The sequence below is a fragment of the Bufo gargarizans genome, chromosome 4 (assembly GCF_014858855.1).
Source record: "Bufo gargarizans isolate SCDJY-AF-19 chromosome 4, ASM1485885v1, whole genome shotgun sequence".
NCBI classification, from domain to species: Eukaryota; Metazoa; Chordata; class Amphibia; order Anura; family Bufonidae; genus Bufo; species Bufo gargarizans.
The window spans coordinates 37,922,005-38,046,831 of NC_058083.1; the positions used below are offsets into that span (position 1 = coordinate 37,922,005).

The window sequence follows — 124,827 nt, forward strand, 5'->3', positions numbered from 1 at the left end:
TAGGTCTGGTGGGAGTCCATTCTTGGGAACACCTTACTGCTGCAAACATAACCTGCTGCTGCTTTCAGAGGTGTCTAAGTTTATCTTTGTTCTTGCCCAGGTCTGGTGGGGGCCCATTCCTGGGAACACATTCCTGCTGCAAACAAAGAACCTGCTGCTGCTTTCAGAGGTGCCTAAGTGTATTTTTGTTGTTGCCTAGGTCTGGTGGGAGTCCATTCTTGGGAACACATTACTGCTGCAAACAAAACCTGCTGCTGCTTTCAGAGGTGTCTAAGTTTATTTTTGCTGTTGCTTAGGTCTGGTGGGGGCCCATTCCTGGGAACACATTCCTGCTGCAAACAAAGAACCTGCTGCTGTCTGTCCTGATCTTGTTGAGTTATGTGTTGGCCTTGTCCTATAGCATTACCATTTTCCCACTGCTGTCTGTTCCTGCTACAAACAAAGAACCTGCTGCTGTCTGTTCCTGCTGAGTTAGGCCAAGCTATGTGTAGGCTTTACACCATGTACCTGCTGCTGGCTGTCCTCATCAAGTTGAGTTATGTGTTGGCTCTATACTCCACCGTTAACGTTATCTGCTGCTGCTCTGTCTTGATGAGTTATGTGTCAGCCTTGTCCTACAGCATTACCATTTCCCTGATGCTGTCTGTTCTGTTCCTGCTAAGTTAGGGCCAGCTATGTGTATGCCTTAGACTACAGCGTTAACATTTCCCTGCTGCTGTCTGTTCTGTTTCTGCAAAGTTAGGCCCAGCTATTTGTACTCCTGTCTCTACAGCATTAGCATTTTCCAGCTGCTGCTAACTTTCTTGATATTACAGAGTTAGGCCCAGCTATGTGTATGCCGTATAATACAGCGTTACCATTTAACAGCTGCTGCTGTCTGTCCTGATATTGCTCAGTTAGCCCCAGCTATGTGTATGCCCTATACTACAGTGTTACCATTTCCCTTCTGTTCTGTTCCTGCTGAGTTAGGCAAAGCTCTGTGTTTGCTTTACACTACAGCGTTAACATTGACCTGCTGCAGTCTGACCTGCTCCTGCTGAGTTTGGTCTAGTTAGGTGTAGGCCTTATACTATACCCTTAACAATTATCTGCTGCTGCTGTTTGCCCAGATCCTGCTGAGGACTACCAGTAGTGTTGATCGAGCACCATAGTGCTCGGGTGCTCGGGCCGAACACATCATGATATTCGGGTGCTCGACCGAGTACCCGAGTATAATCGAAGTCAATGGGAGAACCAGAGCATTAAACCAGCTACCCCCTGCTCTGAAGAGCGGAGGGTGCCTGGTTTATAAGAAAATGTCAGAAGTTGTTGGCAGCACCACCAAAATGGTTCTGTTAGAGCATGGGGAGGATGTATGGATGCATCTTGGACTCACTGGTCGCTGCTGGGAACTATGTTGTCCAAATAGTATGCCACTTTTACATAATGACAATAATACACACAAAACCAAAGAAAAGAAATTGATTTTAGAGGAAAAATTTCTAGAAAACATTTTTTCCTGAATATTTACTTGTATATAAAGTGCAAGTGCTGCCAAAAATTACAAGGAAGAGGCACTCCGATACACCCTTAGTATAAAGGAGGGTATCATACACACCCTTAAAAAAATTATGATTGATGGCCTGCTGGTGACCCTCAAAAACATTAGGAGCAAGGGCCTGCTGAGCTGACTATCTAAAGCATTGTGGGTGGTGGCCTGCTGCCACTTTGGTGACTCTAGTTAACCTGGGGCCGATGGCACGTCCCCGTGATGGCGACGATCCATTCGGATGTCTGGCCTATCAACTTTCGATGTAATTGTCAGCTCAAAACCATTGTAAACTACGGGTAACGGGGAATCAGTGTTTGATTACGGAGAGAAAGCCTGAGAAACGGCTACCACATCCAAGGAAGGAAAGCGGGTGGCGTGCACACTCCTGGCTCGTGGACGTAGTGACGATAAATAACAATACAGGACTCTTAAGATGCCCTGTTATTGGAATGAGTAATAAAAAAATACAGGGAATGTCACTGCTGTATTTTGGATGAGGAAACGGCTACTACTTCAAAGAAAGGCAGCATGAGTTGCGGGACTGCATATGAGCTTACCCTGTAAAAGATTTGAGTTGCGGGCCCGCGTGTGAGCTGACCCAGTAAAAAATTTGAGTTACGGGCTTGCAGCTGAGCTGACCCTGTAAAAGATTTGAGTTGCAGGCCTGCAGGTGAGCTGACCCAGTAAAATATTTTTAGGTGCGGGCCTGCTGGTAAGCTGAGATGGAACCGACAAACCCAACTTGATTTTGATGGCTGCATTAATCTGCAGGTGACCGTCGTACAGCTCTACAGATTTCTTTCCATCTGCATCTTTCTAAACAATCCGTGGCCTTAGTCTTTTATCCAGACTCAGTCATTGTGCCACTATGTGGCCTCCTCATGCTGCCATCTCCACACTATGTCACCTTGCCACTCATTTTTAATGCGTCCGGGAGGTGGTTGATTTATTCCTCCTTGACGCATCGGCGTGTCATCTCGCGAGACGCGAGATTACGTCACAGCCGGCCCGCGCATGCGCATCGCGGGCCGGCATTTCGCAGCAGAGTATTTCATCAGCAGCCTGCCGGCCACGATCATTGGCTGGCAGGTTGCTGATTTTTAAAAAATCCAATCAGCAGCCATTTAACCCCACATATTAGTAAATATGATGGGGTTATATGGCTGCTGTGCTCCTCTGCTCCTTCTTTTGGTCGGTTGGTTCCAGCAGAGGAGCACACATCACTGTGAGTACCCACTACACCACACTTAGCCCCCAGATCACCCCAATTAACCCTTTGATCACCCCTTTGATCGCCCCTGTCAATCACTAGTGAAAGGAAAAAAGTGATCAGTGCAAACTGTCACTTTTTTTTCCCACTGGTATTGACCGTTAGGTTTCAGTATAGTTTAGGCCCCTTGGTTAGGTAGTTTAGGGATCGGTTAGCGCCCAGCCCACCGCACCGCAGTCAGTTATTCGCTGATTAGCGTATCGCTAATCAGCATTTGTACTTTTATAGTATCTGGAAGTGATCAAAACTGATCACGGTCAGATCTATAATAGTACTAGTGTCACTTTAGTTCTCCCTCCACCCAAAACGCAGTGTTTGCCCGATCAGGCCTGATCGGTCGCCCACACGTGCGTTCGCCCACGCCCGCCCCACCGCAGTGACAAAAAAAAAATTTTTTTTGATCGCTGCACATTCACTTTACACGCACTGCGGCGATAAAAAAATCAGTTTTGATATTTTTTATCAACCGCAGCGGCCTCCGGTACTTTGCTAGCCTCCCATTTGTAAGACAGGCTTGCTTTTTTTTTCTTGGGTAGTCTCAGGGAATACCCCTAAATTTAGTTGCCCACATGTCAAACAGGGGGTATTCCTCTGAAGAGGCCTACAGGCTTCTGACCCAGTCGGATGAGGAGTGGGAACCCTCATCTGATGAATCCAGCGGGTCAGAATACGAACCTGTAGAAAGCAGTGGCTCTCTGACCCAAAGTTCGGACGAGGAGGCTGAGGTCCCTGATAGCAGCAGGCGTACCCGGCCCCGTGTCGCTAGACCGCAGGTTGCGCAGGATCCGCTTCAAGAGCAGCAGAGTGGGGCTGGCGCTGTCGGATTACGTGGTGAGGCATACACCAGCAGCCCAGCCCTCCCTGGACCTAGTACCAGCACTGCCGTAGAACATGGTGAAGTAGCGAGCACCAGAAGGGCAGTTGAAGCTGGTACGGTGGCACGTGCAGTAGTGACCCCGTCGCAGCCACCGCAAAGACGTGCCCGTAGAGCCCCTAGAATCCCAGAGGTGCTGGCAAACCCTGATTGGCAGTCCCCAACTTCAGCCGCACCTGTAGTTCCCCCTTTCACCGCCCAGTCTGGAGTTCGGGTTGAGACAGCTCAGATCGGTTCGGCCCTGGGATTTTTTGAGCTGTTCTTGACTGCGGAGCTCTTAGACTTAGTTGTGGCAGAGACAAACCGGTATGCCACACAATTTATCACCGCTAACCCGGGAAGCTTTTATGCCCAGCCTTTCCGGTGGAAACCAGTCCAAGTTTCCGAACTTAAAACTTTTCTGGGCCTCCTCCTCAACATGGGCCTGACAAAAAAGCATGAATTGCGGTCATATTGGTCCACGAACCCGATTCATCACATGCCCATGTTCTCTGCTGCTACTGTATGTCCAGGACACGATTTGAGACCATCCTGCGTTTCCTGCACTTTAGTGATAACAGCACCTCCCGTCCCAGAGGCCACCCTGCTTTTGACCGGCTCCACAAAATTCGGCCCCTCATAGACCATTTCAACCTGAAATTTGCAGATATGTATACCCCAGAGCAAAACATCTACGTAGACGAGTCCCTTATACATTTTACCGGGCGCCTTGGCTTCAAACAATACATCCCAAGCAAGCGCGCCCGGTATGGGGTCAAATTGTATAAGCTCTGTGAAAGGGCCACAGGCTATACACACAAATTTCGTGTCTATGAGGGAAAAGATCAGACCCTGGAGCCGGTCGGTTGCCCTGACTACCTGGGGAGCAGTGGGAAGACAGTCTGGGACTTGGTGTCACCCTTATTCGGCAAGGGGTACCATCTTTATGTGGACAATTTCTACACAAGTGTGGCCCTCTTTAGGCATTTGTTTCTAGAACAGATTGGCGACTATGGTACCGCGCGAACTAGTCGCGCGGGCTTCCCCCAACGGCTCGTTAGCACCCGTCTTGCAAGGGGGCAGAGGGCCGCACTGTGTAACGAAGAAATGCTCGCGGTGAAATGGAGAGACAAGCGTGACGTTTACATGCTCTCCTCCATTCACGCAGACACGACAATACTAATTGAGCGAGCAACCCGTGTCATTGAAAAGCCCCTCTCAGTCCACGACTATAACCTTCACATGGGAGGGGTGGACTTCAATGACCAGATGTTTAATTCAATTGGCTCTGTACAATAGTTTTGTTCTCTACAGTAAGGCTGGGAGAACTGGATCCTTCCTCAAATTTCAGGAAGAGATCATCGAGAACCTCCTGTATCCAGGAGGTTCCGTGGCCCCATCCACCAGTGTAGTTAGCCGTCTACACGAGCGACATTTCCCCAATGTCGTTGCTGGTTCCTCAACCCACCCGTCACCCCGAAAAAGATGTCGTGTCTGTAGCAGGAGTGGAATAAGGCGTGACACCTGCTATTTCTGTCCTGACTGTCCTGACCCCCCTGCCCTATGCTTAGGGGAGTGTTTCCGAAAGTACCACACACAGGTACACCTAGCATAGGGATCATCTCACCAGGATAGGCACACAGGGCTATTAGGGCCCATTCACTCACAGCTGCTGCAAACGTCTCCTTTCACATGGGACAAAGTGCATAACGCACTTCGCCACATCTTTGGGCGATTTGCGCTTTGCACATTGACCTATGGGGAAGGAGAGGTTTGTTCTATAAAGGTAATAAAAAAAAAAAAAAAAAAAGTAAGCAAACACGTTAATGTTTAGTTCAAAAAGTTTAAGTTTACATGTTGTGTTCCAAAGTTAATAAAATTATTGCGTTGTGGCCTGGTTTTTTCATTTATTTATTTTTTATTTTTTTACCTTCCAGGTGGACCAACCGATCTACTAGCTGCAGCACCGATGTGCATTCTGACAGAAGCATTGCGCTGCTGTCAGATTACACGCAAGTCAGTGTATGCGGCGCTGCAAGACGGGATTTTCTCCTCTGCAGTGACAGATACGTTTGCCAAGGCATACGAGCTGAGGAGGAGGCGGCGTTCCTATGCTTTGGCAAACACTTTGTATATATATATATATAAAAAAAAAAAAATCCCGGCAATGATTTATTCATCCACATCGATTGATGCGAATGGAGAAATCTGGTTTGCCAGGGCATACGAGCTAAGTGGGTATGGATGTAGGGCGGAGCTCCTATGTCCTGGCAGACGCCTTTCCCCTCCATTTTTTTTTTTGGCAGAGATTTTTTCATTCACATTGATCGATGCGAATGAAGAAATCTGTGCCGTTCATTTTTTTCTTTCAGCCCAGAGGCTGAACGGAAAAAAAAATCTCATTACCTGTATGCTCAATATAAGGAGAATAGCAGAAACTCCTAATGCTGGCCATACATGTAATGATTGCGGAGACCCTCAAATGCCAGGGCAGTACAAACACCCCACAACTGACCCCATTTTGGAAAGAAGACACCCCAAGGTATTTGCTGAGGGGCATATTGAGTCCATGAAAGATTTAAATTTTTGTCCTAAGTTAGCGGAAAGTGAGACTTTGTGAGAAAAAACAAAAAAATCAATTTCCGCTAACTTATGCGAAAAAAAAAAATATTCTATGAACTTGCCAGGCCCCTCATTGGATACCTTGGGGTGTCTTCTTTCCAAAGTGGGGTCACATGTGGGGTATTTATACTGCCCTGGCTTTTTAGGGGCCCTAAAGCGTGAGAAGAAGTCTGGGATCCAAATGTCTAAAAATGCCCTCCTAAAAGGAATTTGGGCACCTTTGCGCATCTAGGCTGCAAAAAAGTGCGACACATCTGGTATCGCCGTACTCAGAAGAAGTTGGGGAATGTGTTTTGGGGTGTCATTTTACATATACCCATGCTGGGTGAGAGAAATATCTTGGTCAAATGCCAACTTTGTATAAAAAAATGGGAAAAGTTGTCTTTTGCCAAGATATTTCTCTCACCCAGCATAGGTATATGTAAAATGGCACCCTAAAACACATTCCCCAACTTCTCCTGAGTACGGCGATACCAGATGTGTGACACTTTTTTGCTGCCAAGGTGGGCAAAGGGGCACATATTCCAAAGTGCACCTTTCGGATTTCACCGGTCATTTTTTACACATTTTGATTGCAAAGTTCTTCTCACACATTAGGGCCCCTAAATTGCCAGGGCAGTATAACTACCCCACAAGTGACCCCATTTTGGAAAGAAGACACCCCAAGGTATTCTGTGAGGGGCATGGTGAGTTCCTAGAATTTTTTTTTTTTTGTCGCAAGTTAGTGGAATATGAGACTTCGTAAGAAAAAATAAAAATAAAAAATCATCATCATTTTCCGCTAACTTGTGACAAAAAATAAAAAGTTCTATGAACTCACTATGCCCATCAGCGAATACCTTAGGGTGTCTACTTTCCGAAATGGGGTCATTTGTGGGGTTTTTCTACTGTCTGGGCATTGTAGAACCTCAGGAAACATGACAGGTGCTCAGAAAATCAGAGCTGTTTCAAAAAGCGGAAATTCACATTTTTGTACCATAGTTTGTAAACGCTATAACTTTTACCCAAACCATTTTTTTTTTTGCCCAAACATTTTTTTTTTTATCAAAGACATGTAGAACAATAAATTTGGCAAAAAATTTATATATGGATGTCGTTTTTTTGGCAAAATTTTACAGCTGAAAGTGAAAAATGTCATTTTTTTGCAAAAAAAATCGTTCACTGTAGACACCAGTTTATAGGGAAAGTGTGGAAAAATGATGGAAAAAATATAATTGTTGTCACTTGTCAGTAAATTTTTTCACAATATCTGGCCCTGACACATAGAAGGTTTTGCAGCACAGATGTCACAAGTCACTGCAGACACCCTCTATCCGAAAAGTATTGCAAAGTTTGGGAAAAAGATTTGCTGGCTATATTATATTGCTGCCAGCCTGCCACCACACACAATAGTCCTTAAAAGGACTTTTAGTCTTTGAAACGTTTTTTGATCTAATATATTGCGATCACACTTTCTACACTATCTGTCCTTTCCTAAGCGCAGCTCTCCCTGACTCAAAATGAGCCATACCCCTGTTATTGGGTGCTGTATAGCACCCGATGACGTGTTCCGGCCAGCTAAAAACTGTAATGCCAGTAGCCATGGCTACTGGCATTACAGTGATGGTAGTACTTGAAAAGAAGGTATAGGACGGCTCACCCTTGTGATGGTGATGAATAGGTGCTCCAATCTAGTGTGACACCCTACTCACCAAGTTAATTAGATATATAGAGAGTGAATGGGCACTTTGATAGATGGAGTCATATATGGAATAAAATCAATATCAAGTTTATTTATATCACACAATAGGTCACTATGATGTATTAATATTAACTGTTAAAACGTCCGAACATAGGTAAAAAAAATAATATATAAAATATATATATATATATATATATATATATCAATAAAATATACAAACAATGTAAAATATGAGTAATTGGTTTCCTCCTATCAGGGCCAGATGGGAAGGAACCAGTTAACAGCACATAGGAAGCTGTATACTATTTTAGAGACTGGACAGGCACAGATATTGTATATATCCTGGTAGGTATCTATTAGGAAGGCCTCTGGTATATTGCACTAATGCAATGTATTTATTGCAAAATGAAATATAGGAATTCCACTATAGAAGCCATAGACCCGGTGGACCAAAAAACGCAGGAGTGCATATACAAACGCACACATACCGCAAGACAACCGCATAGGTCTCATTAAAATCTGTCCTCTAATTGGCATTAAGAAGCCCTAGAGACACATCCATAATAAATAGTACCGTCAACACAATTCAATATCTCCTTGAGATCTCTATACTGATAACAATTGCCTATATGACACTTATGCAATACATGCAGTGTAAAATAAGATAAAATAGAGTAATTCCAATATAGGAATCAGAGAGACTTTAGATCATAAAAAACAGAAGCCAATATATCCAAAAACGCATATATACCGCAAGATATTTGTAAGCACACTCTCCCCTATAGAAATATTGCTATACCAACAGAAGTAAAATAAAAGAATGTGCAGACAACAAAAAGAATGGCATGCTCTGTGCAGGTAGAACGATCTGTCTACAATTTCCGTAATTTATAATCTTTTTACTGCTAACATAAGATAAAACTAAAACGCCTTATCACTATATAGTGAGTATAAACCAATATATAAATTATTTTGGAAATAAAGAAACACCTCTTTTGTCCTATTTAAGATTGAGGGATATTTATTTTATGTATCACATTGGTTATATTTTATAATGTTTGAATAACAGTTTCTTTGATGCTACATTCTATATGAATAATTTAGAAATATGCAGCCACTTCTCAATGTAAAATATTGACTGGAAAATTACTTATAGAAACCGTAAAACAGGAGATGGAGACCCTTTGGCTCCCAAAAAAAAAACGCATGAGGCCATGAAAAGATACAGTTATACCGCACCTATATGGTGAGATAACTACAAAGAGAAACTCTTTTTGACCTATCATGGATTCCAGTCCACTTTTTCCAGACAACCTGGAGAAGTCACGTATAAAACCCGGCTGCATACAGAGACCGAGTAAAGCCACTGAGGAAGGAGACAAGCATAGTCCCCGAAACGCGTCTGGCGATAACACTCGGTCATCGGACTCATACAGCCGGTCATATGTCGGATAATACCGATCGGATGGCCCACAAGTGAAGCGCTTCACCAAAGGTACCCACTAGCGGAATCCCGAGTTTGCCACTCTGCAAACAACCTGCACATAGCCCTCAAACACTGAGTCTCCACAGACCTGGAGACACGTGGGACGCTAAAGGAATCCCGCCGACCATACAACCAGTGGAAATATCGGGACCGCGTGGGTAATAGCTTGACACAGCTATAATCCAGCAGAATACTGAAGATCCGATATACAACCATAAGAAAGACGGTCAGCAGGAGGTAAGCTGATCATATAAGCACAACACATGGGACGCCACGATCTGAGGCTGCTAAACGTGAGTACCATCTGCTCACATTGAGAGCTTACCTCTGTAACAATCACCGTCTGCTGTGTCATCTAGAACAACGGTCCATTTTGATAGTGCCATTGTTTGTATGACATTACCGATATACACACACAACTGTGGAACAAGAAAGAACTATTATTCCCTGACAAGCAAATTCGAGCTTGTACAACAATTGTAGGATTACCATTTATCCATTTTGAGGAACTTTAGACTCTTGACCTCGATTCCACAAATACCAACTACAAACCGTTTCAATATACCAGAGGCCTTCCTAATGGTAGTACTTACCTGCACGTTTATTGGCTGCTTAGCAGCCGCAAAACGTGCGGGGAGGAGACTCGAGCATGGCGCTTTGTGCCGAGCATAGCGATGCTCAAGCCGAACAAGCATGCTCGCTTAACACTAGCTGTGACAAATGAAGGGTGGTATTTGATTGGTTGATATGGGCAACTAAGACAGTTTTACTTTACACCAGTTAGATAAATCTCCCACAATATTTTTTATAGCACTGATATTGGAATATTGCAATAACACTTGTAGGTGTAGGTCAGTTATCAATGTAATATACAATTGGTAATTAGTTTTTTCACCTGGATGCCCCTGTTTTTCTTCTAAATAGCAAATGGAAACATCAGGCACGTGTTAGGATACAGGCGGCAGAATTACCTGTATTTGTTCATTTGCTGGACTCATCTGTATGCCGTTCAGCTCCTGCACAGAATAGAAGGTAGCAAGGAGCAGCCAGAGGAAGTGGTTGCTGCCACCTGGCAGCCCATGGACTCAGATGATGACAGGTGAGTTTACTCACACTGGGGCAGTAGAGGGCCCTTCATTAGGGCAGCTGGCAGACAGTACAGAGTCATGTATGCTTGTGTGGAGCATGCATGACTGTGCACAGCATTTGACAAATAACATTGGAAATTGAGCAACCCTTTTAATTTAAATTGTGCTATTCATTGCATAGTAATACTTTTGTGGGATAATAGTGTAACACACAAGAGTTGTGTTACAAAACTCTTCTACCCCACTAATCTGCTAAGAGCTTCCACTTTGTCATCTGATGTAATTTTGCATTATATCCTCACAAATGTGCATAAAACTTTGTTAAATCTAATTATTGCTGTAATTTCCAAATTCTCCAGCAGGTGGTAGCAATGCGTTAGCAAGGAGTTAGGTTATGGATCTCAATTTCTGCTGCAAATTCCTCTATTACTCCTACTAGCACTACACTCAATTTATTGCAAGTGAGCCAGGATCCAGGAGTCCAGCTGTACCCAGGTAGGAGACACAGTTGACACAATTACTACTACCATACAGAGACATTACACCACTCTGGCATTCCTAACCTGAGACGTGACAGTACCCTGCGCATGATGCAATTGGCGTCATGAACAAAACTATAGACTATTATACCCATATCCTGAGCCACTACATAATTTGGCGTCCGTGTAACTGAACCGCAGTCCTGCGCATTGCATTTTTGGCATCACAAACAGGATCGGATCGAATTGTGTGCCTATCTCTGCTGCAAGGCCTGCAAATTGTGCCAAATCCTAAAAAAATTGACTTTATTGACTTAATTGCTGTGCCAGAAAGCACTACTGAATGCGCTCCAGCACTTCAAGGGTTAATTCACCATATTCGTGTAAGGGCGCCGCTTCTTCATGCCCTTCAGAAGCGGGAAAACTCAAGAATGCCCTCTCAAGGGCGCGAAAATGCTGAATATTCCCCCCTGGAAGTGGGAACCCTCAAGTCTGCCCACCAAGAACTTTGAAATGTGAGCCAAGGGAGTGAAGACTCCTCCCTCTGGACTCCACCCTTATTCCCCACACTGAGTAAGCGAGCAGCAGCAGAGAAGATGGTGCTCCCACAACCTAAGTGGGGAGAGATGCTTGTCAACGGGGAGCCAGTGTACGAACAGTACCCACCGGAGATCCGCGTATCCCAGATGGTCCAGAAGAATGGCCCCTCGATGCTGGCGATGATCCCGGAGGCAGTGGATCCCTCCGCGACGGCTGACTCTGCATAAAAAATGGCAAAGTTTGGGACTTCCAGCCCAATCCTGAAAGGCAGCTATCAAGGCACCAGAGGAGATGACCACCTCTACACTCTTACTGACTGCACAAACCGCATCACCGCCAGCACCGACGACCGACGCCCCGGTCCAAGAGCCAGTCGCACCATCAGAGGAGATGACCGCCTCCCAGAAGCAAGCCGCGATCATCCCAGATGACCACCAGGAGGCACCAGAACTGTCCGCCCGGCCACGACATCAGGTAGGAGCAGTTGCGCTCCCTGAGGCCCCGGCCCAGTCCGAAGCTGCCCCTGCATCATGCCCGGTGGACTCTGACACTCCTCACAGGCCCAAGCATGCTCCGCTACACATAACTGCTGGTGCGGCGGAGGCAGCCAGAGCTCCCACTCCGCCGCCCAGAATAAACACCCCCGGGGCACGACGCCTTAATCCTGAGGTCCCAGTCGAGATCACCGCTCACGCCCAGACCGCATGGGAGTATAAATTGGCCATTGAAGAGTGGGTCAAGAAAGTGTTAGATGACCCCCGGCCAGGTGACCCAAAATTAATCCGGCACACTGGGACCATACTATGGTTTGCTGTAGAGAGAGGAGTGGGCTTCCTCCAAGACAGTGATTCAGGGGCCGAGATATTTGTGGGCCGCCGTTCTGTCAAGCGCCCCTACTTGCCCCAGGCCCGTCACAACCTGTATGTGGGGGATCAGGTGGAATACACCCCCATTCGCTCCATCCAAGGCCCTTTTGCCGCCGGTGTGACTCTGCTGGCCAAGCCATTGTACCCTGCCTTGACCCCAGAGACCTTGCAGGAATATCCAGGCTCTGCAGGGAGAGTACGCTGCCTTCAGGAGACCCCAGATGGAAGGATGCACTTCAAAGAACAGGGCTGACATTCAACCCCAGGGTGCAGCCATACGTACTGCCCTGGAAGCTACCCCAGGCACCTCCAGTTTGCCTGCCAGAGCCTGTTCAGCCGGAGGTATTAACCATCTCTGTATCGGCTAGGGAACCGGGTCTGCAGCAGGTCACTTCAGCCTTTGCCAGGCTGACTGCACAGCCAATATCTAAGGACACCACCAGAGGGCAGTGGTGCACCACTACTGCTGCAACCCTGAGCTACCAGAAGCAGGAGCGCCCCCTAATGCGTTTCAGTAGCTCCAGCAGCGAGGAGGACCTGGACGTCTTTCTCTAAAATGTTCCTTTCTAAAAAATAAAGAACTAATGGGAGCCACAGCATAGACTGGTCCTGAAAGCTGAGGGACTGTTGGCCAGTTCTGTTTTATCTCATTGCCTCAAGTTGCAGCCTAAACCAGATGGCCACCTTTGTTAGGACTCCCCCACATCATCATTTAACCCCTTATGTCCAAGTTTACATTGTTTTATCCCCTTTCTCAAGTTACTTGACTTTCCAGAGGATTCTACATCAAGTACTTCAAGTAAAAGGACTCAAGTCATATTTGAGCATATTATTGCACTAATAAATGCATAACGTACAGATGTAAGAAAAAGTATGTGAACCTATTGGAATGATATGGATTTCTGCATTAATTAGTCATAAAATGTGATTTGATCTTCATCTAAGTCACAACAAAAGACAATCACAGTCTGCTTAAACTAATAACACACAAATAATTAAATGTTACCATGTTTTTATTGAACACACCATGTAAACATTTGCAGTGCAGGTGGAAAAAGTATGTGAACCCCTAGACTAATGACATCTCCAAGAGCTAATTGGAGTGAGGTGTCAGCCAACTGGAGTCCAATCAATGAGATGAGATTGGAGGTGTTGGTTACAGCTGCTCTGCCCTATAAAAAAACACACACCAGTTCTGGGTTTGCTTTTCACAAGAAGCATTGCCTGATGTGAATGATGCCTTGCACAAAAGAGTTCTCAGAAAACCTTTGATTAAGAATTGTTGACTTGCATAAAGCTGGAAAGGGTTATTAAAGTATCTCCAAAAGCCTTGCTGTTCATCAGTCCACGGTAAGACAAATTGTCTATAAATTTAGAAAGTTCAGCACTGCTGCTACTCTCCCTAGGAGTGTCTGTCCTGTAAAGATGACTGCAAGAGCACAGCGCAGACTGCTCAGTGAGGTGAAGAAGAATCCTAGAGTGTCAGCTAAAGACTTACAAAAGTCTCTGGCATATGATAACATCCCTGTTAGTGAATCTTCAATACGTAAAACACTAAACAAGAATGGATTTCATGGGAGGATACCACAGAGGAAGCCACTGCTGTCCAAAAAAAAAACATTGCTGCATGTTTACAGTTTGCACAAGAGCACCTGGATGTTCCACAGCAGTACTGGCAAAATATTCTGTGGACAGATGAGACCAAAGTTGAGTTGTTTGGAAGAAACACACAACACTATGTGTGGAGAAAAGGAGGCACAGTACAACAACATCAAAACCTCATCCCAACTGTGAAGTATGGTGGTCGGGGCATCATGGTTTGGGGCTGCTTTGCTGCGTCAGGGCCTGGATGGATTGCTATCATCAAAGGAAAAATGAATTCCTAAGTTTATAAAGACCTTTTGCAGTAGAACTTAGGGCCATCTGTCCACCAGCTGAAGCTTAACAAAAGATGGATGTTGCAACAGGACAACGAACCAAAGCATAGAAGTAAATCAACAACAGAATGGCTTAAACAGAAGAAGTGTGGCCCAGTCAGAGTCCTGACCTCAACCCGATTGAGATGCTGTGGCATGACCTCAAGAAAGCGTTTCACACTAGACATCCCAAGAATATTGCTGAACTGAAACAGTTCTGTAAAGAGGAATGGTCAAGAATTACTCCTGACCATTGTGCACATCTAATCTGCAACTACAGGAAACGGTTGAAGTTATTGCTGCCAAAGGAGGTTCAACCAGTTATTAAATCCAAGAGTTCACATACTTTTTCCACCTGCACTGTGAGTGTTTACATGGCGTGTTCAATAAAAACATGGTAACATTTAATTATTTGTGTGTTATTAGTTTAAGCAGACTGATTGTCTATTGTTGTGACTTAGATGAAGATCAGATCACATTTTATGACCAATTTGTGCAGAAATCCATATCATTCCAAAGGGTTCACATAATTTCTCTTCAAAAGACTCAAACGTATACCTGAGCTCCAGATTTCCATTGTGATATTATTGCACTAATTTTGCCTAAGGTTTACATGTTATGCAACGTTCAAGTATCATATGCTCATTGTGTGTATTCTCTTCTAGGTGCCGAATGTGAATTCATGCACTTATTGTGAAATTGCACTAACCTTTGCACTTAGCCAGATATGTAGTAACTTACTCTTGTGTGCCTTGCTTTACAGATCTTGTTCTCTTAGTAGTCAGTAGTGATTGCTTAGTGCAGACCTTTGGTTTACTGGTTATACCGAGAGGGAAACTGTTACTTAGGACACCCTACTCATGCGGGCAGGAACCTCGGGGTAGCCGTTATATGTTTGTCTTTGTTTGTTCTTATATGTAATACATGCAGCACTTTGTTTTTTATTGGGTACTCCAGAGCTGGTTCCTCTCCCTCCTAAGCATAAGCCGAGGTCGGCTTAACTCAAAATAAGGGGGAATGTAACACCCCAGAGTTGTGTTACAAAACTCTTCTACCCCGCTATAATCTGTTAAGAGCTTTCACTTTGTCATCTGATGTAATTTTGCATTATATCCTCACAAATGTGCATAAAACCTTGATAAATCTAATTATTGCTGTCATTTCTATATTCACCAGCAGGTGGCAGAAATGTGTTAGCAAGGAGTTAGGTTCAGTTTAGTACATCTAAGCTGGAATAGTATGTTCCAGCTTAGCTCCCCCTCTGTGAGCAGAGTGGGCTGTGCCCATCTCGTTGGGACCTGACTTTCTGAGTTTGTATCTCTTTACATTTCTGTGCCCATATCCTGCAGCATGGGGAAAGAAGGAAGTTAGAAAAAAATGTAGCCCACCCCCTGCTAGGGGTAGGGTGTGCGTGTAGGAGCTACCTGAGATAGAGAAGAAAACCAAGATCTTGTCTCGGCTGAGACATTGATCAAATCCCCAGCCTGAACCCTGCAGCCTAGGCTGGATGAAGCAAGCAGACAAGCTCCAGTTCCAGGAAGAAAGCATACCCTGAGAAGATAACTGTGAGTAAAGTACAGAGATCCAGGAGAAGCCATATTCCTGCTCAGCTAGTCAGTCCCCATACAGCAGACAGTACAGTTCAGAGCAGAAGCCAAATTCCTACCACAGTATAAAGTTAGAAAGCAGACGTCCTTTCCTGCAAGCTCCAGGTTGATAGAGCAGAAGATAAATTCCTGCCAACCATTGCCAATACCTGCTGGGACCAAAGACTAAAGCTGTATCTTGTTTGGATGAAAGTTGCCTTCAGTAAACACAAGTTTGAACTTTACCAAAGGTCTGGATCTCAATTTCTGCTACAAATTCCTCTATTACTCCTACTAGCACTATACTAAATTTATTGCATGTGAGCCAGGATCCAGGAGTCCAACCGTACCCAGGTAGGAGACACCGTTGACACAATTACTACTACCATACAAAGACATTACACTACTCTGGCATTCCTAACCTGAGACGTGCGTTATAACACCTTTAAAGGGCCCTGTGACAGTACCCTGCGCACGCTGCAATTGGTGTCACAAACAAAACTATAGACTAATGTACCCATATCCTGACCCACTGCATCATTTAGCGTCAGTGTAACTGTACCGCAGTCCTGCTCATTGCAATGGCTTTTAATTATATCTGATGCTACCTACAGTCACCATTAGAGGGAGCTTATTGCATACTGACATTTCCTTGAGTTCAATAAATTAGCCAGTAGGCTCCTTAGCTCCCTCTAGTGGTCGCTGCAGGACTTATCTATGTTAAGATAAGCACATAAAAAAAATATACACCAAAAAAAATAATGAAAAACTTAACAGCAATGGTAGCTAATAGTGCCCTGCACCATGACCTCTTGGATTGGTCCTGTGTGTCTCCACACCATGCATTATGGCAGTACATGTTTTCCAGCCCCTTTGCAAACTTTGATAAACTTAGCTATTATTAGTACCAAACCAGAACCAGCTTTCATCACTGAACACTACTGTCATTTATGACTCCAATGGGCTCTCTCACAACACTAATGCAGGTGCTCTTGGTGATGATGAGAGGTCAGTGGCAAACAAGCTGGTGGAGTGAATGAGTGCAGTCCTGCTTCAAGTACATGGCTTTTTATGGTGCAGGCAGTCACTGCAGGGGCTACTGCAGAACCAATATTCATGCCGTAACGGATCCAGCAGCTATTATTGCACAGTGATCTTTATGTGCAACTGCCTGCCTGTACCATCCAGGTTGGTCTCCACGTGTGACCAATGTGGACACCACCATTGCACAACATAAACTTCTTGGCCAACATTTTTCAAGATTTGTTGGATGAACCATCCAGCTTTTTATAGTCCCATTATTCAGATCTTCAAAGTCCAATGGTTTTGCAATTGGAGCACACTTTCAGCAGGCACAGAGACTAAAGTCCTGTAAGAGAGAAGACAAAAAACAGTGATGCCAGACAAACAAAAAACAGTGATGCCAGAAAAAAAGAATCTACTGTATATGTAATGAAGTAGAAAAAAAAGAATCTATATGTAAAGAAGTGGTCTTGGAACTTTGATGTAACACCTTCCAGCTTCGCAATATTGTAAAATAAGCTTCTACATGTTCATTTTTCTTTTATTCTCCAGTACTGTATGTCATTTGTCAAATAATCTCTTGTCTTTGTATACCTTGTCTTTGTATGTCTTTGAAATTTCTGTTTACAGAATAGATAGTGACAGCTCAGCAGTAATATGCTAGTGCCGGTAGAAGGTTGGAGGCCCGTGTGACGAGGCTGGTTGGTGCAGAGCAGATAAGGAAATACAAATAGATAAGTAAGAGGTTATCCAGGTTGACTTTCTAGAGGAAGGATGATATGAGCTATCATTAGAGGAAAGGTGCAGCACACATGCTTTATCTACATTGAAAGTAAATAGTGGTTTCCACTTGTCATAGTAATGACCACAAATCATAACGACCTATATTAACTATTGTGACTGCACCTGAATTCTTTAATATTTTCTATCAAAATCTAGCACATCTTTAATACAAAATGCTGTATATTTTTGAGGCTCAGAAGCCAAAAGGATGATTCACTGCGCTGCAGGGGAAACATCAGGCGACTAACTTCTTGGCAGCTGCAGGACTTATCTTTGTTAAGATAAATACTCCATAACAATATAGACAAATTTTTTTTGACAGCAATGGTAGCTAGTAGTGCCCCACACAATGACACCTGGGGTGGTCCACATCATGAATTATGGCCGAAGGTGCTTTCCAGCCCTCTTGCAAACTTTGATATATCCAATATTAGTACCAAGTCAGAACCTGCTTTTATCACTGAACTCTACTGCTTGCCATTAATACCGCCAATGGGCTCTCTCACGACACCAGTGCAGGCTCTCTTGGAGATGATGAGATGTCAGTGGTAAACAAGCTGGTGGAGTGCGTGAGTGCAGTACTGCTTCAAGTAGATGGCTTCTTAAGGTCCGGGTGGTCACTGCAGGGACTACTACATAACCAATATTCTGACTGTCCTTTGAGATCCAGCAGCTGTTATTGTACAGGGATCTTCCTGTGCCTGTACCATCCTGTCCCTGCCTGTACCATCCTGTCCCTGCCTGTACCATCCAGGACCCTCTCAAAGTGGGTCTTGGAACTTTGATCACTACGGGTAACACTTTGCAGTAGTCTTGAGTGATTCGGCCTTCAGATCATAGATCCGAAGTCGATTCGCTCAAATACTTTGATAATAATGCTGTTTCCATACAGCATTAAAATGTTTTGGCTCCGTGGAGCAAAAGTATTTTTTTTGTCCAAGTTGCACGAGACTTTGGTGAATTCCTATTGTATTCATCAATCCCAAGGATAGGTCATCAATATCAGATCAGCGGGGGTCTGACTCCTGGCACCTCCGCAATAAGCTGTTTGAAGAGAAGGCAGAGTTCATACGAGCACTGCTTTCTCTGCTCTGTTTACCTGCTCGACACATTATGTGCAGTGGTGAACAGTGTATTTGCCAATATGGAGCTCCCATTCACTTCTATGAGACAGCTCTTTCTGTTCAAGTGAATACTACAGAGCTGTCCCATAGAAGTGAATGGGGAGGACATAATTGTAATTACACCTGCCTCCACTGTAATTACTATGACAAGCCGGCAAAGAGAGTAGAGAAGGCAGTGCTCATATTAGCGCTGCATTCTCTTCAAACAGCTGATAGGCGGGGGTGCTGGAAGTTGGACTCCCACTGATCTGCTATTGATGACCTATCCTGAGGATAGGTCATCAATAGTAAAAAGCGGACAAGCCCTTAAACGTACAGCCTTATGGATGAGCAGAGACCAATCTGTGCCTACAGCCAATCCAGTACTGGGAGCAGCTATAGGCACTATACCTGCGCTATAAGGGAGCACTTTTAACCCCTAATAACTATGTTGCCAAATGTATTCCTATACCGTAAGTCAATGTTTTCTCTCCAGTTGTTGTGAAACCGCCACTCCCAGCATGCCCTGACAGCGCTCAGTCAGAGCTACAGGCTGGAAACCACTACTATAGGTAAAAAGTATAAAAGACAAAAATATATTCCAAAATGGTCTAATATAAAAAAGGTAATAAATTACAAGAAAAGTGCTGTGTCTTTTGCAAAATTTACTAGTGATGCCAGGAGATGCAACAACTCAAAGGGTGGCCTGGGTGCCAAGGCAAGCGCATGATGAATAAAGCCATTCCTGTCTGTGGCACAGTGCAGCTGTGATATAGTAGTGCCTGCAGCACAAAGAGGCGGAGGTCCGTGGGGTGAGTCTGGTAGATGTAGAGCAGAGCGACTAATACAAATTATTACAGGTAAAAGGTGAGCTGTGAATGTCTTCTAGAGAAAAGGTGACATGAGATAGCGATCAGTAGAGGAGAGGTGAAGCATGCATGCTTTATTTACATGGAAAGTATATAGCTGTTTCCACTGGTCATAATACTGATGACAATGCTTAACAGTCTTATATTTAAAGGAACACTCCACTGATAGACTGTATTGCCTAGTGCAGGGGGAGTAGGTGCCATGTCCGTGAAAAAATCTGTACGCATTTCTTCCGTGAAGATATCCGTGAAGGATCCGTGGTTGGTCCGTGTATCCGTTTTAACCATCTGTGTGTCATCTGTAATTCACTGAAGTTGCTCAGCTAAAAATTTATTTCCAAAGAATTTCCTATCAGTCGTCAGTAAAAAATAAACGCACCACGGATGTCATCTGTTGTGTGTCCGTGATGTCATCTGTTGTGTGGGCGTGCTGGGTCCACATCATGGTTCAAAGTAGTGCATGCCTCCGTGATGTGTTTTTACTGACCCACGGTCAGTAAAAAACTGAAGTGTGAACAGACACACTTAAATCAATGGGTATGTGTGCTGTCCGTGGAAAATGGAAATGTGGACGAGGCCTGACTACATATCTTTAACCTTTTGTGAATACCTGTGCCATGCTACGTGCCCTAAAGTTTTGCACTAAACATAAAGGCTACTTCATGCAACCATTTTTTTCTTTCAAGTAGTGTCAACTTTAAAACAGAAAGGACATGAACCCATACAACTCAATAGGGCTAGTCATAAAAAATATTTTAAAAAATTGACACATCCATGTGTCTGATCTGAGAAACTCAGTGCCTATGCTATTCTTGTTTTTGCGGCTCACACAAGCCAATTCAAGTCTGTGGGAGTGAGAAACAAATGGATGGAATCTAGCGATGAGCGCAGTGAGCGTTGGATGCTGCATCCGAAGTTGCTTTGCTCAAAACTTTAGATTAATGTTGTACGGAGATCCGTCTCCGTACAGCAATAAAATGTTCATGCTGCGATGAGCTAAAGTCAGTTATTCACAAAGTCGTGTAAGACTTCGGTGAATGACTTCAGTAGTTGATTTTTAAAGTGGAAAACGGTTCCAAGTTTTAAAGTGGTTTTCCACAGAGACAGATCTCCATCAAGCATTAATCCAAAGTTTTGAGCGAATCGATTTCAGATGCACCATAGCATCCGAAGCTCGCTTCACTCATCACTAATGGAAACTTTCCATGTTCTATCCCTGTTTCATGGATCCATTGTTAAGAGATGCTGAAAAAAATAAAATAAAATATCCTTCATCAATCATATATCCCAATCCATGGCCTCAACAAAGTTCACTCTAATGAGACTATTTTTCAAAATAACGAATGAGAATGGAGGCCAGCAATATCAATTCAATTTTAGGGTTTATTAAAGCATACCTAAGTTAAAAAAAAAAAAAAAAAAGTTTGCATGATGTCTGTGCATCTTTGTACAATTATAACAGTGAAAGAATGTGTCTTTTTTCGGCTTCCCTATAGTCTCTTTCAGCCATAGTATTCCCTGTTTCAGCTGTACTGCTAGATGCATGTCTCTCACAAGCAGAGGGTGTCTCCCTTCTGTTAAATCTGCCAGTACTGTATGCAGTGACCCCACTTCCCTTACTTCCCTTTATGTTTGTTTTATTCTAAGGAACTCATAAAACTGATAAGGAGGGAGAATTCAGACTCACAGACATGAGGCTACTGTGATGTTTAAAAGAAGTGGTTTCATCAGGCTCAGAAGCTCCACTATCTCTTACATACCCCCATTACCTGTGAGTCTTCTTATGTGTCTCTGTTACCAGGGATGGATCTCTCTTGACAACAGGCTGCACAATGCAAATTAAGTTGCCGTGGGCCCCCGAGTGGCTATGACTTTACAGCTTTTTTAGGGTAGATGCAGGCAGATTTTTTAGATGAAGTGATTTAGATATTTGCTAGTTACAGCATTCTCTATTAAATAAAATTGTGTGGAAGCACAGTTACTCATTAATGTGTTTAATCAAGATTTAAACTTCAAATTTGTCATTGCTTGGTTATTTAAAATTAATCCCTTAGCAGAGTCGAAAAAGCCTTAAAACATATAAACAGGAGCATGGCTTGGCCGGCACCTAAGATGGCCGCTTAGTATGTGAGCTCCAGGACCCACGGCTCCTTTCTCTCACCAAGCGACTTCACAAGCAACTTACAGCACGTTTACCTGTTCGGATATGGCAGCGAAACAGATGGGGAAGAAAAAGGCACCAAAAACTAAACGCTTAATGCCTCTGGAGCACTTTTCAACAGAGAGGAGCTGAGCAAAGATGGCGCCACTGAGAGACTGCCCCAGCAGAACCTCCGCGGCAACCAGTAAACCCTGATGCGGCCGCAGCCCCAATCTCCTCCGCTGCCCAACAATTCTACCTCAATAACGATTGGGACTCGCCTGCCTCATCTGGGACCGAGGGAGATGATAATATGGGTCGCAGACATGCATCCTTACACAGGGCTTGACACCCCTCTGCGCCTGGAGGGAAGGGCGGCCATACCTCTTCTCATATAGGGGATCATAACTCAGCATTAGCTAGCCCGCAGAAGCAGCGACAGCGTATGAACGCTGCAGACCATCATCACTCCCTATTATCTCTACAGAGGATACTGATATTTTCTCTAAGTTCCAAGCCTCAGATAAAGCGGCCTCTTGTCAATTATCTTTTTATTGAGAAAGGTCAAAATTAAAAATACAGTGTTGACAATCCATACACGGTAGATTAGTGATAGGCGTCTAATAACAACATATCCGAGGATAGGCACATCCTTTCACGTTTCAGTAGCCTGTGTTACAGGTGTTTACATAACATAAAGCTGCTTTTCGCATATAGATATAGCATAATCAAGGCACTTGGTAGATACACAGGCAATACACATATTACAGTGTTGTATTTCAACCCTTGGATAAGATACCATAGAGTGCAAGTACTACTTGTGTAGGGTCAGTAAGGACCTATGACATTATGAGGCAACTGGCCTCATGAACACAAAACATGAAACCATAGTAACGACAAACAATAAATCTCTAGTTATTCATGGAGAGAAAGCGTTCTGCGATAGTTAGTCAGATGTGCAATGCGGTAAGGTAAGACCGAGATACTAGACCTCTATGAGGTTGTTAACAGTGTTGACTCCCTAAATTCCAACCATGGCCTCCACATCTTAGTGTGCTTCTCATGAGTCCTTGACTCCCAGCTGGCCAACTCTTCCAGGCGATGGATGAGGTCAACCTTGTGCAACCAATGAGAAATGTTAGGGGGTTCGGTACTGAGCCATCTCTGGGGAATTAGCAGTCTTGCTGCTTGAATTAGCTGGGTGGCAAGGCAGCCCTTAGAAGGGGTAAGCGCCTTTGTAGGCAGCCACAAAAGGACTAACTCAGGTGGTAATGTGATATCTGTATGAAGAATCGATTTCAGAGCAGTAGAGACACCCTCCCAAAATGGTCTTATCCCTGAGCAATACCATAAAATGTGTGAGAGGGTACCTTCCTCCAAGTTGCACCTCCAACATCGATCCGTAGGGCACAGCCCTCTGGAGAACATCTGCTTGGGTGTCATGTACCACTAGGTTAATACCTTATAGGAGTGCTCTTGCACCTTAACGCACCTAGAGAAGCCATGTGAATGCGCGTATAGCCGTAGGATATCAGTTTCAGAGAAGGTTCTGTTCAACTCCGTTTCCCATGTGTTCAGGAACTGTGGGCGAGCATTGGGTCCTGGCGTGTTCAGTGCTAGGTATAACAAGGAGATTAATCTCTTGTGTGGAGATCTAGAGGATACAATTTTCTCGAACCAAGTTTGGTCCAAATCGTGAGCCTTTTTTCCTACTAGGGCCTTTCCCACGGACCCAAAGTCTGCTAAATCTATGAAGTTGCAAGATTTCAAGGCGCTTTTGAGAGCGTGTTCATCTGGCAGTTTGCCTAAGGCATTCTCCAGAAAATCCTTAGTTGAGAAATCTTTCAGTGAACCCCACCCTGGTGGGATGTGTGTTGCTGTCGGCCTAACTGAAAAAGGGATCAGGTCTGCTGGCATGACTGAAGAAGGATTGCGTAGTAATTCATGATCTCTATTAAGCTGCTTAACTACCCTACCCGTGCCTCTGAGTAGTATATGTGTATGTAGTGAAGCTGAGCTCAGACCCCACAGTGCTGCCCTCTGCGACTGAGATAGCTGGAACAATTCCAACTCATTACCGACTGTTGAGCAACTAGGTACATGGAGTTGATTCCATCTTCTGAGGTGGATAGCCTTGTAGTAGAGCTGAACGTCCGGTAATGCGAAACCCCCTTGATTCTTCCGTAAAATCAGTCTGCCATGTGCGATCCTAGCGCCTTCCCCCCCCCCCCCACAGATATATAGAAAATAGTCTGCGTATCTGTGTGAAAAATGGGGAAGGGAGGAGAACAGGCAACATCTGCATAACATATAATATTTTAGGAAGTACAAAGGCTTTTATCAAGTTTTTCCTCCCCATCCAGGAAGTAAATGGGACACGGAGAGAACCAAGTTGACTCTGTATCTCTGATAACAGGGGTTTATAATTCAGCTGAAAAACATTCCCCAAGTCCGATGGAATTTTTATCCCTAGGTAGGTAATATGAGAGGATTGCCAGATGAAAGGTGTCGTGGTTTTAAGGGAGAGAACGCTTCTCGAGGGAGCTGATATGTTCAGAACTTCCGATTTAGAGTAATTTACCTTATAGTTAAAAATCTTACCATAAAAGTCAAACAGAGAGAGGAGATGCGGGAAGGCCTCAACCGGGTTGGAAATTAGCACCAAAAGGTCGTCAGCATAGGCGACATTAGTGTATTCAATCGTGTCATTTTTGGCTCTAACCCCTCTGATATTAGGGTGGATCCTAATGGCCTGGAGAAGAGTCTCCATTACCAAAATGTAGAGAGCTGGTGATAAGGGGCAGCCCTGACGGGTGCCATTATGAATGGGGAACGAAGGCGACAGAGTACCATTGACTCTAATTTTAGCGCTCGGGTTAGTATACAGGGTCATAATCGCTCTCTGAAATTGTATTGGGATGCCAAAACTATGTAGCGCCTCTTTCATAAAGTTCCAATTTACCCGGTCAAAGGCCTTCTCCGCATCCACGCTCAAGCAGACTAGGGGGAGACCCTGCCTTTTTGCCCACTGAATGGCCGTAACTACCCTGCAGGAGTTATGGTTCCCCTCCCTTCCTGGCACGAACCCAGCTTGGTCAGGATGTATTAGCTTAGGGAGGAACGAGCTGAGGCGAGAGGCCAAGAGCTTCGCCCAAACCTTAATATCAACGTTTAAGAGAGAAATGGGCCTATAACTCCCGCAGAGTGTAGGGTCCTTCCCAGGCTTAGGTAGAATGGTTACTGTGGCTTCTAGGGATTGACTATGCAACTGTAAGAAGAGCGTTGCACCAGTTTGTGAGATGTGGACATAAAATGTCTGCAAATTTTCTGTAATAACCCACTGGAAAACTATCTGGGCCAGGGCACTTTCCTAGGGGCATGGATTTCAGGGTCCTCATTACTTCCGAATCAGTGACAGGCACCGTCAGTGAGTTCCCCTCCTCACTACTAAGTTGGGGTAATTTTAAGCGGTGAAGAAAATCAGTTATCACCGAGTCTGCGGTCGGCTCTGGATGGGAGGTGCGGTTATCCAATCCATATAGTTCCTGGTAAAATTTCTGAAATTCTTTGGCAGATAAAGCGGCCTCTAAACATACACTGAAGGACATGCTGCTGGCCCTGAGTTCTTCCATACATAAGGACTTTTCCAAACTTTTGCTGCCACTGGACTCGGTATTTAATGATCTAGGGAACAGAGTCTCCCATGCAGAATCCAAAATGGCGTCTTTTGCTGGGGCGCACAATGAGCTGGCGGACTCCCACAACGCACTGGATGACAGAGTGGATATACTGCAGGCAAAATTGGTGGAGTACGAGGACCGTAACTGCAGAAACAACATAAAATTCTGCAACATCCCAGGGACAATTCTGGGCTCGTAACTTCGGGTATACCTACAACAGTTTACTAAGGTACTACTTCCTACTTGTGCCGACAATGAACTCAGCATAGATCGAGGGCACGGGGTCCCTAAACCACCCAATCTCCTGGACTCAGTGCCTAGGGATGTCTTGGCCAGATACTTGGTCCATTATGTTAAGGATAAGCTTATGGAAATTGCACTTAAACAACATCCGCTAACTGACCCCTATGTCTCCTTGAAGCTGTTTACAGATTTATCAGCTGCTACCTTTCAGGCCCGCAGACGCCTAGCTCCACTAACAACTATACTGAAGCAACATGCTAAACCTTACCACACCTCTGGGACCTACAACGAGGACGTAACAGGGAGAGCTGTGGCTGGAGGACCCTGGATTTTCCTATTATTCCTATTGATGGGACTTTTGGAAACACTATTACTGTGGAGGCACCCTGGCACAGTCTCAGCTCACCACAATTATTTTTGGGCGACGTTATGTTTACGCTATAAGTGTCAGGGGCACTATTTGCTGGGCACAGTTATTTTAGGGCACTGTGTGCCAATAATTATTGAAGGGCACTATCTGCATGGAACTACTATTATCAAGGGGTTTATCTGTTTCTGCAGGATAATATCAGGGAGCACAGCAGCACAGTATTGGGGATGGTAGGATGATTTGCCCAGAAGATAGGAGGAGGATGGAAAAGTAGTAAACTAATAATTTTTTTGTCAAACTGCAGAGACAAGAAATGGCTGAAAAATGGTGGTCTGGTCTGAAGGTCCGAAAGGATAAGATGAGGAAAGAGGGAAGGAACATCCACATCAAAGAGACGTCACTGGATGTAAGAGGTATGTGACGCTGTATTACCCTGTATGTTCTGCAGTGATAGGAGGGTGGGTATAGAATTTTGCCCACCCTGTAGCAGCCTGGCCCCAGACTTCAGGTCACACTGTTCATGTTCTGAATTCTGGGGCCTCACACCCATCTACTACATTATCTGTACACAGAGAGTTATCATCATGTTATCTGTGGTGTTACATAGCACTGCAAGTGATATCCACTGCATTATCTGTAAAAAGGGGTGTGGCCACAGGTTGGGGGGGGGGGCGCAATAGTTGGCTTGCCCCGGTTGCTGGCAACCCACGCTATGCCACTGACTGCAGGGACTACTGCAGGACCAATATTCTAACTGTCCCATTCTAACTGTACCATTCAGGACCCTCTCAAAGTGGGTCTTGGAACTTTGATCACTACGGGTAACACTTTGCAGTAGTCTTGAGTGAATCGACCTTCAGATCATAGATCCGAAGTCGATTTGTTCAAATACTTTGATAATAATGCTGTTTCCATACAGCATTAAAATATTTATGCTCCGTGGAGCAAACGTTTTTTTCGTCCAAGTTGCACGAGACTTTGGTGATTTCCTATGGCATTCATCTATTCTAAACAGAAATATAGAAGCGAGCACTCAATTCTATGGCACACACTCAGATTTTATTGTTAAAAAATCACTAATTAAAATGACATAAAATAAATAAAACAAATAAAACAGTTCAAATGTGAAACAATTTGGTCGACCTTATGTACACTGATAAAGGTAATACAGCATAAAATGGGGATTCCAATAGTGTGTGATGACACAAAGTGATAAATAAATAAATAGATTACAATAGGTTAGTTGTTGAAATAAAATACATAAACTTGATTGTAATGATTAATAAATTGATGATGAAATAGGTGAAGAAATATGGTGAAAAAATAGTGACTACAGTGAACACTAATTGAAGTCCGGCGCGTAATAGCGCAGTATGCTGAATTGATTCCTATAAGGAAAAAGTAAAAGTCCGAGTCTATGGTGTTATACACCACAACACAAGGCTTGGCTGTTAATTAATGCAGTCCCATAGCACGGTGGTTAACTCGGCTATAGTCTTACCTCTGCCTTAAGAGGAGCCGACCGGGGTCTGGTCTCCTATAGTAAGGCGAAGTTTCTTAACGACGCTGAACAAACTGCCGTACACGCCGCTCTGTCTCTGCGGCTCCCAAGCTGTGACGGTATCGCTCAAATCTCGTGATAGTTCGAGCGGGACTTTCGTCTCCTGACAGCGCTTGCTCGAATATCCGGGACAGTGAAATCGGCACAAAGAAGCAGTTGTTTGTTAATCTTTAAAGCATGGCCATGCTGAAAGTCCTTATTGCGGAGGTAGTTGCGGAGTGTCTGTTACCCAGACGCGTTTCGGGATGTTCCAATCCCTTCTTCAGTGGTACCTCCTGCAACTATGACCTCCTCTTTTATAGGCGTCCATCGGGTCCTGCATAAACTCCGGTTATCATAATCCAGAATAGGAGTATCCAGAGCCAATCTCCGCCATGATGCGGTTTTGATGCGTTTGTGTTGCGGTTTTTTGTATATAGGTGCGTTTTTTGCTGATTTATATTCTAAATCTTATCTTTAATACATAGACCCCGATTTCACTCATAAAAAATATATGTACAAATCAATATATACATAAAATCACGTTAAAAATTGCATACAATTTGGTATTCAGTAACAATGATTAAAAATAAGATATAATTCACAAATTGTTAAAAATGTTGAAATATAAAAATAAAAAAAAAGCAGCACAATGTTGATAACAACATAAAACATGTAAATAATGGATGCATGGGTCAGGCAGAGAAAACTACAAATGCATAGGTCAGGCAGAAATAACTTGGTTGGCATGGAGGTGGTCGGATGTTTTATGTTGTTATCAACATTGTGCTGCTTTTTTTTTTTATATTTCAACATTTTTAACAATTTGTGAATTATATCTTATTTTTAATCATTGTTATTGAATACCAAATTGTATGCAATTTTTTACGTGATTTTATGTACCGGTATATATTGATTTGTACATATATTTTTTATGAGTGAAATCGGGGTCTATGTATTGAAGATAAGATTTAGAATATAAATCTGCAAAAAACGCACCTATATACAAAAAACCGCAACACAAACGCATCAAAACCGCATCATGGCGGAGATTGGCTCTGGATACTCCTATTCTGGATTATGATAACCGGAGTTTATGCAGGACCCGATGGACGCCTATAAAAGAGGAGGTCATAGTTGCAGGAGGTACCACTGAAGAAGGGATTGGAACATCCCGAAACGCGTCTGGGTAACAGACACTCCGCAACTACCTCCGCAATAAGGACTTTCAGCATGGCCATGCTTTAAAGATTAACGAACAACTGCTTCTTTGTGCCGATTTCACTGTCCCGGATATTCGAGCAAGCGCTGTCAGGAGACGAAAGTCCCGCTCGAACTATCACGAGATTTGAGCGATACCGTCACAGCTTGGGAGCCGCAGAGACAGAGCGGCGTGTACGGCAGTTTGTTCAGCGTCGTTAAGAAACTTCGCCTTACTATAGGAGACCAGACCCCGGACGGCTCCTCTTAAGGCAGAGGTAAGACTATAGCCGAGTTAACCACCGTGCTATGGGACTGCATTAATTAACAGCCAAGCCTTGTGTTGTGGTGTATAACACCATAGACTCGGACTTTTACTTTTTCCTTATAGGAATCAATTCAGCATACTGCGCTATTACGCGCCGGACTTCAATTAGTGTTCACTGTAGTCACTATTTTTTCACCATATTTCTTCACCTATTTCATCATCAATTTATTAATCATTACAATCAAGTTTATGTATTTTATTTCAACAACTAACCTATTGTAATCTATTTATTTATTTATCACTTTGTGTCATCACACACTATTGGAATCCCCATTTTATGCTGTATTACCTTTATCAGTGTACATAAGGTCGACCAAATTGTTTCACATTTGAACTGTTTTATTTGTTTTATTTATTTTATGTCACTTTAATTAGTGATTTTTTAACAATAAAATCTGAGTGTGTGCCATAGAATTGAGTGCTCGCTTCTATATTTCTGTTTAGTACTCTCCTACTTGAGGTTTGGCGTCCTCAACCTTAGTTTGAAGCACCATACCGTCCATTGTCAGCAGTGAGCCACTTCATTCAATTAATCAATTCATCTGTTCTAAGCATAGGTCAGATCAGCAGGGGTCTGACTCCTGGCACCTCCGCAATCAGCTGTTTGAAGAGAAGGCAGAGTTCATACGAGCACTGCTTTCTCTGCTCTGTTTACCTGCTCAATGTATTATGTGCAGTGGTGAACAGTGTAATTGCCAATATGGAGCTCCCATTCACTTCTATGAGACAGCTCTGTCTGTTCAAGTGAATACTACAGAGCTGTCCCATAGAAGTGAATGGGGAGGACATGATTGTAATTACACCTGCCTCCACTGTAATTACTATGACAAGCCGGCAAAGAGAGTAGAGAAGGCAGTGCTCATATTAGCGCTGCATTCTCTTCAAACAGCTGATCGGCAGGGGAGCTGGAAGTTGGACTCCCACTGATCTGCTATTGATGACCTATCCTGAGGACAGGTCATTAGTGATGGACGAACATCTAGCGGGACGGTTCGTGAACGCGATCAAATGTTTGCGAACCGCAAGTTCGCGGCGGGTCCCATTCATTTTAATGGCAGGCGAACCTGAAAAACCTTCAGCTCATATTTGCAGCCAAGAAATAATTACTAGAAGTGCACAAATAGTCCCACAACATGGACAGTGACATACCAGATGTATTATTCGAATTAGCGATTTCCATTTATTATTTTTTTCAATGTGAAATATCGGCAATATACTTTTCGCATACGCGCATACGCAAATGCACTATACAGTACCCAAATGCACTATAAAGAAAGTATATTGGTATATAACATTCAATCAGTTTTTTTTTGGGGGGACTGGTATATCACACCAGTAGAAATTATTTGTTCCAATAACGCTTGTCCCTCTATATACCTGCAGTATCGCAGCAGAACCGCACACAACTGCCGCACAATACAAATGCACTATAATATACTTTCTAACATAGAAAGTATATTATAACATTGTACACAGAAGGCAATCCATTAGAATATACATGAAGATAAAACGTAACCTTTAATAATGTTACTATGAGGGTCCATTCACACGTCCGTAAATGTTGTGCGAATCCGCAAAACACATACATCGGCAATGTGCATTCCGCAATTTGCCGACTGCACATCGCCGGCACTATAATAGAAAATGCCTAATATTGTCTGCAATTGCGGACAAGAATAGGACATGTTCTATTTTTTGGCAGAAACGGAAGCAGGGATGCGGAAGTGTGGATCCGCAAATGCGGATGCGGACAGCACATTCCAGTCCCATTGAAAATAAATGGGTCTGCACCTATTCCGCAAAATTGCAGAACGGATGCGGACCCCTTTTGCGGACGTGTGAATGGAAAAGATATCCCTCAAAATGAAAATAAATGTAATCATTAAAGTTGAGCAAAAAGCATAGATGTGGTCGGCAATAACAAGTGCTCGGCGGCACCAAATCAGAAACCATATGTCCTACCACAAACCCGGGGCTTCCAGTGCACATTCATGAATCCTGGAGGAAAAGCAAAAAACATCTATCCCTGGGCTAGATGATGATGTGGTATTGAAGGACAGGGTGGGCAAAGAACTGTCCCTGATATTGCCCTACAGGGGGTGCTATTCTGGCCCTGATAGCCTAACCACAGACCACCCGCCCTGATAAGAGCGACCCCGTCCGGAACCTTACCCTATATAAAAATGGCCCTAGTAAGCCCCTAGCCCCTAGGCCCCTGACTTCCAGGTGATCACTATATAAATCTATGTGTTTTTGACTAATTATAAAAGTATATTATAAGTATATCGCACCCCTCTGTGTATCACACATATCAATAGCACACCTATACCAGTGCATAAAAAGACTTTTGTGGCCCTAATAGCTAGCGTTTGGTGTCCCTAACAGCCTGTCCCTGCTCCACACAGCAACCTCTCCCTACACTGGCAAAACACTGAATGTAAAATGGCGGCCAGATCAGGTTTATTTATAAGGTAGGGGGTATGTCCATGTGCTGAAATGTCTCAATTGGCTTTTCCTGTACCACTAGATGGATGTGTCAAAGTTCTTCACAATGTAAAAGAATATGGCGGGCGCAAATATCTTCATACGTTCACATGTTCGGCGTAAAAAGTATAAAAGACAAAAATATATTCCAAAATGGTCTAATATAAAAAAGGTAATAAATGACAAGAAAAGTGCTGTGTCTTTTGCAAAATTTAATAGTGATGCCAGGGGATGCAACAACTCAAAGGGTGGCCTGGGTGCCAAGGCAAGCGCATGATGAATAAAGCCATTCCTGTCTGTGGCACAGTGCAGCTGTGATATAGTTGTGCCTGCAGCACAAAGAGGCGGAGGCCCGTGGGGTGAGTCTGGTAGGTATAGAGCAGAGCGACTAATACAAATTATTACAGGTAAAAGGTGAGCCGTGAATGTCTTCTAGAGGAAAGGTGACATGAGATAGCGATCAGTAGAGGAGAGGTGAAGCATGCATGCTTTATTTACATGGAAAGTATATAGCGGTTTCCGCTGATCATAAGTGATGACAATGCTTAACAGTCTTATATTTAAAGGAACACTCCACTGATAAACTGTAATGCCTAGTGCAGGGGGAGTATGAGGCCTCGTCCACATTTCCGAGTCAGTGCCATGTCCGTTAAAAATGCTGTACGCGTTTCTTCCGTGAAGATGTCCGTGAAGGATCCGTTTTTGGTCCGTGTGTCCATTTTTAGCTGAAAATGTATTTCCAAAAAATCTCCTATCAGTCTTCAGTGAAAAACGGATGCACCACGGATGTCATCGTTGTGTGTCTCTGACTTTCATGGTCTTCTATGGGAGTGCTGGGTTTACATCATGGATCAAAGTAGTGCACTTCTCCGTGATGTATTTTTACTGACCCACGGTATACATGCTGTCCGTGGAAAATTCGGGCAACACATGTCAGTGAAAAACGGATGCACCACGGATGTCATCGTTGTGTGTCTGTGACTTTCTTGGACTTCTATGGGAGTGCTGGGTCCACATCATGGATCAAAGTAGTGCATGTCTCCGTAATGTATTTTTACTGACCCACGGTATACATGCTGTCCGTGGAAAATGCGGACAACACATGTCAGTGAAAAACGGATGCACCACGGATGTCATCGTTGTGTGTCTGTGACTTTCATGGACTTCTATGGGAGTGCTGGGTCCACATCATGGATCAAAGTAGTGCGGGCAACACATGTCAGTGAAAATTGGAAATGTGGACGAGGTCTAACTACAATCTCTAACCTTTTGTGAATCCCTGTGACATATTGCGCACCCTAAAGTTTTGCACTATACATAAGGGCTACTTCCTGCAACCATTTTGTTTCTTTCAAGTGGTGTCAACTTTATAACAGTAAGCACATGAACCCATACAGCTCAATGGGGCTAGTCATAAAAAATATCCATTTTTTTCACTCATCCATGTGTCTGATCTGAGAAACTCAGTGCCTATGCTATTCTTGTCTGTTTTTGTGGCTCGCACTAGCCAGTTCAAGTCTATGGGAGTGAGACAAAAATGGATGGAAACTAATGAGGAACGCAGCGAGCTTTGGATGCTACATCCAACGTTGCTTCGCTCAAAACTTTAGTTTAATGCTGTACGGAGATCCGTCTCCGTACAATATTAAAATGTTCATGCTCCGATGAGCCAAAGTCAGTTATTCACGAAGTTGCGCGAGACTTCGGTGAATAACTTCAGTAGTTGATTTTTAAAGTGGAAAACGGTTCCAAGTTTTTAAATTGAGTTCCGCAGAGACAGATCTCCGTTAAGCATTAATCCGAAGTTTTGAGCGAATCGATTTCAGATGCACCATAGCATTCAAAGCTCACTTCACTCATCATTAATGGAAACTTGTGCTATGCCTGTTTTATGGATCCATTGTTAAGTGATGCTGAAAAAAAAAAAATCAGGAACCATTTATTTCAGCTGAGAAAAATGGGTGACATGGAGAAATATAAAACATCCTTCATCAATCATATATCCCAATCCATGGCCTCAAAAAAATTCCCTCTAATGAGACTATATTTCAAAATAATGAATGAGAATGGAGGCTAGCAATATCAGTTCAATGTTAGGGTTTCTTAAAGCATACCTAAGTTTAAAATAAAATAAAATAAAGGTTTGCATGATGTCTGTGCAACTTTGTACAATTATAACAGTGAAAGATTGTGTCATTTTAGGGCTTCCCTATAGTCTCTTTCAGCCATAGTATTCCCTGTTTCAGCTGTACTGCTAGATGCATGTCTCTCACAAGCAGAGGGTGTCTCCCTTCTGTTAAATCTGCCAGTACTGTATGCAGTGACCCCACTTCCCTTACTTCCCTTTATGTTTGTTTTATTCTAAGGAACTCATAAAACTGATAAGTAGGGAGAATTCAGACTCACATACATGAGACTACTGTGATGTTTAAAATAAGTGGTTTCATCAGGCTCAGAAGCTCCGCTATCTCTGACATACCCCTATTATCTATGAGCCTTCTTATGTGTCTCTGTTACCAGGGATGGATCTCTCTTGACAACAGGCTGCGCAATGCAAATTAAGTGGCAGTGGGCCCCCGAGTGGCCATGACTTTAAAGCTTTTTTTAGGGTAGATGCAACCAGTAAACCCTGATGCGGCCTCAGCCCCAATCTCCTCAGCTGCCCAACAATTCTCCCTGAATGGTGATTGGGACTCGCCTGTCTCATCTGGGACCGAGGGAGATGATAATACGGGTCGCAGACATGCAGTCTTACACAGGGCTCGACACCTCTCTGCGCCTGGAGGGAAGGGCGGCTATACCTCTACTCCCATAGGGGACCAGGACTCAGCATTAGCTAGCCTACAGAAGCAGCGACAGCGTAGGCATGCTGCAGACCAGGGTATTGCCTCATCACTTCCTATTACCTCTACAGAGGATACTGATATTTTCACTAAGTTCCAAGCCTCAGATATAGCGGCCTCTAAAAATACACTGAAGGACATGCTGCTGGCCCTGCGTTCTTCCATACATAAGGACTTTTCCAAACTTTTGCTGCCACTCCACTCGGTGCTTAATGTTCTAGGGAACCGAGTGTCCCATGCAGAATCCTAAATGGCGTCTTTCGCTGGGGCGCACAACGAGCTGGTGGACTTCCACAATGCGCTGGATGACAGAGTGGATATACTGCAGGCAAAATTGGTGGAGTACGAGGACCGTAACCGCAGAAACAACATTAAAGGGGTGTTCTCATCTTGCTACTTTATCCTCAATTGCTGCCAGGTAGTTGTTCACTTCCTGGTTTTCTGCTTCTAAGGCTAGGTGGGCTTAGGTAGTTTGAGTAAAGGCCGGCCACACCTCCTTATGACATCACACTGAGAACTCAGTCCTTGCATGCTCGTTTATGTGAAGAGTATGACTCATCAGTCTGGCAGCCTGCAGTGTCTGTGAGGCCCCTCCCCCTGCTGGAAGAATCAGAGAGCCATTTGAAGTGAGCTCAGTGTATAGTAACACCTGGCTGTTCTGCAGTTTTACACGCACAATCTCAGTCTGATCTTTTACAAACCCATTATGTGCATAAAAAACTATAATTCCATATTATACATTAGCCAAAAGCTTGACCAACCCCCACCCCCCAGCACTGATGTAGATTTGTTTCCATTACAGCTGTACTCTAGTTGTGTATAAACCTTACACTGTGTATCTTTATAGATGCATATACAGCTCCGCTACATGTGTCTTCTCCAGTCCCCTAACATCAGTTTGGCTGAATGGCTTCCTATACAGCCCTACTACATCTTTATTCTACTCCCCCACTAGCACTGTGTCTGAAAAGCTTCATATACAGCTCTGCTACATCTGTCTGTTTATCTCTTCAACCAGCAATGTGTCAGAACAGCCGCATATTCAGCCCTGTTACATCTGTTTTTCTCTTCCACCAGCACTGATGCTGACACGCCACATATACAGCTCTGCTACATCTGTCTATTCCCTGTCCCATTAGAACTATGTCTGAACAGCAGCGTATTCAGCTCTGCTACATCAGTTTCTCTCTTCCACCAGCATTGATGCTGACCCGCCAAATATACAGCTCTGCTACATCTGTCTATTCCCTTCCCGATTAGAACTGTGTCTGAACAGCAGCGTATTCAGCCCTGCTACATTAGTTTCTCTCTTCCACCAGCATTAATGCTAAACCCGCAACATATACAGCTTTGCTACAACTGTCTATTCCCTTTCCCACTAGAACTATGGCTGAACAGCAGCATATTCAGCTCTGCTACATCCATCAGCCCCCCATATTCCTCCATCAGCCCCCCATATGCCTCAAACAGCCCCCATATGCCTCAAACAGTCCCCATATGCCCCTTTATAAGCCCCCATATTCCTCAAACAGTCCGAATTGTGCCTCCATCTGCCCCCATTGTGCCTCCATCAGCCCCATTGTGCCTCCATCTGCCCCATTGTGCCTCCATCAGCCCATTGTGCCTCTATCTGCCCCCATTGTGCCTCCATCTTCCCCCATTGTGCCTCCATCAGCCCCATTGTGCCTCCATCTGCCACCATTGTGCCTCCATCAGCCCCATTGTGCCTCCATCAGCCCCATTGTGCCTCCATCAGCCCCCATCAGCCCAAGTGCCTCCATCAGCCCCATTGCGCCTCCATCTCCCCCCATTGAGACTTTTGTGGCCCTATTAGCTAGTGTTTGGTGTCCCTAACAGCCTGTCCCTGCTCCACACAGCAACCTCTCCCTACACTGGCAAAACACTGAATGTAAAATGGCGGCCAGATCGGGTTCTGTTATAGGGTGGGGGGGGGGGGTGTCCATGTGCTGAAATGTCTCAATTGTCTGTCCTGTACCACCTGATGGATGTGCCATGGGTCATAGTTCTTCACAATGTAAAATAATATGGCGGGCGCAAATATCTCCATATGTTTGGCATAAAAAGTATAAAAAATGACAAGAAAAGTGCTGTGTCTTTTGCAAAATGTACTAGTGATGCCAGGGGATGCAAGAACTCAAAGGGTGGCCTGGGTGCCAAGGCAAGCACATGATAAAAAAAGCCATTCCTGTCTGTGGCACAGTACAGCTGTGATATAGTAGTGCCTGCAGCACAAAGGAGGTGGAGGTCCGTGGGGTGAGTCTGGTAGGTATAGAGCAGAGCAACTAATACAAATTATTACAGGTAAAAGGTGAGCCGTGAATGTCTTCTAGAGGAAAGGTGACATGAGATAGCGATCAGTAGAGGAGAGGTGAAGCATGCATGCTTTATTTACATGGAAAGTAATTAGCGGTTTCCACTGGTCATAACAGTCTTATATTTAAAGGAACACTCCACTAATAGACTGTAATGCCTAGTGCAGGGGGAGTATGAGGCCTCGTCCACATTTCCGAGTCAGTGTCATGTCCGTTAAAAATGCTGTACGCGTTTCTTCCGTGAAGATGTCCGTGAAGGATCCATGTTTGGTCCGTGTGTCCATTTTTAGCTGAAAATGTATTTCCAAAAAATCTCCTATCAGTCTTCAGTGAAAAACGGACGCAACACGGATGTCATCGTTGTGTGCCTGTGACTTTCATGAACTTCTATGGGAGTGCTGGGTCCACATCATGGATCAAAGTAGTGCACTTCTCCGTGATGTATTTTTACTGACCCACGGTATACATGCTGTCCGTGGAAAATCCAGACAGCACATGTCAGTGAAAAATGGAAATGTGGACGAGGTCTAACTACAATCTCTAACCTTTTGTGACTCCCTGTGACATATTGCGCACCCTAAAGTTTTGCACTATACATAAGGGCTACTTCATGCAACCATTTTGTTTCTTTCAAGTGCTGTCAACTTTATAACAGTAAGCACATGAACCCATACAACTCAATGGGGCTAGTCATAAAAAATATCCATTTTTTTCACACATCCATGTGTCTGATCTGAGAAACTCAGTGCCTATGCTATTCTGTTTTTGTGGCTCGCACTAGCCAGTTCAAGTATGTGGGAGTGAGAAACAAATGGATGGAATCTAGCGATGAGCGCAGCGAGCTTTCTATGCTACATCCGAAGTTGCTTTGCTTAAAACTTTACATTAAAATGTTCATGCTCCGATGAGCCGAAGTCAGTTATTCACGAAGCTGCGCGAGACTTCTGTGAATAACTTCAGTAGTTGATTTTTAAAGTGGAAAACGGTTTCAAGTTTAAAATGGTTTTCCACAGAGACAGATCTTTGTTAAGCATTAATCCAAAGTTTTGAGAGATTCGATTTCAGAATTGAAACTTTCCATGTTCTATCCCTGTTTCATGGATCCATTGTTAAGAGATGCTGAAAACAGGAACCATTTATTTCAGCTGAGAAAAATGGGTGACATGGAAAAATATAAAACATCGTTCATCAAACATATATCCCAATCCATGGCCTCAACAAAGTTCCCTCTAATGAGTCTATATTTCAAAATAATGAATGAGAATGGAGGCTAGCAATATCAATTCAATTTTAGGGTTTCTTAAAGCATACCTAAGTTAAAAAAAAAAAAAGTTTGCATGATGTCTGTGCGTCTTTATACAATTATAACCGTGAAAGAATGTGTCGTTTTTGGGCTTCCCTATAGTCTCTTTCAGCCATAGTATTCCCTGTTTCAGCTGTACTGCTAGATGCATGTCTCTCACAAGCAGAGGGTGTCTCCCTTCTGTTAAATCTGCCAGTACTGTATGCAGTTACCCCACTTCCCTTACTTCCCTTTATGTTTGTTTTCTTCTAAGGAACTCATAAAACTGATAAGGAGGGAGAATTCAGACTCACAGACATGAGGCTACTGTGATGTTTAAAAGAAGTGGTTTCATCAGGCTCAGAAGCTCCGCTATCTCTGACATGCCCCCATTACCTGTGAGTCTTCTTATGTGTCTCTGTTACCAGGGATGGATCTCTCTTGACAACAGGCTGCGCAATGCAAATTAAGTGGCCGTGGGCCCCCGAGTGGCCATGACTTTAAAGCTTTTTAGAGTAGATGCAGGCAGATTTTTAAGATGAAGTGATTTAGATATTTGCTAGTTACAATATTCTCTATTAAATAAAATTGTGTGGAAGCACAGAAACTTATTAATGTGTTTAATCAAGATTTAAACTTCAAATTTGTCATTAATAATCTTTTAGCAGAGTTGAAAAAGCCTTAAAACATACAAACAGGAGCATGGCTTGGCCGACACCTAAGATGGCTGCTTAGTATGTGAGCTCCGGGACCCACAGCTTCTTTCTCTCACCAAGCGACTTCACAAGCAACTTACAGCACGTTTACCTGTTCGGATATGGCAGCGAAACAGATGGGGAAGAAAAAGAAAAAGAAAACTAAACGCTTGATGACTCTGGAGCACTTTTCTATTTAGAGGAGGTGAGCAAACATGGCACCACTGAGAGACTGCCCCAGCAGAACCCCCGCTGCAACCAGCAAACCCTGATGCGGCCGCAGCCCCAATCTCCTCCGCTGCCCAACAATTCTCCCTGAATGGCGATTGGGACTCACCTGTCTCATCTGGGACCGAGCGAGATGTTAATACGGGTCGCAGACATGCAGCTTTACACAGGGCTAGACACCCCTCTGCGCCTGGAGGGAAGGGCGGCCATACCTCCACTCCCATAGAGGACCAGGACTCAGCATTAGCTAGCCTACAGAAGCAGCGACAGCGTATGCACGCTGCAGACCAGGGTATTGCCTCATCACTCCCTATTATCTCTACAGAGGATACTGATATTTTCACTAAGTTCCAAGCCTCAGATAAAGTGGCCTCTAAAAATACACTGAAGGACATGCTGCTTTCTTTCATACATAAGGACTTTTCCAAACTTTTGCTGGGTGTTCCCATCTTGCTACTTCATACTAAATTGCTGCCAGCTAGTTGTTCACTTCCTGGTTTTCTACTTCTAAGGCGGTGTGGGCTTAGGCAGTTTGAGTAAAGGCCGACCACACCTCCTTATGACATCACACTGAGAACTCAGTCCTTGCATGCTAGTTCATGTGAAGAGTATGACTCATCAGTCCCCTAATATCAGTTTGGCTGAATGGCTTCCTATACAGCCCTGCTACATCTTTATTCTACTCCCCCACTAACACTGTGTCTGAAAAGCTTCATATACAGCTCTGCTACATCTGTCCTTTTATCTCTTCAACCAGCACTGTGTCAGAACAGCCGCATATTTAGCACTGTTACATCTGTTTTTCTCTTCCACCAGCACTGATGCTGACCCGCCACATATACAGCTCTGCTACATCTGTCTATTTCCCTCCCCATTAGAACTATGCCTGAACAGCAGCGTATTCAGCCTGCTACATCAGTTTCTCTCTTCCACCAGCATTGATGCTGACCCGCCAAATATACGGCTCTGCTACATCTCTCTATTCCCTTCCCGATTAGAACTGTGTCTGAACAGCAGCATATTCAGCTTTGCTACATCAGTTTTTCTCTTCCACCAGCATTGATGCTGACCTGCCACATATACAGCACTGCTACAACTGTCTATTCCCTTTCCCACTAGAACTATGGCTGAACAGCCACATATTCAGCTCTGCTACATCCATCAGCCCCCCATATTCATCCATCAGCCCCCCATATGCCTCAAACAGCCCCCATATGCCCCCATAAGACCCCATATGCCTCAAACAGCCCCCATAGTGCCTCCATCAGCCCCATTGTGCCATCATCTCCCCCTATTGTGCCTCCATCAGCCCATTGTGCCTTCACCAGCCCCATTGTGCCGCCATCAGCCCCCATCAGCCCAAGTGCCTCCATCAGCCCCATTGTGCCTCTATCTGCCCCAATTGTTCCTCCATCTGCCCCCATTGTGCCTCCATCAGCCCCATTGTGCTTCCATCAGCCCCCATCAGCCCCATTGTGCCTCCATCAGCCCCATTGTGCCTCCATCAGCCCCCATCAGCCCAAGTGCCTCCATCAGCCCCATTGTGCCTTCATCTGCCTCTTATGCTTATAGCAATGCACCACACAGACCTGTGACGAGTTACAAGAAGAAGAAGTGCCCGGCGGCCACAGCGCATGTAAGTATGCTTTAGAGTGACTGAACATGTCAGCCAGGACTTCAGTAGCATCCTGGCTGCCATAGTAACCGATCGGAGCCCCAGGATTACACTGCTGGCACTCCAATTGGAACTGCAGCTGCCACCAATGATGGCGGGGAGGAAGGGATGGCACACCATGGCAGCCAGGACTTCATTAGCGTCCTGGCTGCCATGGTAACCGATCAGAGCCCCAGCATTACACTGCTGGGACTCTGATCGGAACTGCCGCTGCCACCAATGATTTTTTTGGGGGAAAGGGGCACTCGCCACATGAATTTGGTGATCCCTAGGCCACTGACACTAAGCCTGGTCAGGCTGCTGCCATTAGCAGGAGCCTGATCAGGCTTAGATATACCATTGCAAGCCGGATGCCTGTGAAGGCGTCCGGTTGCCATGGTAACCATCACACAGCCTCGCAGCTCCTGATGGTGGGTTCCGCTCGGCCATTCTGAAATCGAAAGAAGTGGGGGGGGGACAGTTATACACAGCAGTGCAGCCCCGATCTCCTCACCATTCACTGAGGAGATCCGGGCTGCGCTGCTGAACTCTGAAAGACCGGACAGCTCCCCTCCTCCTATGCGCTGCTCTATAATTATTTGTGCCGTGTTTAGAATGGAACCGCGCATGCGTGGTTGTGTTTCAGACGCGGCACAAAGGAATATAGATCTGCGCATGCGTGGCCGTCCGGAGCCGTGCTCGTTTGCGCTTGCGATGGAGGCAGCCACTGGATGCCGCAGTTCTTTTGCGCAAGCGCGGCCCATGGATGCGGCCGGCGAGCAGTGGCCGTATCCATGGGCAGTGCAGATCAACAATGAATTTGAATAAGAAGAATTTAAAGAGAACAGTAGTTTTTTTTTTTTATGAAATATATTTTGAAAAAAGCTCACTGGGGTGGTATATAATTTAATAAAATAGGATAAATAAGATTGGATTACCCCTTTAAGGGTTTTGATTTACCAGCTTCCAGCAAATACTAATTATTAGGTACTATATACCTGTTTACACAAAATACTGATAGAGGGGATTGATATACCGGCTTCCACCAAATATTGATTGAGGCCTGCGATACACCAGCTTCCACCAAATATTGATTACAGGGTTTGATTTACCAGCTTCTAGCAAATACTAATTATTGGGTTCTATATACCTGTTTCCAGAAAATACTGATAGAGGGGATTGCTATACCAGCTTCCACCAAATATTGATTAAGGGGTTTGATATACCATATTCCAGCAAATACTAATTATTGGGTTCTATATACCTGTTTCCAGAAAATACTGATAGAGGGGATTGCTATACCAGCTTCCACCAAATATTGATTAAGGGGTTTGATATACCATCTTCCACCAAATACTCAGTATTGGGTTCTATATACCTGTATCCACAAAATACTGATAGAGGGTATTGATATAATGGCTTCCACCAAATATTGATTGAGGCCTGCGATACACCGGCTTCCACCAAATATTGATTAAAGGTTTTGATTTACCGGCTTCCAGCAAGTACTCATTGAGGGGTTCTATATACCTGTTTCCACAAAATACTGATAGAGTGGATTGATATACCGGCTTCCACAAAATATTGATTGAGGCCTGCATTATACCTGTTCCACAAATACTGCTCTTCTATGGGAACTTTGTCACAGGGTAATTTTGAAAAGGACAGGCAGAAGAAGAGGCAGGCCATTCTGAAGGGGAGGTAGGGGTTGGGCAGGTGCACCAAGCCGGAGCCTAAGTGGTAAGTTGGAGAAGGTGCGTGTGATTGACGCACCAGAGTTGGTTGAGTGGCTCACTCAGCCTTTCGCTTCTGCACCCTCCTCATCCTCTGTATCAGCACCCTCCTCACTCTCTGCTGTGTGCACCCCCCAAAGACACCACCACCATAGCCCCTCCATTCGAGTCAGAGGAATTATTTTTCCATCCATTCCCAGGCCTTACTGATGCGCAGCCATCAGCCCAAAAAAGGGTGATCCCCGCTGTTGCTGCCTACTCTGAGATCTCTTATGTCAGTGGTAGTGAAAGTGACGATGATGACGTGTCGATGGACATCACGTGGGTGCCCACAAGAAAGGAAGAGGAGGAGAGTTCAGAGGGAGAGACGGAGCAGCAGATAGGGAGGAGAAGGAGGAGAAGCAGGCAGAACCCGCAGTGCACAGGAGGCAAAAAGCAGACTGCAAATGTATCTAAGCGAGCCTCTTACCATGCACATTCACATCTGGCGCTCCCAGGACGCCAGCACATGGATCCATGGTGTGAGCTTTTTTAATGTGTCCGCTGCTGACAATACGCATCTTCAGCCTGCGCTGTCAACGCATAAATCACGGTAAGCCCAACACTCACCTAGGGACAACCGCCTTAAGAAGGTACCTGGCCCCCCATTACCGAGCCCAGTGGGAGCAACGCCGTAAGAACCCACAAAGCCACACTACCTGCACTCCACGTCCTGCCTCTTCTCCTTCTCCTCTTTCCTCCCATTTGACCTCCACTCCACCTTCCACCGTGCCGTCGTCACGTTCATCTGGCAAAAGGCAGGCTTCCGTGGCCCAAATGTTTGAACGTAAAAAGTTGATGACGCCGCATAACCCTCTTTCCCAACGGCTGACCACCAGCTCGTCTGAACTGCTAGCCCGCCAACTACTGCCATATAAACTGGTGGACTCGGAGGCCTTTAGAAAATTTGGCACACCGCAATGGAAGGTCCCCTGAAGGAAATATTTCTCCCAGAAGGGCATCCCAGAGATATATGGCCATGTTCAGCGGCAAGTGTTGGTGCCAAGATACATCTGACCACAGACACGTTGTCTAGCAAACACGGGCAGGCAAGATACATGACTTTTACTGCCCACTGTGTAAACCTACTGACGGCTGTCAAGCATGCAACCCATCGCACCCATGTGGATTTGGTCTTACCGCCACGGATTGCATGCAGGCCTGTCTCTTCTTCTCCTCCTCCTACTCTATCCTCCGTCTCCTGCTCGGCTGACTCCTCGTTTTCCACTGCTACCGCCTCTTCCGCTGCACCCCCCCCCCAGCTCCCCAGAACCTATTTCACGTGCCAGGTGAGAAGTTGCCATGCTGTGCTGCGGCTGTTGTGCCTGGAAGCCAAGAGTCACACTGGTCCTGCACTCCTTTCAGCTCTGCGGTCACAGGTAGATCAGTGGCTAACCCCGCTCAACTTGACAGTTGGTAACGTGGTGTGCGACAACGGTGCCAATCTGCTGAGCACGCTGAAACAGGGCAAAATGACACAAGTGCCATGCATGGCTCAAGTCCTGAACTTAGTCGTGCAGCTATTCATTGCCAAATACCCCGGGTCCAGGATGTCTTGCGGCAGACCATCAAAGATCTTACACAGCCATGGCTCGCCTTGCTGATGTTCAGATGTCTGATTTGTGACTGCCCGACACGCTAGAACTCCACCAAGCATGTGCCTGATAGGCTGCTCCAGCAGAAACTTGCCGCTAATGACGGTACGCACTCTATGGCAGGACATGTTCTGGGGAGCTTGTTTTTTTTTTTACCGTGCCAGTGGCTGCTCATGTGCGACGCATGCAGACTTCTGCAGCCATTTAATGAGATCACCAAACTGATCAGTCGCAGCCAGGGCACCATCAGTGACATTGTGCCTTACGCCTTCTTTCTGGAGTGTGCATTGTGTCGTGTCATTGATCAAGTCATCGAGGAGCAGGAGCTGGAATATGAGGAAGTTGCAATGCTGAATGAATTCCCAGGTGGGCTACTCCATCTGAGACAAGTCAACAGGAGTCTGAAGAGGAGTCAGAGGAGGAGGGTGCCTGGTGGGAGGAAGAGGAGGAGGATCAAGAAGACCAGGCTTTAAACTTTTCTGGGATCCCTGTTTTTGTCGTGAATGGGGGGAGGAGACCGAGGACAACATTCTCCTGGGCGATAAGCAGGAGTCAGGCTGCTCCACCGCTTCCAATTTAGTGCAAATGAGGGCTTTCATGCTCCAGTATTTGAGGAGGGACCTCCGTATAAATAAAATAAAGGGAAAGAACCAGTACTGTGTGGCAACGTACTTAGACCCCTGGTACAATCGCAAAATGGCAGACATGTTACCAGCATCACAGAGGGCTGTCAGAATGCAGCGTTTTCAGGCATTGCTTTGAGAGATGCTGCATTCTGCTGCTGCGGGCGCTGAGAGAGGAATTCCCACCCACAGAGAAACAGTTGTGGGTACCAATCCTTCAGCGCATGCAAGAAGAGGGCGGTTTGAAGTTGTGTTGGTCACTTCGGATATGAGATCATTCTTGCACCCATCCCATTGACAACCGTCCTCTGGATCCAGTCTCAGGAAATGCCTAGACCAAACTCTGAAAAGCTAGGAACCCCTTGACTACTGGATGTGCAGGCTTGACCTGTGGCCAGAGCTAGGACAATTTGCCATGGAACTCTTGGCTTGCCCCTCGTCGAGTGTCCTGTCCGAAAGGACATTCAGCGCAGCAGGGGGGGATCTTGAACGATAAGCGCACTCGCCTAGCTCACATTTATAAAAATGAATGAGGAATGGATCTCGGAGGAATTCAACACCTGTGACGACCACGTTTAATTGAATCTTCTCATGCCAGCCCAAACATATCCGCCACCACCCAGAACAAATAATTGTCCCTGTCTTATGTAAATACAGGCCTATAAATATAAGGCCTTTTCTGTCCAGTAAATGCCTAATGTTTGGGGCCTCAGAGTAATTTAACACCTGTGATGACCACATGTTATCGAATTTCAACTGTTATCATTTTGTTTTTTTTTCAAGAGGGGGGATTTTGTTTTCAATCCAATTTTATATTTTTAGTTCTTTTAAACATATGTATTTGACATGTATTTGTAAAGGCCTGCAGTAAAATTGATATACAATGACCATCTAATATTTGTACCTCCAACCACATAATCACTTGTTCATTTCTGTACGGTGAATTATTAATTTTTGGGGCCTGTACTCCACTGGCCTGCAGTAAAATTGATATCCATTGACCGTCTAATATACCTCCAGCCAAATAATCACTTGATCTTTTCTGTATGGTGAATGCATAATTTTTGGGGCCTGTAATCTAACTGGCCAACAGTAAAATTGTTATACAGTGACCGCCTAATGTACCTCCAGCCACATTATTATTGTTCTTTTCTGTACGGTGAATGAATAAGTCCACTGTCCTGCAGTAAAATTGATATCCATTGACCATCTAATATGCCTCCAGCCACATAATCACTTGATCTTGTAACTGCTATATTGAAAAACAATACAAATCTTTGAAATTAAAACAGTTATAAAGTAAGAAAGTAAAAGCATAAGTATAAGCAAGAGTAAACACATTTTTGAAATGCAACGTTCTCAATTTTTTCCTCTTTTTTATTTAATTAATGTAAAATTGGTGGATTTTTTGCACCTGCACTTAAAAAAAGAAAAAAAAGTTTAACACTAACATTAAAATTGGACCATAAAAAATACATATCCCGCAACTCCTGCTATATCTATATCAGCGGGAAATCTAAAAATCATAACTGCCAGAATGTGGAGAGGCAAAAACTAAAAGAGTTAACCTACATAATAACAGTGAAATATTACTGTAGATTCCCAATACATTACTTTGTGTGTTTCGTGGAGTTTATTGTGGGGCGGAGGAGGTTCTCCACAAGTTAAGTATCTACTCGTGTTGTAATCCTATGGTTTAATTATTGTCCAAGAGCTTAAAAGCCCAGGATTCAACCCTGAATGACAGAAGATTAGAGACTCCACCAGAGGATTGATCTTCTGAGCTGAACAGAGTAAGACACAAAGTAGGAGATTTATCATCAGGGGAATTTTTTAAGTCAGGCTTGCATGGGTCTCTTTTGCTGTAAATAGGGTCCGATTAATCATATTTACAGGATGTTTGATAAATTTGGTGCATGTAACGAGGGGCCGGCGACGCGTGCTTCCTTCGGAGCGCCGCCGACGCCCTGCGCATGGAAAGGGGCGATGATGTAGCCTGCGTTCTCGTCTCCATGGCAGCAGACGAGCAGCAGGAGAGCTGAGCGCCGATAATGAACATCTGTGCTCGGTTGTGTTAGGCTGTGTATTGTGAGTCACGTGACTCACCACCCAGGGCTATTTAAACAGGCCGCCTGATGCCACAGGTTGCCTGTGATTGGTCTTCCTTCCTTCACTAGCGTATTCTGTATTGTGAGCTTGTGTGATTTGATCTCGACTTTGCTTTCTGACCTTGACTTTGAATCCTCCCTGGTATTGCCATTACCTCCTGGCTTCTGACCTCGGCTTTGTTTGTGACCTCGACCTTGCGTCCTCCTTTTGTATTTATGTGACCTCCTGGCTACTGACCTTGGCTCGTATTTACCTTGTTGTATTTTCTACCCCCCCCCCCCCCCCGTGCCTGCCTGTCACTTTGTTTGTTGTTTTCTCCCGTATTGTATTATTACCTTTAAGGCCCTGCACGTACTCAGTTTAGGGACCGCCGTCTAGTTGTATCTCGTCACCTAGGGCGGAACGTGCAAGTAGGCATGGACAGAGATGTGGGTGGAGCTTAGGGCTGCGCACACTCCACCCCACCGTGACAGTGCATCTTTAAAGGGGTTGTTCCCCTTTGTGGACCTTTTCTACAGAACACACAGCTTGGCTGGACCCGTGGTTGTGACCATACATACCTGATCCCTGCTGCTGGGTTGCGGCTCCATCACTCCCTCCCTGGCTCTGCAGGTTCCAGGTCTCATAGTCAAAATCTGGTTTAAATGCTGCATTTTGTGAATGGCCGCAGAGGTGACATATCACCCATGTGTCATCACTGAGTCACATGATGCATGAGTGACACATAAGTGCTGTGGCCAGTCATTGGCTACACATGTCCAGTGTCAAACTGGATGTTGATGCTGAGCCAGCGGAACAGCAATGGGGTCGGAACCCAGCAGCAGGAATGAGGCAAGTATGACTACCACTGTGGGATCTGTAGAAAACGTCCACAAAGTTAAACAACCCTTTTAAGGTTAACAATTATAGAGATGTTATTCCATTTTGTATGCTAGCTGCCTTTTGGAGCAAGATTGCAACAATTTTTTGGGAGTTTTTTAAAAGTTATAGTCGGTAAATCTGGCATAAATCAGTTTGACAGGCTAACCACGTCCATTTTACCCCCCACTTTTCAAAACTGGACTGAGAAAAGTAAATATGCTATATGTTTGAGCAAGTAAGCTCAAAACATCTCAAAGTCCTATCTTGAGGTTTTTTAAAGTCCGAATTCTGGACTGCAGGACTTGATAAGTTTCCTCCAAATTCTTAGACTTTTAAAAATCAAACTTTGCTTTCATTGATTAAATGATGTAGTAAAATACCAATGTGCAGATGCACAGGGGCCCAGTAGGTAAGGGGCCCACTACAACAATGAAAGCGACTATAAACTTCTTATTAAAATACATGGGTAGTGGTTTACCTCCCAATTATCTCCCAATTACAGGAGAATTTCTGGACCTATGAGGGTACTATATGATGAGCTACAATGTTCTTGCACAGGGGCCCTTTAATGTCTGTGTCTGGTATAATATTATAATACTTTATAGGGAGTCTGTACCCAGCATTTCACTTTTTTAACCTTTCCCACTGCTCTCTAGCATGCTTACAGTTAATCAAAACGTTACCTCTGGCATCTTTCGTGCTCTTATAAATCCATCAAAAATGATCTTTATAAGATATGCAAATGAGGGCTCGCAAGTGCCCAGGGGCGGCGTTGCTCTCTTTGGTGCCCTGCTTGCTCAGCCTTTTCATTGCGTCCCCTCGCCCCTTCCTACCCTCCGCCCACCCATCCTTTCCCTCTGACCGCCTTTCTCAAAGCTTGTAATTCTGTCGAGATCCCGCGCCTGCGCACTCTGTCCGTCGGCCGGCGCATGCACACTGCGATGCCCATTCCTTGCACGGCATCACAGCAATTTATGCGCATGCGGCGATGGACTGTCTCGTTTGTTGTGTTTTCGCGTTGTTAGCCGGCGCATGTGCAATAGTTACTGCCATACAAGGAATGGGCATCGCAGTGCGCATGCGCCGGCCGACGGACGGAGTGCGCAGGCGCGGGATCTCGACGGAATTACAAGCTATGAGAAAGGCGGTCAAAGGGAAAGGATGGGGGCGGAGGGTAGGAAGGGGCGGGGGGGGACGCAATGAAAAGGCTGAGCAAGCAGGGCACCTAAGAGAGTAACGCCGCCCCTGTGCACTTGTGAGCCTGCTGACAGACTCCCTTTAATAGAATTCAAGGCAGGGCACTAGGTATAGGGAGTGAAGACATAGCATTCCCACCCTATCCTTGATGTCTGAAGGGGCCAATAGCTCCTTCTGCCACTTAAATGGGTTGTGCAGCCTATTAATATTGATAACCTATCATCAGGATTAGAGATGAGCGAAACTAAGCTGACATGCATTTGCAGCCAATCAGCAGCCAGTACCTGTGATGTCACAGCCCTATAAATAGCCTCAGCCATCTTGGATTCTGCCATTTTCCAGTGTGCTTAGTGCAGGGAGAGATGTCAGCAGGAGCTAGGGAAAGTGCTAGGAAAGACTTGAAAACGTATATTTTGCTGAATAGAAATTCAGGGAAAGAGCTTTAGAAGTGTAGGGAAAGGATAGGGAGGAATTATTCCACAGTATTGAAGCAGAACAGGGTTAATTAGGGTTGTTTACAGCCTGGGTAATAGGAACAATCCTATTACACCTTACCGCACTGACTGTGGATCCAAATTGCCATTATACTGCTGCTCATTTCAGGTTTGCTGATAGAAGATACCTCTGTAATTCCAGCAAACCGTTCTTGTTCTTGGGGTCTTATTAGCCCTTGTGCGATACAGTTATACAGTCATGTGAAAAAATTAGGACACCCTTTGAAAGCATGTGGTTTTTTGTAACATTTTTAATAAAAGGTTATTTCATCTCCGTTTCAACAATACAGAGAGATTAAAGTAATCCGACTAAACAAAGAAAACTGAAGAAAAGTCTTTTCAAGATCTTCTGTAAATGTCATTCTACAAAAATGCCTATTCTAACTGAGGAAAAAGATAGGACACCCTCACATGTATTCCCTCTTAAATTGGCTCAGATCTCACACAGGTATATCACACCAGGTGCACATAATTAGTAGATCGTTACTCTGCATGTTGAATGAGGCTTGCCCTATTTAAACCTCAGACATTTAGTTTGGTGTGCTCCTGACTGTTGAAGTGAGAGTGAGCACCATGGTGAGAGCAAAAGAGCTGTCAGAGGACTTCAGAAAAAAGATTGTAGCAGCCTATGAGTCTGGGAAGGGATTTAAAAAGATCTCAAAAGATTTTGAAATCAGCCATTCCACTGTCCGGAAGATAGTCTACAAGTGGAGGGCTTTCAAAACAACTGCCAACATGCCCAGGACTGGTCGCCCCAGCAAGTTCACCCCAAGAGCAGACCGCAAGATGCTAAAAGAGGTCTCCAAAAACCCTAAAGTGTCATCTCGAGAACTACAGCAGGCTCTGGCTACTGTTGATGTAGAAGTACATGCCTCTACAATCAGAAAGAGACTGTACAAGTTTAACTTGCATGGGAGGTGTGCAAGGAGGAAACCTTTGCTTTCCAAGAGAAACATCGAGGCCAGACTGACATTTGCCAGAGATAAAGTTGACAAAGACCAGGACTTCTGGAATAATGTTCTTTGGACAGATGAGTCCAAAATTGAATTATTTGGACACAACAGCAGAGGACATGTTTGGCGTAAACCAAACACAGCATTCCAAGAAAAGAACCTCATACCAACTGTGAAGCATGGAGGTGGAAGTGTCATGGTTTGGGGCTGCTTTGCTGCAGCAGGACCTGGTCAGCTCACCATCATAGAATCCACGATGAATTCTACTGTGTATCAGAAGGTGCTTGAAGAACATGTGAGACCATCAGTTAGAAAATTAAAGCTGAAGCGGAACTGGACCATGCAACATGACAATGACCCAAAACATACTAGTAAATCAACCAAAGATTGGCTGAAAAAGAAGAAATGGAGAGTCCTGGAATGGCCAAGTCAAAGTCCAGATTTGAATCCCATTGAGATGCTGTGGGGTGACTTGAAAAGGGCTGTACGTGCAAGAAACCCCTCAAACATCTCACAGCTGAAAAAGTTCTGCATTGAGGAGTGGGGTAAAATTTCCTCAGACCGATGTCGAAGACTGGTAGATGGCTAAAAGAACCGTCTCACTGCAGTTATTTCAGCCAAAGGAGGTAACACTCGCTATTAGGGGCAAGGGTGTCCTATCTTTTTCCTCAGTTAGAATAGGCATTTTTGTAGAATGACATTTACAGAAGATCTTGAAAAGACTTTTCTTCAGTTTTCTTTGTTTAGTCGGATTACTTTAATCTCTCTGTATTGTTGAAACGGAGATGAAATAACCTTTTATTAAAAATGTTACAAAAAACCACATGCTTTCAAAGGGTGTCCTAATTTTTTCACATGACTGTATATATGTTCTAAATCCTTTATTTGTTGTGTATTAGTGGGGGGGGGAAGGGGCTTATTAGCAGTTGTGTGGTGAAGTGAGAAAATGACAGCCCTTTTTGGAGTGTATTTGTGGCAAAAGAATATATATTTGCCGTTCACGGACGCAGTTATATGTTCTGAACCATTTTTTGTTGTGTATTAGGGGGGGGGGGGGGCTTATTAGCCATTGTGTGGTGAAGTGAGAAAATTACAGCCTTTTTTGGCATGTAGTGAAGGTGAGTGGTGTGGGAGTTGGTGTTGCGAGTGGTCAGGCTCCTGGCTCAGAGACCAATGAGGAGGACATCAGTGATGTACAGACAGTACTCGATGATGATGTAGCCTATCACAATTGGGAGCCAGGTGATGAAGGGGCTTCCTCATCATTGGGAGAAGAGGGTGGCAGGGTGCGCATGATGCAGCGGCGGAGCCAGCAAGTTGGTAGCATGACCGGGAGTCCACAGGGTGGAAGCAGTGTGAGGTCAGGAGCCAAACGTGCCCGGGGTAGATCATCTGCTCCCCAGGAGCCTACTGGCCTGGAAAGTAGTGGTGCAGGGGTTCACGGAGGCAGTGGCGGTAGCAGTCAGTCAGTGCGGAGTGTTAGGGGAAAATCACCTACTCGGCGTTGTGGCAGTTTTTTGTTAAGCGGCCGGGGGAGGTGGGTCGAATCTGTGGGCAGAAGGTGAAGCATTGCCAGGGTGACAATGTTAGCACCATGGCCCTGTGTCAACATGTGCAGCATCACCATAAAATGGTCTGGGAGAACAATGGTCTGCTCCAATGTGTGGTCCAGCCTGCCGCAGCAACTGCTGCATCACCCAGTGGCACGCACCCAATTTCAGGCAGTCAAGGCTCCACCACCTCAGCTGAAGGAAGCTGTCTGTCCTTCCCATCATCTGCTGGTTGTGATGCTCCTCCTCCTCCTTGTCAGTCATTCCGTCAGCAATCGATCACCGAAGTGATTGCCATGAGACAAGAGTATGCGTGCACTCATGCAACAGTGCAGAAGCTGAATGTGCTTCTGGCCAAGTTGCTGGTACTGCAGTCCCTCCCTTTCCAAGTGGTGGACTCTGCACCTTTCAGAGAACTGAAGGCTTGTGCCGAGCCGAGGTGGAGAGTCCCAAGCCGTCATTTCTTTGCCAAATGGGCCGTACCAGCCCTGCAAACATATTTAGAACAGAAGGTGGGCCAGTCCTTGAGCCTGTCGGTGTCTTCCAAAGTGCACGGCAGCGCTGACTGATTCACAGTGCCCCTCCAGCATACCACATGTGCAGGGCAGTGTCTAGCTGTTCTGCACCTAGTTTGCCTGGGCAAACGGAGTCACACAGGGGAGGAACTGTTCCACGTCCTTCATCAAGAAATCGAATCCTGGCTTTTTCCACGACAACTCAAAATCGGAACCATGGTGACCGACAACGGGAAGAAGATGGTGTCGGCGCTGTGTCAAGGATGGCTGAGCCATGCTCCCTGCTTGGAGTGCCATGTTCAATCTGGTTGTAAAGCGGTTCCTGAAGTCTTCAACCCATCTGCAAGACATCCTAAAAATGGCCAGGAAACTTTGCATGCACTTCAGCCACTCGTACACTGCCAAGCATACCCTCTTTGAGCTACTGTGGCAGAACGGTGTCCCCCAACATAGGCTGATATTCAACATTTCCACCCATTGGAATTCCACCCTCCATATGTTGGACCGACTGTATGAACAGAGAAAGGCCATACACGATTTCTTGATGATACAGGCAGACAGGAATACTCCCCTATGTAACTTTGATGTTAGCCAGTGGCAGCTCATGCATGACACCTGCTGTTTGCTCGTGCCCTTTAAGGAGTCCACTTTATTTGTCAGCCGTCAGGACTACGGGATGAACAACTTCATTCCACTGATTCATATCCTGGGAAAGATGCTGGTAAATCTGGCTGGTCAGGGGACTGGATATGTGGTGCCTAAATCTCACGGTCACATGAGCCCTCTGGGGGCTGATCTAGTGGAGGAGGAGGACATTGGAGCATAAGCATTGTGTAGCAAAATAGGTGGTTTTTCTACACAGGTGACAGAGCAAGAGGCAGGTTAGGAAGATGAAGCAGATGACCCAGACACGCCATGGCAGTATGCAGTGGAGATTGAGGCAGGGAGTCCCTCCGAGTCACTTGCGCAAATGGCCTGATGTATGCTCACTTGCTTACGTAGTGTAAGAAGGTACAAGAAATCATTGTGGATGATAGATACGTGTCACCGAGGTTCCTGGCCTCGGTGGAGTGAGCTGTTTTTTATGTGTCAGCAGCAGTTGCTGTTTGACACCTTGATACTTAGTATGGCTGTAATAGCTGATCCGCGATGGCTCTTACTGGGATTAGTCAAAGTGCTGGGTGGGTGACTACTCCCCATGTTCCAGGCCGGGTCAGCACTGCCAGGTGTAGAGGATTACCTCATTCTGACAGTGAAGCTCGTGAGGTCTGTGATCTTAGGGTTGTGTTGGGATCCACAGCTTGAGCTGGGATGGAGGGCTCAGACCCCTAACGCCTGCCTTTGGACTTGACAAAGCAGAACTTCCAACAGGGTGTGAAGTAACACCCAGGAGAAAAGTTGACTGTTTTGTATATGAACTTTTCATGTGTGTGAACGATCACCAAGCAACTTGCATTTTTGTTTTTGCTTCCACGTGTGGATAAATACTGATGTCTTTAACCAATAACTTGTACTTTGCCTCTGTGCTGCACCTGCTAATCCTAACTACCAGAGCGAACCCCCATATTTGGTGGAGGATTTGGGCAAGCACATTGAGGCTAGCATGAATGCCAATATATTTTTTGGGTTTGCATTTTTGGGCATGGTTGTATGTCGTACTTCAAACCAGCGGTATTACAACCCGTACCCCACGACAAAATGGAGGCTGTTGTGAAGGCCCTTGGGGAAGCTAATCTACAGCAGCGGGAGACCAACCTGCACCAACGGGAGGCTAATAAGCAACAGCAAGAGACCAACCAGTTGCTGCTACAACACGTGATGGCTTTGCAGACAGCAGGAGCAAGCCCAAGCATCCACGATGCCGAGAAAGCAGTCTGTGCAGCGATCCCTAAGATGACACCCGAAGACGACATCGAAACCTACCTGGCGATGTACGGTACAAGAAAGTGGCCACCAGGGAAAAGCTGCCCCAAGACAAGTGGGCTGAGGTCATCGCTCCTTTCCTGGCATCAGAGTCCCAGCGTGTATATTTAGACTTGCCGGACGATCAAGCAGCCAACTACCCGAAAGAAAAAGGTGAGATTTTGGCAAGGCTGGGGGTAATTTTGTGTTGGTCCGGGCCCAGCGCGTACATCAGTAGGGGTTTTAGCCGGGTGAGCCCGTGAGACCCCAGTATTGTAACTAACTTCACCTTTTGCAAAAGTGGCTACAGCCTGATGTGCTGAGTCCCATGGCTATGCTGGATAGACTATTGGCTGACATATTCTGGAGGGCGCTGCCACCCCCTCTCAAGCTCTGGATCGGCCAGGTCTCTTCTGGAAATGCCCTGGAAATAGTGGACCTGGTGGATCAGCCAGGATTTCCACCCACCATTGCCTGATGCATCAGATTAGATTGTTCATGCTGCCTTACCCAAACCTAGACAAAAGAGAACGGTTTCTTCTGACTACCTGCCTCAGCTACAATTCTAATGCTGCCACCCACCTGATGCCAAGTGCTCCTTCTTACACCCACCATTGTCAGCAGGTACTGTTAGAGCCACCCAACACCCCATCCTGTCAGCGGGTCACTCTGTGGTCTCCTCATGCTACAGCTGCTGCCACGTCCTCACTATGTCACCTTGTCACTCTGTGGTCTCCTCATGCTGCTGCCACCTCCACACTATGTCACCTTGCACTCTGTGGCCTACTCATGCGGCTGCTGCCACCTCCACACTCTGTCATTGTGCCACTCTGTGGCCTCCTCATGCTGCTACTGCTACCTCAACACTTTGTCACCTTGCCACTATGTGGCCTCCTCATGCTGCAGCTGCCACCTCCACACTATGTAATTGGGCCACTCTGTGGTCTCCTTATGCTGTTCTGCCACCCTCCCCACTCTATAACTGGGCCACTATTTTGCCTTTTTGGCCTGGATGACATCACTATTTATTTAACCCTTCTTCTGATCTGTCAGAAGGAAGGAAAAATGAGACACACAGTGGATCCTCTCTGTGTAGCAGCTGTAAGGCCTGTATGATCCAATCAGAATTGGATCAGGATCTATTTTTTGGGGGTTATTGTTCTGACGGATCAGAGAAAGGGAAAAATAATCAGTGATGTCAACACAAACTTACTGCTGACACCCTCCCCACTCTGTCGGGGGGGGGGGGGTCTACTTCTGTAAACGTTTAATAGAACAGGTTCTGTAGATATCTATGTGGAATCAGCTGAAGACGGTGTAAAAGGAGTGCACTTCTTCTTGACGCTAACAACGACCTGTAAGGCTGAGTTCATACTTGAGTTATTTGGTCAGTTTTGGCCCTATAACTGCCCAAATAAGTGAAGTATGCAGTGATTCTAAGAGTGACACCTGTCATGTGCATGTCATACTGACTCACAGTATTGTTTCACTACCACAGCAGACTCCCTATGCGTGTTACTGCAAGGCACAGTGTTCTTCATTACTATACAGGCTCTCTGCAGTCAGGAAAACCAGCCAAATGAAATTTTTCAAAAATTCGCTCATCTCTAATCAAGATAGGTCATCCACATCTGATCAGCGGTGATCTGGCACCCCCACCGATCAGCTGTTTGAAGAACAGGCGGTGCTCCATGCACGTGCTGCTTCCTGCTCATTACACTGCCCATCATCTCGGACGTTTCAGCATTGCAGTGTAATGACAACTACTCGCTCTGTTCACTTCAATGGAGCAAGTACTTGTAATTACACTACACCGTGACTCCACAGGAGACAATGAGTAGCGTAGTGAAGAGGAAGCAGTGCTCGCATGGAGCTTCACTTCCTCTTCAAATAGCTGATCAGCAGGGGTGCCAGGTGTCGAACCCTGGTTGATCTGATATCGATTACCTATAGTGAGGATAGGTCATCAATAGTAAACAATGGACAACCCCAGTAATGTGCAGCCTGATGGATGAGCAGAAACAAGTCTGTGTCCTGAGGATAGGTCATCAACATTATTATTGCAAGATATCTAAAAGCCTCCTGTCCTGTCTTTTTTTTCTAGGATTTTCAGAATTCCCATTCACCATGGACCTAATCACAGTTCTGCTCTGGATCACTGTCATCTTATTTTTGGTTGTTGCTTTTAAGAACCAGAATCAAGAAAAATACAAAAAATTCCCACCTGGACCAAAGCCTCTACCGATCATTGGAAATGTTCTCATGCTGAACATGTCAAAACCTCATAAATCATTTCTGGAGGTAATACACAAATTATGAAATACAATGTGTCCTTCCTTACTTTTGTTCTTGGCTCAACATTTCCATGACATGAGGTGACAAGCTTCAAAAAAAAATATATATTATAATAATAATAATGATGTTCGATACTCTGTGACAAGCTGTCTATACTGTGTGTCGCCACCCATAATTCAATACTATTTATATATTTTTAAAAAATTTATTAGCAGTTTGCTCCAGGATTAAGAAAACATGACTGCTTTCTTGTAGATACAGTACCACAATTGTCCACAGATGGGTGTGGCAGCATCATGGAGCTGTAATACCAGATACAACCCATGGTCAGGGTGGCACCCTTTCTAGAAGAAGGCAGTCATGTTTTCCTGATCCTGGACAACCCCCCTTTAATCAGCACATAATTTTTAGTCTATTTAGATGAAGGAGGGTATTCACTTGAGAATTATTCCTGATGTATTATTGTCTGCTGTATTTTTTTTCCTTTGTGGGCCAGTTATGACCTCTACATCCTCCTATAGCTGGGCAAAGCACTACTTGTAGCAGCTATGAAGCTATTATTTAGTCACAGAGTCACCCAGGCATCATAGAATTGCATAATCTCTGACCTTGCCTGCCTCTACTTTCTTTGTGGCTGCTCGTAGATTTTTTTACTGACTAACATACAACAAAAGAAGTGTAAACAGATAGAAAACTATAGTGCTTAATATACAGAAGTATCATGAGATGCAATGTTTTTGTTATGGGCAATGGTTGTGGGACCACTGTGCCAATCAATGGATTTGAATTTAGGCTAAACCTTAAGATCTTATCCTGGAGGCTCTCTAGGTTTCCTCTTTAATCCTGTCACGTACCAGGAATGGGGCATCAAATTGTGCCCACCCAACTACCGTCCTGCACCATGACTAGAGCTTGACTCCAAGGGATAATGCCACTCCACAACTCAATCTCACCTACACGCAGGTGGCTATTTGAGCCAAGCATGTACCTCCATACAGTCCGCACAGCCACAACACACACTGCCACAAATTTATTTTGTCTGGACCACTGAGAAAGGGGTTATTTACTACCCCGAAACGCATCTGGTTCAAACCCCCCAAAGGATCTCTTGCCAAGTGCGATGAAGTAATATTATATGAAACTGCCCGTCTAATACCGTCTGCCGCGCAATAGGTGACTCAAAGCTTGTTGAATTAAAGACCGTGCACAACTATCGAGGTTCACGTGCAAACAAGCCGCCGGCGTGGGGATCCAGATGGAAGAAATTTGTAAAACTCGTAAGACTATGGTCGATTTTACTGAAAGACCAACGTCGAGAGCAACTTATGGGCATTCGCTTCATCGAATGGTAAGACTGTTCGATTTTTTATGCCGGCTCATGTGTGTTGGGAACACACAGCTTATTGTTTCAGCGGGACGCCGCTGAGATTTTAACATAGCGGGATGCCGCTAGGACGTTTTGTTGGGGAATAGCTTACCACAAGCTGTATATGAAATTGAGTTCCCAGTGACTAACCTTGTTCTTCTAAAGCGATTCATATGGGATTAAGAATTTCATCTTTATGCTATAAATCTTGATCGAACAAACATCGATCCTTCAGATTCAAAGGTTTAACATTCCACACCTATGAGTGCTGCTAATGTGTATGCTGTTGCATTTATGGTTTGAAAATCAGCATAGGCACTTTGTTTTATTCAGCGATTTTATTATCGATTATTATCGATTTATTATCTTTATTGTGCCCAGTACCCTTCACTATAGGGTAGCACTTAGTATATTTAATAAATTCAGTATTGGTCGAGATTTCACATATCAGAGAGTGCCCAGTGCTTTTTGTTTATATTGCTACTTTATTGAGTAGATAGGGTGAATCTACTTTACTGAGAGCACCTCATTTGATCTCAGGTTCATCCTGTGCGTCACAATATTTAATATTTTATATTTCCTAATGTCACTAAACCTGTTGCCATACAAAGGGACTCTAGCAAAAATGGCCTGGTTTGTCTTTTGCAGGGAGGTCAACCAGTTGAATATGCGCCCAGAGCTCTTTCACCAGCTGAGCAAAACTATGCTCAGATTGAGAAGGAATGTTTAAGTATTGTATTTGCATGTCAACTCTTCCATCATTATCTCTATGGGTGGGACTCCATTACAGCTGAGACTGACCACAAACCTCTCATAGCCATATTCAAGAAGCCCCTTTTGTGTGCTCCCAAGCGTTTGCAGAGCATGATGCTTACATTGCAGCATTACAACCTCAATGTTGTCTATAAGCCAGGAAATGAAATGTATATCAGCGATGCTTTGAGCAGAGCTACGTTGGATAATGTGGCACCTGGAGGTGAGCACGAGCGTCAAACAATTTGTCAGCTGCAACAGGAACAATTTTTTTTTGCAGAGATCAATCAAGCAGAACTATCTTAATGTCACTGCTCAGCGTCTGTGGCAACTCATACAACATACTGACGGTGACGCAAGGTTACAAGCTCTGAAATCTGTTGTCTTGAGTGGATGGCCAGATTATAAAGTAGTGCAATGAGCAGGATACGGGGTTTGCACACTGATGCCAAATTATGCAATCAGGTGTAGATATATAGTCTTTGTTTTGCAGTTGTTCATGACGCCAATTGCAGCGTGTGCAGGGTACCATCACTCCCAAGGTATTATAATGCAGGTCCCAGGTTAGGAATGCCAGAGTGGTGTGATTTCCTATAATGTCTCTGTATGGTGATGGTAATGGTGTCAACTGTGTCTCCTACCTGGATACGGCCCGACTCCTGGCTCCTGGCCCACTTGCAATAAATTGAGTGTAGTGATAGTAGGAGTAATAGAGGGATTTTTCAGCAGAAATTGAGATCCAGACCTTTGGTAAAGTTCAAACTTGTCTTTAATGAAGATAACTTTCATCCAAGAAATGTACAGCTTTGGTCTTAGGTCCCAGCAGGTTTTCAGCAATGGTTGGCAGGAATTTATCTTCTGCCTTATCAACCTGGAGCTTGCAGGAAAGGATGTCTGCTTGTTAGCTCTAAAACTGTGGCAGGAATTTGGCTTCTGCACTTTCCTTATATCTTCTGCTTTATGGGGACTGACTAGCTGAGGAGGAATATGGCTTCTCCTGGGTCTCTGGACTTTACTCACAGTTATATTCGCAGGGAATGCTTTCTTCCTGGAACTGGAGGTCGTCTGCTTGCTTGTGTCATCCAGACGAGGCTGCAGGGCTTAAACTGGGGGTTGTGATCAATGTCTCAGCTGAGACAAGATCCTGGCTTTGTTCCCTATGCAGGAGGACTACTAAAGACTAACACACAGCCTTCCCCAACACACTCTGCTCTAACTTCCTTCTCCACCCAAACTGAAGGATGTGGGCACAGCCCACTCTGCTCACAGGAGGGGAGCTAAGCTGGAATGAAAGATTCCAGCTTAGATATACTAAACTGTAACTAGCTCCTTACCAAGCCATTGCTGCCACTTGCTAGTGAACATGGAAAATTGCAACAATAATTTACATTTAACAGGGTTTATGCACATTTGTGAATGACATCATGTAAAATCATATCGGATGACAAGGTGAAAGCTCTTAACAGATTGTAGCGGGGTAGAAGAGTTTCGTAACACAACTCTGGGGTGTTACAGTAGCAATTTCTGTAACTCTAAGGGAATATTGGTCCTTCAGGGATGAGATCAGCGTACAAAATGATATCTTATTCAAAGGCCCAAGGGTAATAGTGCCTAATTCACTGAAAGCGGAGATGTTATCACAAATACACTTTAGCCACATTGGAGATGAAGCATGCTACAGACAAGCTCGTAATATTCTTTACTGGCCTAGCATGCAAGGTAAAATCAAAGATTTTGTCAGTAATTAAGCGGTGCAAGGCTTAGTTTGCCCGTTATGATAAAGTGATCTCTGATAATGGCCCTCAGTTTTCAATCTTGCAATTTAGAAGCTTTGCGATGTAATAGGAGTTTGAGCACATTACTTCGTCACCACGTCACCAATAGGCAAATGGCAAAGCTGAAGCAGCTGTAAAGATTGTTAAGAACTTATGCAAGAGAGCACACAGTGATGGTAAAGACTCATGGAAGGCCATTTTGCATTGGAGAAACACTCCAACTGAAGGCATGGACAGTAGTCCGGCACAAAAGACTGATGTCAAGGAGGCTAAAGACTTCCTTACCGGCAGCGAATAAGCTTCTGGAACCTTGTGTGGTACAAGGTGTTACAGAAAAGTTAAAGTTTAAGAGACAAATGTCAAAGGCTCAATATGATACATCGGCCAGGGATCTGCCAGAGTTGATTATTGGAGAACAAATCCATATGAAACCCTTACCTGGGGATCGAACAGGTTGTTGGAGAATGGGTACTTGTTTGAAAAAAGTTGCACCACGCTAGTATCTAGTGGACGTTGCCGGAACTCTCTTTCGTCGCAATCGTGTGGATTTACGAGTGGCAGAAAAACCTACGTCACAATATCTCATTGATAAGTCAGTCTCGCTTGGTATAACAGGGACACATGTGCCCATTGACTGTGAGGAATGTACAGAGGTGGGGCCACAGACCAATGGTACTGGCAATCCTGAGCAAGCTAGTACATCTACCAGCAGCCACGTGCAGGACATGCCAGTAGGAGGTGATAAGAGCCCAGTAACTACCTAGAGGGCTAATAGACTCTGTCTACAAGAACCAGTCATCACCCGTAGTGGCAGATGTTCAAAACCACCTATAGAGTATCAAATGCGTTATTGTTATCTCTCTTCAAAACGTACATATTATGGATGTTATGTTGGTGCACTACTTCCTGTTTCCTGTTTTCCGTTTGTGGCAGTTGCTCCTTTCTTTATGTTATGTTACCAACATAGCTCCTGTGCAGTAATCTTGCATGCTGTGTTTATTTACATCACATAAAACAGAAGGTTATCTGAGAATGATGGGAGTTGGAGTTTAGCAATAGCTGGAGGGCCACAGGTTGAGCAGAGCAGATATAGAAGGTCAGAATATCAGCACTTGGTTAGCTCCGAAATGTGTGTGAATGTTTTGGTGTTGGACAGCTCAAAATAACCAACTACGGTATTTGTAAATTTGTTTTGGCCTATAACAAAGCAACAGTCCTTCAAAGGTTTGATTATGTAATGTGTCCTTAAATGTTTATGGAAAACCTGAAGATTTTGGAAACTTATGTGATCTATTTCGGCTTACCTTATTGTAGACTTAGAGCACTATGTTTCCCAAAAAGCTTTTGGTGTTTTGTAATGTTATTTTGCCATAATGTAATATATGTTTTCATATAATTTCTCTATACAGTACTGTGGACAGTCTGGATCAGCGGTCCCCAACCGCCGGGCCGCGGCCCAGGACCGGGCCCTGGAGAATGGTTTGCCGGGCCGCGGCGATCAGGGCAGTCTTTAACGCTGTACTAATGAAGCGCTTCCATTATGGAAGCGCTTCATTAGTACAGAAGGACCAGGAAGCGGTGAAGGATCTGTACTCACCACTTCCTGGTCCACGGCTCGGCTATCGGCTGTGCAGGGCTGCGCACAGCGTGAGGTCTCTCTGTGACCTCACACTGTGCGCCGCTATACACAGCCAGCCGACAGCAGAATGAAGAGGATCGCGATGGTGACTAGGAGCAGGAGAGGTAAGTGTTTTTTTTATTTTATTTTATTTGCACTGGGGGCTGATGGCTGACCTGAGGGACATGGGGCAGACATGAGGGGTTAATGGGGGGCTTATAGCTGACAAGAGGGGCTAATGGGGGGCTTATGGCTGACATGAGGGGCTAATGGGGGGCTTATGGCTGACATGAGGGGCTAATGGGGGGCTTATGGCTGATATGAGGGGCTAATGGGGGGTTAACGCTGACATGAGGGGCTAATGGGGGGCTTATGGCTGACATGAGGGGCTAATGGGGGGCTTATGGCTGACATTGGGGGGGTTTATGGCTGACATTGGGGGCTGATAGATGGCTAAAAGTTTGGGGGTTTATCTGAGCCATTGGGGGTCTGATCTGAGGTCTGATTAACATTGGGGGTCTGATTGCTGGTCTGACCTGAGGTGTAATGAAAAATATTTTGTTCTTATTGTTCTCCTCTAAAACTAGGTGCATCTTATAGGGCGAAAAATCCGGTACAGTGCAGCAGAGACCAGTGCAGCAGAGACCAGTGCAGCAGAGACCATAGTCAGTTTATATAGTCGTTATATAGTGTTATATATTTTAATATGCACCTTGTGCTTTGTTATGCACGTGAATCAGTCAGCCCCCCCACCCCTAAGCCCCGCCCCCTCCCATTCCTTGGGAAAATTGTCTTGCATGAAACTGGTCCTTGGTGCAAAAAAGGTTGGGGACCACTGGTCTGGATGACCCCGAGAATTCTGACTTGGGAGGGGGGGAAACACCAGCAGTCTTTTCACCAGCCTCATCTCCTGCACCAACACTGGCTAAGGAGCAACTCCAACAGCAAAGAGAACCTGCTGCCATTTCCAAAGGGAGCCCACAAGCAACACACCAGCCTCAGGCCAGGCGAAGAAGGAGGAATGTCCGTCAGTCTTCCTCTGGGCAAGATACTTGGGAAATGATAGATTCCCGAGTAATTTAGTTCCTTGCCCAGAGGAGGAGTGACTGACAAGAGGAATCTGTTTTGAGGGGTCTGGGGCCATTACTCCGCCAGGTCCCTATAGAGAGGCATAACATGTGTGTAGCCTCATTAGTTGTTGTGATTGAGATGTATCCCTCACACTACCAGGGAGACATACACTCACACATTACTGATCTACAGCATAAATTAATGAGACAACCCTATCATCAGCCCACCATGTACCCGCCTCCTCAACAGCCACCCCAAGGGCCACCTTTCCACGGCCAAGAACCCTGCAGGCTCCCAGAACCCAACCTACCCCTTGACCAGCAGAGTATTCAGAGCAGTTATGGTAAATGTGCACCACATCCTGCCCAGGTTCGGCTGGGATACGCCACATGGGCCCCAGATCCTTCCCAGGTGCGCCCTGCATCATCATATGGGCCAGATCCTGCCCAGGTGCGCCCTGCATCCTCATATGGGCCAGATCCTGGCCAGATGTGCCCTGCATCCTCATATCGGCAAGATCCTGGCCAGATGTGCCCTGCATCCTCATATCGGCAAGATCCTGCCCAGGTGCGCCCTGCATCCTCATATGGGCAAGATCCTGCCCAGGTCCACCCAGGTTCTTGATATGGCCAAGGCTCCTTCACAAGAGACCTTTTTGACTTATAATTTTTGAAAATGTTGTTATTTATTTAATGTTATTTGTATTTATTTTGTCTTTGTATTTTGTTTGGGGGCAAGGGTTTCAGTAAATACTTGATTGCAAAAATCACCTTGCTTCAGTAATTTATTGTGAAACAAATTACATTAAACAGGTAAACTCATTTCAACATAACACAGACACACACAATACTCTTAGTACTATAATTTTAATGATCCACATACTTGCTTAATTATCAATCTTTAAATGAGGTAATAGAAGGTTTTTGGGACCATATATCAACTAGATTATTGATTTGTCAAACAGTCTACTTTAAAAAGCATCTTTATTATTTATATTCAATGTCAATATTTTTATGGCCCAAAACCTCAGCCTGCAAGCCCACGTCAAGGGTCCTTATTATCTTGCGAGTCCCTACACTCAACTACAACATAAATTCCATAATCTATCTGAAAAATAAATAAAAAACTAACGAGAACAGAAGAAATCAAACACTGCCACAAATAGCGTCCATCTGCTATGGCAAGGACCCCTCTGGGCTGAAAAAGTAGTCCGCATAGAGTACCCGAACTGCAATGCCTGCAGTCCCAGGTCGTCTATGCAGTGTCCTATCCAAACCCAAATCTGCTGATGTAGGAATTCTTCCATGTCAACAGAAGAGGAAGCCTTGTAAATCCTGGTGAAGTTGTGTACAACAACACAAGCTTGAATCACCAGGGTAGCATTCTCCAGAAGCATTTGTATGGATGACAAAAACGCCCTCCACCTGCTAGAGAGTATTCCGAAAGCGCACTCAACATACCGACAGGCACGAGTCAACCGGTAATTGAAAATACGCCTCCTGACATCCAAACCACGCTTTGGGATGGGACGCATAATATGGTCAGTCAATGCAAACCCTTCATCCGCCACGATCTCAAATGGAGCCGGGGGACTTGCATATCCGGGCAGTCTTCTGGACTCGAGCAGGGCAAGCTGGTTGGCATAAAGCCGCTCACCCATTCTAGAAGCACTAAAGATGCGAGCTTCTGCAGTGCTTCCATAAACCCCGATATCAACCGGTAGTTACTGTCAGCAACAGCCATAAGCACTACAGAAAAAATATTGCTTATAATTGAAGAATTGGGTCCCTGAATGAGAAGGCTTCTTCACTCGAATGTGCTTGCCATCCGTTGCTCCGGTGACTTTTTTATAAAGCAGATTGTTAAGAATGTGGCAATACCTAATATATCTACTTGTTCTTATTTATTTAAGTTTTACACAATAATAGCATTTTTTAAACCAAAATAATGATATTTTAGTGTCTCCATAGTCTGAGAGCCATAGCTTTTTTATTTTTTGACCGATTCTCTTAGGTAGGGTCTCATTTTTGCAGGATGAGGTGATGGTCTGATTGGTACTATTTTGGGGGCATAAGCCTTTTTTTATCACTTGCTGTTGCAATTTTTGTGATATAATGTGACAAAAATTGCTTTTTTTACACCGTTTTTTTTATTATTTTTTTTTATTTTTTTTTATTTAAAGTAATCATAATTGTACAATCATGAAATAAAAGAGTCGTACATAGTCCATAATGGGTTGTACATTGTATACAATAGTTGTAAACATTAGATGTAAACAGTAACAACACAGTGAAACTGCAATGAGGACATAAGCAGGATTAGGTAGGTGCAGTTGAATACCAACACTCTTATTGAGTCTGAATCGAGAGCATATTTGTAATTACATAACATTTCTTACCAAGTAGTGGAATTAGTGGAGAAGGCCAATACTTAGGCTATTATAACCCCTCTCTTTACTGACCGGAGGGAAAGTATGTATATTCCCTACGTATGAGTCGACTGTTTGTTAACAGAGGTCTGTATGTGATTGGAGTGGTTGTGTTTCACCCATCCATCTCATTTAACACTAAATTTTTGTAAATTACGCTCTTCAGCAGCCGCCAAATCTTCAAATCTGTATATGCTATCTATCTTATCCCTCCACAGTTCTGGGGACGGAAGTTCTGTTGAAAGCCAGAAGCGAGGCAGAAGGAGGCGAGCGGCCATGAGAAGGATGTGGAATAAAGGGGGGATCTTAGGGATGAAGTCTGGAGGCGGAAGACTCAATAAGGCTAATTGAGGGTTTGGCGGTATTGAGGTTTTACATATTTTATTGCTCCTGTCAAATATGTCTTTCCACCAGTTAGATACAATGGGACAAGACCACCATATATGGAGAAAATTTCCCTTTGAGTCCTTGCATCTCCAGCACCCATCTGAACTCGAGCTGTAATATTTGGATGTAATGTCAGGGGTCTTGTACCACTTTGTTAGAATTTTATAACTATTCTCCTGAATCAGGACACACCTTGACGATTTATGAGGGGAAATAAATAGTTTGGTCAATTCTAGCTGTGAAAAAGAGATTCCCAAATTTCTTTCCCATAATCCTATGAAAGCTGGTTTTGGCATGTTAATAGGAGAGTTTAATTTTTTATATATTTGAGAGATCGGTTTGCTTATTGCATTTTGGCTACTTATCCATCCTTCAAACCAAGTAATTGGCATAAGAAGAGCCTGGAGTGGGATGTGTTTAGAGATGTAATTGTGAAGGAAAGATATCGGGGAGGGGAGAGAGTCTGAGGTTAAGAGTAGCTCAGCCATTTCTTTTTTGTTAATTAACTTACCCTCCTTATCAAACAGTGAAATAATGGGGATTTGGGATGTTTTAAGTGAGTTGGGGAGACATTGTTTCAATTCTAGGGGGGCTAAGTCTAGTATGTCTCTTACCTGGATTAAGGGGGAGGGTAGAGGAAAACCCCAATTGGAATCTTAAAACCACTTCCATATTGAGAGCAAGGATTTTATAATCTGGTTCGTGTTAGAGAGAGAAATTAATGTTCCTTTGTCACCTGTTAGAAGTGACCTGAAGGAGAGTTGGGCTATGGATGATTCCATGTCCACCCATGATTTATGGAGTGGTTTCTGAAACCAATCGAGGATTCTGGTCAGATGGATAGCCTTGTTGTAGGTTTGGGGGTTAGGGAGGCCTATGCCACCTTGATCCCTGGGCTTTTGCAGAGTGGTCATCGCTAATCTCGGGCTTTTTTGTTTCCATATAAATCTGAGAATCGCTGACGTCAATGACCTGAAATGTTTTTTCTTAACTGGAATGGGAAGTACTTGTTGTAGATAGTTAAGTCTTGGGATGATCAAGGAAGTAATTATGTTCTTCCTACCAAACCATGACAGGGTCTGGAAATCTAGATGATGTAACTGATCAGAAATAGACTGAAGTAATGGGGTATAATTAAGATTGAAAAGGTTATTAGGGTCGGAACTTATTTTTATTCCCAGGTAAGAGATGAAAGGGATATCCCAGCTAAAGGGAGATTTAGTTTTTAGGGAGTTAATCATGGGCGTTGGGATGCCAATGCCTATGGCTTGAGATTTGCTCATGTTGATTTTGAAGTTGGATAGGGGGCTGAACCTTTCTAGTAAGTTATGAATGGCCCTCAAGGAAATTTGAGGATTCGTGGTAATGATTAGAAGATCATCCGCGAAAGCTGCGTTTTTATGTTCTTGCTTACCTAGTTTTAACCCCGCTATTGTTGGGTCTTGTCTGATAGTTTGTAGGAGTGGTTCCATTGTTAAAACAAATAAAAGGGGGGACAGGGGACAACCCTGCCTCGTGCCATTTTTAATTATGAACGGAAGAGAAATGGTATCATTTACCAGCACTGATGCGGAGGCATTAGAATACATAGCGAATGTGGCATCTATAAATGGTGTTGGAACACCAAATTTGAACATTGCGCAGCGCATGAAATTCCAATTGACCCTATTGAATGCTTTCTCCGCATCAGTGCTTAGCAAAGTCAGGGGAATGCCTTTCTTCTTTGCATGATAGATAGCATTGAGAATTCTTGCAGTGTTGTCCTTCCCTTCCCGGCCCTTTACAAAGCCTGTCTGATCTCTATGGATCAAGTCTGGGAGGAATGGAGCGAGACGATTAGCTAACATTTTAGCAAGGAGTTTTAAATCTAAGTTTAAAAGGGATATGGGGCGATAGCTAGAGCATTGAGACGGGTCTTTACCCTCTTTGGGTAGAATGGTAATATGAGCTTTAGTCATGTCTGCTGATATGGGTAATCCTAGGAGGGATCTATTACATACCTGAAGTAAGTGTGGGATGAGGGTGTTACTAAAGGAGCGATAGTAAAGGGCCGGGAGACCATCTGGGCCAGGTGCTTTGCCGTTTGGGAAATTTTTTATAGTTCTGTTGAGTTCTTCAGTGCTAAAAGGGGCGGTAAGGGTCGATTTTTGCTTTTCAGTCAATTTGGGAAGGGTGATGGCATCGAGGAAGGAGTCAATAGTATCCGGGCTAGATAAGTCTTGGACATTTGGCTTACTCTGTGGGATGTTGTATAAAGTTTGATAATATTCTTGGAACTGAAGGGCAATGTCTTTGGAGGTAATAGCCACCCCCCCATCCCTCCTATTAATCTTACTGATGTGGCTTTGGACTTTCCTCTTTTTTATGAGGTTCATCATTAGTTTTGAGGCTTTGTTGCCATGGGCAAAGTACTTAAATTGGGAGTGTAAATAAAGTTTGGCTGAGTTAGCATTAAGGAGGTTTTTTAGTTCTGATCTAAGATTATTAAGTTGGGATAGATCTGAGGCTAGAAGGGATTTTCTATGGGTCTCCTCTAGCTTCTGGATTTCTGAGAGAAGCTGTTCCATCCTTGCCATCCTAGTTTAATAAATTGTCCTCTTATGTAGGCTTTGTGTGCATCCCACACAATTTGGGAGGATGTCTCGGGAATGGCGTTTAGGAGAAAATACTCCTCCAGGGAGCTCTGTATTTGTTTTTTAAAATCAGGAAAAATAATTAGTTGTTTGTTTAACCTCCATTTTAATGTTTTGGGAGTATTTTGTGGATTAGAGATCGATAGAAAGATAGGGGAGTGGTCTGAAAAGTGTATAGATCCAATCCTAGCATTAGTGCAAAACTGGAGGTGTTCTTTTGAGACGAATAGGTAATCCAGTCTATGGTAGGAGTGGTGCGTATTGGAGTAAAACGTGTAGTCCCTATTTAAAGGGTTTAAAATTCTCCACACATCGACCAATTGGAGAGAGTGGAGTCTCTTAAGGATACATCTGAGCTTTGTTTGGGAAAGAGAGAATTTTTGTGATAAAGAATCTAGAGTGGGATCTAATGTTATGTTGAAGTCCCCGCCCATGACAACAATGCCTTCTTTAAATTTTTCCACCAGTGGGGTTAAGGAGAAAAACCATTTGTGTTGTTGAGTATTAGGGGCATAGATGTTGATGAAGGTGTATATTTGATTTGCAAAGGTACCTTTTACCATTATATACCGGCCGTCAGGATCTTGTATATGAGAGGTGTATTGGAATGGACAGCCTTTCTTGAATCCTATGCTTACTCCCCTGGAGGCTGAAGAGTCGGATCCGCTGTGGTACCACACTGGAAAACTAGAGAATGAGAGGTTAGGGTAATGGTCGATTTTATAATGTGTTTCCTGAAGAAAAACAACCGAACACTTCTCCTTTTTTAATAAAGATAGAATTTGAGATCTTTTGGAGGGCGTTTTGAAGCCTTTGACATTGTATGAGGAAATTTGAAGATCTGTCATGGATTGAGTATGAAGGGGGGTTTCAGACTCGCTACTTGTGTTAGGAAGCCAATGGATTCCAAGTTTCCAGCCACCAGGGGAGTTGCAATCATGTCCATATGACATATAATTTTCTCATTACTCAGATTCAGACTAACATTACAGTTTCCCATTGAACTAACAATAACATAAACATACAACGAGCAATATGCCCGGGTTAGTGGACGGGCCATTGCTGAAAGGTATAACACAATAACTTTTATAGCAATTAGGTGGTAGTAATTAGTTGAAGTGGAACCCAAATAAATTGGGTAGAAGGAGTAGTTAGGGGGGAGGGGAGAAGAATTTAGTGACTGTTAGATCACCCTAAGTAGAGGTTAATAACCTTCTCAAAAGCAGTAGGGGTCTATCTTTAGAGTGCTCTATATCCTTAGCGAGGCGGAATGACATGAGAGGAAGAAGAGGCAGAGGGATAGATTTAGAAGGTAAGAGCATACAGCTTATTCTTGGTGGTAATGAGCAAGGTTTTAATCGTCCACTTGTAGACGTCTGGGAGAAGGACCTTGAGCGTTTCTCCTATGTCTTTGGGACTTAGGTGTGCGCAATTTTTCCCAGGGCTCCAGCTTGGGTAATTCTGGGAGTTCTAGAAGGTTTTGGACGGGGTCCCAATTTTGGATACTTAGAGGGCCACATCCCAGAAGATCATATATTGGTTCTAATTCTTGGTATGAGGTGACGGACAGTCTGCGACCATCAAACATAAAGGATATTCCGAAGGGAAAGGACCAGCGGTAGAGAATCTTCTTGGATCTAAGCCAGTCTGTGAGAGGTTTAAGTGCTCTCCGCTTCCTCAAGGTTGACTGGGCCAGATCTTGAAAAATAAGGATGTCTTTCCCTTCCCATTGTATGGGACTCCCGGACCTCACTTTATACATGATCGCTTCCTTCACAGGGAACGCCAGAAATTTGCATATCACGTCCCTGGGAGGTTCTGACGGTGCAGGTTTAGGTTTCAGAGCTCTGTGGGTCCTTTCTAGAATAACTTCGTGAGCGGTGTCAGGACCAAGGAGCATAAGGCAAATTTGAACCACTGTGTAGGAAAGGTCCCCTGCGGCAACTGATTCAGGGATGCCACGAAAGCGGAGGTTGTTTCGTCTTCCTCTGTTCTCCTGGTCTTCAATTGCGCTGAATAAACTGTTGATGTTTTTCTGGATTAAGGAGACACTGTTTGTGACCGCCTGCTGATGTTGAATAACGCTCGCTTGATTTTCTTCCAAAATCTCTACTCTTCTCCCTATCTGCTTAACGTCAAGCTTGATGGTCGTTAGGTCAGAGCTGATGGGATCTAGTGCAGAGGAGAGCGAGGACGCCAAGGCTTCTTTCAAGAAAGATCTGGAGATGGGCAGGTTGTCTGTATCATCCCCACTTTCCCAATCATGGGCAGGAGATTATGCTTGTTTACGGCCTGTGGCTTTTGGAGTATCAGGCACCATTTTGTGTTCCCTGGCTGCAACCGTGGCTGCTGCTTTTTTTATAAATTTGTCCATTTCACCACTAGCTGAGTTCAATTTCTGTTGACTGGCTGATTCCCCAGCTTTGGAACCACCAATTTTTACCATTTTGGTTAAACCAAGCTGTAATGCCACGCTATTAGGGTGATACTGGTTATGACATTAAGCTAACTTCATCCCACTCTGTTGTATTTTCACCAATTCCTAATGCTTAGGACAAATTATCAATTTAATTAGCCATCTTCTGGCACTTTGGTATGGCAAAGTAAATGTGACACTGTCTCTTTAAATCTGGGTATTCAGGTGGGATAAGCTTTGGATGGTCTCCAACCCTTTAATTTGATTCCTGAAGGACCAGTATGGGGGAGAGACACTGGACCCCAGCACTGGGCAGAAACTGGGACCTTTATGGGGCTATTTCAATCTAGTTGTTGGACTGGACTGGCCGGTATCGATCGTATACCAATCTGATTAATCGGCCCCTGCAGCTATCCTGCTCCCTTAACAGGGGTTACCGCACTGGCTGTTTCAGGGTTTGATTAGGCCTGCTGCAGATTCCACCTCCGGTACTAGGCAGACTCACCAACGGAGCAGCAGGACGGCGACCGGACTGGGGATACTGATTAACAGGATCGGAGTTGCTTCTTTGCACAAAGGGCAGGTAAGAGCCGATAGGATCGCTGCTGACCGCCACTGATGCGTCCCGATGTGTTGTAGCTTATGCGGTTAGCTTAGCTTATGCGGTTAGCCGCTTTAGTTTTCAGTCCAGGCCGTCGATGCACACGCTGCTAGGCCTCGGCGGCAATTCGGTCCCAGGACTGCTCTGTGGCCCAAATTTGGTCTCTCTGTATAGAGTGGAGTGTGGGTAATCCCACTATGGTTAAGTTGGGGTCATTTGAGGCTTATTTAGCATAGGATTGAGAACGATTATGCCACCAGAAGCAGAGCAGAGGAGAGAAGCGTCCTCCTCAGTTGGCGGTTAGCCACGCCCCCCATCACACCGTTTTTTTTTTTACAGTGTTCATCTGAGTGGTTAGGTTATGTGACATTTTTATAGATCTGGTTGTTACGGACGTGGCAATACCTAATATGTATATTTTTTATGTATTTCACTTTAGCACAATAATAGCAGTGTTTGTTTCAGTTTTACATAATAAAGTATTTTTGAAAGAAATTTTTTTTTTTAGTGTATCCATATTCTGAAAGCCATAGTTTATTTTTATTTTTTGGGCGATTGTCTTATTTAGGTGCTCATTTTTTTTCAGGATGAGATGATGGTTTGATGTGTACTATTTTAGGGTGCGTATGACTTTTTGTTCGCTTTGTATTACACTTTTTGTGATGTAAGGTAACAATAAATGTATTTTTTTAACACAGTTTTTATTTCATATTTTTTTTTTACGGTGTCCACCTGAGGGGTCAGTTCATGTGATATTATTATACAGCAGGTTGATGCGGATGCGGCAATACCTAATATGTATACTTTTTTATTTATTTAAGTTTTACACAGTAAAATCATTTTTTAAACAAAGAAAATCATGTTTTAGTGTCTCCATAGTCTGAGAGCCATAGCTTTTTTTTTTTTTGGGCGATTGTCTTTGGTAGAGTATCATTTTTGCAGGATGAGATGACGGTTTGATTGGCACTATTTTGGGGTTTATGTGACTTTTTGATTACTTGATATTACATTTTTTGTGATGTAAGGTAACAAAAAATAGCTTTTTTGACACTTTTTTGTTTGTTTTTTACAGTGTTCATCTGAGGGGTTAGGTCATGTGGTATTATTTTTTAGAGCAGGTTGTTATGGACGCAGCGATACCTAATATGTCTACTTTTTTATTTATTTAAGTTTTACACAATAAAAGCATTTTGAAACAAAAAAAAAATCATGTTCTAGTGTCTCCTTAGTCTGAGAGCCATCATTTTTCTATTTTTCGGGCGATTGTCTTAGGTAGGGGCTAATTTTTTGCGGGATGAGGTAATGGTTACATTGGTACTATTTTGGGGGGCATATGCATTTTTGATTGCTTGGTGTTGTACTTTTAGTGATGTAAAGTAATGTTTTTTTAGCACAGTTTTTATTTTATTTTTTGGACGGTGTTCATCTGAGGGGTTAGGTCATGTGATATTTTTATAGAGCCAGTCGTTACGGACGCGGAGATACCAAATATGTCTGTTTTTCTATTTTATTTACAATTTTATGTGTTTTATATTGGGAAAGGGGCGTTTTTTTTACTTGAAAATGTATTTCTTTTTTTATTATGGAAAACACTGTTTTTAAACTTTTTTTTTACTTTTTATTTTTGTCTCACTCTGGCACTTCAACTTCTGGGGGTCTGATCCCCTCTGCAATGCATTTGGAATAGAGATGAGCAAATAGAAGTTGACAAAGTGAAATTCGATCCGAATTTTAGTAAAAATTGTATTTGCACAAAGCCGAATTTCCTCACGCTTCGTGGTAACAAATCAAATTTTTTCCTAAAATGGCTGCTGCACGTGTAAGGACATGGAAAAAGGAACTCAGGGAAGGTGGGGTGACCCATAATGCCATGCATGCAGCCAATTAGCAGCCAGCCCAATGCCCAAAAAATTGATTTACAAGTGCAGGGCAAGATTATTCAAGGTGTAGGGAAAGGATAGGAAGGAATCATTCCACAGCGTTTATGTTGAACAGGGTTCAGTAGGGGAGGTTACAGCCTGGGTAATAGGAACAATCCTAGTACACCTTGCTGCACTGACTGGGGATCCAAATTGCCATTATACAGCTTTGTAATTCCAGCAAAACGTTCTTATTAGGGTGCAAGTGCTATTTGATAACAGGCATTAACAGGGTTTATTACAAGGAAATATTTCTACATTCTATTTGCCCTTGTGCAGTGCAGTTATATGTTCTAAAGCATTTTTTGGCTTGTATTTAGTGGGAAAAAAAGCTTATTAGCCGTTGTGTGGTGAAGTGCGAAAATTACAACCCTTTTTGGCGTGTATTAGAGGCAAAAGTAAAATATATTTGCAGTCAGCGGTGCAGTTATGTATTTTAAAGCCATTTTTGCAGTGTATTAGTGGCAAAACAAAATATATTTGGCGGTCAACGGTGCAGTTACTGTATCTGTTTTAAAGCCTTTTGTGGCGTGTATTACCATAAAAAGAAAAAATATATGTTTTACAGCATTTTTGCTATGTATTAGTGGCAAACCAAAAATATATTTGTCGTTCAGCGATGCAGTTATCTGTTTTAACGCCATTTTTAGCATGTATTAGTGGCAAACCAAAATATATTTGCCGTTAAGCAGTGCAGTTACCATATACAGACGTGGACAAAATTGTTGGTACCCTTTGGTCAATGAAAGAAAAAGTCACAATGGTCACAGAAATAACTTTAATCTGACAAAAGTAATAATAAATTAAAATTCTATAAATGTTAACCAATGAAAGTCAGACATTGTTTTTCAACCATGCTTCAACAGAATTATGTAAAAAAATAAACTCATGAAACAGGCATGGACAAAAATGATGGTACCCCTAGAAAACACAGAACATAATGTGACCAAAGGGACATGTTAATTCAAGGTGTGTCCACTAATTAGCATCACAGGTGTCTACAACCTTGTAATCAGCCATTGGGCCTATATATATGGCTCCAGGTAATCACTGTGTTGTTTGGTGATATGGTGTGTACCACACTCGACATGGACCAGAGGAAGCAAAGGAAAGAGCTGTCTCAAGAGATCAGAAAGAAAATTATAGACAAGCATGTTAAAGGTAAAGGCTATAAGACCATCTCCAAGCAACTAGATGTTCCTGTGAGTACAGTTGCACATATTATTCATAAGTTTAAGATCCATGGGACTGTAGCCAACCTCCCTGGACGTGGCCGCAGGAGGAAAATTGATGACAAATCTAAGAGACGGATAATCCGAATGGTAACAAAAGAGCCTAGAAAGACTTCTAAAGAGATTCAAGGTGAACTTCATGCTCAAGGAACATCAGTGTCAGATCGCACCATCCGTCGTTGTTTGAGCCAAAGTGGACTACATGGGAGACGACCAAGGAGGACACCATTGTTGAAAACGAATCATAAAAAAGCAAGACTGGAATATGCCAAACTACATGTTGACAAGCCACAAAGCTTCTGGGAGAATGTCCTGTGGACAGATGAGACAAAAATCGAAGTTTTTGCCAAGGCACATCAGCTGTATGTTCACAGACGAAAAAATGAAGCATATCAAGAAAAGAACACTGTCCCTACTGTGAAACATGGAGGAGGCTCTGTTATGTTCTGGGGCTGCTTTGCTGCGTCTGGCACAGGGTGTCTTGAATCTGTGCAGGGTACAATGAAATCTCAAGACTATCAAGGAATTCTAGAGAGAAATGTACTAGCCAGTGTCAGAAAGCTTGGTCTCAGTCGCAGGTCATGGGTCTTGCAACAGGACAATGACCCAAAACACACCGCTAAAAACACCCAAGAATGGCTAAGAGGAAAAAATTGGACTATTCTAAAGTGGCCTTCTATGAGCCCTGACCTCAATCCTATTGAGCATCTTTGGAAGGAGCTGAAACATGCAGTCTGGAAAAGGCACCCTTCAAACCGGACACAACTGGAGCAGTTTGCTCATGAGGAGTGGGCCAAAATACCTGCTGAGAGGTGCAGATGTCTCATTGACAGTTACAGGAAGCGTTTGATTGCAGTGATTGCCTCAAAAGGTTGCGCAACAAAATATTAAGTTAGGGGTACCATCATTTTTGTCCATGCCTGTTTCATGAGTTTATTTTTTTACATAATTCTGTTGAAGCATGGTTGAAAAACAATGTCTGACTTTCATTGGTTAACATTTATAGAATTTTAATTTATTATTACTTTTGTCAGATTAAAGTTATTTCTGTGACCATTGTGACTTTTTCTTTCATTGACCAAAGGGTACCAACAATTTTGTCCACGTCTGTATGTTTTAAAGCCTTTTGTGGCATGTATTACCATAAAAATATATATATATATTTGCCGGTCAGCAGTGCTGTTATCTGTTTTAAAGCCATTTTAGCAGTGTATTAGTGGAAAACCAAAAATATATTTCCTGTTCAATGGTGCAGTTATCTGTTTTAGAGCCATTTTTGCCGTTTATTAGTGGCAAACCAAAAATATATTTGCCGGTCAGCGGTGCAGTTATCTGTTTTTAAGCCTTTTGTGGCGTGTACCGTATTAGCGGTCAAAGAAAAAATATATTTGCCAGTCAGCGGTACAGTTATATGTTTTAAAGCCTTTTGTGACATATAACAGAGGTGCAGTTGTCTGTTCTAAAGCCATTTTTGCTGTGCATTAGTGGCAAAACCAAAATATATTTGCCATTCAGCGGTGCAATTACTGTATATGTTTTAAAGCCATTTGTGGCGTGTGTTACCATAAAAAGAAAAAATATATTTGCCATTCAGCAGTGCAGTTATCTGTTCTAAAGCCATTTTTGCTGTGCATTAGTGGCAAAACCAAAATATATTTGCTATTCAGCGGTGCAGTTACCATATATCTTTTAAAGCCTTTTGTGGCGTGTATTACCGTAAAAAGAAAAAATACATTTGCTGGTCAGTGGTGCTGTTATCTGTTTGAAAGCCATTTTTGCTGTGTATTAGTGGCAAAACCAAAATATATTTGCCGTTCAGCGATGCAGATACCATATATGTTTTAAAACCTTTTGTGGCGTGTATTACCGTAAAAAATATATATATTATTTGCCGGTCAGCGGTGCGGTTATATGTTTTAAAGCCTTTTGTGGCATGTATTAGCGTAAAAAGAAAAAATATATTTGCCGGTCAGTTGTGCCATTATATGTTTTAAAGCCTTTTGTGGCATGTATTAGTGGTAAAAAAAGGACTTATTAGCCGTTGTGTGCTGAAGTGAGAAAATTACCGAGTTTTTGGGGGTGTTTTAATTTAATTATTATTTATTTAATTGATTTAACAGTTTGTCAGTGAGAGAAGTGCCAGGCACTACACAGGGGAGTGGCAGAGGCCTAAATGTTTCTGGTGCAGGCAGAGGTCGCAGCAGAGTAAGGGGGCGTGGCAGCAGGGGTCACTTCCAGAGGCCTGAGCTACCAGTGACAGCTAGCAGTCATGTCTTGACCAGCAACCCAGTGGTTCTTGAATGGTTGACTATGTCATCCACTTCGTCCCAAGTGATATCAGACAACCCCAGCCAAGAGTCAGTGGGTTTGTCAGACACAACCTTTAGTTGGCATGACCCGGGAGCAGGCCCTGTACCCTCACCTGTCCTCAACCTGCCTCTGTCCTTTTTTATTCCCTCAGCCAGAGAAGTATTATATGCTGTGGGCTCAGCCCCACTATTCAGCGGGGACGAGCTACTAGAGGACAGTCAGCAGCTACTGGTCAGCCAAGATGTGGAGGAGACATCTGCAGCTTCCTCCGCTAGGCGGGCAAGTAGTGATGAGGAAGTGCCGTGGGAGCTGGTGTTGCGAGCAGTGAGACTCCTGACCTAGAGACAGTTGAGAAGGACATCAGTGACCTGCAGACAGTACTCGATGATAATGATGTAGATGATCGCACTTGGGAGCCGGGTGACAAAGGGGCATCATTATCGAGAGAAGGGTGACAGCTTGTCCGTGAGGCAGCGGCGGAGCCAGCAAGTCGCTAGCGTGGCCGGGTGTCAGCAGGGTGTCAGCAGTGGGAGGTCGATAGCCAAACGTGCCAGGGGTAGACCACCAGCTTTGCGGGAGCCTACCTGCCCTGAAAGTAGTGGTGCACAGTTTTATGGATGCAGTGGTGGTAGCAGTCAGTCAGTGCGTAGTGTTGGGGGTAAAATCACCTACTCGGCGGTGTGGCAGTTTTTTTGTTAAACCGCCGGAGGAGGTGAACATGGCCATATGTAGAATCTGTGGGCAGAAGGTAAGGCATGCCAGGGTGCCAATGTTGGCACCACGGCTCTACATCAACATATGCAGATTCACCATAAGGTGGCCTCGGAGAACAGTTGCTCTGATGTGGTTGTCTAGCCTGCCACAGCAACCGCTGCATCAACCAGAGGAACGCATCCGGTTTCAGGCACTCAAGGCTCCCCCACTTCAGCCGAAAGGAGCTGTCTGTCCTTCCCATCATCTGCTGGTCCTGATGCTCCTGCTCCTCCTCCTCCTAATCCTTGTCAGTCATTCCGTCAGCAATTGATTACCAAAACGATTGCCAAGAGACAACAGTATACGTGCACTCCTCCAAAGGCGCCGAAGCTGAATGTGCTCCTGTCCAAGTTCCCGGTGCTGCAGTCCCTCCCTTTCCAAGTGGTGGACTCTGCACCTTTCAGAGAACTGATGGCTTGAGCCGAGTCGAGGTGGAGAGTCCCAAGCCATCATTTATTTGCCAAAAAGGCAGTAACAGACCTGCACACACATGTAGAACAGAAGGTGGGCCAGTCCTTGAACCCTTTAGTGTCTGCCAAAGTGCACGGCAGCACCGACATGTGGAGATATAACTACGATCAGGGACAATACATGTCCTTTACGACCCACTGGGTGAATGTGGTTCCTGCACAGCCACACCAGCAACTTGGCCAGGTGACCCCGCTTCTGCCTCCACGTTCTCACGCCGTTGGTAATGCGACAATGTCTGCCTCTGCCTCCTCATTCTCCACTGTGTCCTTAGCCTCCACTGCAGGGACAATTCACAGTGCCCCTCCAGCATACCACATGTGCAGGGTGCGGCGGTGTCACGCTGTTCTGCACCTCGTTTGCCTGGGCGAACAGAATCTCACAGGGGAGGAACTGCTCCGTGTCCTTCATGCTGACACCCTTTCCACTCTGTCGGGGGCTCTACTTGTATAAGCGTTTAATAGAACAGGTTCTGTAGACATCTATGTGGCATCAGCTGATGATGGTGTAAAAGGTGTGTGCTTCTACTTGGCGCTAACGTCGACCTGTAAGGCTGAGTTCATACTTGAGTTATTTGGTCAGTTTTGGCCCCATGACTGCTCAAATAAGTGAAGTGTGCAGTGATGCTAAAAGCTACACCTGTCATCTGCATGTCATACAGACTCACAGTATTATTTCACTACCATGGCAGACTCCCTATGCTTGTCACTATAAAGGCTCTATGCAGCCAGGAAATAGCAGTTTTTAACTAGATTTGCCGCACATGAATTTGGATTGAACCAAACTTTTCCCCAAAAATTCAGCAAACCGGCAAATCAAATTTAAAAAAAAATTGCTTATCTCTAATTTCAATACATCGTGTATTGTAATGCTTTGCATGTCTGCTTGTATGCTGACAGCCTGCCTGTGAGACCCAGCCTAAGGGCTGTATCTCACAGGCTTCCGTAGAAGGCAAGTCCCGATGCCTATAGAAGGCATCGGGCTGCCTTCTCTGCAATCAGGTCCCCATCACCGCAGCGCGGGGACCCAATGGGGAAGAGAAGGGCACATGCACCCTCCGCAAACCTTGTGCATGTCGCGGTCAGCTTTGACTACAGCATACAAGGGTTTAATATGCTGGCATCGGTGTTTTCACCGATGCTGGTGTATGCAGCAGGGGTCTGGCTGTCAGTGAATGCCGAACCCCTGCTGCTGATCGGGCGGGCGCAGCACCTGCACCCACCCCATCAGCCCGCCATACATGTACAGTGCTGGTCCTTAAGTCACGTCCACCAGCACCGTACATGTATGGCACGGGTCCTTAAGGGGTTAATTTCCCTGTCACACATGCAGTACACGTGTATCTCACACCAAAAAACTGGCATGTCACCAGCCGAACTAACAGTCATATTAACTATATTAATTTCCCTGTCACGTATAAAGTGCACGTTTATCTCACACCAAAAATGGGAATATGTCACCCACCGAACTAACAGATGGATTAACTATATTAATTTCCCTGTTGCGTATGCAGTGCAGGTGTACCTCACACCAAAAATAGGTATATGTCACCCACCGAACTAACAGATGGATTAACTATTATATTTTTGTGTCAGGGGTACAAAAATGGTGCATTGCACCCACAAAAAAATCGCTATAGGTCACCCACAGAATTAACAGCCAGATTAAATATTATATTTCTGTGTCAGGGGTGCAAAGCTACTGTATTGCACCCACAAAAAATCCTTATATATAGGTCATGCACAAAACAAATAGCCAGATTCCTAACACTCTCCCTCGCTTCAGCAGCCTGCTTCCTGTCCCTGCACTACTCAAATTTGATGGGTGGTGCTACACGTGATCCAGCTTGTATAGAGGCTGGGTCACATGATGCACCTGCCAATCACAGTCATGCCATTACTTGGCATGGCTGTGATGGCTTTTAAGTGCCCACAGCTTAAAAGCTTTGTTGATTGGCTGCCCTGCAGCCTTTCAAAAGGTTTATTAAATGCCCGAACACTGAACTTTTCCAGCAAAGTTTGGGTTTAGGTCCGGGTACCCGAACTCGCAAAGTTCAGTACGGACCCGAACTTTACAGTTCGGGTACGCTCAACACTAGTAAGAATCCTTGTTCAACACAAGTCATTTCATCTTCCAATACCACTGTGCATGTATAAACACTGGCACACATGGCCCAGAAAAGGGATAATATTTGGTCCATTTTTTTTCTATATTTTAAAGGGCTTCTCTCACCCCCCAAACAGCAATTTTCAGTATTGGACTTAATATAATTGCTAATGTACGCAGAGTCCATATATACCCCTCTTACCTCTGGCTGTGCTTTAAATTCTTTAAAAATAGTACTTTTGTGATATGCAAATTTCGTCACTACTAGCAAGTTAGGCGGTTACTTGCTGGTAGCCCCCTCCTCCACTTGATTGACAGGGCCAGCGAGCACTCTCCTCCTCTCACTGGCCCTCTCTGCCCATAAAATCCTGTGCCTGGATTTTTTCGGGTGTAATCTTTTCCGGGTGTATTCTGACGTCATTGGCGCAGGCGCACTGAGGAAGGAGCGGGAAGGCGAGCGTCCTTCTCTCAGAGCGCCTGCGCCGAATCAGTGCTGGTACAGCGCAGGCGCAGGATTTTATGGGCAGAGAGGGCCAGCGAGAGGAGAAGAGCGCTCGCTGGCCCTGTCAATCAAGTGGAGGAGGGGGCGTTTTTTTAGACCGAGGATACGGCAGCTACCAGCAAGTAACTGCCCAACTTGCTGGTAGTGAAGAAATTTGCATATCACAAAAGTACTATTTTTAAAGAATTTAAAGCACAGCTTTAAGGTAAGAGGGGTATACAGTGGGATGCGAAAGTTTGGGCAACCTTGTTAATCGTCATGATTTTCCTGTATAAATCGTTGGTTGTTACGATAAAAAATGTCAGCTAAATATATCATATAGGAGACACACACAGTGATATTTGAGAAGTTAAATGAAGTTTATTGGATTTGCAGAAAGTGTGCTATAATAGTTTAAACAAAATTAGGCAGGTGCATAAATTTGGGCACTGTTGTCATTTTATTGATTCCAAAACCTTTAGAACTAATTATTGGAACTCAAATTGGCTTGGTAAGCTCAGTGACCCCTGACCTAAATACACAGGTGAATCCAATTATGAAAAAGAGTATTTAAGGGGGTCAATTGTAAGTTTCCCTCCTCTTTAAATTTTCTCTGAAGAGTAGCAACATGGGGGTCTCAAAACAACTCTCAAATGACCTGAAGACAAAGATTGTTCACCATCATGGTTTAGGGGAAGGATACAGAAAGGGGTCTCAGAGATTTCAGCTGTCTGTTTCCACAGTTAGGAACATATTGAGGAAATGGAAACACAGGCTCAGTTCAAGTTAAGGCTCGAAGTGGCAGACCAAGAAAAGTCTCAGATAGACAGAAGCGACGAATGGTGAGAACAGTCAGAGTCAACCCACAGACCAGCACCAAAGACCTACAACATAATCTTGCTGCAGATGGAGTCACTGTGCATCGTTCAACCATTCGGCGCACTTTACACAAGGAAATGCTGTATGCGTGAGTGATGCAGAGGAAGCCTTTTCTCCGCCCACAGCACAAAAAGTGCCGCTTGAGGTGGGCTAAAGTACATTTGGAATAAGGTGCTGTGGCCTGATAAAACTAAAATTGAGTTATTTGGCCATAACAAGAGGCGTTATGCATGGAGGAAAAAGATCACAGCATTCCAAGAAAAACACCTGCTACCTACAGTAAAATATGGTGGTGGTTCCATCATGCTGTGGGGCTGTGTGGCCAGTGCAGGGACTGGGAATCTTGTCAAAGTTGAGGGACGCATGGATTCCACTCAGTATCAGCAGATTCTGGAGACCGATGTCCAGGGATCAGTGACAAAGCTGAAGCTGCACCGGGGCTGGATCTTTCAACAAGACAACGACCCTAAACACTGCTCAAAATCCACTAAGGCATTTATGCAGAGGAACAAGTACAACGTTCTGGAATAGCCATCTCAGTCCCCAGACCTGAATATAATTGAAAATCTGTGGTGTGACTTAAAGAGCTGTCCATGCTCGGAAGCCATCAAACCTGAATGAACTAAAGATGTTTTGTAAAGAGGAATGGTCCAAAATACCTTCAACCAGAATCCAGACTCTCATTGGAACCTACAGGAAGCATTTAGAGGCTGTAATTTCTGCAAAAGGAGGATCTACTAAATATTGATTTAATTTCTTTTTTGTGGTGCCCACATTTATGCACCTGCCTAATTTTATTTAAACAATTATAGCACACTTTCTGTAAATCCAATAAACTTCATTTCACTTCTCAAATATCACTGTGTTTGTCTCCTATATGATATATTTAACTGACATTTTTTATCGTAACAACCAACGATTTATACAGGGAAATCACGAAGATTAACAAGGTTGACCAAACTTTCGCATCCCACTGTATATGGACTCTGCGTACATTAGCATTTATATTAAGTCCAATACTGAAAATTGCTGTTTGGGGGGTGACAGAAGCCCTTTAAAAGCAAAAAAGTCAGACAGTGCAGTGTATTTTCAGATAGACTGTTATTTACGCTGACTACCATCCATTTACCCATAGCTGTACATGTCACTGTCTTCGTTTTAAAGAGCAAGACATGGGTTCAATGCATCTCAATGACATGTGATATATAACTTTTTAATTCAATTGGGACACTTTTGATTTGTGTCAAATTTATTCAGATTCCAATCAGACAGCTGAATTGTTCAAATAAGACCATGAAACAATTTTGGGAAATTCGGTAATTTCTATAGTGGAGGAAGGAGTCAACAGGAACTGACTTCAATACACTCCTGGGAGTTGCAGGTGCTTGATGGTCACATGTGATGTGCTTGCAGGCCATCTACAGGAACTAAGAGAACAGAAGAGAAGAGGGGTGAAGACTCTCGCTAAGTCCTAAGTCTCCTAAGTCTCCTTTCTTGATTTAGCCTGTTTTTAACACAGAAGCGTATATATGACAGAGCTTGGCTTCTCTCACTTTCTGTATCATATCCTGTACTCAGACAGGGCAGCAGAATTCATCTGACAGCATTGATTTAAACTAATTGTAACTGATCACCTGGCACCCCGACTGAGTACCTCCGTTGATGGATGCTCCTAGCGTGTTCCTGAGGTTTCCAAGCACTCTGCAGACCCCACAATCACCGAACCAAAGAAGCATATAAATCCTCTCAAGCATATGAATGCTGTAGACAGTTGAATAGGAAACCATACGAATAGGTTTACGCTCCTAGCAGTCAAACTGGAACAGCATACCATAAATCCTCCCCCCCAACAATGAGACGACACTTCACTTTGAGGGTAAAAACAGGAACTGACTTTATTTAGACATAGCACACCTACTTTAAACCCCCCCAGCAGCCTCATTTGCATACAATAGGGCACATGGAGGTCTATGGTACAAGGAAGGGTGGGGCCTGACAATAGCAAGGGCTGATGGGATATGAAGGAGGGACAGAGCAGCTGGTTTAAACTGGTTTCTCAGTGTCCCTGAGACAACACCTTGCTGGGGAAACAATGGGACAGGAAAAGGGGGGAGGAGAAGAGGCACAGAACAGCAATGCCTTTAACATCACAGCAAGAGCAAGATACACACAGCCCACAATACATCGCAATACAATCCAACCGAACCCATAACAACATACACAATATTCAATACAGCCCGAATGCAATCTGCTACACAGTCTCAAAGGCCATTGTTCCCAAAAGTCACAACATGTCCACAGATGGTCCCCAAAGGGCCAGCAGCAGCAACACAAAACACCACATGCCCAAATTGCATTCAAACGTACAAATTCACCAGGGGCCATAGTCAGCAGGTAGGAGGCGGGTAGCCAGTCCTCTCCAATGCCCAGTGGCGAGGCGGGTTCCGCCACATTTCTCCCCTTTCCCATTGAGACTATCCAGACTCCAGACCTCCAGTCGGTCTGGGGCTCTGATAGTCAGACGGCTTTTCTCAAAGGGTGTAGTTGTCCCTATGGCCCCCTGCCACTTGTGCCCAGTTGTAGATCCATGGCTTGGGGGGAAGGTAACCAGGGTGCCCTCTCCCCTGGTGGAACAAAGCTGTTGCTGGGGGGAAGGGGTAACAGGCTCCTCTCTCTGCGACACCCTCCCTTGTTGCAGGGGAAAACAGACTGCCTCTCCTTCCAATACATTGTCCTGTTGTTGTGGACCAGGACAGACTGTCCATATCTCCAGTGGTGCCGGTACAGAGACTACGGTCCCATCTGCACTGTTGTGGGGCTTACTGTCTCCCCTTGGTGGGCTAGGCTGCCGCTGGGGAAGGGGAACGAGTCTCTCCCCTCCCGGTGGAATATTCTGCCGCTGGGGATCTGGGCCAACTGCCCAGCATCCCTGTAGGGCCGGTAGAGAGACCGCAGTCCCATCTCCACCTGCCATCTGTGGGTCTTCCCAGGACCAGTTGATAAGGTCCCTCATTTCTGGAGCTGGTTGGGGGGTAGGAGGTACCGAATGCAAGTCTCCTGATGACGGGCTTAGTTGTTGGGGAGGGGGAACGAAACTCACCGCTCCCAATGGTGTACAGTTCATAAGCCCCATCAGGTTAGAGACAGGCGGTGTCACTTGATTATATAAGTCTGCATAATTCTGTTCGATCTCCCACTGCTCTGGTGGTACTTGCAGGGTATAGGGTGACTGACTGGAGCAAAACAGGTGCTGGTAATCCTGCTCCAGTTCCCATTCCTGGACAGCTAGTTCAATCAGGTCTGGCCTTAGGTCTTCGGCCATAGGGAGATCCAGCATGGCCTCTCTGTAGTCAAATATGTCCCAAAGCCGTGACTCTGCCGCACTCCCAAATTCCGGTTCTGCAAAGGTCCCCCATAATAAGCCAGGGCCATTATAATCCTTGCCCTCGGGTTTGTCAAATTTGGCCATTCCAGGAACCCGCTGAACCGCGTACCAACATAGCGCTTGGTATGCATCATCGAGACCCAGTTCCCTCCATGCAAGTGAATTAAGTTGCATCACCAATTCCTCCTGGGCCTGTTCTCCCAGCATAGGTATCCGTAGGGCCACTCTGGCCTGTAACCGCTGCTCCTTGCTGGGAAGACGCTCACCTCGCCAACGCTGGACACCTTCTAGGGTTTCTTCCCACATCTCTTGTCGGGCGCTCTCTCTGCAGTCCAACCTGGTTGACTCTCCTATTGGCTTGACCAGTGGTGCCAAGAGGTTTAACCTCCGGTTAAATTAATTTCCTACCTTGAGCGTTGTCCAGGGACTTGCTGGTTCTATGCCGCTCCATAATAATTCCTGTGTCTCCAGGGTGTTGTTCCTCTCACACCAGGACGCCATCCCACCGCTTGCCACCAATGTAACGGATCACCTGGCACCCCGACTGAGTACCTCCGTTGATGGATGCTTCTAGCGTGTTCCTGAGGTTTCCAAGCACTCTGCAGACCCCACAATCACCGAACCGAAGAAGCATATAAATCCTCTCAAGCATATGGTATGCTGTTCCAGTTTGACTGCTAGGAGCGTAAACCTATTCGTATGGTTTCCTATTCAACTGTCTACAGCATTCATATGCTTGAGAGGATTTATAAGCTTCTTCGGTTCGGTGATTGTGGGATCTGCAGAGTGCTTGGAAACCTCAGGAACACGCTAGGAGCATCCATCAACGGAGGTACTCAGTCGGAGTGCCAGGTGATCCGTTACACTAATCTTCTATCCTCAACCAATGGGACTCCCCTCCCGCCGATCACAAGAATGGGAGTTCAGTTACACCCTCCCCCATTCCCCATATGAATGGAGTAGTGATTGAGCATGTGTGCTGCCTCTTCATTCATCTCTGTGGGACTGCTGGAGGTAGCCTAGGGCTGTATTCTCCTATCTTGGGCAATCCCATAGAGAATGGGACTAGGGCAGTGTTCCTCAACTCCAGTCCTCAGGGCCCACCTGCCAATCATGGTTTAAGAATATCCCACAGATTGAATATTTGATGCATTGACACCAATTATATCACCTGCTCAATACTTAGGAATTCCTGAAAACATGATAAGTATAAACTCAAGAACAACCCCTTTAAGAAGATGTAAGTTACAGATACAGTTAAAGTTTATAATAACATATTTTGTATTCACAGCTTACTAAGAAGTATGGCCCGGTCTTGAGTGTCCAGATTGGCATGACAAAAGCAGTTGTCCTTTGTGGCTATGAAGCTGTCAAGGATGCGCTCATCAATCATGCCGATGTATTTTCTAACAGACCTCATGTGCCTGTGTTTGCAAAAACACTGGGGAACAACGGTAACCAATTATTTTGAATGCTAACTGTAATAAAAGCTGGTTATCAGTTCATCATTACTTCAGTAAGTCCCATGTCTTATGGATGAGTATAATGTGCATTCATTTTATTCAGGTGTTGTCTTTTCCAATGGAGAGAACTGGAAAGTGATGAGAAGATTTACGCTCTCCACACTACGAGATTATGGAATGGGCAAGAAAACCATAGAAGACAAGATCATCGAGGAGGCCGAGTGTTTAGTTCAGAAGTTTAAATCATATAAAGGTGAGCAGTTAACTTGATGTGCATCGTGAGCTTCCCACCAGGGCCCTCTATATCGCGTCCCAGGTTTAGTAAGGAATGCTGAGTGGTGTAGTGCGGCCTAAATGTCTGTTTATGTGTGTCACGATGCTCCTACCTGGATACAGCCAGACCCCAGGCTTTGGCTCCGAAGCAATAAAAAGGGGGAATAATTGAGGGATTTGGAAGAATATCTTGAGTCCAGACCTTGAGATGATGTTCAATGGCAGCTGAATAAATATTTCTTTAAATAGTTTTCAGGCTTTGTCTTGGTTCCAGCAGGCTTTAGCATGAACTGGCAGGCAAACTTAACTCTGCTTTATCTCTTTCTCTCTGCTGTACTGACCAGCTAGCTTAGTAACTTTGATTCCTTCTTTATGCTGCACTCCACTCTTTAGTCTGACTTAGTTTCAGCCAAGGAATAGGTTAGTGTCCTGTCAGCTCCAACATGGAGTCTGAACCGGAATCATCTAGAACTGCCCCACCTCCTTCTGGTAGCAAGCAGGACTTGCCCACTTCTGCCCAAAAGGGGGGAGAATGGAATAGTGAATTCCATTCTGTCTAAGGATAGATCTGCCATATTTTCTGCCACCTGCTGGTGAACCAGGTAAATTACATTTATAACAGTTACATAACAATATTATAGATGCACATTGTGGTGAACCCGGAACAGAATACATAGATGACATTGTGTTAGCCCAATAAAGACAGTAGGAAGGTGCAGGAGTGAAGTTTGTCCAAACCCGGCGAACCCGAACTTCCACAGGTTTGCTCATCCCTAATCCTGACCCACTCACTTCTATGGGTCTGTGCACATGAGCATTATTTTTCATGTTCTGCGTTACGTGAAATTCGCAGCATGTTCTATATTCTGCGTTTTTCATGCAGCCCTGGCACATAGAAGTGAATTGGGCTACCGTAAAAAGCACATTGCATCCAGATGTAATGCGTTTCTCACTGATAGTTGCTAGGAGATATACATTGTTATTCTTCAGTTTCTTTTTCACTTGCAGAAAAAAATTTCACTTGCAGAAAAAACTTCACACAGAAAAAAATTAAACACTGAACGCAGTGGCAGACAAAACTGACTGTACTTGCGTATTGTTCGTGTGAGGGCTTATACACACGGACGTCTGGCGGCCGGGCCTGTGCTGCGTACTAAAAATTGTGATCCGCAATGCACAGGCACTGACTGCATGCACTCCGCTCCGTTCTGTGCCTCCGTTCCTCACCAGACCTTCTGGATGGCATGGGTCCGCACCCGTAAAGCGGTGCACAGAAGGCCAGTGCCCGTATATTGTAGACCCGCTGTTTTCGAGCTGCAATATGGGCACGGCCGTGTGCATGAGCCCTGAAAGGGGTTTAACCACCTCAGGACCGCCTAACGCAGGATCGCGGTCCGGAGGCGGCAGCTCCAGGCAGAGTCACGCAGTAATGCGTCATCTCGCGAGACTCGAGATGACGCGATTAGCCGGCCCGCACATGCGCATCGCGGGCCGGCAATAGTTAGAGGGGGATCGGGTCATCAGCTTGCCAGCCAATGATCGTGGCTGGCAAGCTGATGATTTAAAAAAAAAAAACAATCAGAAGCCAGTTAACACATTATATTAGTAAATATAATGTGTTAAATGGCTTCCCTGCTCCTCTGCTGGTCCTTTTGGTCGGTTGGTCTCAGCAGAGGAGCAGGAATCACAGTGAGTAGCACCAAACACCACACACTTAGCCCCAGATCACCTCCCTGCACCCCAATTAACCCTTTTATCACCCCTTGATCGCCCCTGTCAATCACCTAGTGAAAGGAAAAAAGTGATCAGTGTAAACTGTCACTTTTTCTTTTCACTGGTATTGACTGTTAGGTTTTAGGATAGTTTAGGCCCCTTGGTTAGGCAGTTTAGCGATCGGTTAGCGCCCAGCCCACCGCACCGCAGTCACTGATTCGCTGATTAGCGTATCGCTAATCAGCATTTGTACTTTTATAGTATCTGTAAGTGATCAAAACTGATCACAGTCAGATCTATAATAGTATTAGTGTCACCTTAGCTCGCCCTCCACCCAAAACGCAGTGTTTGCCCGATCAGGCCTGATTGGTCGCCCACACGTGCGTTCACCCACGCCCGCCCCGCCGCAGTGACAAAAAAATTCATTTTTTTTTTATCACTGCACAATCACTTTACAAGCGCTGCGGCGATAAAAAAATCAGTTTTGATATTTTTTATCAACCGCAGCGGCCTCCCGTACTTCGCTAGCCTCCCATTTGTAAGACAGGCTTGCTTTTTTTCTTGGGTAGTCTCAGGGATTTAGTAGCCCAAATGTCGAACAAGGGGGTATTCTTCTGAAGAGGCCTACAGGCTTCTGACCCAGTCGGATGAGGAATGGGAACCCTCACCTGATGAATCTAGCGGGTCAGAATATGAACCTGTAGAAAGCAGTGGCAGTCTGACTCAAAGTTCGGACGAGAAGGTTGAGGTCCCTGATAGCACCAGGCGTACCCGGCCCAGGTTGCGCAGGATCCGCTTCAAGGGCAGCAGAGTGGGGCTGGCGCTGTCGGATTACGTGGTGAGGCATACACCAGCAGCGCAGCCCTCCCTGGACCTAGTACCAGCACTGCCGTACAACATGGTGAAGTGGCGAGCACCAGAAGGGCAGTTGAAGCTGGTACGGTGGCACGTGCAATAGTTACCCCGTCACAGCCACCGCACAGACAGGCCCGTAGACCCCCTAGAATCCCTGAGGTGCTGGCAAATCCTGATTGGCAGTCCCCAACTTCAGCCGCACCATTAGTTCCCCCTTTCACCGCCCAGTCTGGAGTTCGGGTTGAGACAGCTCAGATCGGTTCGGCCCTGGGATTTTTTGAGCTGTTCTTGACTGCGGAGCTCTTGGACATTGTCGTGGCAGAAACAAACCGGTATGCCACACAATTTATAACCGCCAACCCGGGAAGCTATTATGTCCAGCCTTTCCGGTGGAAACCAGTCCAAGTTTCCGAAATTAAAACTTTTCTGGGCCTTCTCCTCAACTTCGGTCTAACCAAAAAGCATGAATTGCGGTCATATTGGTCCACAAACCCAATTCATCACATGCCCATGTTCTCTGCTGCCATGTCCAGGGCACGATTTGAGGCCATCCTGCGTTTCCTGCACTTTAGCGACAACACCACCTCCCGTCCCAGAGGCCACCCTGCTTTTGACCGGCTCCACAAAATTCGGCCCCTCATAGACCACTTCAACCAGAAATTTGCAGATTTGTATACCCCTTAGCAAAACATCTGCGTAGACGAGTCCCTAATACATTTTACTGGGCGCCTTGACTTCAAACAATACATCCCAAGCAAGCGCGCCCGGTATGGGGTCAAATTGTATAAGCTCTGTGAAAGGGCCACAGGCTATACCCACAAATTTCAGATCTATGAGGGAAAAGATCAGACCCTGGAGCCGGTCGGTTGCCCTGACTACCTGGGGAGCAGTGGGAAGACAGTTTGGGACTTGGTGTCACCCTTATTTGGCAAGGGGTACCATCTTTATGTGGACAATTTCTACACAAGTATGGCCGTCTTCAGGCATTTGTTTCTAGAACAGATTGGCTGCTGTGGCACCGCGCGAACTAGTCGCGCGGGCTTCCCCCAACGGCTCGTTACCACCCGTCTTGCAAGGGGGAGAGGGCTGCCTTGTGTAACGAAGAACTGCTCGCGGTGAAATGGAGAGACAAGCGTGACGTTTACATGCTCTCCTCCATTCACGCAGACACGACAATCCAAATTGAGCGAGCAACCAGAGTCATTGAAAAGCCCCTCTAAGTCCACGACTATAACCTTCACATGGGAGGGGTGGACTTCAATGACCAGATGTTGTCTCCGTATTTAGTTTCCCGACGCACCAGACGCTGGTATAAGAAGGTGTCTGTATATTTAATTCAATTGGCTGCATATAATAGTTTTGTTCTCTACAGTAAGGCTGGGAGAACAGGATCCTTCCTCAAATTTCAGGAAGAGATCATCGAGAACCTCCTGTATCCAGGAGGTTCCGTGGCCCTATCCACCAGTGTAGTTAGCCGTCTACACGAGCGACATTTCCCCAATGTCGTTGCTGGTACCTCAACCCAACCGTCACCCCAAAAAAGATGTTGTGTCTGTAACAGGAGTGGAATAAGGCGTGACACCCGCTATTTCTGTCCTGACTGACCTGACCACCCTGCCCTATGCTTAGGGGAGTGTTTCCGGAAGTACCACACACAGGTACACCTAGCATAGGGATCACATCTCACCAGGACAGGCACACAGGGCTATTAGGGCCCATTCACACACAGCTGCTGCAAACCTCTCCTTTCATCTGGGACAAAGTGCATAATGCACTTCGCCAAATCTTTGGGCGATTTGCGCTTTGCACATTGTCCCATGGGGAAGGAGAGGTTTGTCCTATAAAGGTAAAAAAAAAAAAAAAAAAAAAAAAAAAAAACACCAGTGAGCAAAAAAGTTAACGTTCAGTTCCAAAACTTAAATAAAGTTTATATGTTCTGTTCAAAAGTTATTATAAAGTTAATAAAATTATTGCGTTGCGGCCTGTTTTTTGTTTTTTTTACCTTCCAGGTGGACTAACCGATCGACTAGCTGCAGCACTGATGTGCATTCTGACAGAAGCATTGCGCTGCTGTCAGATTACACACAAGTCGGTGTATGCGGCGCTGCAAGACGAGATTTCTCCTCTGCAGTAAAAGATACGTTTGCCGAGGCATATGTGCTGAGGAGGTGGCAGTGTTCATATGCTTTGGCAAACACTTTGTATATAAAAAAAAAAAAAAAAATCCCGGCAATGATTTATTCATCCACATCGATTGATGTGAATGGAGAAATCGTGTTTGCCAGGGCATACGAGCTAAGTGGGTATGGATGTTGGGCGGAGCTCCTATGTCCTGGCAGACGCCTTTCCCCTCCTTTTTTTTTTTTTGGCAGAGATTTTTTCATCCACATTGATCGATGCGAATGAAGAAATCTGTGCCATTCATTTTTTTCTTTCAGCCCAGAGGCTGAACGGAAAAAAAAAATCTCATTACCTGTATGCTCAATATAAGGAGAATAGCAGAAACTCCTAATGCTGGTCATACATGTAATGATTGCGGAGACCCTCAAATGCCAGGGCAGTACAAACACCCCACAAATGACCCCATTTTGGAAAGAAGACACCCCAAGGTATTCGCTGAGGGGCATATTGAGTCCATGAAAGTTAGCGGAAAGTGAGACTTTGTGAGAAAAAACAAAAAAAAATCAATTTTCGCTAACTTATGCCAAAAAAAATAAATAAATCTATGTACTCGCCAGGCCCCTCATTGAATACCTTGGGGTGTCTTCTTTCCAAAATGGGGTCACATGTGGGGTATTTATACTGCCCTGGCTTTTTAGGGGCCCTAAAGTGTGAGAAGAAGTCTGGGATCCAAATGTCTAAAAATGCCCACCTAAAAGGAATTTGGGCACCTTTGCGCATCTAGGCTGCAAAAAAGTGTCACACATGTGGTATCACCATACTCAGGAGAAGTTGGGGAATGTGTTTTGGGGTGTCATTTTACATATACCCATTCTGGGTGAGATAAATATCTTGGTCAAATGCCACCTTTGTATAATAAAGTCGGAAAAGTTGTCTTTTGCCGAGATATTTCTCTCACCCAGCATGGGAATATGTAAAATGACACCCCAAAACACATTCCCCAATTTCTCCTGAGTACGGCGATACCACATGTGTGACACTTTTTTGCCGCCTAGGCGGGCAAATGGGCTCACATTCCAAAGAGCACCTTTCGGATTTCACAGGGTATTTTTTACAGATTTAGATTTCAAACTACTTCTCACGCATATGGGCCCCTAAAATGGCAGGGCAGTAAAACTACCCCAAAAGTGACCCCATTTTGGAAATAAGACACCCCAAGGTATTCCGTGAGGGGCATGGCGAGTTCCTAGAATTTTTTATTTTTTGTCACAAGTTAGCGGAAAATGATGATTTTTTTTTAGATTTTTTTTTATTACAAAGTCTCATATTTTAGGGGCCCAAATGCGCGTGAAGTAGTTTGCAATCAAAATGTGTAAAGAATGCTGGTACTAAAATAGGGATGGGGCAGGGAGAGGGACGGGGGGGGGAGAGAGACCCCACTGGCCCCCCTCACACTTAAACCAAATAAAAACTCAGACAACTTAGCTCTATAACCAATCCTTTACTGGGTGATGATCGGCCACACCAAATTTTTTCCTTTAACAAAATGGTATCAAAACACCAACTCCTCCACGGACCATTCCTCCGATGCGGTATACCACCCTGGATCCCCAGGGTGTACGTACGCCAATCACTCTTCACCACGACTTGCTTTTCAAATGCCGCCGCCAGCTGTGACTTCCACTTTCCACCGAACCTCAAAAGAGAGACATAATGAACCAAACCGTTCCTCAACCACATATCACCATCCTACTTTCCATTTTTTATTTTTTATTTATTTTAAATGTATAAAAATAAACCTGCTATAAAAATAAATCTGAAACCTAAAGGGTGGGAGGGCGGGCAACTCGGCTTACCCTGTCAAGAGGAAGTCCTACTCAGTGATCTCCCCTATATAAGCCTACCCCTACTCCTCCTCCCACCGTCTCCCCCCTTCCTTCTTTACTCCACCTACCACTTCTTTAACCCCTTACTATCCTCCCTCATAACCACTACCCGGGGCCTATTTTCTACCCCTACCCCGGGAAACATAAGGAGAGGGGAAGGGGGACCAACAGTCCCTCATCACCCTCCTTACCCTGTCGGGTGCTCTCCAAAATGGCCGGTGAAATCCAAAAGGTGCTCTTTGGAATGTGGGCCCCTTTGCCCACCTAGGCGGCAAAAGAGTGTCACACATGTGGTATTGCCGTACTCAGGAGAAGTTGGGGAATGTGTTTTGTGGTGTCATTTTACATATACCCATGCTGGGTGAGAGAAATATCTTGGTCAAGTGCCAACTTTGTATAAAAAAATGGGAAAAGTTGTCTTTTGCCGAGATATTTATCTCACCCAGCATGGGTATATGTAAAATGACACCCCAAAACACATTCCCCAACTTCTTCTGAGTACGGCGATACCACATGTGTGACACTTTTTTGCTGCCTAGGTGGGCAAATGAGCTCACATTCCAAAGAGCACCTTTCGGATTTCACAGGGCATTTTTTACAGATTTTGATTTCAAACTACTTCTCACGCATATGGGCCCCTAAAATGCCAGGGCAGTATAACTACCCAACAAGTGACCCCATTTTAGAAAGAAGACACCCCAAGGTATTCCGTGAGGGGCATGGCGAGTTCCTAGAATTTTTTATTTTTTGTCACAAGTTAGCGGAAAATGATGATTTTTTTTATATTTTTATTACAAAGTCTCATATTCCACTAACTTGCGACAAAAAATAAAAAAATCTAGGAACTCGCCATGCCCCTCACAGAATACCTTGGGGTGTCTTCTTTCCAAAATGGGGTCACTTGTGGGGTAGTTATACTGCCCTGGCATTTTAGGGGCCCAAATGCGTGTGAAGTAGTTTGCAATCAAAATGTGTAAAAAATGGCCGGTGAAATTCGAAAGGTGCTCTTTGGAATGTGGGCCCCTTTGCCCACCTAGGCTGCAAAAAAGTGTCACACATGTGTTATCGCCGTACTCAGGAGAAGTTGGGGAATGTGTTTTGGGGTGTCTTTTTACATATACCCATGCTGGGTGAGATAAATATCTTAGTCAAATGCCAACTTTGTATAAAAAATGGGAATAGTTGTCTTTTGCCAAAATATTTCTCTCACCCAGCATGGGTATATGTAAAAAGACACCCCAAAACACATTGCCCTACTTCTTCTGAGTACGGCGATACCAGATGTGTGACACTTTTTTGCAGCCTAGGTGGGCAAAGGGGCCCACATTCCAAAGAGCACCTTTTGGATTTCACAGGCCATTTTTTTACAGATTTTGATTTCAAACTACTTCCCACAAATTTGGGCCCCTAAAATGCCAGGGCAGTATAACTACCCCACAAATAACCCCATTTTGGAAAGAAGACACCCCAAGGTATTTCATGATGGGCATAGTGAGTTCATGGAAGTTTTTATTTTTTGTCACAAGTTAGTGGAATATGAGACTTTGTAAGGGAAAAAAAAAAAATCATCATTTTCCTCTAACGTGACAAAAAAATAAAAAGTTCTATGAACTCACTATGCCCATCAGCGAATACCTTAGGGTGTCTACTTTCCGAAATGGGGTCATTTGTGGGGGTTTTCTACTGTCTGGGCATTGTAGAACCTCAGGAAACATGACAGGTGCTCAGAAAGTCAGAGCTGCTTCAAAAAGCGGAAATTCACATTTTTGTACCATAGTTTGTAAATGCTATAACTTTTACCCAAACCATTTTTTTTACCCAAACATTTTTTTTTTATCAAAGACATGTAGAACAATAAATTTAGCGAAAAATTTATATATGGATGTCGTTTTAAAAAAAAAAAATTACAACTGAAAGTGAAAAATGTAATTTGTTTGCAAAAATTTTGTTACATTTCAATTAATAACAAAAAAAGGAAAAATGTCAGCAGCAATGAAATACCACCAAATGAAAGCTCTATTAGTGAGAAGAAAAGGAGGTAAAATTCATTTGGGTGGTAAGTTGCATGACCGAGCAATAAACGGTGAAAGTATTGTAGTGCAGAAGTGTAAAAAGTGGCCTGGTCATTAAGGGTGTTTCAGCTAGGGGGGTTGAAGTGGTTAATACATGATACGCACACAACCTAACCAAACCTTTCTATAGGCCTAAAGATAGAAAAACATTGTCATATCCATGCTCTTACTAAGGCTTCCTGCACACGACCGTATGGCTTTTTCAGTGTTTTGCGGTCCGTTTTTCACAGATCCGTTGTTCCATTTTTTGTTTCCGTTGTGTTTCCGTTTCTGTTCCGTTTTTCGGTTCAGTTTTTCCGTATAGCATATACAGTATACAGTAATTACATAGATAAAATTAGCCTGGGCATAACATTTTCAATTGATGGTTCCGCAAAAAACGGAACGGAAACGCAAGACATACGGATGCATTTCCGTATGTGTTCAGTTTTTTTGCGGACCCATTGACTTGAATGGAGCCACGGAACGTGATTTGCGGGCAATAATAGGACATGTTCTATCCTTAAGGCCTCATGCACACGACCGTTGTTGTGTTCCGTTTCTCAAAATGGGGTTCCGTTGTTCCGTGATCCGTTTCCGTTTTTGTTTCCGTGTGTCTACCTTTATTTTTGGAGGATCACCAGACATGAAGGAAAGTAAAAAAAAGTCTAAGTCAAGTTTGCCATACAAATCATAGAAAAAAAAACGACGCGGATGCGGATGACAATCTTGTGTGCCTCTGCGTTTTTTCACGGTCCCATTGACTTGAATGGGTCCGCGAAACGTTTTCCGTGAAAAAAATAGGACAGGTTATGTTTTTTGGACGGACTGGAACCACGGATCACGGACCCGGATGACAAACGGTGCATTAGCCGAGTTTTCAACGGACCCATTGAAAGTCAATGGATCCGCAGAAAATCACGAAAAACGGAACAACGGACACGAAAAGAAACAACAGTCGCGTGCATGAGGCCTAAACGGAATGGAATAATGGAAACGGAATGCATACGGAGTACATTCAGTTTTTTTGCGGAACCATTGAAATGAATGGTTCCGTATACGGACCGTATACAGAACGCAAAAAACGTCCAGTAAACGAAAACGGTCGTGTGCAGGAGGCCTAATTCTCATCTGTACTGCTGTCCATGGGGAACAAATACTGCTGTGAAAATTGGTGAGGAGTCTAAATTTTTTGATGTTTTTGTTTGTGTTCAGAGCCTATTGAAACCATACTCTTCATTTTCAAATACTTTTTTAGGAAAGCCATTTGATAATCTGACCAGTATTAATGCTGCTGTCGCCAACATAATTGTGGCCATACTGCTCAGTCATAGATTTGACTATGAGAATCCGACCATACTGAAACTTATTGGTTTAATTAATGAAAATATACGACTCCTGGGAAGCCCATGGGTCAGGGTAAGTCAGATTTTTCTTTTTCAATTATTATTTCTTTAGTAGTGTTTTAAATTAAAATAATTGCTCAAAAATAAACCTGAACATTGGGAATTATACAAAATGACCATGATTTTCTGTAAAGGTCAGCTCTATTACTACTGCACCCTTGCATATATGGAGTTAACAGTGCCTATGCTAATGCTGATTACTACTTTTTATGTGTTTCTTTAGCTGTATAACAGTTTTTCATTACTAATGGACTGGCTCCCTGGACCTCACAGAACTATTTTTCGGAATGTCAAGGAGTTTCAGAAATTTATAAGAGCGACCTTTACGAAACAGAAGAAAGAACTGGATGTAAATGACCAGAGGAACCTTATTGATGCCTTCCTAACCAAGCAACAAGAGGTATGAAAAAACTTTCACTTAAAAGGGTTATTCCATGAGCGATGTAAAAATCATATGGTACATGACGATATCTTTCTAACAAAGCTAGTACCAGCCCTGTACCTCTCATGGATCCAAAGATCCCCCCATTCATTGCTCCAGTTATGCTAGATTTATTTCAGGCTGGAAGCTCAAGGGATGTGTCCTTCCTCAGGGTTTGTGTGCTTTGTGTTGCAGCTCTCTCCCTAGCACAGCCCAGGGGGTACTTTCTTTCTTTTGTAGTACTTTAACTATAACTTTCACAGCTTCTAACTGTAGATATGGTGGGTGGCAGTTAAAGATTTAAACTGAGCATGTGCGACCATCTCAGTGAGGTGGATGGAGAAGTAAGGAAAAAAACAAACAGCAGGTGGCGCTATACAGATACATTTTTATTGAATAGCTCAGCAGCTATACATTCTTAATTACATGCAATTACAAAGTTATTCAGATACAGGTACTGGTTTGAAAAATTTAGAATGTTTTTCATTGCACAACCAGTTTAAAGGGAGTTGTCACCAAAGAAAACTACCCTAAACTATTGGCTGAATAGCTCAAAAGTCATGGATTCAGAATATGCAGTTATCTTTCTACTCACTTGCATTCTCCAGAAGTAAGCACGAAAAGGGTACATGGACTGTATTCAGGTCTATGGATGTGTATTCAGAAAATGAACTATGGTTTGCATTCCTTTTCTTTTTCTGATTATTGATGACCAATGTGTATATAAGATGATTATATGACACTTTCTTATATAGTTGCATAGTTCTTAAGGTTGGAAAAAGACAAAAGTCCATCAAGTCCAACCTGTAATAATAGTTATGGAGGCAATGTGGTCAGTCCTTTTATGGAGGCACTGCAGTCAGTCTTGTTATGAAGGCACCATGGTCAGTCCTGTTATGAAGGTACTCTGATCTGCCTTGTTGTGGAGACTCTGTGGTCAGTCCTGTTATGAAGCCACTGTGGCCAGTCCTGTTATAAAGCCACTGTGGTCAGTCCTGTTATGAAGCCACTGTGGCCAGTCCTGTTATAAAGCCACTGTGGTCAGTCCTGTTATAAAGCTACTGTGGTCAGTCCTGTTATAAAGCCACTGTGGTCAGTCCTGTTATAAAGCCACTGTGGTCAGTCCTGTTATAAAGCTACTGTGGTCAGTCCTGTTATAAAACCACTGTGGTCAGTCCTGTTATGAAGCCACTGTGGTCAGTCCTGTTATGAAGCCACTGTGGTCAGTCCTGTTATGAAGCCACTGTGGTCAGTCCTGTTATAAAGCCACTGTGGTCAGTCCTGTTATGAAGCCACTGTGGTCAGTCCTGTTATAAAGCTACTGTGGTCAGTCCTGTTATAAATCCACTGTGGTCAGTCCTGTTATAAAGCCACTGTGGTCAGTCCTGTTATAAAGCCACTGTGGTCAGTCCTGTTATGAAGCCACCGTGGCCAGTCCTGTTATGAAGCCACCGTGGCCAGTCCTGTTATAAAGCCACCGTGGCCAGTCCTGTTATGAAGCCACTGTGGTCAGTCCTGTTATGAAGCCACTGTGGTCAGTTCTGTTACGAAGCCACTGTGGTCAGTCCTGTTTTAGAGACTCTCTGGTCAGTCCTGTTATGCAGCCACTGTTGTCAGTCCTGTTATAGAGGCACTCTGGTCAGTCCTGTTATGAAGTCTTTGTTGAAATTCTGCACTATTTTCGATAAGGTATACCTTCTTGTTTACAAAGTCTTTTGTTCTGCCCATAAAATGGCTGCTGATGGAGGGTCATGTGACCAGCCAAATCACCTCCATGTGATGTCTCCTCCATTCAGATACACTGCCTCTGCAATCTGCACTTCTGTTCTGTTTGGAGTTTAGTGCAGATTGCAGTGCATTATTATTATCAATTTTAACCCCCCCCCCCCCCTGAAATAGTGCTATACCAATCCATGACTTGTGTCTGGTATTTGTTACACTGCTGGCACAGTTGTGGATCCTCTAGGGTATAATCCATTTGGCACAGGGGTATAAAATAAGGGATTATGTGTTCTTCACTGTATGGCCACCGTGAAGAGGGATTGACTTTCCTGCGCAGTTCCCCTGGTTAGCCCCTTGGAGTGGTCTTGGGTAGGTGGTGGTGCTGTAGCAGTAGCAAATGTTTTCCAGTAACAAGAACAAAGGTCAAAGCAAGCTAGGTCAGAGCCATAAAACCACAGGTACCATCAAGCCAGGGCTAAATAGAGGCCTTGCCAATCCAGTTCCACAGTGCAGAAGAGCTCGGCAGGAGTCTAGTGTGGATGGTGGATGAAGAAAAGCTGGCTTTTTATCCTGAGTAACAATATTGCAACTGAGCTGCAGCTGAGGCTTACCTGCAATACCAATCACCACCTGTGGATAGGTGTGGCACTGTTTCTGGAAGATAGCAGTAATTTGTTTCCAACCGTGTATATAGTGTCAGATTAGGATTCCTTGTCCCACCAGAGATAAGGCTCCAAAGTCAGCTTCCAATGGGATTTTTCTCCTGGAGAATTGAGGCCCACTATGGCTTCAGAGATTGGGCCTACCAGAGGATCCTCTAGTGGGACAGTCCGACCCTTGTTTGTAAAACCCCACAAATTGACCATATGGATTATATCTGAAAGACAGTCACGGACTAAACAGCCTCCAGTACTGTACTCAATTTCGTTCTTTTGTGCTTTCCAGGGCAAGCCTGAATCTACTGAGTATTTCCACAATGAAAACTTAACTGCACTGGTTGGAAACCTGTTTGCTGCTGGAATGGAGACAACATCGACCACACTGAGATGGGGACTTCTACTCATGATGAAATACCCAGAAATTCAACGTAAGAAAGCCTACAAAAAGTCTCATAATATCAAAGAATTAAAGGGACAGTATGGCCAAAAATATGATCTAAAGGTCACAAGTACATAGAATTTTTTTATGTTTTATTTAAAAAATGTTGGTCCGGATTTCTCATAGACCAGTATTTTTGAAATGGTCTATGATATCCCCTCCAGAAGATTTGTCTAATTTATGAAGAAGCGCACTCCTCATCATAAATTAGATGTGTCTCCAGGAGTCTCTGCGCCTCTATCTTCCTTTATTTTATTTGACACATTCTTTACTTTCCTGGAGACATTACTAATGGAGCTGCGCTTCCATCTAACAAAGGAGAAAAATGTTTTATAGAATGGCCTCATGTATATAGCCATATTAGCCCATTCTGGTCTGGGGCATTTTGGATCTTCAGCCCCAGACACTTTTATTTTTAACCCTATACTTTTCCTTACATCTAGCCTATTTCAGTGATAGCTGTAACTGCTAGGGCTGCCTGTGTTAGATCTAGTTAGACCAGGCAAAATCCTCTGGAATAAGCAGTTAACTGCATGAGAGGACTACATCTTCTTTCTGAGGTACCCACCAGGGACATACCCCAAATTGGTAAAACCGAAACTACCCTTTATTGCAAACTAGTAATTCATTCATAACCTCTAGCTGGAATAATAAAGGAATGGTACATCATAGAGTCAGAAGAATAGATGCTTCAGACATGGCGAAGGTGACAGACCCACTACATAAAAAAGATTGGCTAGGGTTCAAGGAACAGTAGTACCTGTCCGTATGGTGTAGTTCAATAAAGGGGTATTTCAAATTTTTTTTTTTATGTATTTGTTTATATAATAGGAAATCACACCATTTTCTAATATACATGTGTAACACCCCAGAGTGGTGTTACCACTCCTGCACCCTGCTACTATCTCTAATGGGCTAACAAAACGTAAACTTATGTATTTTGTTCAGGCTCTCCACACTGTGCATTCCTAATCTGTTTGCGACGTTTGTGTTCATGTAATGTACCTGGCTCACAAGCAGGTGGCGGCAAACACGGCAGAGCTGTACTTAGGTAGAATGGAGCCTTCCATTCTAACCCCCCCTCTGGAGAGAAGTGGGCTTGTCCTATAGCCTTCAGGAAGGGTGGGGACCAGTTAGTTCCAGTCTAGCTTACCCCCTGCTAGGGGAAGGGTGTGCAGGGGCACGTCTCCCTACGCTCTGCTGGCCATGGAGACCAAATCTTAAAGCCTCAGGAGCCAGGAGGAAATTTCCCTGGCATAACCTAGAGTCAGACTACAGAGAAGAAGCTGGGTTATACAGCCAGCCTGTCAGTACAGCAGAGTCAGAGAGAAACAGATATAGCAGAGTTTAGTTTGCCTGCCAGTTTGATGGATGCTAAAGCCTGCTGGAACCAAGACAAAGCCTGTAAACCATTTTGTAGAATGTTTATGCAAAGTAAAGCAGCCATTGAACTTCATCTCAAGGTCTGGACTCCAGTTATTCTTTTATCCCTCAATTATCCCCCCTATTAATTGCTTCGGAGCGGTATCCAGGTTGGAGCACCGTGACACACAATAAGAGACATTTTAGGCCGCACTATAACACTTGGCATTCCTACACCTGGGACACTTTTTTTTATATATAGAGGGCCCTAGGGGAGGCCGCCCGTTGCACATGTATTTGACTCTGCATATATGCATATATATGCAACTTACCGCCTCACAGGGCCGATCGTGTCCCAGGTTCTTAGGAGTGGGTGCGGCCCCAATAGTTTTCTGTGTGCTCCCACCTGGATAACGTTGATCCCCAGGATTAGACTCCAGATAAAGGGAAGAGTTGTAGGAGGTGGAGAATAAGTCAAGTTCTGACATGGTGAAAGGTCAACAGCTTTACTTTAACCCCTTCAGGACCCTGCCATTTTTCACCTTAAGGACCAGGTAATTTTTTGCAAATCTGACATGTGGTGATAACTCTAAAACACTTTTACTTATCCAGGCTATTCTGAGATTGTTTTCTTTTTTTTTTTTTTACGGTATTCACCTGATGGGTTAGGTCATGTGATATTTTTATAGAGCAGGTTATTACAGACGCGGCAATATCTAATATGTCTACTTTTTTTTATTTATGTAAGTTTTTCACAATGATTTCATTTTGGAAACAAAAAAAAAAATCATGCTTTAGTGTCTCCATAGTCTGAGAGCCATAGTTTTTTTCAGTTTTTGGGCGATTGTCTTAGGTAAGGTAGAATTTTTGCGTGATGGGATGACGACTTTATTGGCACTATCTTGGGGTGCTTATGACCTTTTGATCGCTTGCTATTACACTTTTTGTTATGTAAGGTGACAAAAAATGACTTTTTTACACCGTCTTTTTTTTTTTTTTACGGTATTCCCCTGACGGGTTATGTCATGTGATATTTTTTATAGAGCAGGTTATTATGGACGTGGTGATACCTAATATGTCTACATTTTTATTTATGTAGGTTTTACACAGTGATTTCATTTTTTAAACAAAAAAAAATCATGTTTTAGTGTCTCCATAGTCTGAGAGCTATAGTTTTTTTCAGTTTTTGGGCGATTGTCTTAGGTAGGCTTTTATTTTTGTGGGATGAGATGACGGTTTGATTGGCACTATTTTGGGGTGCGTATGACTTTTTGATCGCTTGCTATTACAAAAATTGCTTTTTTACATTGTTTTTATTTATTTTTTACGGTATTCACCTGAGGGGTTAGGTCATGTGATATTTTTTATAGAGCAGGTTATTACGGACGCGGAGATATCTAATTTGTCTAATTTTTTTATTCATGTAAGTTTTACACAATACTATCATTTTTGAAACAAAAAATAAATCATGTTTTAGTGTCTCCATATTCTGAGAGCCATAGTTTTTTTCAGTTTTTGGGTGATTGTCTTAGGTAGGGTATGATTTTTGTGGGATGAGATGACAGTTTGATTGGCACTATTTTGGGGTGCATATGACTTTTTGATCACTTGCTATTGCACTTTTTGTGATATAAAGTGAAAAAATAAATTGCTTTTTGACACCGTTTTATTTTTTTACGGTGGTCACCTGAGGGGTTAGGTCATATGGTAATTTTATAGAGCAAGTTGTTACAGACGCGGCAATACCTAATACGTATACTTTTTTTATTTACCTAAGTTTTACACAATAACAGCATTTTTAAACCAATAAAACAATGTCTTAGTGTCTCCATATTCTGAGCCATAGTTTATTTTTATTTTTGAGGCAATTGTCTTAGGTAGGGGATAATTTTTTGCGGGATGAGGTGACAGTTAGATTGGTACTATTTTGGGGGGTATACGCCTATTTAATCGCTTGGTGTTGCACTTTTAGTGATGTAAGGTGACCAAAATATTGTTTATTTAGCACAGTTTTTATTAAATTTTTTTGACGATGTTCATCTGAGGGGTTAGGTCATGTGATAGTTTTATATCGATCGATACGGACGCGGCGATACCTAACATGTGTGCTGTTATTTTTTACCCTATTTTTTACAATTTTTTCAAAAGGACATTTTATTTTTACTTGAAACTTTAATTTTTTTTCTGGAAAATTTTATTTTTTAACTTTTTTCACTTTATTTTTTGCATCACTCTAGGACTTCAGATTTTGGGTGTCTGATCCCCTTTACAATGCATTACAATACTTCTGTATTGTCATGAACTGGCTGTAAGTGTATTACACACTGTAATACACTTACAGCTTCCTGCCTGTGAGATCCAGGGGAGTGGATCTCACAGGCTCTCCCGGAAGTCAGCCACAATGCCTAAGGAAGGTATCGTGCTGCCTTCCATGCCATCGGGTCCCTGTCACAGCAGCACGGGGACCCGATGGCAGCTCCGATACCCGCAAGGACATCGCATGTGCCGTGGTCAGCGCTGACCGCAGCACATCAAGGGTTAATGCTCCGGCATGCAGCAGGGGTCCGGCTATCAGTGACTGCCGGACCCCTGGCGTGGATCGGGTGGGCGCATCTCTTGCACCCGCCCGATCACAGCACCGTATATGTACAGCGCTGGTCCTTAAGTCACGGACATCTGTGTCGTACATGTAGGGGGGTGGGTCTTCTATGGGTTAATCAACTTGCATCCATACAAGAAGTGATCTTTCTCTTGGTTCCAGCAGATTTTGGGATAACCCGGCAGGCAAACATGAATATTCTACTTTCTCATTCTCTGCTGTGCTAAACTCGGCTTTAGCCTGGTAGCTGGACTCTGCAGCGATTCTGGTACCTTTGGAGTGGGGTGCCCGTGGCTGTTGACCCTCTCGTGACACTCTGTCTGTAAATCTGTAAGGAGTCAGGGTACTTTATGAGCTGCTTTCCTCTGGAGAGACTCCTGCTGCAGGAGGGGGCCTTCCCCTCGCTGCTACATCTTGACAGCTTCCAACACTAGCATCCACCAAGACTGACCAAACACTTCCTGCAGCCACCCCCTTGGTATGAAGTAAGATTAGCCCACTTCTGCCCAACAGGGGGAGAATGGAATGGTGAGTTCCATTCTATCTAGAGATCTCTCTCTCACTCTGCCAGATACACACCTGCCTGAAGCCTATGAGGAAGAACGGAGGGGACGGGAGCCATAGCCTCCCGTGGCCCTCATTGAAGTGCTTGCTGCCTGGTGCCCCCTGCAATTTTGCGCCCGGGGCAATGGCCCCCATGCCCCCCACGCTACGCCACTGACTACACAGTTTTGTGTATTTACTTTACATGGCTGCCTGTCTGTAGGTGATGTTATCATCTTGTTAATAAAGGTAAGTGTTAAAAAAACAAACAAACACAGATCTGTTTTTACACAAACACCGACATGATGAGATGCTGCTGCAGGTAGTAATACTATATACACTGTACATGTTCTGCTCTTCAATAAACTGCTATCCATTTATCATTGCTAGATACTTGGGCAGTTAACGGATAGTCAGGTCACATGATACTTGTGAGGGGTCATGTGATGGCTCACTTGACGCACTCCATGTTTAGTCCTATCCAAATCTCCCAAGGTTGCATTTTACAGGACTGAACTCTCCACTAAGAGTATTATTCATTTTACATGGAAAAACATAAAAATAAAAAAATATTTATTTTGAACATTTTTGTATTTAGATATATTTCTAATTTTCAAACTAGGCTAGTAGTTCTCCTTTAAAGGGGTTATCCAATTCCCAATATAATGACCCCCAGAATGCCTGGGCCCCACCTCTAGAAGCATACTCCCTGGCACTCTCATCCTTCCAGATTCCTGCATGGCCGCCGCGGCATTTCTCTATCACATAGATCAAAACATCTGGCAAAGGGGGAGAGGGGGGTTTAGCCACTATTAGGCTATGACAGGGACCAGCCTCCCTAGCATCGCGAGTGACGAAAGGGAGGCTGGTCACTGTTGCAGCCCGCTCCCCGTCACCAGATGTTTTAATCCATGCGACGGGGAGATGCAGCGACAGCTGCACGGGTGTCGGGGAGCAGGTAAGTATGCTCTAGGGGAAGGGCCTGGGCATTCTGAGGGTCATTATAGGGATTGGATTACCCCTTTAAGCTTGTCATGTTGTTTTGACACGTTCTGCTGGATTATCAGTAAGACTTATTTTGTGCCCATAGCTATGATCAGTACATTACATCTTTCTTATCCCTTTCCTGCCAGAAAAAGTGCAAGAAGAAATTGAAAGAGTGATTGGATCGGCACAACCTCAAATGGAGCACAGGAAAGAAATTCCATATACAGACGCCGTCATTCATGAAATTCAGCGCTTTGGGGACATTGCACCGAATAGTGTCGCACATGCAACTTCTGAAGATGTCACATTTAGAGGGTATTTTATACCAAAGGTAAGGCTGGGTTTGCACGGGTGTTGCGGGAAAAGATGCGGGTGTGTTGCGGGAAAATGTGCAATTTTAATTTAGTTTTGCACGCGCGTGAGAAAAATGGGCATGTTTGGTACGCACACCCGAACCCGGACTTCTTCACAAAAGTTCGGGTTTGGGATCAATGTTGTGTAGATTTTATTATTTTCCCTTATAACATGGCTATAAGGGAAAATAATAGCATTCTTAATACAGAATGCTAAGGAAATTAGGGATGGGGGGGTTAAGAAAATAAAATAAAAAATTAAACTCACCTCATCCACTTGTTCGCGCAGCCCGGCTTGTCTTCTTTCTTCTTCTTTCAGAACTTGGGAGGAAAATGACCTTTGATGACGTCACTGTGCTCATCACATGGTCCATCACCATGGTGATGGACCATGTGATAGATCATGTGATGAGCGCAGTGATGTCATCAAAGGTCCTTTAGCCAGGTCCTGAAGAAAGAAGAAAGAAGAGAAGATCCGCTACGCAACCAATTGGATGGGGTGACATAAATATGTTTATTTTTTTTTAACCCCTCAATGGATATTTTACTAAGCATTCTGTATTAAGAATGCTATTATTTTCCCTTATAACCATGTTATAAGGTAAATGATAAAGATCGGGTCCCCATCCCTATCATCTCCTAGCAACCATGCATGAAAATCGCACCGCATCCGCACTTGCTTGTGGATGCTTGCGATTTTCACGCAGCCCATTCACTTCTATGGGACCTGCGTTGCGTGAAAATCACAGCTCATGTGCACAGCCCCATAGAAATGAATGGGTCCGGATTCAATGCGGGTCCAATGCGTTCCCCTCACGCATTGCACCCGCACAGAAAACTTGCCTGTGTGAAAGGGGCCTAAGAAACAATGCTCAGTTTTATATTGGACACCTTCAAGTTTGCGAGTGATTCATCTGCCCTGCAGCTACTGTAAGCGGCACAATTAGATAAAGGGCTAGGGTAGGAAACATTTTTGGCACAAGTGAAAGAAAGTCTTGTTACAACTCAAAAGTACTTGAAAGATTTCACCCAGAGTAGTACTGTAACTTAAAGCTACTCTGTTATTCCTACTGGAAATGTATAAATAAATAGGCAAATGAGAGTTGCCATTTCTCCTGTGAAAAGTCTCTTCAAATTAAGACGTAGCATTCATTGGACACTGTTAGAGTGTGTGGCGGCACATCTCTTTGATAAGGGGAACAAGAATATTCAGTTTTGTAAAAGATTTTCTAGAATTATATTAAGAGAAATAGCAAAATTTACTAAAAAAGCTAACCAATATTCTAGCTTACACCACACAGGACAGCTGACATCCTCTACAGTACAGCACCCAGGAGAGCTGACAGATCCTCTATACTACACCACACAGGAGAGCTGACAGATCCTCTATACTATACCACACAGGAGAGCTGACAGATCCTCTATACTACACCACACAGGAGAGCTGACAGCTCCTCTATACTACACCACACAGGAGAGCTGACAGATCCTCTATACTACACCACACAGGAGAGCTGACAGATCCTCTATACTACACCACACAGGAGAGCCGACAGATCCTCTATACTACACCACACAGGAGAGCTGACAGACCCTCTATACTACACCACACAGGAGAGCTGACAGATCCTCTATACTACACCACACAGGAGAGCCGACAGATCCTCTATACTACACCACACAGGAGAGCTGACAGATCCTTTATACTACACCACACAGGAGAGCTGACAGACCCTCTATACTACACCACACAGGAGAGCTGACAGATCCTCTATACTACACCACACAGGAGAGCTGACAGATCCTCTATACTACACCACACAAGAGAGCCGACAGATCCTCTGTACTACACCACACAGGAGAGCTGACAGATTCTCTATACTACACCACACAGGAGAGCCGACATATCCTCTATACTACACCACACAGGAGAGCTGACAGATCCTCTATACTACACCACACAGGAGAGCTGACAGATCCTCTATACTACACCACACAGAAGAGCTGACAGACCCTCTATACTACACCACACAGGAGAGCTGACAGATCCTCTGTACTACACCACAAAGGAGAGCTGGCAGATCCTCTATACTACACCACACAGGAGAGCTGACAGATCCTCTATACTACACCACACAGGAGAGCTGACAGATCCTCTATACTACACCACACAGGAGAGCCGACAGATCCTCTATACTACACCACACAGGAGAGCTGACAGATCCTTTATACTACACCACACAGGAGAGCTGACAGACCCTCTATACTACACCACACAGGAGAGCCGACTCATCCTCTATACTACAGCACACAGGAGAGCTGACAGATCCTCTATACTACACCACACAGAAGAGCTGACAGACCCTCTATACTACACCACACAGGAGAGCTGGCAGATCCTCTATACTACACCACACAGGAGAGCTGACAGATCCTCTATACTACACCACACAGAAGAGCTGACAGACCCTCTATACTACACCACACAGGAGAGCTGGCAGATCCTCTATACTACACCACACAGGAGAGCTGACAGATCCTCTATACTACACCACACAGGAGAGCTGACAGATCCTCTATACTACACCACACAGGAGAGCTGACAGATCCTCTATACTACACCACACAGGAGAGCCGACATATCCTCTATACTACACCACACAGGAGAGCTGACAGATCTTCTATACTACACCACACAGGAGAGCTGACAGCTCCTCTATACTACACCACACAGGAGAGCTGACAGATCCTCTATACTACACCACCCAGGACAGCTGACAGACCCTCTATACTACACCACATAGGAGAGCTGACAGATCCTCTATACTACACCACACAGGAGAGCCGACAGATCCTCTATACTACACCACACAGGAGAGCTGACAGATCTTCTATACTACACAACACAGGAGAGCTGACAGATCCTATATACTACACCACACAGGACAGCTGACAGATCCTCTATACTACACCACCCAGGACAGCTGACAGACCCTCTATACTCCACCACATAGGAGAGCTGACAGATCCTTCCTCTATACTACACCACACAGGAGAGCTGACAGATCCTCTATACTACACCACACAGGACAGCCGACAGCTTATAATAAAGGCTCCAACACTAGTATCTGAATAGTTGTTCTAGGTATACTTCAGTAAACCAATGGGGGTCTGGGTGTTAAAGCCATAATCTTCAATGGTAGGATGACCACTTGTAATACACACAGATGTTTGTCTTAATTGCTAATGTTGCTGATTTTTACATAAAAAAATCATGCATTTCTCCCTCCAGGGCACTATTGTTATTCCGGTGCTGCACTCGCTACTTAGAGAAAAAAAATACTTTGAGAAACCCGAAGAGTTTTATCCAGAACACTTTCTTGACTCTAAAGGAAACTTTAAAAAGAACGAGGCCTTCCTACCCTTCTCAATAGGTAATTTTTATATATGATGGGTCACATGATGAAAGTGCAAGATGCTGCCCTCTACGACCGAACGAGTGGTGATGTGGCCTTATTAGTTTTGTGTGTCACGGTGCTCCTACCTGAATACCGTCACTTCCCAGGATTAGGCTTCAGGGCAATAAATGGGAGAGTGATAGTTGGTGGAGTGAGAGTCCAGACTTGCTAAAAGTTCAACAGCTTTACTTCAATAAACTTCCATCCAGACAATACTTGATTTTTCTCTTGGCTCCAGTAGGTTTTGGGGTAGACTGGCAGGTGAACTTGAATACCTTTCTCTCTTTCTTTGTTGTGCTAGACCCACACACAACACAGCGGACGGTTTTCGTGTCGATGACTGGGACGGGTCTCTCGGGCGCTGTGGACACATGGCCTTGAAGTGTCCTGGCTGATTACACAGGTGGCAAAGTCGGGGGTTCCCCCACCAACGTGGAAAGTGAAGCAGAAGCTGGTGCCCACTTGGACCTAGGGGCAGGGGCAGCAGAGGCAGACTGTGTCTTACCCCCTCTCCAGATGGCAGGTTTCCGGGCCTCTAAAGTCCTGTTATTAGTATACTCGTCGGCCAGGGCTGCTGTTGCAGAGGCCCCCTTTGGCTTCCGGTTACAGAGGAACTGCTGTAGGTCCTCCGGGCAATTCCACAAGAACTGCTCTGTGGCGATGAGCTCCTTCAGCTGTTGGACGTTGGAGAGCTCCAATCCCGTGGTCCATTGGTCCACTCTAAGCAGGGCCCGCATGTGATCGGCCCAGCTCTGGGTAGAACCCCGCTGCAAATTCCTTAGCTTTTTCCAGTATGTCTGAGGGGTCAAGTTGTACTGCCGGACCAGAACCTGCTTGATGTCCTCATAGCTCAGGATGGTCTCGCTGGCAGGTACCCGAAGATTTCAAGGGCTTTTCCCCTGAGACGTGGCATTAGGAATCTGACCCACTGGTTCTACGATAGCTGGTGCTGATGGCAGGCCGTTTCAAACGCCAACAAAAAAGTGTCCAAGTCCCCATCTTTGTCCAGCAGGGGGAAGTCCTCCGCCCTCAGTTTTGGGATCGGGCTCTATGGAGTCTCACATCGGGCTGGGGAGGGCTGTTGGAGTTGGAGCTGGAGCTGGAGCAGTTGTAGCTGGTGCTCACGCTCGGCTTGCTCACAACATTCTGCAGCCTGCTCCTGATGTTCTGCAGCTTCTGCTTGCTCGCGACGTTCTCGCTCTGCAGCTTCTGTTTTCTCCCGACTCTCTGCCGCCACCAGGAGGACCTCAGAGGCTGCCTGGTGTCCGGCCTGGAGATGGTCCAAGGCAGCTTGTAGGAGAGCAGACGAACCTGCCTGGCTGGGTGGATGGGCAGGTGGAGTGAGGCCCACTGCGGACCTCACCTCCAGCAACTGGCTTCTTGGGGAGCTTTGGCTGTGTTCTCCCTCGCCTTGGGGAAAGTTGCCTTCCACCTCGTCTTGGCCCCTCATCTGGACTGTGTCCTCCCCGCCACCATTCATAGCATCGGCCATTTCCTTAGCTTTGCTCCTTGTGATACTGGCCATAATTGCAACTGATGGTCACTGACACAGACTGCAACCTGATTCACACACACACCTTATGGTATTTGCACTCAGACTGTTTAGTGTTGAGCTGATCTTAAGACTCCAGCAGCAAAAGATACTGCTGGTAGACTTTAGTGTCTGGCTGTATGGGTCCCACACTCACACACATTAATATTTCGATCCCATTTTGCTGCCACCAATATGTGACGAATACCGTACCCCGACTGACATTGGACGTCAACTACGTAGAGCCAGTGAGATACGGTAAGGTCACGGGTTACCAAGGCGTGATGTTGCGCCGTCCCTGAGGAGCAGGTAAGGTCAGCTTGGTACAGTGTTCACAGACTCCTCCTGTCCACACGGGCACAGAGAAACAACAAGCTCAGCCCGGGGTATACTGCCACCAGTTTCTTATTTGATATAAGCCCGGTCCACTAACGGGATTAAATAGGGTAAGAAACCAACACGCGGTAGCGTATTACTAGGCCGAAACACGGACGTGGGGATTCGTGATCTAGATACAAGACAGCACAAGATTAAATTATATATTTAATCACCTTAAGGGCTCACTAGAAATAACACTATAAACACAAAGAATATATACAGTGGTCTGAGGTTACACATGCAGATGGCATAGTACAAACAGGGTTATGCAGAACAAAAGTCAGTTTACCAGGTATAGGAGTCCTTTGGGTTGTGATGAGTTCTTAGTTGTGGTCAAATGGGAAGCAGTGATGTCAGCTGGTTGCAGGTCCCTCTAAACACATGGCACGGTGTGACCTCCAATCAGAGAAAGACATGCCCACTTGCTGGCACAAGCCTTGTAATCTGTAGCCAGCCCCACTCCCCCTCTGCTGGGCTGGCAGCACGTGAGCCACAAAACCGATTAGGGCTCATGGCTCCAGACCAGAATGTCGCAGGGAGGTGGTTCTGGGACCAATGGATCCGCCTGGGTTCCGGCTACCAGTAGAGACCAATCATGGTACCGTTATTTGGTTTCTGTGGGGAGATATGTATATCTCCCCTCCCGGGCATCCCACTGCCCAACTCTGACCACGGGCCTGTTCATCGTGGCCACAGTGACCCAAATATGCATCTGATTTATGTCTGTGATGGACGGGTGATTAATAATTCCTTATGAATTGCCGGTTCCATGATGTCTGATAATGTTCATTGCACTGGGGAATGGCCCTGACAGGTTTTTCCTGTTCCATTAGCTGGGTTCCTGGCTGGCTAAATGGAGGTGAGAAATTGGAAACAAAGGTGGCCTGCAAGAAGTTCTCTGCCACTTGGCTGGGCTTTGAAGCAGGGCCCCCCTGTGGAGTTCACTACCTCTGCTATCTGACAGCTGATGGCTGGTGTGGAAACATGGCTGACATTGAACAATAATCCATATTCCTCACAGTTCCCCTGAGTTCCTGCTGGTCCCCTTTCTTCTGAGTTAAGTGTCCTTTTCCCTATTTCTTGTTTGTTGTTTTCCCCTGTCTTTTGGTATTGGGCCTGAATGAGTCTCCTGTTCCTTCAGTTGGGAAGGAACAGGTCGTCTTTTGTCCTGACACTATTTCCAGGGCTCTTTAGGGTCAGATTGGACTCTAGGTTCCTGCATATAAGCATTCCTACACTCAAGGTCTGTTCATACTGATAGCAGTCAGGACTCAGTGTAGGGATTCACTAGGAGGTGACCTTTCCCCTTTCCTTAGTTTCCAGGCCTAGTACCATTTCCCTTCCCTCCTCTGTTCGTTGTGGAGTTTGCTACCCACACCGCGCCGTGACAGCTTATTCCTAATAGACATTCTCCTTTGGGTCATAAGTTACAAACTCTGGAGTGACTTGTTCCAATAACAACAGATCAAAGTCACAAAGTCTTATGTCAAAAAAATAAAATCATAAATATATATATCTCTTATCTCTATCAGGTGGTAATCTCACATTTTCAATCATCATCTAGTAATGCTTTGTTTTCTTTTTCTTTTCTTTTCAGGTAAACGTAGCTGTGCTGGGGAAACTTTGGCTAAAATGGAACTTTTCCTGTTCTTTACAACACTATTACAAAATTTCACTTTCCGACCTGTACCGGGAGCCAAACTGGACCTAACACCTGCACTTGGGTCTACAAACTCCCCCAAACCATTTGAGATCTGTGCCATAACTCGCAGATAGATTACATTTTCAGTCAACGTTGGCATGAGATATGTTGTATGACAGTTTAACCTGTTAATGCTCAGTGACATAATAGTACGTTGAGGTGATGGCTCAGGAGCAACTTGTCGTTGTATAAGGCAAGTGACCTCAAGACTGTATATTAAAGTCCCCTAAGCGGACTAAAAAGAAGCAAAAAAAAAAGTTAATTAATGATTTCAAGTGTAACAAAAGTGTAAACTTAAAAATAAATAAAATGTTTTGTATACAGTATACACATACATAATTGGTAAAGATTAGTGATGTTTTAAAAATTTGGTTCAGAAACTTTGCTGGTTTGCCAAGAAATTTGATTCATTCTGAATTAATTTGTCACAAATCGGTATAAATCAGGTATACTCAGGCCAATCTGCCTTAGAGTATGGCCACACAGAGCGGTTGTGCTGCGGGCGAGTAGTGACCATGCTGTGATAAAGAACCGCAGCAATTATTCCACAGCTGCTTTTTATTTAACAATGAAGACTGCACTGTATAGTCCTTCTTCATTGTTAATGGCTGCACGGCACCTTTACTGTAAACAGGGGCGCACCCACGTCTCCAACTTCAGCGCTCTCCTACCCTACATGTGGGAGCCCTTATTCTGCCATCTTCTTTTCCTCCTTTTCCACATCATCTAATATCGATGAGACTATGTCATCAGGCACATCCAGCTCCTCCTCTCTCTGAATTTTGCTGAATTTTCTAGGACATGGAGACCAAGAAAGATCATTTAGAAGAAGTAAAGCCAGCAAAAGATGAGGATGTCCATCATTTAGACCTGGCTCCCCTAAGGGGTGCAGACTGTATAGTACTGGTTGGGACACTGGCGTTGGAATAATAAAGGCTTCCATCTTATTGGTCTTGAATTGCATATCTTAGTTTACAGCTAATGTAGGACTAAATAAATAAAACTGATGCAGAATAGGTCACCCTACACTTTCCCTGCACTCCCGCTTTCCAATTTTCTTCCATTAATCGTTTTCAACATAACAAAATAATAGCAAAGACAGGTGGACTCTGCGGTCTTAATAAACCCTCAAACTGATTTTAAAATTGAGAGATTAGCCAACATGTCCTACGGTGTAGGACTGTCACGACCCTTGGTCATGGTCATGACTCCTTGGGAGCCGCATGCAGTTGCCCGCGGTTTGGTGTTGTGTCAACCGCAGCTGGGGGCACTTAGTTGTTTGCCTCAAGTGCGGTTGCCGCGGACAACAGGTATGCGTGTGGTTGCCCTTGGCAACGTGTGTGTGCACTTCCCTTGTCTGGTGTGCACGGGGGTTATTGTGTGCACTTCCCCTTTAAGTCGATGTTTTCCCTTCCCTGGTGTTGGAAGGGTTAACTTCCTTCCTAGTGTGTGTGTGTGTGTGCACTGGGTGTGTCTGACTGTTGGGTGTGGCTTCTTGTCCCTATAAAGCCTCAGTGGAAGGCAGTAGTCAGAGAGGGTGCTTCAGCCATGCTTGCTGGAGACAGCCTCCTGGTTATTTACCAACTGCCAGTGGGGGCCACCCTTCTGGTCATAAATTGTTACCTTGTCTGATGTGATGTTTATGTGTATGTGGTTGCTTGTTTATTGCACCTTATGGTTTCCTGGTTTCCTGTGTAATGTATGGTGTGTGCTGTTGTTATTTCTGTTGTTGTGGACAACAGCGCTTTTACATGGGTTCCAGGCTGTGTGTCTGTGGCAGGTAGGCGAGGTTGTAGTTTCCACGTACCTGCCACTGCCATGAGTTGTATTGGTTTCCCCTTATTTACAGCTTGGCCATTCTAGGCTCCTGTTCCTCTATGTCCAGGAGGAATAGGTAGTCTACCCAGCTCCTAGCTTAGGGACCTGCGGAGGGTTAGTAGGGACCCGAGGTTCCAGAGCATGAGTCCTCCTACCTTTAAGGTCGGCTCATGCCGCTAGGAGTTAGGCTCAGATTAGGGAGGCTTTAGGAGGTGACCTGCTCCCTGATCCTGTGGTCCTGGCCAAGCAGCGACCAAACATCTACGGGTACCGCACGGCTGAGGGTTTCCCCCATCCCCAGCCGTGACAGTATGACCAGAAATGCTCCTCACCTGGTTTCCCTCGAAAGAGGGTGAAGCATGCAACACCATAGGCTGATGGGGTGCATGCGCATTCTCCGGAGGGAGAGCGTTATGGGGTTCACCGTTAACGGCGCGGTTGGTGGCTTTTCCCCGCCACCTTGCTAACCGTGTCCGTGTTGGTGACCCCTCGTCCCTCTCAGGGTTCCTATCTCTGGCCGTCTGCTGGCAGCATTCCTTTGGTGTTCCGGCGGTATTCTGGTTGGGGAGTGGCTGCTGGCAGCGACCTGGAGTAGGAGCGTTTACTGAGTCGGACGCGGTGTCCAGTGTCCCTCCTCCAGACTGCTTTGGTGGCTGGCTGCCTGGAACCGAGGTGTCGGTCCAGGTATGTTGGCGGCAGTTCTGGAGAGGGATACGGGTACCTGTCTGGCAGTGCCTCCAGTTGTTCTTTCCTTCAGTCTGCTTTGGTGGCTGACAACCTGGGACCGTTGTGTCGGTCCAGGTTTGTTGGCGGCAGTTCTGGAGGGAGACACTGGTGGTTATCAGGCATTGCCCCTCCCCCCCTCCCTGTTGTGTGGTCCCACCAGCTTCCCTTTTCGGTTGGGGGGGCTTTGAGGGGTGGGAGTGTCACGACCCTTGGTCATGGTCGTGACTCCTTGGGAGCCGCATGCAGTTGCCCGCGGTTTGGTGTTGTGTCAACTGCAGCTGGGGGCACTTAGTTGTTTGCCTCAAGTGCGGTTGCCGCGGACAAAAGGTATGCGTGCGGTTGCCCTTGGCAACGTGTGTGTGTGTGCACTTCCCTTGTCTGGTGTGCACGGGGGTTATTGTGTGCACTTCCCCTTTAAGTCGATGTTTTCCCTTCCCTGGTGTTGGAAGGGTTAACTTCCTTCCTAATGTGTGTGTATGTGCACTGGGTGTGTCTGACTGTTGGGTGTGGCTTCTTGGCCCTATAAAGCCTCAGTGGAAGGCAGTAGTCAGAGAGGGTGCTTCAGCCATGCTTGCTGGAGACATCCTCCTGGTTATTTACCAACTGCCAGTGGGGGCCACCCTTCTGGTCATAAATTGTTACCTTGTCTGATGTGATGTTTATGTGTATGTGGTTGCTTGTTTATTGCACCTTATGGTTTCCTGGTTTCCCGTGTGATGTATGGTGTGTGCTGTTGTCATTTCTGTTGTTGTGGACAACAGCACTTTTACATGGGTTCCAGGCTGTGTGTCTGTGGCAGGTAGGTGAGGTTGTAGTTTCCATGTACCTGCCACTGCCATAAGTTGTATTGGTTTCCCCTTATTTACAGCTTAGCCATTCTAGGCTCCTGTTCCTCTATGTCTAGGAGGAACAGGTAGTCTACCCAGCTCCTAGCTTAGGGACCTGCGGAGGGTTAGTAGGGACCCGAGGTTCCAGAGCATGAGTCCTCCCACCTTTAAGGTCGGCTCATGCCGCTAGGAGTTAGGGTCAGATTAGGGAGGCTTTAGGAGGTGACCTGCTCCCTGATCCTGTGGTCCTGGCCAAGCAGCAACCAAACATCTACGGGTACCGCACGGCTGAGGGTTTCCCCCATCCCCAGCCATGACAAGGATATGTCATGTCTCCTGGTATTGCCCACATGGCCCAGGTAGGTGAGTGTTAGGTCCCGAGTGCACCTGTCTTTGCTATTATTTTGTTATATTGTTATATTGATGATCACATCCACATAATTGCTATCTTGTGTAGGATGTCTATTGTGGTTCGCTGCGGGCATCCTCCACGGTATGCATTTTTGCTGGGGATCGTCATTAGCAACGGGCCAGAAGTGCAGGATTTGCTCCCCTATATATATATATATATATATATATATGCACAACTGCATGTGGGTTTGAGCACATCCTGCTTGTTTAATACCACGCCATTCGTCTCAGTTTATTAATCGTTTTCAGCAACACTGCCCTAGTGTATGAGCGCTTGCCATGTCTCTTCCTATAAAACAAAACAATCAATACAATAGAACGCTCACCAGAGCAAGGCTAAGCCCGCTATTCCACTCAATAGCTTCAATAAGGAAATATATAAAACACAATGGCCAGCTGCTATACAAAAGTACAAGAACTATTTAATAGACCATGTACAATTATAAAAAGCATAAAATCAACTCGTTAATATTGCAAATATATATAGCACAGTCCCTCTATTCCTCAATGGTGCGGAGCTCACGCACTGATAGTGAGGGTAATAAATGTCCCGTATGTCTTTACATGTAAATTTCTCCATGTGATCTTTATGAATAATCACAGATCTACTCTACTCTGGAGTGTTCAGTGACTGGACAGTTTTTGTATGTAGCTATTACTGGTTACCTGTTCCCGTTAATACCATACGTATATTCTCCATAAACAATTTATAAATTGAAGTATCCAAGGTTGGACACGGTTACGCAATATCGCAACACCATGAGGCAAATTCGCCGACTCCATACTGCAAAGAGACATGCGCAGGAAATCATAGCGCAGCTAACTATAGTGCCGGTGTTCTGCAAGATTCCTATACCTTGCCACAACGCTATCCCGGAAGTGACGCGGCCACACCGGAATTGATGCGGCCGCACAGGAATCAGCTGGAGGAGGGTGTGTGCGGCGCTGCGCAAGCGCACATCCACTGGATTAGCAAAATATCATTGCAGCGCCGCAAAACCATACACCGCGTGTGCGCACTTAGGGGTAGGTAGATTTTTCAGCGCAAAATGTTCCATCAGATCTCCCTACCCCTGAGTGCGCACGCACATACAAATAATCAGGAGCAGTTCATCCTTACCGCAGAGCTAAATGCTAAATATCGAGGTCACCACATAGCAGAGCTGAGTGCAGAATATTGGGGGACACCACAGAGCTGAGTGCTGGATATTGGGGTAATATACCGCACTCAGCTCTGCTATGTGGTGACCTCGATATTCTGCACTCAGCTCTGCGGTAAGGATGAACTGCTCCTGATGATTTATGCGCGCGTGCACACTCAGAGGTAGGGAGATCTGATGGAACATTTTGCGCTGGAAAATCTACCTACCCCTAAGTGCGCACGCGCGGTGTACGGTTTCATGCATGGTGCCGCACACACCCTCCTCCAGCTGATTCCCGTGCGGCTGTGTCACTTCCGGTGCAGCCGTGTCACTTCCGGTATAGCGTTCTGGCAAGGTATAGGAATCTGGCAGAACACCGGCACTTACGCAAAGGAGACTAACCAAATTCACCTAGCGTGACACTACCAACTAAACCCAACCAGCGAGATGTGACATGAAGCTTCAACTCACACATATGGGTCAGTAAGAGCAGTCATCTGCAGCTTTAGATACAAAGTGTTTTAAACCGCTTTTATTGTCACTTGGTGTAAAAGCGTAATCAATAGCTACATACAAAAACTGTCCAGTCACTGAACACTCCAGAGTTGAGTAGATCAGTAGCAGCCAGAATCTACAGCGATATTTGGTCGGGACTAATGCTGTTCTAAGGATAGTAAGGCCTGAGCAAGTACAGGCGCTAGTCGATTGGGTGGACGACAGTGGATCCAGCAGGTCTGCATTATCTCCCACCCAGTCTTCTGCACAAAGGGCACAGGTGGCGCCTGAATCCCATGCTCATCAGTTTGTCACATCACCCCCGTACATATCGGGGATCCTCTCTGAGCCTCAAGTCATGCTGCAGTCTCTTATGCTGTTTGAAGACTCTGGTGGCAGGGTTTACCAAGGGCATCCACCTAGCCCATGCCCAGAGGTGGAAGACATAGAATGCACTGACACACAGCCACTTATGTTTCCTGATGTGGACATGGGAATACCACCTCAGCACGTCTCTGATGATGACGAAACACAGGTGCCAACTGCTGCGTCTTTCTGCAGTGTGCAGACTGAAAAGGAGGTCAGGGAGGAAGACTGGGTGGAAGACGATGCAGGGGATGATGAGGTCCTAAACCCCACATGGATTGAAGGTCGTGCCACTGACTTTCAGAGTTCGGAGGAAGAGGCAGTGGTGAGACCGAGCCAACAGCGTAGCAAAAGAGGGAGCAGGGTGCAAAAGCAGAGCTGCCATCGCCAAAACAGTTCGCCTGCTACTGGCCACCGTCACCAGGGACTGAGCACACCAAAGGCAGCTTCATGGAGTTCCCTGGCATGGCATGTCTTCACACAATGTGCTGACGACAAGACCCGAGTGGTTTGCACGCTGTGCCATCAGAGCCTGAAGCGAGGCATTAACGTTCTGAACCTTAGCACAACCTGCATGACCAGGCATCTACATGCGAGACACGGGCTGCAGTTGAGTAAGCACCTTCAAAACCAAGAAAGGGCTCAGGCCCCTCCTGCTCCCTCTTCTGCTGCTGCCTCGGCCGTATCCTCCGCCTCTGGAGGAACGTTGGCACCTGCCACCCAGCAAACAGAGGATGTGCCACCAACAACACCACCTCCGTCACCAAGCATCTCCACCTTGTCACATGGAAGCGTTCAGCTCTCCATCTCACAATCCTTTGAGAGAATGTGTAAATTCCCACCTAGCCACCCTCGATCCCTGGCCCTGAATGACAGCATTTTTAAACTACTGGCCTTTGAAATGCTGTCATTCAGGTTGGTGGAAACGGACAGCTTCAAACAGCTCATGTCGCTTGCTGTCCCACAGTACGTCGTTCCCAGCCGCCACTACTTCTCCAAGAGAGTAGTGCTCTCGCTGCACAACCAAGTATCGGATAAAATCAAGTGTGCACTGCGCAACGCCATCTGTGGCAAGGTCCACCTAACCACAGATACGCGGACCAGTAAGCTTGGCCATGGACGCTATATCTCCCTAACTGCACACTGGGTAAATGTAGTGGCGGCTGGGCCCCAGGCGGAGAGCTGTTTGGTGCACGTCCTTCCGCCACCAAGGATCGCAGGGCATCATTCTTTGCATCCTGTTGCCTCCTCTTCCTACTCGGCTTCCTCCTCCTCTTCTACCACCTTCTCATCCGGTCAGCGACAGACCTTCACCACCAACTTCAGCACAGCCAGGGGTAAACGTCAGCAGGCCATTCTGAAACTGATGTGTTTGGGGGACAGGCCCCACACCGCGCAGGAGTTGTGGCGGGGTATAGAACAAAAGACCAATGAGTGGTTGCCAGGGCCGTCTTTACCAAGGGGCAAAAGGGGCAGCTGCCCTGGGCCCAGTTGTTCCTGGGGGGCCCAAGGCAGCTGCCTCTTGAGCCCTGCTAGCTACTGCCCCGGGTGTCAGGCTGTCGGCTACACAGGCATCATGATCGTACTGTGTTAATGATCTTAATTCTAGGACCTTAATGAGTTTTGCTCTAGGACCTTAATGACATAATTACCATGTGACCAGTAACCTAGCAATTACTGGTCACATGGCTATGAGGTCATCACAGGTCCTACTGAGTGTTGCAGAAGTTAACTGTGGAGCTTTTTTGTGTAAAGATTACATCAGAAAAAGGTTACAGGGGCTGTTATGTTAATATACTGTAAACTACTGTATAGTGGGGTGCTTTATACTGTGTGGTGGGCTGTATACTGTGTGGTGGGCTGTATATTGTGTGGTGGGCTATATATTGTGTAATGGGCTGTATATTGTGTGGTGGGCTGTATACTGTGGGGGTGGCCTGTATACTGTGTGGTGGGCTGTATACTGTGTGTTGGGCTGTATACTGTGGGGGGCCTGTATAGTGTGGGGGGGGGCCTGTATAGTGGGGGGGAGTGCTATACTGCTGTACTGTATAGTGTGGGGGGCTGTATCTTGTATAGTTTGGGGTGCTGTATACAGTGAGGTGTTGTATACCGTGAGGTGCTGTATACTGTGGGCTGCTATACTGCTCTACTATATACTGTGGGGTACTGTATAGTGTGGGGTGCTAAACTGCATACTGTGTAGTGTTGTATACTATAGGGTGCTATACTGCATACTGTGGGGTGCTGGGGTGCACTGTAACACTAGGGTGAGCCAAGCCCTGGTCTCCTTCCTGCAGAGCGGTGCCCACTTCCAGCCCAGAGCACTGATCCTGAGCCGCTGGAGTCTTCAGAACTGGAAGTATTTACAGTCATTCACTGGACTCTACCAGATGTGTGGATTTTTTGTGTGTGTGTGTTGTGGTGGAGGGCGTGATTGCATGCTAAGGTGTGGGAAGGCGGGATCCAGGGGGCCCAAGTAAATTTTTGCCCAGGGTCCAATCAATATTAAAGACGGCCCTGGTGGTTGCTGCCAGTGAGCCTCAAGTCCAGCCTGGTGGTGTGTGATAATGGGCAAAATCTCGTTGCAGCTCTGGGACTAGTCAGTTTGACGCACATCCCTTGCTTGGCGCATGTGCTGAATTTGGTGGTGCAGAAATTCATTCACAACTACCCCAACATGTCAGAGCTGCTGCATAAAGTGCGGGCCGTCTGTGCGCGCTTCTGGCGTTCTCATCCTGCCGCCGCTCGGCTGTCTGCTCTATAGCGTGACTTCTGCCTTCCCGCTCACTGCTTCATATGCTACATGACCACCAGGTGGAACTCCACCTTGCACATGCTGGACAGACTGTGCGAGCGGCAGCAGGCCATAGTGGAGTTTCAGCTGCAGCACGCACGGGTCAGTCGCACTGCAGAACAGCACCACTTCACCACCAATGACTAGGCCTCCATGCGAGACCTGTGTGCCCTGTTGCGCTGTTTTGAGTACTCCACCAACATGGCCAGTGGCGATGACGCCGTTATCAGCGTTACAATACCACTTCTATGTCTCCTTGAGAAAACACTTAGGGCGATGATGGAAGAGGATGTGGCCCAGGACGAGGAGGAGGAAGAGGGGTCATCTCTAAAACTTTCAGGCCAGTCTTTTAGAAGTGGCTCATAGGGAGGTTTTTTGCAACAGCAGGGCCAGGTACAAATTTGGCCAGCCAGGACCCACTACTGGAGGACGAGGAGGATTAGGAGGAGGAGAAGGATGGGGATGAAGTATGTTCACAGTGGGGTGGCACCCAACGCGGCTCGGGCCCATCACTGGTGCGTGGCTGGGGGGATACGGAGGACGCAGACGATACACCTCCCACAGAGGACAGCTTGTCCTTACCTCTGGGCAGCCTGGCACACATGAGCGACTACATGCTGCAGTGCCTGCAGGCTGGCATGTGGAAAAGCTTTATCACCTCGCCGCAACAACCGGCCCCAACTGCTGATATGGAGCGTGTTAGCAGGAGGCAGCATTTGAACAACATGGTGGAACAGTACCTGTAACTGATGGTTCTGCCCCATTCAACTTCTGGGTCTCCAAATTGTCCACATGGCCAGAGCTTGCCCTGTATGCTTTTGAGGTGCTGGCCTGCCCTGCAGCTATTGTACTCTCTGAACGTGTATTTAGCACGGCAGGAGCCATCATTACAGACAGACGCAGCCACCTGTCCACAGCCAACATGGACAAGCTCACGTTCATTAAAAAGAACCAGGCCTGGATCCCACAAGACTTGTCTGTACCTTGTGCAGAATAGACAGTTCTAACAGCCTCAACCTTCCATCCTTGTACTCAAGTGCGCTTATTCCTTAATTTTTTTATTTTTTTATATGTCCCAATATTTTGGGGGACACCCCTATGTAAAAATGCAAAATAACACACATCTGTGTTGGTTACCTACACGGCCACATCCACCCATCCACCGCCTCCTCAACCTCTTCCTCCTACATCATTCCTAATTTTAATTTTTTTAAGGTCTTTTATGTTTTTTTTTATTCATTTCCCTATCCACATTTGTTTGCATTTGCCATGATCTTAAGCACATTTTGCTGCCTTTTGCAGCCCTCTAGCTCTTTCCAGGGCTATTTTAGAGCCATTTTAGTGGCCAAAAGTTCAGTCCCCATTGACTTCAAGTTGGGGTCAAGTTCGGGTCCCAAACCCGAACTTTTTTTTCAAGTTCGACCGAACCTGCCAAACCCGAACATCCAGGTGTCCGCTCAACTCTAATTATGGGTAATGTTTGGTTCCCGGGCTTGTCTCCTCTACACTTAGTTTTGCTTTCTAACCTGAGCAGCTGCCAATTTAGCAAAACTGGATCGTTATAAGGAAGCCCAAGGAAATTTAGAATCAATACATAATAATATTAAGACTGGTGTTTTAGACTCCGGTCTTAACAAAGCACTATAGCTGGCGGTGGATCCGCTGAAGTTATGAAGAGGTGGAGGCCTCTTCATAACTTCAGCTCATCCAGCACCTGTTCTGAATGTAAGCAAGCTTTTTTTGCTGTCTTACATTTAGACCACTTTCTACACCTAAAAGTAGTAGAAAATAATGAATGAGACGGCCTGACAGCCCATCCCCTTCCCCTCCCACGCCACACCCACAATTTTAGACCTGGCTTTAGCAGGTAGAAGTCGCAGATAGCGCCTAATATTGGAGTATTTCAGTATAATAAGTGACTCCCAAAGTTTTCCTAAACTTTGGACCGAATTCCGCTTTGGATACTTCGCTTCTCTCAACACTAATAATACCAGTGTACCCACATGGGGAATGCCATAAAAAAAAAAATATAATAATAGTCCTTACTGCCAGAATTGCTATTTTGCATCTCTTCACCTTCCCCCCAAAATGTAATAAAAATTATCAAAATATTCCATGTATCCCAAAATGATATCAGTAATAAGATGTGCCTGTAGCTCGCCCTGCAAAAAATGCCACAGCTCCATCTACAGCAAAGTAAAAACATTGCGGGTGTGAAAACAATGGCAGAATTACATAAACAATCACATGAAACAAGCTCTCATTCAGCTATGTCAATGGAAAAATAAAAAAAGATGTGACTTTTGAAAGACAGAGATAAAAAAATAATAATAACAATAAAAAAGAAAACACTGAGCCTTAAACGGGTTGTTTCACTTTTCTCAAAAGAGCCTCTCCAATCAATCCCTTACTGGCATTTTCAAAAGATTGTAGAGACAATCACTCAATATAAGCGTCCTAAAATTATATAAATTGCCTGTATATCTTGTATATCTTTTTAATAATAAAAATCGACTAAGGCCTCATGCACACGACCGTTTTTTTTTAAGGTCTGCAAAAACGGGGTCTGTGATCTGTGACCTTCCTTGATTTTTGGAGGATCCACGGGCATGAAAAAAAAGTCATTTTGGTGTCTGCCTGGTCGTGTGGAGCCAAACGGATCAGTCCTGAATTACAATGCAAGTCAATGGGGACGGATCCGTTTGACGTTGACACAATATTGGTGCAATTGCAAACGGATCCGTCCCCCATTGACTTTCAATGTAAAGTCAGGAGTCCCTTTTATACCATCGGATCTGAGTTTTCTCCAATCCGATGGTATATTTTAACTTGGGAACGCCTCTATGTTAGAATATACCATCGGATTTGAGTTAAATCGTGAAACTCAGATCCGAAAGTATATTCTAACACAGAGGCGTTCCCATGGTGATGGGGACGCTTCAGGTTAGAATATACTAAAAGAACTGTGTACATGACTGTCAGGGGGCAGATCCCCCCTACCCCCCCCTGTAGTTAACACATTGGTGGCCAGTGCGACCGGCCCCTCCTCCCTCCCCTGTAGTTAACTCATTGTTGGCCAGTGCGGCCGGCCCCCCCTCCCTCCGCTGTAGTTAACTCATTGGTGGCCAGTGCGGCCGGCCCCCCCTCCCTCCCTCCCCTG

The 124,827-nt window shown here is 44.9% G+C and overlaps 1 protein-coding gene across 2 annotated transcripts; it reads left to right on the forward strand.

The window, feature by feature from the left end:
* Positions 1–46,444: 46,444 nt before the first annotated feature.
* LOC122934406 (cytochrome P450 2C14-like) lies at positions 46,445–113,404 on the forward strand. 2 transcript variants are annotated; one of them, XM_044289840.1, is made up of 10 exons: positions 46,445–46,499; positions 56,392–56,588; positions 86,455–86,617; positions 86,730–86,879; positions 96,784–96,944; positions 97,155–97,331; positions 100,020–100,161; positions 105,810–105,994; positions 109,309–109,450; positions 112,981–113,404. In XM_044289840.1, the coding sequence occupies exons 2-10, from the start codon at positions 56,415–56,417 to the stop codon at positions 113,157–113,159; spliced, it is 1,473 nt and encodes a 490-aa protein (XP_044145775.1). In that variant the 5' UTR covers positions 46,445–46,499; positions 56,392–56,414; the 3' UTR covers positions 113,160–113,404. The 2 variants fall into 2 exon arrangements, with proteins under 2 accessions (XP_044145775.1, XP_044145776.1); XM_044289841.1 differs by having other exon boundaries at positions 46,455–46,511.
* The last annotated feature ends 11,423 nt before the right edge of the window (positions 113,405–124,827 follow it).

Coding starts and splice junctions, on each gene's coding strand:
- LOC122934406 (XM_044289840.1), top strand. CDS start 56,415: ATGGACCTAATCACAGTTCTGCTCTGGATCACTGTCATCTTATTTTTG. Junction 86,618..86,729: donor AAAAACACTGGGGAACAACG/GTAACCAATTAT, acceptor CATTTTATTCAG/GTGTTGTCTTTTCCAATGGA. Junction 109,451..112,980: donor CTTCCTACCCTTCTCAATAG/GTAATTTTTATA, acceptor TTTTCTTTTCAG/GTAAACGTAGCTGTGCTGGG.